This window comes from Heterodontus francisci, chromosome 15 (genome assembly GCF_036365525.1).
Source record: "Heterodontus francisci isolate sHetFra1 chromosome 15, sHetFra1.hap1, whole genome shotgun sequence".
Lineage (NCBI taxonomy): Eukaryota > Metazoa > Chordata > Chondrichthyes > Heterodontiformes > Heterodontidae > Heterodontus > Heterodontus francisci.
Window position 1 is genome coordinate 24,077,265 of NC_090385.1, and position 103,148 is coordinate 24,180,412.

Consider the following 103,148-nt stretch of genomic DNA (forward strand, 5'->3'; position numbering starts at 1 on the left):
GGGGCAGTACTGGACCTAATTCTAGGGAATGAAGCCATACAAGTGGTAGAAGTGTCAGTGGGGGAGCATTTCAGGGATAGTGACCGTAACTCTGTAAGATAGTAATGGAAAAGGACAAAGAGGGACCGGAAATAAAGGTGCTGAATTGGGGGAAGGCTAATTTCAATATGATAAAACAGGATCTGGCCAAAGTGGACTGGGAGCAGCTACTTGTAGGAACGTCATCATCAGACCAGTGGGAGTCATTCAAAAAGGAAATAGTGAGGGTTCAGGGCCAACATGTTACCGTAAAGGTGAAGGGTAGGACCAACAAGTTCATGGAACCCTGGATGTCAAGGGATATAGAGGATTGGATAAGGGAAATACAGGAGGCTTATGGCTGATTCAGAGTGCTGTAAACAGCGGAGGCCCTAGGGGAGTATCGAAAGTGTAGGGGGGGTACTTAAAAAAGTAATTAGGAGAGTGAAGAGGGGCCATGAAAAAACACTGGCGGGCAAGATAAAGGAAAATCCCATGGTGTTTTATAAGTGTATTAAGGGCAAGAGGATAAGCAGGGAAAGAGTAGGGCCCATTAGGGACCAAAGTGGCAATCTGTGTTTGGAGCCGGAGGATGTAGGTGAGGCTTTAAATGACTACTTTTCATCTTTGTTCACGATGTAGGTGTAGAGATCAGGGAGGGGGATTGTGATATACTTGAATAAATTAGCATTGAAAGGGATGAGGTATTAGTGGTTTTAGCGGGCTTAAAAGTGGATAAATCCCCAAGCTCAGATGAGATGTATCCCAGGCTGTTATGTGAGGCAAGGGAGGAGATTGCAGGGGCTCTGACACAAATTTTCAAATCCTCTCTGGCCACAGGAGAGGTGCCAGAGGACTGGAGGACAGCGAATGTGGTACCATTATTCAAGAAGGGCAGCAGGGATAAAACAGGTAAATACAGACCAGTCAGTCTAACATCAGTGGTAGGGAAACTATTGGAAAACATTCTGAGGGACAGGGTTAATCTCCACTTGGAGAGGCAGAGATCAATCAGGGATAGTCAGCATGGCTTTGTCAGGGGAAGATCATGTCTAACAAACTTGATTGAATTTTTTGAGGAGGTGACTAGATGCATAGATGAGGCAGTTGATGTAGTCTACATGGACTTCAGTAAGGCTTTTGATAAGGTCCCGCATGGGAAATTGGTTAAGAAGGTAAGAGCCCATGGGATCCAGGGCAATTTGGAAAATTGGATCCAAAATTGGATTAGTGGCAGGAGGCTGAGGGTGATGGTCAAGGATTATTTTTGTGGTTACATGCCTGTGACCAGTGGTGTACCACATGGATCGGTGCTGGGACCCTTGCTGTTTGTAGTGTACATTAATGATTTAGACGTGAATATAGGAGGTATGGTCAGTAAGTTCGCAGATCACATGTAAATTGGTGGTGTTGTAAATAGTGAGGAGTAAAGCCTTAGATTACAAGACGATATAGATGGGCTGGTAAGATGGGCGGAGCAGTGGCAAATGGAATTTAATCCTGAGAAGTGTGAGGTGATGCATTTTGGGAGGACTAACAAGGCAAGGGAATATACAATGGATTGTAGACCCTAGGGAGTACAGAGGATCAGAGGGACCTTGGTGTACATAGATCACTGAAGGCAGCAGCACAGGTAGATAAGGTGGTTAGGAAGGCATATGGGATACTTGACTTTATTAGCCAAGGCATAGAATATAAGAGCAGGGCGACTATGATGGAGCTGTATAAAATGCTAGTTAGGCCACAGCTAGAATACTGTGTACTGTTCTGGTTGCCACACTATAGGAAGGATGTGATTGCACTGGAGAGAGTGCAGAGGAGATTCAGCAGGTTGTTGCCGGGGCTGGAGCATTTCAGCTATGAAGACAGACTGGATAGGCTAGGGCTGTTTTCCTTGGAGCGGAGAAGGCTGAGCGGGGACCTGATTGAGGTATACAAAATTATGAGGGGTATAGATAGGGTAGATAGGAAGAAACCTTTTCCCTTAGCAGAGGTGTCAATAACTAAGGGGCATAGATTTAAGATAAGGGGCAGGAGGTTTAGAGGGAATTTGAGGAAGAACTTTTTCACCCAGAGGGTTGTTGGAATCTGGAACACACTGTGTGAAGGGGTGATAGAGGCAGGAACCCTCACAACATTTAAGAAGTATTTAGATGAGCGCCTGAAATGCCTTAGCATACAAGGCTACTGGCCAAGTGCTGGAAAATGGGATTAGAATATATAGGTGCTTGATAGCTGGCACAGACATGGTGGGCCGAAGGTCCTGTTTCTGTGCTGTATAACTCTATGACTCTATTTAGTCCCTTGAGGGATGTAGCGTTGTAGTATTTTGAAATTGCAATTGCATTGTGTATTGTGTACTCTAGAGGCTGTTGTAGAACACACATGCTAGCAAAGGGAAAGTGAAAGTAAAAACAGAATAGTGGAGAAGCCTTTATGTGCAACGACCTGTTGTAACTGTTTCAGTCTCTGCCTCACATATTTGATACTAAACTCGGCTAAACCTCACTCCAGTCCTGAGGACATCACAATGGCGATCTGGTAAATAGAAAGAATGGTGAAAAACTGGAAACATTGCTTTCAGGTATGAAAGTTTTGGAAGGTTTTTGTCTACTTTTATAGACAGCATTTTAAGTTGCAGACTGTGTTAGAGTGACACACAGGAAGCTTGTACAGTGTATGCTCACACACTGATCTCTCCAAAATAACCATCCAATCAAAAAAAAAATATATATAATCTCGGATTGTTACAGAGAAGTTTCCTCTGAAGAGGAACACAATCCTGGATCCTTGATCATGCATTTTCACTGTGTTACTGATCAATATGGTGTTGTCTATGCCCAATCTACCAACTTTTGATGTGCATTCAGGGCCATCATCCATTTACCCACATTGGCAAAAGTGACTGTGGCGTTTTGAAGACATGATAGCAAGTTTTGCAATCGCAGACAACTGAAGGAAAAAGGCCTTGCTTCTACACAATCGAGGTGAAGAATTAGAGATATCTTTGAGCCACTTACGTCTGAGCAAAATGACTACGACTCAGCAAACAATGTACTGACGATCTACTTCACACCCAAAAAAACGCCATATCCGAAACTATTGTCTTCTGATGCACTAAGCAAGAAGCAAACGAGATAATTGACCAATATTGCACGCGCTTGAGGCAACTAGCAACCAAATGTGACTTTGGTGATGTTGAACATGTCAAATGGGAAATCAAAACACAAAAAATCGAAGGCTGTCTCTCTAGTCAACTTTGCCGAAAAGCACTCGAGAAGGTCAGAAAGCTGTCAGAGTTGCTGGAGTTAGCAAGATCACTATCACTTTCAGAGTCAGAGCTACTGAAGCTGAGGCTGCTAACAGTAACTCCCACACTCCAATTTCATCACTCATGTGCCAGGACACCATCTGCAAAGCAACAACAAACAGAATTGTGACTTGACCAAACAATGTTTCCATTGTGACGGTGCTTACCCACACTGGACAGAGTGTCCTGCTACTGGTAAACAGTGTAAAGCTGGTGGAAAACTCAACCACTTTGCTCGTGTTTGTTGCTCATCAGCAAAATCAACTACTAGGACCAATACCAACAGAAGGATGCCACATACGCGTACCACAGCAAAAAGGCAAGAGAAAGTAGACATTGTAGAAGTGAATGATCCTTGACATGCTTTTGTCCTCCCTCAGACACAGCAAACAGCCACAGCAAAACCTGCCATTGGCTGCTCAGACGTAAATGCTCTCATAGACACAGGAGTGTCTGTAAATGTCACGGGAGACAAAACAATCAACAAACTTCAGGATTGCCCCATTCTCTGCAAACCAGGGAATATGAAAATTTTCCCTTACAACAGTGACAAACCACTGAAAAATCCTTGGGACTTTTGAAACACGAGTCTCATTCAAAGACACTAGAATGAATGCTCTATTCTTTGTCATAGCTGGAGAATGTGACACGCCTATCAGTTTCCACACAGTAGCAGATCTGCACATGATTGCAGTCACATATGCTGTTCCTATGTAAAACGAAAACATTCTTGAACTGTATGCTGATTGCTTCACAAGTACTGGCAAGCTGAAAGGTCTTATATGAAAGCTGCATGTAGACCCTAATGTGCCCCCAGTTGTGCATCAACGGCGCCGAATACCATTTCATGTCAGGAAACAGACAGAGAAGGAACTTAAATGTCCACTCAACCTTGACATTAGTGAGAAAGTTTGAAGATGAGACTACCACCCATACAATTTGTCAAGAAACCTAAGAGTGAGAACCAGAATAGAATCTGCATTGATATGTGATCACCAAAACAAGCCATACAATGAAAAAGAGACTTAACACGAACAATTGATATCATAGACAAATTGAATGGTGCTAAACACTTTGCTAAACTTGACCTCAATGCAGTCTGCCATCAAATCAAGCTTGCAGATGAATTGAGATATCTTACTGTATTCTTTACTCACCTTGGTCTTTTTTGATACAAGAGGCTCAACATTGGAATCAGCTCAGCAACTGAGGTATTTCAGCACGTGATTTAATCTGCACTTCAAGGGCTTGAAGGCAGGCTGAATATCAATGATGGCATTCTCATCCATGGCCACACCAAAAGTGAACTTGAGACATGCCTACATGTATGCCTAGAACATCTCGGAGAATGTAACCTCATCCTGCACAGTGACACAGTGGTTAGCACCGCAGCCTCACAGCTCCAGGGACCCGGGTTCAATTCTGGGTACTGCCTGTGTGGAGTTTGCAAGTTCTCCCTGTGTCTGCGTGGGTTTCCTTCGGGTGCTCCAGTTTCCTCCCACAGCCAAAAGACTTGCAGGTTGATAGGTAAATTGGCCATTATAAATTGCCCCTAGTATAGGTAGGTGGTAGGGGAATATAGGGACAGGTGAGGATGTGGTAGGAATATGGGATTAGTGTAGGATTAGTATAATATGGGTGGTTAATGGTCGGCACAGACTCAGTGGGCCGAAGGGCCTGTTTCAGTGCTGTATCTCGATAAAAAAAAAAATAGTTGAAGCCATTGCAAATGCTGCAGATCCTATAAAGGTGCAAGAAGTCCACTGTCTGCTGGGACTCATCAGGCACCTGTAGTTGCTTCATTCCTGTCCTCCCTCCCCGATGCGATCTGACAAGAGACCACCAGGAGGGATTGAACTAAATCACACAAACAGGCAGTACATGAGATAAAACAACATTTGTCAGCAAGTTGCACAAATGCCTAAGTCGACCCTGAGAAAACCACCCACCTAGTCATGGATGCAAGCCTGGTTGGATTAGGTGCAGTTCTTGCACAGAAAGACTAGACAGGTAATCCATCAATCGTTGAGATGACAAGCAGATCATTAACTCTTGCAGAGCAATGGTATTCACAAACAGAGGGAGAAGCACTCTCAATCTCATGGGGTATCTTACACTTTCATCTCTACTTATATGGAAATGAGTTTAAAGTAATAACCGATCATAGACCACTCGTGAACTTGTTCAACAATCCACATAGCACACCACCCACTGAAGTAGAATGTTGGATACTCAAACTACAGGAGTACGAGTTCTGAGTTGGGTATCAGCCAGGCTAGCTCAGCCCAGCGGACTATCACTTACAACATTTGTTGCCGATATTTGGTCCTACTAGACATGAGGAAAAGGTTGCTGAACAGCTGTTACGACTAAGGTGGGAGGAATGCACTGTTAATTCAGTCCCACTTCTCCATGGGTCACAGCATATCAATAAATGTTTCCCACCTACCGAAGAATAGCCAATTAAAATCTATTTATCTCCTAGAATAAAGCACACCAACCAGGTTTATTTAAACAACAATAAAATTAACAATTTATTTGAAAAAAAAATTGGTCTTAACCACTAATAAGATAAATCTATATATATGAAAGCTCCTTATTTCCCCAGTCCTCATGCACACACACGTACATTTAAAAAAAATCGATTAACTGGGAAAAAGGGGTTTGGTTTATTGCTGTTTCTTATGAATAGAAGGAATAATAAAATAAATCCGTTTGTCACGTTCTGGTAGGAAATTCTTTGGTTGGGTGAGGTGTCCCAGAGTTGAATAGTTGGATGCCACTCGAAGTCTCTCTAGGCAAGGTTGATGAACAGCCTGTGATGGGTAGGCATTCAAGGCAATTTGGCTAAGCAGGCGTCACATAGGTCTTCCAGCAGAGGTGTAGCAACAGGTCTGCTTAGGATTCAGCAGCGGTAAAGCAGTAGAAGCTTTCTTCAGGTACCGGGATTTCCCAAAACATAGGAGGCAACAGGAACCACACTGAATGCAGGAATTCTTCAGAGACAGGAGGCAATAGGAATTTCACATACAGGGTTTCTTTTCAAGAGTGGCAAGTTTCCTTTACAGAAGGAGGTCTTTTTCTGTAGTCTCCAAGCAGGTCTGGTCTAAGTTTCAAAATTTCAAATGCCTGCTCTTTGTCCAACTCACTGGTTTTTAAAAGGGTCCAAAAAAAAGTAAACCTTCCTGGGCCAAACACATGACCAGACACAGTGTCTCCCCGTCATTCAAAGTGTGGCTCTGAGCAGGTCAAAAACCCCTGGCTGGCTTCCTTGAAGCTGATTGCTTTTCCTATTCTTGTATATAAAATCAACATCCAAATAATTCAGTTATTTGCAGGTGTCCATGTCCACTGAAAATCTTCTTTTCAGTGTTTTAAAACACACAGAATTCTAAGATTTAGTACAAAAATAAAACCCTTGTAGCACAATATCTTAACTATGTGAGCTTAAATGCGATGCCAAAGTCGCTAAAACTAGCTGACAGCAAAGCAGCAACAAAACAAGATGAGGCTTTGCAATTATGTATGAAGGCTATAGAATCCCAAATCTGGAAAGAGGTGATCAAGAAAGTATCTACAAGCAAAATTGTTCACACACTATCATATCTTCACAATGTTTGAAATGAACTACTGTTACTACCATAATACACAGCAACTGTATTGTCATTCCACACTCATTGAGGGAATGTGTTGTTGACATATCACATGAAGGACACCAGGGAATAATCAAAACCAAACAACTCCTTAGGGAAAAGTTATGGTTCCCAATAATTGACAGTATGGTACAGCACAAAATTAATCAGTGTTTTACATGTCAAATAACCATAATGTCAAATCTTCATGATCCTCTCAAGATAACCAAACTACCTCCAGGACCATGGATTGAAGTCAGCGTTGATTTCACAGATTTACCCACAGGTGAACACTTGCTTGTTGTCACTAACGACTACAGCAGATTCCCAATCGTGGAATTAGTTATGTCAACTTCAATGAAAGCAGTCATCCCAAAGCTTGACCAGATTGTTGCCTTGTTTGGAATCCGTCAAACGGTCCCCATTCAATAGCGATGAGTTCAACAAATTCGCAAACTCATAGGAAAATCACATCCATTGGCCAAAAACTAATGGAGAAATCAAAAGATTTATGCAAACCTTGAAAAAAGTGATACGTACAGCTACATCTGAGAACAAATCATGGAAGCAAGAGCTATATCACTTTCCTCGTAACTACAGAGCAACACCTCACTCGACTACTGAAAACCTCCAGCTACATTCATCTTTGCACATCCTATTCACACACATCTTCCTGAGCTACCCCGCGGAGCTAATGATCAACATGTACGTGAACACAATCGAGTACAGAAGGATGGAATGAAGGTACATGCAGAGCGAAACATGAAATTTAGAGCTACACCACTAAAGTCAGGAGATAAAGTACTTGTGAAATGTGCTGGTTATATTGGAAAATAACCCCTTATGATATCCAACCATTTGTTGTGACCAAGACAAAAGGATCAATGATCACTGCTAAGCGCGGTTCATAAATGACACAAGAAATGTGTAATTCCTCAAAGCACTGAAAACATCATTCACAAGCATTGAATCTGTGGTGGAGGCAAATTCCGACATCGACATTTCAAATGAAGAACATGAATCAAATGAGACTACATCTGATGTCAGGTGATATCCTACTTGTGAGAGAAAACACCCACCATACTTAAGTGATTATGCTAAGAAGTGAACTATTTATGTTTAAGTTTATTGTTTACTGTTTTGGAAACAAACCATTGAAGCATGCTATGTCTCTTATTTAGTAAGAAGGGGAGGGATGTAGTGTTGTAGTGTTTTGAAATTTCAGTTGCATTGTGCATTGTGTACTCTAGAGGCTGCCGTAGAACACACTTGCTAGCAAAGGGAAAGTGAAAGTAAAAACAGAATAAAGAAGAAGCTAAGAAATGAAAGGCCAAAGTGAAGAGAAACAAAACTGAATCATAGAATGGTTAAGCCCGTTCAGCCCGTCGTGTCTGGCTGGCTCTCTGCAAGAGCAATTCGCCTAGTCCCACTCCCCAGCCTTTTCCCTGTCGCCCTGCACCTTTTTTCTCTTCAGATATTTATCAAATTCTTTTTTGAAAGCCTTGATTGAATTTCCTTGCACCACACACTCAGGCAGTGCATTTCAGACCTTAACCACTCGCTGCGTAAAAAAGGTTTTCCGCATGACGCTGTTGCTTCTTTTGCTGTTCACCTTAAATCGATGTCCTCTGGTTCTGGATTCTTCTGCCAATGGGAACAGTTTCTCCCTATCTACTCTGTCCAGACTGCTCATGATTTTGAACACCTCTATCAAATCTCCTCTTAAACTTCTCTTCTGCAAGAAGAATAGCCCCAGCTTCTCCAACTTTTCCACACAATTGAAATTTCTCATCCCACCACCATTCTTGTGTATCTTTTCAGCACCATCTCTAACGCCTTCACATCCTTGCTAAAGTGGCGACCAGAACTGGACACAATACTCCAGTTGAGGCTGAACCAGTGTTTTATACAGGTTTATCATAACTTCCTTGTTTTTGTACTCTATGCCCCTATTTATAAAGCCCAGGATCCCATAAGCCTTATTAAGCTGCCCTGCCACCTTCAATAATATGTCCATATATACCCCCAGGTCCCTCTGCTCCTGCACCCCTTTAGAATTGTACCCTTTAATTTATATTGCTTCTCCTCATTCTACTAAAATCGCTTCACATTTTTCTGCATTAAATTTCATCTGCCACTTGTCCGCCCTGGGGAACCCCACTATATACCTTCCTCCCAACTGCTCTGTTTCTTGTCATTCAGTCAATTGGGCATAAATTGGGCATATCACGGAGCCGCCACAATCTACCATGTGGCAGCTCATTTAAATAGCTGGGGCAGGCTACCCCACCCCCACCCCGATCATGTGGAGGGGCTGATCTGTCCTGTCTCCAGCAATGGCTTCAGCTGCCTATGTGCAGGCGCTGATGCCATTTTTAAAGGGCTGTCAGTCCTACCGGGAATTTTAAATATTTAAAGGTAAAGTGAATAAAAATAAATAAATACGTTTCTTTTGCCTCCTCCCACCCTCCCAATAACAATTAAATTAATTATTTGTCCTTCCCTCCCCCAAATTACTTATCTTTATAATCTGACCTTCCCCTCCCAAACTGCACAAACTTTCAACTCCAACCCTTCCCACCACCCCCTACACCCATGACGTTAATTTAACCCTGTTTCCCCCCACCCCTCCAGCACTGATAAACTTACCTCCTCCCCCCTCCCCATCCCCATCCCCACCCCACACCAGTGTGGCACCTCGTTTCCCCGAACGGGGATCCGAAGCACAGGAGTGCTGGCCACTGGGCCAAAGATCGCAGTGGGACATCAGACGGTGACGTGAGTTTCATTAATTAATTCATTTTAATTTATTTAAATATTCAAATTAGTGTCCTGTCACCGAGCAGAAGGGAGAGGGGGGGGTGGGGTGGTTGCCATATGGCCTCGGCACTGCCGGTAGTATCGAGTCGGGCCCTCCCAGCATTGGGGTGCATGGTGACCCTCTCCCGGAGGCATCTTCAGGCAACCCCCCACCACCACAGAACCTGACGCCTGGGGGAGAACAAAATCCAGCCCAATTTCTTATCCATGCCTCTACTGTCCCTTTTATTCTATTGGCTCTAACGTTGCTGACAAGCCTGTTATATGGCACTTCATCAAATGTCTTTTGGAAGTCCACGTATACCACATTAAATGCATTACCCTCATCAACCCTGTCTGCTGCCTCAACAAAACACTCAAGCAAGTTAGTTAAACACAATTTGCCCTTAAAAGATCCATGCTGGCTTTTCTTAATTAATCCACATTTGTCCAAGTGATTGTTAATTTTGTCCAAATTATCGTTACTAAAAGCTTTCCCACCACCAAAGTTAAACTGACTGGCCTGTAGTTGCTGGGCTTGTCCTTACACCCTCTTTGAACAAGGCTGTAACATTTACAATTCTCCAGTCCTCTGACACCACCTCTGTATCTAAGGAGTATTGGAAGATTATGGCCAGTGCCTCCACAATTTCCACCCTTACTTCCCTCAGTATCCTTGGATGCATCTCATTCGGTCCTGGTGACTTATAAATATAAGTATAGCCAGCTTATCTTATACTTCCTGTTTATGAAATTTTAGCTTTTCCAGTGTCTCAACTACCTCCACTTTCATCAGGACTTGGACATCATCTTCTTCTTTGGTAAAGACAGACACAAAGTACTCATTTAGTATCTCGTTCCTGCCCCCTGCCTCAATGTACACGTCCCTTTTTAGATCCCTAATTGGCCCCACTCCTCCTTTTACTGCCCTTTTACTATTTATTTGCTTATAGAAGACTTTTAGATTCCATTTATGTTAGCTGCCAGTCTCTTCTCATACTCTCTCTTTGCTTCTCTTATTTATTTTTTTCACCCCCTCTGAATCTTCTTTTTTTAGCTCAGCTCTCAATTGTATTATCCACCTGATATCTATCATGTGCACCCTTTTTCTGCTTCATCTTGCTCTCTATCTCTTTCATCATCCAGGGAGCTCTGGATCTGCTGTACCTTTCTCCCTCGTGGGAATGTACCTTGGCTGTACCCAAACTATCTCCTCTTTAAAGGCAGCCCATTGTTCAGTTACAGTTTTGCCTGCCAATCTTTGATCCCAATTTACTTGGACCAGATCTGTTCTCACTCCATTGAAGTTGGCCCTCCCACAATTAAGCATCTTTAACAAAAACAAGAAATGCTGGAATCACTCAGCAGGTCTGGCAGCATCTGTGGAAAGAGAAACAGAGTTAACATTTCGGGTCAGTGACCCTTCTTCGGAACTGACAAATATTAGAAAAGTCACAGATTATAAACAAGTGAGGTGGGGGTGGGGCAAGAGATAACAAAGGAGAAGGTGCAGATTGGACCAGGCCACATAGCTGACCAAAAGGTCACGGAGAACAGGCAAACAATATGTTAATGGTGTGTTGAAAGACAAAGCATTAGTACAGATTAGGTGTGAATACACTGAATATTGAACAGCAGCAAGTGCAAACCTGAAGAAAAACAACCTGAAAAAAACAGTGGGTAAGCAAACTGAACAAACTAAGATGAAATGAAATAAATGCAAAAAAAGATTGTAAAAAATGTAAAAAGGAATGTAAAAAAAAAGGAAGAAAAAAATAACTAAAAATGAAAGTAAAATGGGGGGCTGTCATGCTCTGAAATTATTGAACTCAATGTTCAGTCCAGCAGGCTGTAGTGTGCCTAATCGGTAGATGAGATGCTGTTCCTCATCTTTAATCATCTTTACTCTAGATTGCTCCTTGTCCTTTTCCTTAGCCAACCTCAACCTTATGATACTATGATCACTGTTCCCTAAATGTTCCCCTACTGACACATGATTCACTTGACCCACGTCATTCCCCAGAACCAGATCCAGCAATGCCTCCTTCTTCATTGGGCTGGAAACATACTGATGTAGAATGCACAGGCATTACTGGTTATAGAGGTGGAAGGGAGACAGCATGAATTTAAAGGATGGAGGTCTTGCTGCATGTAAGTTGTAGAAGATGGCACAGCTTTGATATTGGCTGTCTGCCAACAGTTCCACTTGAGCGACTTTAAATATTTTCTCTTGGGTTTAGTGTCACTGGCCTTATAAGTGGATCAGGATTAGTGCTTATCTTTCCAATGCAATATCTAGGCTTACCTTTTGGCTATTCTCACACTCTCAGGTGCAGGTGTTGTGATTTGTGACCTGCCTGTGTCAGTTCTGGTGGAAGTAGGTAGCATGTAAATTTCATCCTGCCTCCTCATTTGAATGATTGTGGTTTGCATGTCAGTGTGACTCGTGCTGCTGGCTGGCTGCACACGTGGTAGGGGGATTAAGAACGAATGAGACTAGCGCATGATCCAGCTAGTCTCCAGCTCTTAAAGGTAGTCTGTCCCTCTTAAAGGGAAGCTGCACTGGAAAACTGAAGGCTGCAAAAAAAATGTCATATTTGAAGATTGAAGGTGAAGAATAATGGAGCACCAGACCATGGAGAGGTCTCCAAGATTCAGTGATGCTGCACTGGAGGCACTAGTTACCCAGGTGGCCTCAAAGAGTGAGGCCATGTTTCCGCAACGGGACCATGAGGCTCTTACGCCTGACCCTCTGAAGTCAGTGGGATCAGTTGGCAACAGACGTAAATGCCCGGAGTCTGGCCCTGAAGAGCTGGTAGCAGTGCTGGAAAATGTTTAATGACCTCACGCGTGTGGTCAACGTCAGTGAATGCGTCTTCATATCAACTCTCATACCCAACAGACCACCAGTGTCTCACGTTGCTTAATGCAACACCCTTCCATCACTTACCCAGCAGCAGTCCCTAGCATTCAGTATTCAACACCTAACACCCAGTTACTCCGCCTCACCCACACACACCTTCCAATGATGCCAACTTCACACCCAGCTCTCACTGCCTTCGCATACTGCCAGCTGTTCAGCAATTGCAGGAACATCTACCAAACACAGTGCCATACATTCATTAGTATTCTGACCCCTCTCTTGCAAGAGAAGGTAACATATAACAGAAGAAGCAGGGAACCGGTGGACAGCTGCCACAACTCCATCCACTCAGCTCAACCGAGATTGTGCTCGGAATCATGGGGCCAGCTGCGACAGGGAACACGGTGTCTGGCACCACTGGAGCCATTGGATGATGGCAAGTTACAGCCTCAGGCTTCTCAGCTCCCTCCTCATCCTCATCCTGCGACGTGGCATGCTGTAAGCTACAGATGGTCTGCTTTCCACCCCACCCGCCCTCCTCACCCAACCCTCCCCTTCCTCCCCTTCTGCTTTTATGCTTTCAGACATCCAAGAACTGTCAATTTGCCACAGCAGACACAGGAGGTAGAGAGAGAGCAATCCCACACCAGTGATAGGAGTCAGCATCACTTGATCTGACAGTTGCAGCCACCAGTTCAGATAATGGCACTGCGTGTACTTAGAGGGTAGTATAGAGTCAGGATTGTATGTGCTGAATCACTGGGCATGAGTGGACTGCAGCCTGGACAGGGGGAAAAGTAACTTGTGTGCCAGCTCCCTGGAAGGCGATGAAGGGCGGCCTCCAGGGTAAAGCTGATGAGTATGCCCAGAAGATGCTTGGTGCATTAACAGGCCTGCCAGGCAGCCTTCTGTCACTGTCAAGAATCTGGGTCAAAAACCTGGAACTCCCTCCCTAACAGCACTGCGGGTGTATCTACAGTGTACGGACTGTGCTGGTTCAAGAAGGCAGCTCACCACCACCTTCTCAAGGGTAACTAGGGATGGGCAACAAATGCTGGCCTTGCCAGCGATACTCACATCCCATGAAATAACTTTTTAAAATGCGCCTGGAGGGGTCCGGCTGCAATGTGGCAGAGTGCAACGCACAAAGCTAGGAACCCATCTTCACCTTGGCAACGGTGGCCAACTCCATGACAGCACTTGCAGACCCAGCCGTGATGCGTGTCTGGTAGCCATTGTCTCAGCTTCCACTGCAGCACAAGTGGAAGCTGCTCAACATTTCAGGGCAGATGCCATGAGGTCCATGCTTGCATACAAGCTCAGACTGCCGCAGATCTCAGTGCTCAAAGGGGCATGCAGGCTATCGCAGCTGTCCAGCAATCTGTTCTCCAACAGATCAGTAGGCTCTCACCCCTGCGATTCTGCCAGTGTCCTTGCTGTTGCTTCTCAGCCAGTCAGCCTAGACTGCTGCTGTTCATGCTGAGATGGTGCAGTCCAAAGTAGGGCCGTCAAGGCCCAGAGCTGCTCAAGGTCATCCTACAAGGCCATCTTCAGTCTCTGTCACTGCAAGTCAGCAGCCTTCTACCAGCCATGCTGCAGCCACTGGAGTAGCACTGTGTGGGAGCACTAGGACAGGCAAAGGCACTTGCAAATCAGACACTAATGGAATGCACAAGGATGAGTAGTTCATTGTTGTTTTTATAATTGGAAGTGTTATTGGATAAAGATGTTAAATAAAGGTTTTTGTTGGGTGAGTTTTTTCGTTGACTGGTGGGGCATCTCAACTGGATATAAGGGTGGGGAATAGTGGGTCCATGTTGGTCAGGAGAAGTTGTATCACTGAAAATAGGGCCTGATAATCTGCTGTCTGACAACCTGACTGGTAACAAGGGGTCCAGAATGCCTCCTCCTGTTCCTCTCCCTCTTTGCCGAGCTTCCCCTCTCTGCATTCTCTGCTCCATTTCCTGGTCATGTTGCAGACTAAGAGACGCTGCCACCACAACCCCCATACCTGGCTTAGGTATTCTTTTATCCTCCCTGGCTGTATGCATCAGCTCTCAAAGACCAACTCCAAACATACTCCAGAGACTTTGCAATCGTAGAAGTTCTTCAAAATTACATTGCCTGCAAAAGTTGGGTACCTGGCCCTTTAAGTAATGCTAGTGCTGGGCCTCTCTTGCAGCTGAACACTTGATCTTTGTGGAGTGATGTGCAAATTTTTTCAATGGACCTGCATGGTCCAAATTTGGAAAATGGGTGTCTCATCGGCCAGTAGGATATCACCAGATCCATTGCTTCCAGCGCTCACAAAGGATGCCCCTGGCGAGCATCCTTCTCAAGATGGAGCACCACGGGGGCTGCGCTGGAAGTTACAGGTGGTACAGCACAGAGCCCCTGGAGGACAGTCGGCTTCTGTAGCACAGTCTCCAGCATTGCTATGGATATGAATTTCGCACCACCCCCCACATATGCCTTTTATTCAAACAGCCAGGAATTTCCTTGGAGCTGCTCTCGCTCCACTGCTGTAACTTCACCAGAGGTTTGGCTGAAACCAGGTTTACACTCCTGTCAATGGGCTAAATTCATTCTACAGACTACCAAATCTCCAAAACTAGACTCAGGAAGTCAGATCTTTCCCTTTCCCTTTGTGACAGTTTCTACTCCCTATTTCTCCCTGTGTTCCAGCTAGATAGGAAACCCAAAGTCTTGATCTCTGATCCTCATCCAGATTTTTGTGTTGGGGATTAAGCAATCAATCAGACCTGATTTATCATCTTATTTTGGGTCCTTGGTAGCTGCCTCCATTCTTTCAAGACTCCTATTCTTACCCTTGTGAGGGTCCACATTTATGGTTGTTTACAGGGCAGGTACAGTTCTGATGTTAGTCCTTTTTCACAAAGTGTATTACGGATAGGATGAATTCAAAATCTTCTGAATTAGAGACAAAGGCAATGAAATTGGTACACCAGCAGCTTGAAACAGGCTCAAAGCGAATCGGCAGCTGATTTTTCTCAATGCACCCGATCCTCTGTTCACTGAAGCTCACAGAATGATAGTTCAAACTCTATTTGGAGACTCGTTTCCGAATATCAATGTCACTTTTACTTATTTTGAAATTAAAAATCTGGGCAATATTTTCCAAGTCAATGGAAACTAAAAAACTGCCGCAACGTATATATAACAGGCTGCTCATTCACTACCAGCCAGTTTTGCGCTGCTTCCATAGATCAATGTTACCCCCAAAACAGTTTATCCTCTTGAATTTCACCCAACAGAAGTTTGTTTACCACAGTTTTGAAACTAGGGTGAATGGTGGTTAGGAGCAAAGGCCAAGCCAAGTTAGAACCAAAGCTTCATTGCAATCTTGTTTTTCCATCATGACATGCTTTGTCAACAAACAGGAAACCTCAAAAATAGTCTGATTACACTTCATTTTTGCAGTCTCGCTAAATTCTCACCACAGGTTTTGTGTGCGAAACTATTAGTGCACATTATCCTATTCCCATGAACTTGCATGAACTGGACTAATTTAAAGTCAGCAGCTCAGGAAGTGTAGTGTACTGAATTACACCCAAATCTTAGTTATTTGAATGACTGACCACTGTCACCCAGCCACCCCTTCTTACATTTTTTTATGCTTCGGAAGTGCAGACATTTACAACCATAGTCTGGGAGCTGGCATTTTATGTGACGCTCCTCCTGCTCTGAAATCATAAGGTTCAGTTCAATTATATCATGATTGGATGATGCTGCCCACATCCCCTTGTCTCTATTTGTACTGTCTCTGGAGCAGAGCATAACACAAGGCACTGCACTAAATGTCTGCTGTCAGACTGCCTCTGTACAACAGTTCTCAAGCATAAATCAGGGTAAAATGTTATTACGATGGGACACCAGTAAATTTCCTTCCTGTTCCTAAAATGATGCTACAAAATAAGTGTAATTTGCAGTTCCTGCCACCTACTGGTCAGACTGAAGACATTTGCTGTAAATAGCAAAAGAAATCACTCTTGAAATTAATGAGGTGGAGAAGTAGGTTTAACATAACAATGCCTCAATGCACTTTATTTATATGATTTCAGCTGCCAATTTTGAAAGAATGTCAGCATACCGTGCTGAAACAATGATCTTTAGTACGATTAATTTCTTCCTGCATTTCAAGCTTGAAATGGTGCTTGCTGTCAGACTAGTGAGAATTCTGATTGGTGATGTTTAGATCAGGAAGCTGAAATTTAATGTAGCATGCAAAAAGTGTGTGGAATCAATTAGCAGGGCAATATTTTCAGCAAAAAAATGGTTTATGCTTGTAAATATATTGGATTGAATGGATCCCACTTAAATAGCATATAATGGGAAAACAACTTGTGATTTGGGGCCCATAAAATGAAGTGGAAATGGAGTTTAGGAAGTTGAAAAGTATGACTAATAATACAAGCAGTGTCATAAGGAGCAGAATCACCTGCCCACTCACTTGGCCAGGGGCTCTTTTAAATTGAGTAATCTACATGAAGGCCCAAACCCCATTCCTGCAGAATTTCACCAACATTGAAAGAAGTGGGAGATAGGATGAGATCAAGCCTGGGTTGCAAAACTCTTTAGATTGTAGGAGGATGAGAAGTCCCTGGGAAGAGCCCTGGGAAAACATAAAAGTGGGAGATGGTTTGATAAGCCCTTGATCTAAACACAATAAGCATACAGGGAAGAACAAGAAATAGATTATGTTTTTATAAGACCTAAAAATGCGAGAAAACTAAAAGACAACAAATCAACAACAACAAGAAAATAAAGGTAAAAAAAATTGAGTACTAGATTTGTTTATTAGCTGACTGCTACATTAATGCATCTATTAATCATTACATTTTTCCTAAAGTGTTATGGAAACGTTACATATGACATATATTCTGTTGTGTAAGAGGACAGGGTCCCTTTATTTAAATAGGCTATTTGTCTTGGGTAAATTACTGAAACTTTAGTTGGACAATAATCTGCTAAATAATATGTTGAAGCTTAAATTTTTACACATGTGTGGAGCATAAACACCTTCATAGTCCTGTTGGGCCAGAAACATATGTAATGGTGCTCCTCACAAAAAATATTGAGTAAACATCAAGAATGTGTGGTTGTGATTGTTGAAATGAGCAACATCATTTGTTAATGATAGGTTAATTATGTTGTTAAAGATACACAGGTGAAGGGCATTGTTTCATTAAGGACTTAGAGCAGATATAAAGAGAACCTGTTGTGGTATGGGGAAGTAGGAGGCAGAGGTAAGTAATGCTGCATTCTGTGAATAAACCAATGCAAGAAAAGGATCTGTGTCTAATTTCATTCTTCACCATTTGGCTGGAATCCAGATACCATCATTGTTTTGAGTGATGCCACCTTCATTTTCCAATTGCTGAAACTTTTCAGTTGCAACAATGTTCCTTGAAAAAAGAAACTTAGGCAACAAAATGTTGCTCCTTCATGAAAGCATCCTTTTTTTGTTGGAAACGTGGTAAAGTGATTTGTTGTGCAGAAAATCCTCAGTTGTGAGATTATTTTATTTCATAAGATCCCTGTGGAAAATGGCAATCAACATATTAAAAGCAAAATCAAACCACTGTCTTATCCACAAAGAAACAATTACATCATTATCATCTGCTTAGTGATGGTGGTACTTTGCTAATTTGTTAGCCCTCAAGTTCTCTTTGTAGATTATTTATCTTCATTTTAATGGGAATTTTTAAAAAATTCATTATTATCCCTCACCTTTTACATTCTTTGGAGGGATTGGGTGTGTAATCTACCTCTGGGACTCTTGAACCCTGTTCAGAGCAGCACAGGCAGAATGTTATAAGTTGACTCCCAAATTCATATAGTGAATGTCTAATATCAGTGGGAGCAACTAGGAGAGCATCAGAAAACAAGTGTATCACCTGGGTAGGGAGAAAGGAAGGAAATGATTCATCTTGTACTTGCTGCCCTTGTGCTCATAGCATCCAGAGGCTTGGACTAATAATCCAGACATACGAGTTCAAATCTCACCATGAAGGCTGGGGAATTTAAACTCAGTTAATTAAATAAATCTGGAATAAAAAGCTAGTATCAGTAATGACCATGAAACCAGAAGTTTCACTAATGTCCTTTAGGAAAGGAAATCTGCAGTTCCAGCATCTGCAGTTCCTTACCTGGTCTGATCTATATGTGACTCCAGACCCACAGCAATGTGGTTGACTCTTAATTGCCCTCTGAAATAGACTAACAAGCCATTCAGTTCTACCAACTGCTTTGATAAAGTATAATAATCATCACACTGACTGCAGCGGTTCAAGAAGGTGGCTCACACCACGTTCTCAAGGGCAGTTAGGGATGGGCAATAAATGCTGGCCTTGTCAGCATTGCCCACATTCCATGAATGAATAATTGTTTTTAAAAACTTGCTTCTCGCCATCAGTCTAAGTGTGGAAATAAGAATGGTTCTGGGCAAAAAAGAAACTTCTCATGATCTACCTTCCTAAATATGTGGACCAGACCAACATGACATTTTGAGAATGGATACATTCTGGCCAGACAGAAGATCACAATGGGTGATTAGAAGGCAGGACATTCATGGACATTTTCAGAAGTCTCCTGAATATTTTTGGGGACTTGGATATCACGTGGAGCACGATTTTCTACTTTTTCCTAACTTTAGCAAGAAAGAATATGTGAGTATGAAACAGGGAACACCCAATCACATTGACCTCTACTTTTCTCCTGGAGTTACCAAAGTAATATAAATATAATTTCATAATGAGTCAAGTGAATAGGCAAAAGAAAATATATGGCACTTCCCACTATGAGAGGTTTTGACAGAGTAAATAGGGAGAACTGTTTCCACTGGCAGGAGGGCCGATAACCAGAAAAAACAGATGTAAGATATTTGGCAACTTGGCCAGAGGGGAGATAAGGATAATTTTTTTTAACGCAGTGAGTTCTTATGATCTGGAATGCACTATCAGAAAGGCAGCAGATTTACTAGCCACTTTCAAAAGGGAGTTGAATTAAAAACTCGAAGGGCAAAATTTTCAGGGAAGGAGCAGGGATATGGGACTAATTAGATAACTCTTTCAACGAGCTGGCACAAGCACAGTGGACCAAATGGCCTCCTTCTGTGTGGTCTGATTCTGGTATCAGAATAACTCTCCTTACTTAAGAAGACAGAGACAGTATTATGTATGTTTAAAAGAATAAATTATGAATATTTTTCCCTTTAAGGATTTTTGTGAAAATTGGAGGGACAACATGTTCTGTATCGGTAAGAAAATATTGTCCAAAACAAATCTGGTTGAAACATTAACATCTTACAGCAAAACAAAACTCTTCTTTTAGAACAAAGAACAGTACAGCACAGGAACAGGCCATTCGGCCCTCCAAGCCTGCGCCGATCATGATGCCTGTCTAAACTAAAACATTCTGCACTTCCTGGGACCGTATATCCCTCTATTCCCATCCTATTCATGTATTTGTCAAGATGCCTCTTAAACTTTGCTATCGTACCTGCTTCCACCACCTCCCCCGGCAGCAAGTTCCAGGCACTCACCACCCTCTGTGTAAAGAACTTGCCTCGCACATCCCCTCTAAACTTTGCCCCTTGCACCTCAAACCTATGTCCCCTAGTAACTGACTCTTCCACCCTGGGAAAAAGCTTCTGACTATCCACTCTGTCCATGCCGCTCATAACTTTGTAAACCTCTATCAGGTCACCCCTCCACCTCCGTCATTCTAGTGAAAACAATCCGAGTTTATCCAACCTCTCCTCATAGCTAATGCCCTCCAGACCAGGCACCATCCTGGTAAACCTCGTCTGTACCCTCCCCAAAGCCTCCACATCCTTCTGGTAGTGTGGCGACCAGAATTGTACGCAATATTCCAAGTGTGGCCTAACTAAGGTTCTGTACAGCTGCAGCATGACTTGCCAATTTTTATACTCAATGCCCCGACCAATGAAGGCAAGCATGCCATATGCCTTCTTGACTACCTTATCCACCTGCGTTGCCACTTTCAGTGATCTGTGGACTTGTACGCCCAGATCTCTCTGCCTGTCAATACTCCTAAGGGTTCTGCCATTTACTGTATACTTCTCACCTGCACTAGACCTTCCAAAATGCATTACCTCACATTTGTCTGGATTTAATTCCATCTGCCATTTCTCCGCCCAAGTCTCCAACCGATCCATATCCTGCTGTATCCTCTGACAATCCTCATCACTGTCCGCAACTCCACCAACCTTTGTGTCGTCTGCAAACTTACTAATCAGACCAGCTACATTTTCCTCCAAATCATTTATATATACTACAAACAGCAAAGGTCCCAGCACTGATCCCTGCGAAACACCACTAGTCACAGCCCTCCATTCAGAAAAGCACCCTTCCACTGCTACCCTTTGTCTGCTATGACCGAGCCAGTTCTGCATCCATCTTGCCAGCTCACCTCTGATCCCGTGTGACTTCACCTTTTGTACCAGTCTGCCATGAGGGACCTTGTCAAAGGCTTTACTGAAGTCCATGTAGACAACATCCACTGCCCTTCCTTCATCAATCATCTTCGTCACTTCCTCAAAAAACTCGATCAAGTTAGTGAGACACGACCTCCCCTTCACAAAACCATGCTGCATCTCGCTAATAAGTCCATTTGTTTCCAAATGGGAGTAAATCCTGTCCCGAATAATCCTCTCCAATAATTTCCCTACCATTGACGTAAGGCTCACCGGCCTGTAATTTCCTGGATTACCCTTGCTACCCTTCTTAAACAAAGGAACAACATTGGCTATTCTCCAGTCCTCTGGGACCTCACCTGTAGCCAATGAGGATACAAAGATTTCTGTCAAGGCCCCAGCAATCTCCTCCCTTGCCTCCCTCAGTATTCTGGGGTAAATCCCATCAGGCCCTGGGGACTTATCAACCTTAATGTTTTTCAAGACGCCTAACACCTTCTCCTTTTTGATATCGACATGACCCAGACTATCTACACTCCCTTCCCTAGACATCATCCACCAAGTCCTTCTCTTTGGTGAATACTGGTGCAAAGTACTCATTTAGTACCTCATCCATTTCATCTGGCTCCACACATAGATTCCCTCCTCTGTCCTTGAGTGGGCCAACCCTTTCCCTGACTACCCTCTTGCTCTTTATATACGTATAAAAAGCCTTGGGATTCTCATTAATCCTCTTTGCCAATGACTTTTCATGACCCCTTTTAGCCCTCCTGACTCCTTGCTTAAGTTCCTTCCTACTTTCTTTATATTCCTCAAGGGCTTCGTCTGTTCCCAGCCTTCTCGCCCTTACGAATGCTTCCTTTTTCTTTTTGACTAGGCTCACAATATCCTTCGTTATCCAAGGTTCCCGAAACTAGTCAAACTTATCCTTCATCCTCAACGGGATATGTCGGTCCTGGATTCTAATCAACTGACGTTTGAAAGACTCCCACATGTCAGATGTTGATTTACCCTGAAACAGCCACCCCCAATCTAAATTCTTCAGTTCCTGCCCATTATTGTTATAATTAGCCTTCCCCCAATTTAGCACCTTCACCCGAGGACTACTCTTATCCTTATCCACAAGTACCTTAAAAACTTACGGAATTATGGTCACTGTTCCTGAAATGCTCCCCTACTGAAACTTCGACCACCTGGCCGGGCTCATTCCCCAATACCAGGTCCAGTACAGCCCCATCCCTAGTTGGAGTATCTACATATTGTTTCAAGAAGCCCTCCTGGGTGCTCCTTACAAATTCTGTCCCATCCAAGCCCCTAGCACTGAGTCCCAGTCAATATAGGGGAAGTTAAAATCACCAACCAGAACAACCCTGTTGCTTTTACATCTTTCCAAAATCTGTCTACATATCTGCTCCTCTACCTCCTGCTGGCTGTTGGGAGGCCTGTAGTAAACCGCCAACATTGTGACTGCACCCTTCCTATTCCTGAGCTCTGCCCATATTGTCTTGCTGCATGAGCCCTCCGAGGTGTCCTCCCGCAGTACAGCTGTGATATTCTCCTTAACAAGTAATGCAACACCCCCACCCCTTTGACATCTCCCTCTATCTCGCTTGAAGCATCTAAATCCCAGAACATTTAGCTGCCAATCCTGTCCTTCCCTCAACCAAGTCTCTGTAGTAGCAAAAACATCATAGTTCCAAGTACTAATCCAAGCTCTAAGTTCAACTGCCTTACCTGTTATACTTTTCGTATTGAAACAAATGCACTTCAGACCACCAGTCCCACTGTGCTCAGCAACATCTCCCTGCCTGCTCTTCCTCTCAGTCTTACTGGCCTTATTCATTAGTTCCCCCTCAGTTATTTCACCTGCTGACCTACTGCTGTGGTTCCCACCCCCTACCACACTAGTTTAAATCCTCCTGAGTGATGCTAGCAAACCTCGCAGCCAGGATATTTGTGCCCCTCCAGTTTAGATGCAACCCGTCCTTCTTGTACAGGTCCCATCTGTCCCTGAAGAGATCCCAATGATCCAGATATCTGAAACCCTCCCTTCTACACTAGCTGTTCAGCCACGTGTTTAGCTGCACTATCTTCCTATTTCTAGCCTCACTGGCATGTGGCACAGGGAGTAATCCTGAGATTACAACCCTAGAGGCCCTGCTTTTTAACTTACTTCCTAACTCCCTGAACTCCCCCTGCAGGACCTCGTCACCCTTCCTGCCTATGTCGTTTGTACCAATGTGTACCACAACCTCTGGCTGTTCACCCTCCCCCTTCAGAATGCCCCCTGTCCGTTCAGAGACATTCTTGACCCTGGCACCAGGGAGGCAACATACCATCCTGGAGTCTCTTTCACGTCCACAGAAGCGCCTTTCTGTGCCCCTGACTATAGAGTCCCCTATAACTATTGCCCTTCTGTGCTTTGTCCCTCCCTGCTGAACAACAGAGTCAGCCGTGATGCAACTGCTCTGGCTGCTGCTGTTGTTTTCCCCTGATAGGCCATCCCCCCCCAAAAGTATCCAAAATGGTATACTTGTTAGAGAGGGGGACAGCCGCAGGGGATTCCTGCACTGACTGCCTGCCCCTTCCAGCGGTCACCCATCAATCTGCCTGCTTTACTTCACATTTTAACTTGTCTAAGATTTCTGGAGGTATTTGCACCAAAAGGTGGGCACTAATTAATGTATTTGTTGACCACAATAGTTAGTATTTTCTCCTTACTATAGCACCTTACTTTTTAAACTGGAAAAATTCAAATGGTCCACCCAGCAAACTTTGTGTAATGTGTTTAACTGTGGTTAGTCATATGAAGGACGATTGTAAAGCAAGAATGTATGCACAACTTACTGTAACAAGAAGCCCGTTTTAACCTTGCCCACATGACGAAAACAGGGTGGTCAGGTCACTAACAATGAAGGAAACCAAGACAGAAATATAGAAGGGCCGAGTTGGGGAGAGAAAGATGAAAGTGATAGACACAGGTAATTAAATATCCATAGATGATTAAATATGCTAAAGACAAGTACTCTTGGGAATAAAATGCAAATAGGCTGGAAATACAGAAGCGTTTCATCAACATCTGTAAAGAGAAAAGGCAGATCAATATTTTGGGCAGAAGAAAGAAAGAAGTTGCATTTATGTAGCATCTTTCACATCCTCAGGAAATCACAAACCATTTTACAATCAATGAATTACTTTTGAAATGATTTCACTGTTGTTATGTAAGCAAGCTTGTGAAAATCAACAAGTGCACAGCAAGAAGCCATAAACAGGAATGACATAAATGAACTGCTAATCTATTTAGGTGGTATTGGTTGAAGGATAAATGCTGGTCGGGAATTTCCCATCAAACAATATCAACTGAGCACTCTGGCAGGGCCTTGGTTTAATGAGTCTTTTTTCTTTGGATGCATCAAGTGGACTTTTTCCATGTTTTCTTATGTTCCAGTCTACAATTTGATCATGCTATGGGAGCACCACCTTTCTGAGCAATTAATAGGAATGTTTTCCCAAACTGCTTCTTGACTATGTTTCTGTTCACAGAAACCATCTGGATTGAATGAAAACCACAAAGAGATTCTATCCTGAAACATAAGTGTCCTTCAGAGTGTATCAGAAGTTTGGGCCCCATGTTGTTTGGAGGCTGTTATTAGCAGTTCTATGATTTAATGTAAAAGGTGGAGGGGGACGTCAGTGTGCTTTGTTTTATCCTTTTAAATTCCCAATTTTTCCCCCTTTCTCTTCTGACTTATGCTGACATACAGTTCTAGGATATTAGCAGCCCTAGCAGGATCTAATCACGTCAGGCATTCTGTACATTATGAACCCAGGCCAGGCTGATGTGATGGAAGCTTGTTTTCTTTATAATGATTGTACAAGTTTAAGTGAAAGGAGTTTGGCTAGTGATTCCATCAGTTCCTGTTCATTGGCTGGAGTAACTTGACATATAGAGAAGAAGACCAGTTTATTATATAGCTGATGTGGCCATAGCAACTAAATTAAAACAGACTTGTGCTCACCTTTTACCCTTTATCAGGTACAACACAATAATCAATAGACACAAAAATGGCACAATAGAAAATATCGCCCACCGATATAATCTTCTTTGCTTATTCTCTGAAAAACAAAACAATGATCTGTTCTTTTTTTTCCTTTCCTCCCTTAATCTCCCAAAGATCAGAGACGTATGTTGGGGTACAACCCCACAGGTTACAGTTATTCATGTGCAGATCAAAGCAAGCAATTCAAATATAGCATGCATAATAGCCAAGTCCAATCCTGTTTCATTACCCACATTCATCCACTTTCCAGCAGGGAGTCAGTGGACACAATATCAGGATGGGGAGCCTTGCATTTCCCTAACCAAGAAGGGCAACTGTAGCCCCAGGGTGAGATCAGCTAACTCAATACAGACCAGGAATTGAACCTGGGACCTTCTAAACCTCTTTAGGCTTAGTATCATGCCAGAACATTTGCCAGCTAAGCCATCAGAAAAGCAATTTTTTTTTTACTAAGTAGTGAAACATTTTGGGGGGAGGGGGAGGTTGTGGGGGGAGTGAACTTGTTAATATTTTATTACTTTTGTGTTCAGCAGGGTGAACCTACAAAGTAGTTTGATATGTAAGTCGGCTGAACAAATACTCTCAGATGAAGTGCAAAGGGCTAAATTGAATGCAGAATGCCTGCAAGGGGCTATAGCCAAATTTCAAGGCCACAATTAACCATTTCTGTTACTTCATGTGCCAACTCTATTCTGCATGGTCACCACAGATGCTCTTGCAGCAGATGGCACTGTTCTGTATCTCTACTGACTCAGGGACTGAGAAGATAGATCCCTGTAGTGTTCCCAGGTAGGTGTGCCAAGACCTCCTAAAATGGTTGGTGGCATCTTGAAAACACTGGGTTGTGATCATCCTGGTATTCTTTTTATGCATTCCCGCATAATGTATGACAAGCTCTGATTGGGCTGCTTTGGAAGAAGTTAGGCTTTCACATCGAGTAGTGATGTGATCGAATGTCCTCTGACTCAGTCTCTTTTGGGAAGAGGAGCCTCTATGAGGCACGGATGCTGACTACAGGTCATGGAGTTTCACTCAGGCAGCTTGATCAGCCTGGCAATCCACCCCAGGTCAACCTCTTCTTACATAACGCCAGTTTCGGGATTCCTATTGGCAAACCTACTGGTGTCAGGAAAGAGATAAAATGGTATTAACGAATGGCCATTTTCACAGAAGCCTTTGTGCCAGGGGGCAGGATAGCATTGAGGAACAGGCTGCCAGCTGGTGGCGCTATTTTTAGCACACACCCGCCTCTGCTCCCAGCCCCGGTGGGGGCTAAAAATCAAGCCCATCGAATACAAAAGCCAGAAAGTTATACTAAACCTTTATAAATCACTGGGCAGCCTTCAGCTGGAGCATTGTCGCCAATTCTGGGCATCACACTTTAAGAAAGCTGTCAAGGCCGTGGGAGGGGTTTGGGTGAGATGCAGAGGAGATTTAGTAGAATGCTACCAGGGTTAAGGGACTTCAGTTACCTGACTAGAGAAGTTGGGATTTTTGTCCTTAGAACAGAGAAGGTTAGGGGGAGATTTAATAGAGACGTACCAAATCAGGAAGGGTTTTCATCGAGTAAATAAGGAGCAACTGTTTCCACTGGCATTAACCCGTGGATACAGATTTAAGGTAATAGGCCAAAGAGGCAGAGGTGACACTGTGAGTTATTATGATCTGGAATGTGCTGCCTGATAAGGTGGTGGAAGTAGACTCAGTCGTAACTTTCAAAAGGGAATTGAATAAATACTTGAAGGGGAGAAAATTGCAGGGCTATGGGACTAATTGGATAGCTCTTTCAAAGAACCAGTACAGACATGATGGGCTGAATGGTGTCCTTCTGTGCTGCAAGATTCTATGATTCCAAGACCAGGACTTTCCCACCCCGTAGCGGATGGCCTTGGAGGCAGGGGTAGGGGGTGAAGATTGGTGACGTAAATTTGTGTGGGGTGGCATTGACACAGTCGTCTGACATCATCATGTCGGGTCTGTATTTTACCAGCAGCGGATGGCAAGTCAAGTGCGAATGGCGCATGTTTCTTCAAAACTGGCAAGTGAGAGCTTGTGAAGCTTATTAATTAAACTGTATCATACAGGCCCGTCCATGTTTTATGGAGAGTGCATGGAGGCCACGAGGCGTCAGAGCCCCAACAGTTATTTAAGGGCAGCAACAGGGCAGCATTTGAGGCCATTGATGCACTCGGCAGCCATGGGATCAGGCAGTTTCCCTTCACAGGAAGATTGGTGCAGCGAGGCCAGAGTGATTTGCACCGAGGAGGGGGAGTTAATGTACCAGGGATTTGGGGTCGAGCCTCCCTCATACCATCTAGCGGTTGGTAAGTGGCTTCATTGAGAGGGGGCTAAGGGGGGTGGTTGAGGAAGGAACTGGCAGAGTGGCCCTTCGGTCCGGCAGTGCATAAGTGCCGTGGGCATCAGGAGGCGGATCCTTCAGTGAAGAGAACCTGAAAGACAGGGAGGTGTGGGCACACAGATCCAGTCAGCAGCAACCTCAAGTCCACCTGTAGGGGCAATTTTAGGATGGGGAAGAGGCAGAAGGCCACTGAGGGATCGCAGACAGGCACCAGCATGGAGAACTAGGTACCCTGTAGCAAGGTGTACAGACAGAGGATGGGTTACCTCCAGATGTCGTAGAGTCAGCGTTGCCAAAGACGACACCTCTCCTGAGAGGCCTTCACAGATATTTCTGCCATGATGATGGACAAACTGAGCCCCATTGGCACTGGGGTCACCCAATGCCAGTGCCAGTGAAGGTCACTGTGGACCTTTATTTCTCTGCCTCTGGTTCACTCCAGGAGCTCACAGGATATGTGTGGAATCTCACAATCAGCTGCACATCATTGCATCAAGGTGGTGACCGGTGTCCTTTTCAGGAGGGTCAGCCAACACATACAATCTGGAACTGACCTGGACAGTCAGTCCAAGAGAGCCAGAGGATTCGATGCCATTGCTGGATTCCTCCAGGTGCAAGGTGTGATAGACTGCATGGATGTGGTCATCAAGGCTCCCACAGGCCAGCCAGCGGCCTTCATTAACAGGATGAGATTCTAATCCATCAATGTGCAACAGCAGATCCTGCAAGTGTGTGCATGTTACCCTGGGTGCAGCCACAACGCTTACATACTCTGGCAATCCCAGGTGCCACAGATTTTCAGTCCCTCAGTGCGCCTTCAAGGCTGGATTCTTGACGACATGTGATACAATTAAAGACATAGCTACTGACAACAGTAAAGACCTGTAGGACGAAGGCAGAGGAGAGATACGATGTCAGTCATGCGGTGACCCTAGCCACCATCGAGCAGACCATAGGTCTCCTGAAGATGAGATTCAAGTGCCTAGATTGTTCTGGTGGAGCACTTCAATATGCCCCAGCAAGGGTACAGTGGCTATTTTCTGGCTTTATACCAGACAGTCCAGTTTTCAGGTGGTCTGGCCCCTGTCCGCTACCCAATTTAAATCGGCTGTCTTATTGTCTGGTATTTTTATTTTGAGGAGCCCAGCGTCTAGGGAAGCATTTAAAATTGAAATGATTGGTCCTGCCTGTGCCTGGGAAAGGCCTGCCCAGGGCCACCTTCGCAGCCCCACAAAGATCCTATCGGGCCTATCTGTGTGCGTGTCCTTATAACGTCCTTACGCTATGTCACTTGCACAGTGATTAACGTAGATGTAGAGCCACACATGGGCTCTCGAGTAGCTGCCATGGGGAGGGACACAATGGCAGCCTGGCAAAACCTCTCCATGTCTGGCTGTGCCTTGCTCCTATTCTCAACCTGGATATTGCTTCCCATAAAATGGATTGGGTTACTAGGCAGTCTCAACATATGTATACACAGATCCTGATTAAAAGCATCACTGGATTTTTTTTTAACCCTGCTTTAGCGCCTCCAAGGTTCATTATAAGCTGAAAATGTGCAAGCTCTCCCAGTTTAGCTCGCGCTAAGACACTGGTTCATTATATTAGGTATTCTCACTCATTTGAGCAAAAGGTTCGAATCAATAGTTATTATTATTAATTTATTTTAATTTTAAAAAGTGTGCAAATGCGTGTGCGTGGGTGTCCAGTATCCTTGAGGTCCGAAGGTGGCCACCCTAAGGAAGGGTCTCCTGAACTGTGGTGGTCTGCTGTGCTTTGCACAACTTGGCGCTGCAGAGGGGTGAGGCCTTGGCCAATGAGGATTTGGTGGAGCATGAGACATCCTCAGACGAGGAGGATGATGAGGAAATTGATGACTAGCTGCAGCATCCAGAAAGACATGAAAGACCCCAAAGAGGGCGCTACAACATAGGTGCGAGGAAGACTTGGGAGGTGATCATATATACATGAATCAGATGACCCTTCCCACATTATCCTTCCTGCCGAATAAAGGTCCACCTTCAACCTCCACTGTTGCCGTTCACTTTGGTTGCAAGTTCAGACTCTCTCACCCAGTGCCACCTGGTCCTTCTGGCTGGTCCCAGTGACAATGACACATGCCATGGTCCCTCCCAAACAGCTCTTGGTACTCTTGCACTTCCAGAGGGCCTCCAACAATAGATGGAGATGCAGAGAAAACAAATTACACCTTTATTACAAACATAATCAGACACATGCAGTTACACCTTAACTATCTACTCACCCATGAAGCCCAAGTGCATTTACTATGTTTTCTTAATTCCTTTACGTGAGCTCCAATGTGGTCATCCCCCTTCCCTACGATCTCCGGTGGAGGCAGGCTGATGAATTTGCTGCCCTGTGGCCTGGGATGACGTTGGCGGCCAACCTCTGACTGCCTGAGGTCTGGCTGTCCCTGGCGTGCTGAGGGGCTCCTGCACAGATGCAGGAGCCTCCTCTGTTGTCACAGTAACTTGACGCACTGATGTCACTGGCAGAGGGGCCAAGGAGCCACTGTCCACACTAGGAGTGCCTGAGAGGAGCCCCCGATACAGAAGGCAGCCACTCCTCCCTTGTAAGGTACACTTCTACCTCCCTGCTTACCTGAGATGGATGAGGAACTGGTCCATCTCTCATCTCTCATCTCTCATGTTGCCACTGCTCCATTGAGCTCATGGACAAGGCGATGGAATGCAAGTTTGCACGCATCTCCGGCACCAACTAGCTGGTCTGCTGGATGTGGCTCTCCAGGAGATTTGCCAGTTTCTCGACAGAAGAGACTACACATGCAGATGAGAGGGAAGTCGCTGCACTCAAGGCCTGGATGGACTCCTCCACTGTCCGAGCCAGGGTGCACATACCTTCTGGAATCCCCACCAGATCTTCATGCAACTCACACTGAACTTCCAGCATCTGCTGTCTTACTGACAACTCCAAAGGCACATCATCAGCCTGGGGCTCAGCAATGGCTGGCCTCCTACACTGCTCAGTGGCCTTGGCTGTCACAGCCTCCAACAGCTGGTCAGGCACATGTGTGGTGCTCTCACCAGGGTGTGACCCTGTATCTACTTGCGAATGCATACCCACCGATGTGAAAGTATCTGCGCTGGTGGAGGGTGCGAAGAAATGATGTGAAGTTGCACTCTCTAAGGTTACCTACACCTCCTCAGAGGTGGACTACTGTCCCCCAGAGATGGCATATCTCTGTTCTTGTGGATGACCTGCCTGAGAGAACAGAAAGATCAAAGGGTTTCGCCTTTCCAAACACTCACGTCCAAAATCAGCTGGTGTTCCAATCGATGTACGTACAGTGGGGAACACAGGAACACCATCCCTCATGCTTGCCTTAGGCTCCATCACGTTTGCTCATGAGACTACTCACCCTCTTTCCGACTGCACTTCTACCTCACCGTCCATGACGGAGTGACCACCATGCTGCCCTGCCAGCTCAAATATCTCCTCTTCCATAGGTGTCCTCCTGCTGGTCTGGGCCCTTTCCTTAGCGTTGAGGGCCCTCTTCTTCCGTAGAAACATGGAAGAGGAATGGTAGTCACCCCACAAGAGCAGGCACAATGCCTACTTGGCTGGCACCCTAGCTGCTGACATTGGAGCCACTGGCATGCATGTGGCATTGGGTCACTCTGCAGTCACCTTCTGAGGGTCACCATTGTTAGGCTCACAACTTTTGACAGAGCTGCATCCATTCTTTTCACAGGAGATGCTGCAGCCTCACCCCACTGCCACTGACATGGTGGGCTGTCCTTCCCTAGCAGCCGCACCCTCATTCTTATCCAGTTGCTGGCCCCCTTAGGGAATCGAGGTGTGGTACTCACCTTTGCGACGCGGAGAAGGTCGTTGACATGCTTGCGGCATCGCAGCCAGGTTTTCTGGATGACCACACAGCTGCTGACCTCTTCCGCAATCTTCGTCCAGGCTTGCTTAGTTAGGTGGGGAGGTCTCCTCCTTCTGTCCCTGGGGAAGAGGACCTCTCACCTTGCCAGGTTAGCCTGGAGGAGGACATGCAGGGAGTCATCACTGAACCATTGGGACATTTGGTATCTTCTGTCTGTCATGCTGAAAAGTGCCTTGTTCCCTAGGCCTTCACTGTGCCTGCCTTGCTGGCCTTCTCCCAATGGCAGAGCTTTGCAGGGGAAGATCTGAGGCAGGGCACAGGCAGGCGGATACACAAGTCTGAAGCAGCTGTGGATCAGGGCAGAAGCTGGTGGACAAGAAAGCCTGAAGCAGCATTCAGTGCTGGTGGCCCTTTAAAGTTGGCACCAGCACATGCAACTTCATCAGCTGGCGATGTGGCCGTGCCTCAGTCCCCGCCTCCTGCTGGTGAATGGTCAGCCACCCTGCCTGCTGTTAATTGGCCAGCTGGCATGAGATTCTGCCAAGAACGGGGATCGGAGAGGGTGTGGTCAGCACCACCTGCTTCCAATCTCACCTTCCACTCCTCGCTAATTCATGGAAAGTTCCGGCCTAAGAGTATGTAACAAAAGCATTTCATTTACCTGTGTTATTTCTTCCCCAGTAAACTGGTAAGCTCCACTCACTCCACAGGTCAGTTGTGCCACAATACTGGTTCATCTTGCTTTGCACTTGAAATGTGTAGAGTTTCCCTGGATCCACAATTAGCAAATTAAACTTTGTTTGCTCATTGATTGTTGATCTCTACATGTATAAATAAATAAAAAGTAGAACTTAATCAAATGTGATGACAACTTTAATATATTTAATCGCAGACCTCAGTAAAGAGGGTAACAAAATGTCTCCAAAATTGTAAAAGGTTTGTTAATTGTAGTGATTGGTTAGGATTCATTTTGATCTAAATTTTATCGCTTTCTTAGCAACTAACATGCTGTTAATATGTAAGGATGTAACTAGTAGGATGGATAAAGGGGAACCATTGGATGTATTATATTTGAATTTTCCAAAAGCATTCAATTTGGAGCCACACAAGAGGTTATTACAAAAAATATTAGGACTCGTGGCATTGGGGATAATATATTAGCATGGATTGAAGATTGGTTAATGGGCAGAAAACAGAGAGTAGGAATAAATGCAACATTTTCAGTTTGACAGGGTGTAACTAGTAGTGTACCTCAAGGATCAGCTATTTACAAACGATATTGATGATTTAGATGCAGTTACTGGGTGTAACATACCCAAATTTGCTGATGCTACAAAGTTAGGTGGGAAAGTAAGGTGGTGAGGAGGACGCAAAGTATATAGACAGTGGGCAAGAAACTGGGTGAATATAATGTGGGGAAGTGTGAAGTTATCCACTTTGGCAGGAAAGATAAAAAAATAATATTTTTGCAATGGTGAGAGACTGGGAAATGTTTGTATTCGGAGGACCCTGGATGTCCTTGTACATACATCACAGAAAGTTAGCATGCAGTTACAGCAAGCAATTAGGAAAGCAAATTGTCTGTTAGCCTTTGTTACAAAGGGATTGGTGTATAAGAGTAAAGGAGTCTTATTACAATTATACAGGACATTGGTGAGGCCATACCTGGAGTACTGTGTGCAGTTTTGGTCTCCTTACCTAAGGAAGGATATACTTGCCCCAGAACAAGTGCAACAAAGGTTTACTAGACTAGTTCCTGAGATGAGGGCATTGTCCTATAAGGAGAGATTGAATAAACTAGGCTTATATTCCCTGGAGCTTAGAAGAATGAAAGGTGATCTCATTGAAACATATAAAATTCTTAAGTGGATTAACAGGGTAGACTCTAAAGAAAATGTTTCCCCTGGCTGGGGAATCTATAACATGGGGTCACAGTCTCAGAATAAGGGGTCGACCCTTTAAAACCAAGATGAGGAGAAATATTTTCACTCAAAGGTTGTGAATCTTTGGAATTCTCCACCCCGAAGAGCTTTGGATGCTGAGTCATTGAGTATATTCAAGATAGTGATTGATAGATTTCGGGTGCCAAGGGAATTAGGGATATACAAAGTGGGCAGAAAAGTGGAGTTGAAGTAGAAAATCAGTACGATCTTGTTGAATGGTGAAACAGGCATGAAGGGCTAAATGGCCTAATCCAGCTCCTATTTCTTAGGTTCTTATGTTTACAACATGGAAAGGAAAGGAAGATGCAGAGTTCTGTGAGCTAAAGCCTCATGGACTATGATGGTGTGGTGGTTATGGAATTGAACAGGCAACCTGAAGGCTCCTGTCCTGGCAAGTTGTGAAGTTGAATTCTGATAACTTGTGGGCTGGTATTAGATACATCAGGTTGAAAGCTGTTGGATTGTCCTAAAAACACAGCTCATTCATTAATGTCTTCAGGGAAGGGTTTCTGCCTAGTCTAATTCCAGTCTCATACTATCTGGTTAATTCTTAAGAATTAATTGTTAATCCCTCTGGCAATAAGGGATGGATTTTCTATTATAGAACTGAGATGGTGCAATTCACCAATGTAGGTGAGTACTGCAGCAATTTGTCATAGCTGAGGAGGGTGTGAATACTGTCAAGAAAGGCAAAATGAAATTATGAAAATGCCACTTTATAGGCTAATAGATTAGGGCCTTGAAGTACCTGTCACTGCTGTGATGGAAAGGCATGGTCACATTCTTTTGTTTGAGGATGGCTATGCAAAGCAGTAGTGCGGAAATTTGTCACAAAAACAATGTGATAACAGTAATTCAGGGGGCTGACGAGATTCAGGGAGAAATTGCACAGTTTAAACAAAAGGACAAATGTAAGACAGGAATGTTATTGTAAAATAACAGCACAGGACTTCTACAGATATGAAGGAAGGTAGCAAATTGGTACAGGTTTATGCCAAGAAACATGTTAATAAAGAGGTAGCAACAAAGTTATCAGAAGTGAAAATAGAAGGATTATGAAAATTGCATTAAATATGCAATGATGGGAAGCAGAATGTGCTCCAGGAAAGAATTTCTGTGGGTCAAATAAAACTGATTGAACCATCATTGGTTTCATATTTAAAGACAAAAATTCCAAGTAATTGCGTGGAGCCAAAGGTGGAACATATTCCAAAAAAGAACTCACAGCATATGAGTAAAGACTCCAGCTTCAGAGGTGTACCCCTTAATACATTGGTGTGATACCAGTCTCTTTATTGCCTTTCTTAATTAACATAATCTATTTCCTTTTCTACTAATTTGCCAGCAGTTCTGTGCTGTGTCCACTAGGAACTGGGCTGTGATTGCTCAAATTCATTTTATGTAAGGGCCTTTAAGCTGGCAAAAGGTGTATTTTTGGTCAATCATTGGCTGACACATATAGGAACTCATTATTATATTTAAGAATCTCCTGTTCAAGCCACTGGGAAATTTAAACCTGCTTGTATGGACTCTTGTTTATCCAATCTGAAGTGCACATTCTTTTCCTATAGGGGCATATTGTACATTCCCAAATCTGGAGAGATTCAATGCAAATTGACAGAACCAAACCCCTCGTTTCCCCTTATGGAGGAATCTAGAATTGGGGGCACAGTTTCAAATTAAGGGTTCTCCCATTTAAGACCGAGATGAGGTGGAATTTTTCCGCTCAGTAGGTCGTAAGTGTTTGGAATTCTCTTCCCCAGAGAGCAGTGGAAGTTGGTTTATTGAATATTTTCGAGGCTGAGTTTGACAGACTGTTGAATGAGAAAGGGAGTCAAAGGTTATGGGGGCAGGCAGGAAAGTGGAGTTCAGGCCACAATCAGATCAGCCAGGATCTTATTGAATACCAGCTCAGAGGAGCCAAATGGCTTACTCCTGCTCCTAGTTCTTATGTTCTTATGTTACCTTAGCAACTTCAAGCATACACATACATACTACTGGAGTTTAACTAACTAAAGAGCAAGGAACTGGTAAGCTTCCTGCTGTTTTCCAGTCAAGGCTGCCTGTTCCATTAAGCTAGGATTCCAGACATCCAAGAGGGAACAATTCCAGGCACCAGTGAATGTCTGTCCCTCCAGGTGTCATTAGTGAATCAACTTAACTGTTTAATGATCAACAGTGCCCTGGAGTACTGTAGACCTGTCTAGCTGATGCTTTGAGTTATCTTGTCTTCCACGAAGGAGTAATGGTGGTGGTAGGATTTGAGTGTGTAGTGGGGGGAGTGGAAAGGAGGAGGGCTTATATTTGGTTCTGAAATTCCAACATGAGTTGTGCCAGTTTGGAGTTACCATGCCCACAGAGAGACCCTGGCTACCATCCCCCCAGCAATAGTCAGTTGTCCATTGTTAGAAACAGACAAGTAGGTTTGAACTTTACAAGTTCACAACAGCTTCTTACGTATGGCATAGTGAGCAGTATAACTCAGCATAAAATATATGAGTGGCTTGCCACCATCAGTCTAACCACAGAATGGACCCACTATCCCATTAAATGATGGTTCCATTAGTTGGACATGCAAAGCTTAGCAGAGGCTGTTGATTTTCTGCAAGCCAATTATGGTAGGCACCAAGCCATGGATATATGAACTTGTCACCCTACCTTTCTGCAGGTAACATCCCCAAGCAGTTATCATCCCAAATCTCAGAATTTTATCATCAGCTATATGCCAGACATTTTCCTTCAGTCTGGTGAAAGGACCTACACAGAGCAGCTTGGCATAGAGAAAGGAGATCTTCATCCTAATTCCCAATGGCAAAGGGATAATGTACTACCACTGCATTATCCAGTTCCTAAATATTACTATTCTCGGTTTATAAGGTAACACATTTGTTAATCTTGTTGTCACTGCCACACTGTACCTGCCATCCTTTATCCTTATTACTCCGGTGCCTGATTCCATACATCAGACATCTCATTGGTTTCATTGGTGCTTCCCAGCTCAAAAAGAACTCGTTGTTGATTGTGACATTCACTGTCAGGTTTCCAGGAGGATTGGGTTTCACTGAAAGATATGAATTAAGTTTTTGTCCTGTTAGTAAAATGGATTAATCCAATCATTTCAGAGAGTGATTCTTTCAGAAAAAATTATAGCTGAACAGAATTGGAGTGAGTGAACTGCCCAAGCCTCAACAGCTATCATCATTTCTGAACAAATGAATGTGTATATTCAATGAAAAAATAAGATACTGCAATATCCCTAACACCCACACACAGTCAGTATCTCCAAGCCCTGAAAGTACTTTGGGGATAATTCTTCCATCGTGGAAATTAATAATGGGAGAGTTGTAAAATGGGCTGCCAGTTCACTATCACTTGCTTTATATCATCACACAAAGTCAAAATTACCCCTGATCAGTCGGATAAATTTTAAGGCTATTCTGGCGCTATCAGAGGGATTATCTGCATTTACTGCTGATACAATAAAGCACACTATGAAGCCTTCTTGCATATTAAGTTGCCACCGGTGATGTATAAAACAACTAATAGAATGTTAAAAATTGAGAAATGAACCATTTCATCTTTGTTAGTGACTTTAATGAGGTAAAATAGTATGCATTACCCCACAAGATGTAAGTCAGATTTTGAGGAGGGTGAGCTTCGTATTTTAATGGTAAACCATTAGCTTAAAGACCTTTTTTCCTGCATATCCCTCTTCTCTTTGCTGAATGAGAAATCCATTTGTTTCTCTCTGAATCACCCCATACCTATGGGCCAGATGCGAGTTTATTCTACACGTTAATGCTCTGCACGCAGAGAATTTATTCTTTAAAATATCTAGCTCTGGAATCTTTAAATCATGCTCTCAATATATCCATGCATCTATATCTTAATTATCAATGCTCTTCATTAAAACTTTGATTATGTCCCTTTTTAACTTCTAATTTACTTCTAATGAGATTCTAATGGGATTCAATTTTATTTCTTAGCCTATCTTAGCTCAGAGATCTAGAACTTGTAATCTAGTGTGTCCAGATTCTTTGCCCGCAAATTTAGAAAACTGTTTATCATTTCAAAATAATTGAGTCATTGTTGTGGATGCTGCATTTCATTTGCGTGAGTCTTCTGGAAAATATCCTGTATTATTATCTACTAGCTCTTTTTCCATATTATATGCATATAGGTAATTATTTGTGGTAGGTACATTTGATGTATTAAATCTTTGAAAAGAATGAAATTCACATTGGTATATTTGTTGTCTGTTCAAATATATACAGAAAACATGTTAGTTTTTACGTGTACGCTGGCGACACATTTAAGGTGTTTGGCAAAAGAAGGAAAGGGGGACATGAGGAAAAACTACTTTATGCAATGAGTGATTAGTGACTGCCTAAGAGTGTGGCGGAGGCAGATTCAATCAAGGCCTTCAAAAGAAAATTGGATAAGTATCTGAGGAGAAAAGGTTTTCATGGCAACGGGGAAAAGGCGGGGGAGTGGGACTAGGTGAGTTGCACTTGCAGAGAGCTGGCACAGACATGGCAGGCTGAATGGCCTCCTGTAACCATTCTATGATTCTATGACACTCATCTCTACCTCACCATCACACCTCTTGACCCCCCCCCCCCCATTGTCTTTAAATTATCACATGGCTTGTCCGTCATCCAGTACTGGTGGTGCAGTAATTTTCTCCAATTAAATATTGGGAAGACTGATTGTCTTTGGTCCCTGCTACAAAGTCTGTACCCTAGCCATTGACTCGATCCCTCTCCCTGGTAAATGTCTGAGGCTAAACCAGACTGTTTGCAACCTTGATGTCATATTGACCCTGAGATGAGCTTCTGATCACATATCAATGCCATCACTAAGACTGCCTATTATACAAGTTCAACATAACTTCTTGCTCTTGTACTCTATGCCCTTATTAATAAAGCCCAGGATACTGTATGCTTTATGAACTGCGCTCTCAACCTGTCCTGCCACCTTCAATGACTTATGCACATATACACTTAGGTTCCTCTGCTCCTGGATCTTTCTGATACCCCCAGACCCAGCCATAGAGATTTCATGGGCAATTCTCAAAATTTCCCGATGGTATTTAGGGGGGAGTTATAATTTGGTGAACTACTATCGGTCACTGTAGGGGTCTCCATTTTCTCATCAGGATTTTATTTTTAAAATAGTAGCGCTCAGACAGTTTGTCTGCCTCTGCCTCAGAATAGGCTGTCAGCACTATACTTTTTTAAATCAGGGTCTGTCTGCTGGGCTTCAATTAAGGAGGGCCAATTGTACGCTTCCCCTAAATCTCCAAAAAAATGTATCAGCCAGCCAGACCTCAGGGCCATCTGATTGAATTACTGGCTCAGCCTGCTCTGTTGGAGTTTGCTTAGCCATGGACCCTGTTACTACACAGGTAGGGAAGATTTCAGGGACTTACTCCTGTATTTGTTCTGTCTCCCTGGCCTCACTTGGTTGGACTAAGACCACAGAAGCTGCTATTACTTTACCTCCAGCCAAATCATTGCCCAGCAGCAAATCTATTCCAGCCACAGGCAGACGATAAACAATCCCTACAGTAACTGGTCCAGATATGAGGTCACCCGCCTGTAATGCCTCTTACCAGAAACTTTGCCTTGAGCAAGCTGTCTGGTGGAAAGGTCATGCTTTTACCTAGCATTAAGGATTGAGTGGCCCCTGTATCTCGGAACAGGACAATGGATTTGCTTGTCTCATGAGAGGGGTATGGGGACACCTTTCCCTTTGAAACAAAATCCTGATAACCTTCAGGGATCTTTTTTTTATTTCTGCCACATCTATGGTGGTATTCTTTGAGGGATCCATTACCGTGGTTAAGGTCAAAGGCTTGTCTGCCTTGTTGCCTACTTGGGAATCCTTTTCTAGGCTCGCCCTGTGAACTCCTACCAAATTTATGGGTTTCCATTTTAATGTCCAGCATTCAGTTTTTACATACCTTATTTTACTGCAATGGGAACACACAGGCCTGTGGAAGACATTCCTGCCCTCTGCACTTTCTTTCCTTACTGGTGGAGGGCTTCTTGCATTCTCACTTTTGGTTCCCTTTTCACCAGCACCCTATCTTTTATCATTAAGGACATTATTTCTGTCCTTAGCGGACCTTTGGGAATTATTATGGAAGGGTTTTCCCTGAAAAAAGAAATATGAGCAAACTCATAATCGTCTGCCATTACAGCTGCTTCTCTTACCCTTATAATTCTTTATTCTTCAATATGTGTCTTGATGTTCAGGGGAATGCTAGTTTTTAATTCTTAGTAAAATCACTTTGCTCTAAGAGATCGGATCCAGCATTCGAAAGCCATTTGTTTAATTCTTTCAAATTCGACAAAGGTTTCGAATGGTCTTAGCATTTCAAAACTGTTGCTGATAGGCTTCAGCAACTAACTTGTATGTAATTAATATTGCAGTTTTAATCTGTTGATAATCGAGGAGCTTTCTGCTGATAACATGGACTGAGCTGTGCGAGCTCTACCCACCAACTTGCTTTGTAACAGGAGGGCCCAATATTCTTTCGGCCAATTTAGCCTGTTAGCTATTTTCTCAAAGGATTAAAATAGGACTCGCCCTCTTCCTCATTAAATTTTGGTACTAACTGTGGGTGTCTCAGTACATCAAAGTTTTGCTTTGAATTGAGGATAAGGTTTGAGTGGCTGGTGGCGTTCTCACCTCATGGTTGCAGCCTTTCTAACACAACCTTCTTCGCCTCGTCCTCTCTTTCCTCTTTTCTCCACTGCAAGTGTATTTTTAGAGTTTAGATTAGAGTTTAGAGATACAGCACTGAAACAGGCCCTTCGGCCCACCAAGTCTGTGCCGACCATCAACCACCCATTTATACTAATCCTACACCAATCCCATATTCCTACCACATCCCCACCTGTCCCTATATTTCCCTACCACCTACCTATACTAGGGGCAATTTATAATGGCCAATTTACCTACCAACCTGCAAGTCTTTTGGCTTGTGGGAGGAAACTGGAGCACCCGGAGAAAACCCACGCAGACACAGGGAGAACTTGCAAACTCCACACAGGCAGTACCCAGAATTGAACCCGGGTCGCTGGAGCTGTGAGGCTGCGGTGCTAACCACTGTGCCACCGTGCCACCCTTCTCTTTCTTCTCTTTTCAACTGAAACTCTCTTTCCTCTCTTTCCTTTTGAAGCTGAAACTCTCTTTCCCCTTTTTCCTTTTGTAATTACAATTTTCATGTAGCAAGGTCCCTTTCCAATTGAATTTTAGCGAGTGTAAGTTTATCCATTTCAGGTTCCATGCCTGTTTCTTCTGGTGCCGGGGCAAGATTTAAATGGTTAACTAGATTCTTAAGGATTTCAGGTTTCTTTGTTTTTTTGTTTGAATGTGATTCCCACCTGGGAAATAGGGCTTTTAAATCTTCCATACTTAATTGATTTAACTTATCATGGGATATGCCTCCCTGCTCTACAAACTTCTTAGCATTAAATGTAGCCATGTCTTTTGTTTCTAACACTGTAAAGAAAAGAATAATACAAGAAAACCTGTTTGTTCAATTTTCCACTGTTTTGGAGGTCAATTTTCCTCCTGTTTCCAAATCTCTCATTGAATTTGATTGTTCAAAAATCTCGGCTTCCAGTCCCCAATTTGTTATAGACAGGTAGAAAGGGGTGTGGGTGGCTCCCACTATTCACCTCCCAACTGACTGCAATTAAAAATGATGAGTTAGTCCCTGAGTGTTTTTTTAGGGTCAAATAAACAGACAAAGGTCAGGTTTACGCGTGGGTTAAAAAAACTACTTATTTCTACACAATTCCCGAAATGGTCACAACCTCACCCACGCACACATTCACTCACACACACACACATACACAAGAATAGATCGATAGAGAGAAAAGGTGTAAGTAGTTTAAAGTTCAAAGTGAGGTAGGTGTTTGTGGTTTATGGTAAATCTATTAAATCTTTTCAGGAGGACAGTCTCTTTTAAAGGTGCAGGCCTGGGTATTTGTAGTCTTGAACTTGTTGAGGTGTTGCAGATTTTCTGGTGGTTGAAACTGCAGACTGGAGGTTGTGTCACTTTAAGTTCTCTGCTGCAGCAAGTTGAAGTACAGAATTATCAGCAGGGCTTCTTCCTTGCTTGGCTGGATCTCTTTTACAGTCCCTGGCTGGACTGGTTTCTGAAGATGTTGGCTTGATCTCCCCTCTCTCTCCAGAGGGTTACCTCTTTAAGATAAAAATTAATCACATTAGCGTCTCTGTTAGGAGACACATGGCTCACCCCTCTGTGACCACACAATGGATCAGGATGTGGAGACCATGGCTATCGATTTGTGTCTAAATGTGGACCCTTCTGTTAACATAGTGCTATATCACACCTATTCAATTTTGGTTTGTGCTGTGAGTCGATCGGTCTCCTTTGTTCGTTCATTCATGTAGATAAGAGTCATATATGCAATCGTGCTTTTTCAGTTTCAAATGGGTTCTCCCCAGAGTTATTTCAGATGAGGTTTGTTTATTTCCAGTACAGGAGGGATCACATGACTGCTACTCCATTTTGACTGTGGTACAAGTGGCCATGTTCTTGTGGTTTTGTTTAACAGTTGATCTTTATTTAATTATAATTCTTCCATTTCATTGTTTATTTCATCATGGGTCCTTCCATGCATGACAAGATCTACCTCAATATATTGAAATCAGCAATGTTTTAGGATTTCCACTTCACTTCTATTAACCTATGTGCCAATAATTGTTATTTGTTCATTGTCAAACTTTATACAGAAGAAACTAATCTTTAAAGGTGAAAGTTGCATCTTTGTAGTAGCTGGTCTTTGGGCTTGGAAAGAGCTGCAACAAATCCCCATACTGCTCTGATACAGCAAAAAAGTAGAGAAAGTAATGTTATACAAGAACCACAGAATCACAGAATTGTCACAGTGCAGAAGGAGGCCATTCAGCCCATCATGTCCATACTGGCTCTCTGAAAGAGCAATTCCATCAGTTACATTCCCCCGCCTTCTCCCGTAACCCTGCACATTCTTCTTTTTTGTATTACTGTCTAATTCCCTTTTGAATGCTTCAGTTGAACCTGCCTCCACCATGTTCTCAGGCAGTGCATTCTAGACCTTAACCACTCGCTGTGTGAAAAAGTTTTTCTTCATGTCACTTTTGCTTCTCTTACCAAATTCTTTAAATCTGTGCCCTCTCATTTTCGATCCTTTCACGAGTGGGAACAATTTCTCTCTATCTACCCTGTCCTGACCCCTCATGATTTTGAATACCTCTATCAAATCACCTCTCTGCCTTCTCTTCTCCAAGGAAAACGGTCCTAACTTCTCCAATCTATCTTCATAACTGAAATTCCTCATCCCTGGAACCATTCTCGTAAATCTTTTCTGTACTCCCGCCATTTCCCTCACATCTTTCCTCAAGTCCGGCACCCAGAACTGGACGCAGTACTCCAGCTGAGGCTGAACTAGTATCTTATACACGTTCAACATAACTTCCTTACTCTTGTACACTATACCCCTATTAATAAAGCCCAGGATACTGTATGCTTTATTAATTGCTCTCTCAACCTGTCCTGCCACCTTCAATGACTTATGCACATATACACCTAGGTCCCTCTGCACCTGCACCCGCGTTAGAATTGTACCCTTTATTTTAAATTGTCTCTCCATGTTCTTCCTACCAAAATGAATCACTTCACATTTCTCTGCATTGACCTTCACCTGCCATTTGTCTGCCCATTCCACCAACTTGTCTATGTCCTTCTAAGTTCTACACTATCCTCCTCACAGTTCACAATGCTTCCAAGTTTCATTTCAAATGCAAACTTTGAAATTGTGCCCTGTACACTGAGGTCTGGGTCATTAACATATATATCAGGAAAAGCAAGGGTCCCAACACTGATCTCTGGGGAACTCCACTACACGCCTTCCTCCAGCCTGAAAAATATTCATTAACCACTACTCTGTCACTCAGCCAATCTCCTATCCATGTTGCTACCGTCCCTTTTATTCCATGAGCTACAATTTACTCACAAGTCTGTTGTGTGGCACTGTACAAACACCTTTTGAAAGTCCATATGAACCACATCAACAGCATTGTCCTCATGAACCTCTGTTGCCTCCACAAAAAACTCCAGCAAGTTAGTTAAACATGATTTTCCCTTAAGAAATCCATGTTGGCTTTCTTTAATTAACTCACATTTGTCCATGTGACTATTAATTTTGTCCCGAATTATTTTATCCAGAAGTTTTCCCACCACTGAAATTAAACTGACTGGCCTGTAGTTGCTGGGCTTATCTTTACACCCTTTTTTGAATAAGGGTGTAACGTTTGTAATTCTCCAGTCCTCTGGCACCACCCCCAAGTCTAAGGAAGACTGAAAAATTATGGCCAGTGCCTCTGCGATTTTCACCCTAATTTCCCTCAGTATCCTTGGCTGCATCTCATCTGGTCCTGGTGTTTTATCCATTTTAAGTACAGTCAGCCTATCTAATACTTCCTCTTTAACAATTTTAAACCTCACTGGTGTCTGACTTACCTCCTCTTTCAACATTGCCTGCGTTGCATCTTCTTCCTTGGTAAAGACAGATGCAAAGTATTCATTTAATACCTCAACAATGCCCTCTGCCTCCAAGTGTAAATCCTCTTTCTGGTCCCTAATCAGCCCCACTCGTCCTTTTACCACCTTTTTACTATTTATATGCCTATAGAAAACATTGGGATTTCCTTTAATGCTAGCTGCCAGTCTCTTTTCAGGCTCTCTTTTCTTTTCTTATTTTCTTTTTCACTTCCCCTCTGGACCTTCTATATTCAGCCTGGTTCTCAATAGAATTTTCTACCTGGCATCTGTCATGAGCACATTTTTTCTTCTTTATCTTAATCTCTACCTCTTTTGTCATCCAGGGAGCTCTGGATTTCTTTGCCCTACTTTTCCCCTTTGAGGGAACATACCTTGACTGTGCCCGAACTATCTCTTTTTTGAATGTAGCCCATTTTTCATCTATCCGTTTCGCTGCCAACTTCTGACTCTAATTTATTTGCCCCAGCTCTATTCTTACTCCATTGAAGTTGACCTTCCCCCAGTTAATTATTCTTACCCTGGATTGCTCTTTGTCCTTTTCCATAGTCAGCCTAAGCCTTATGATACAATGATCACTATCCCCTAAATGCTCTCCTACTGATACTCGATCCACTTGGCCCACCTCATTCCCAGGAACCAGGTCTAGCAGTGCCTCCTTTCTCATTGGACTAGCAACGTACTGTTGTAGAAAATTTTCCTGAACACACTCTAGTAACTTTTGCCCCTCACTGCCCTTTACACTACTACTATCCCAGTCTACATTTGGATAATTAAAGTCCCCCATTATAACTAACCTATCATTTTTGCACGCTTCTGTAATTTCCTTGCAAATTTGTTCCTCCACATCCTTCCCACTAGCTGGTGGCCTATAGACAACACCAAGCAATGTAACCGCACCTTTTTTATTCTTTAGCTCTCGCCAGATTTATTCTATCCTTGACCCCTCTGAGACATCCTTTTTCTCCAGCACTGTAATGCTCTCCTTAATTAATATTGCCACCCCTCCTCCTTTCTTCCCTTTCCTATCTTTCCTGAACAACTTGTATCCAGGAACATTTAACACCCACTCCTGCCCTTCTTTGAGCCAGGTCTCTGTTATAGCCACAACATCATATTTCCACATGGCAATCTGTGCCTGTACCTCAACAGTCTTATTAACCACACACTGTGCATTCACATTAACCCTGATTCAGACTTTATTACTTTCTCCCTTACTCTGATCCCACCTAATAACTTACTATTCCCTACTCTAGTACTCTGGTATTCTGTGCTCCTTGGTATTCCTCTCTGATACTTGCTCTTGGTTCCTACACCCCTGACAAGTTACCAGTTTTGCTTCCCTCCAATCTGAGCTCCCTCTCACAATTCCCCTGACAATTTAGTTTAAACCCTCCCCAACAGCACGACCAAATCTCCCTGCGAGGATATTCATCCCAAAGCATCCAAAATTGAGGGAGAAATTGAGTGGGATTTGAAATACCATGGTAAACAGTGAAAAACACAAGATAGAGGATAATGCCACTGAGGGGAAATAAATTCACTGAGGAATTGGAGACAAAGAAAGGGGTGAGGTGGATAAATACTCTGATGTACACACAAGCTGCTGAGGTGCTTTGTTTTCCACCAGGTAACTGCTGAATAGTAATTACCCCCACGCCCGACTTGTTAGCGAGAGGAATTTTCCATCCCATACCCAATGCATAAACATCTTCTTTTTACAATTTTACAATTTTTCCAATTGAGATTATTTTCTCTTTTGTCATCGTTATGTTTCATGTATGTTTGAACAAAGTATTTCCACGACAGAAATAACCTTCATTTAATGTTGGAGGGTTCTTTTACCACATGCACAATTTTCCGGCTGTGTAGCATTTTAAAATGACACAGCAGCTTTAGTGCGATTGAGATTTTGAGTTATTTTAAGTGCAACATTAATTCAAATAAGTGAGGGGAAAAGTACTCACTGCTCTACTGCACCTTTAATCTTTAAGATAAATCTCTCACTGCTCCACGGTACCTGCTAATCTTGAAGATGCAACATTCATTTGCTTTATTGGACCTGCTAATATTTAAGGTTAAAGCTCTCACTGCCACATTATATTCATCTTTCTTTTCCCTTAATGCTCTGATGCTTGATTTTACACATTGGGCTAAAAATGCGATAAGACCCGTGATGGAAGTGATGCAGACAGCAAACTTGGTGCTGTCTACTTATCTCCACGATTGTGGCATGCAGCCCAGCACTCAACACACTGCTGAGTGGGTGCACATTCAGCAAAGGGCCCAGGTTTGTGCGAGGGTAGCCTGCACTTTTTAAAGCCAGCCTGCATCTTTTAAAGGGGAGCTGCATTCTGGCTGCAGCACGTGCTGGAAGTAGCTGGGAAAGAGTCTCTGAGTAGGTTGAAACTGGAGCAATGGAGCAGCAGGCTAAAGAGTAGGCTTTCAGGTTCGCACATGCACCATTGGTGGCCTTAGTGCAGGGGGTAGAAAGGAGGAGAGAGGTTATCTTTCCACAGGGGGCCAGGAGGCACTCCAGACATACATTATGAAAACAGTGGAAGCAGCTAGCCATGGAGGTCACTGCCAGGAATCTTACCCTGTTGATCTGAATACAGCGCCGGAAAAGTTCAATGACCTCACACGAGTGGTCAAAATCAATGAATGCATCATTAAATGCAATCTCCTACCAACTGCATCACCAACCTCACATACTACTCAGTGCATCACATCCCATCACTTGCCCATTAGCTATCTCTAGCAAGATGGGCTCATCCCTAACACTCACATATTCCATCTCATCCTCACACACTTAGCACTGCTACAAACCTTATATTCACATCTTGCAGCTTCCATATACTTCCAGCTATTCATTCATGACTGGCACATCACTCAGCGCATTGACTCACTGACACTCTTCCCTCTCTCTTGCAGGCACATAACAGGAAGCAGCAGCAAAGAACTGGTGGGGCACAGGCACTTCTGCATGTCTCACAGGAGATGGTGCTTGGCATTTATTGGCCCAGCCATCACTGAGTCCGTGGCAACCAGCGTCGCTGAAGCCATCCAGGATAATGGTATGTTCCTGCCGTAAGAACCTTCACAAAACCCACTTCACCCTCCTCCTGCAATCATATGAAGTACAAACTGCAAATGGACTAATCGTGCACAACTTATTTTCCAGCCATTCCCCTTACCCTCACCCAACCCTTCCATTTTGCATTTCTGCTTTCAGATGTCCAAGAACTGCCGCCTGGCCAGTCAGTGATGCCTGAGGATGAAGACTTGAAGAAGGTCTGAGGAAGAAGACCAATCACTTTACCTGAGAATCACAGCCACCAGCAGAGATACTGGCAGTGTGCGTACCTTAGAGGGTAGTATAGAGACAGGGTCTGCACATAGTGGGCTGAATTTAGTGGAGTTGGTGAGGATCCCGGGGCCAGGCCAAAAAGGTAGTGGGAATCCTGCCTCAGTCATTCAGAGCCTGGCGGCTCTATTTCACGGCGCCAGGGCAATTAACAGCCCGGTGCCGGGATCCCCGTTTCTTTAAAGACAAGATCCTGCCTCCTAGAGCTGTCAGCTAATCAGAGGGCTGGCAGCTCAGTAGTATCAGCACTGTCACCAGGAACAGTGGCCACTGCTGGTACTGCAGGAGGCCTTGGCACCAGGCCCAGCACTGGAGACCCAGATCTCAGGTAAGTGAGGCAGCGTTGTTGAGGCCAGTCTGGCAGACCCCAGCAATGCGGGGAGGGAGAGTGGCTATTGAGTGCAGGGGGAGCGGGATTCAGCGAGGTGGGTTGTTTTATGCTGGGGGCCAGCTACGGACCACAGATTGCCCACGGAGGAGGGCCCATTCCAAACCTGCAGGGATGCCACCTTGTATTACTGGGTGACCTCCCCGCTGGCGAAGGCCCTCCCCACCACCCACCCCCCCCCTCCCCCGCCAGAAGAGTCCCTAATGTGGCTGATAATAGGCCTCTTACGAGCCTCAATTGGCCTCTGGGTGGGAATGCCGTCGTCGGCCTATCCTGCCCCTGACTTAACTGCAGTGCAATGGGAAGGCAACGAGCCCTCATTGCCCCACTGTCACAATTCCAAAGCCCCCCCCCCCCCCACCCCAGCTTCCTAGCCCATCTCCAGGGGGCCCATTAAATCCAGCCCAGTGAATCACCAGGCACAAGTGGGCAAAGGTTAGCACATGTGCCAACTCCCTGAAGGGCGAGGTCACAGATGAGTTCTGCTGCAGAGGACTCAGATGAGGACTTTGATGAGGTGATGTACAGGAAAAGGCTGATTGGAATGCACACCAAAATTCTTGGTGCTTTGGCAGACCTGCCAGAGAACCTGTTCTCACTGTCAAGGAGCATGGGGGACACTGCCTTCAGCTTGGCACAGGCCATTGTGCAGAGCTTGGACCCGATCCTTTCCAGCCAACTGCACAAAATACTTGTAGACCCAGCTGTGATACAACGTCTGATGGTCGATGTCTCAGCTTTATTGCAGCACAGGCAGAAGCCATCAATGTCTGAGTGCTGCAGTGGAAGCTCAGACTGAGGCCATGAGTTCTCTTCTTGGTGCCATGCAGGCTCAGACTGCTGCCATCATGGCTGTGGATACCATTGCTCACAAGGGTTTGCCACACAAAGGTGCCACACAAAAGTAGGGCTCATGGGACTGGGGGTAAAATATTAGCATGGATTGAGGATTGGTTAATGGACAAAAAACAAAATAGAAATAAACAGTCATTTTCAGGTTGGCTGGCTGTACGTTAGTGAGGTACTGAAAGGATCAGTGCCTAGGCAATCTATATCACTGAATTTGATGAGGGAACTGAGTAATGTATCCAAGTTGCTGGGAAGATGCTTCCCCTCCCCAGTTATGCTATCTCTACAAAAAGCAGGCAAAATCCATTCTTGCCAATTACCACTCCATCAGTCTACATTCAATCATCAGCAAAGTGCTGGAAGGTGTTGTCAACAGTGCTATCAAGTACCATTTACTCACCAACAACTTGTTCACCATTGCAAGTTTGTGTTCTGCCAGCATCATTGGGCTCCATTACAGACTTGGTCCAAAAATGGACAAAAGAACAGAATTTGAGAGGTGAGGTGAGAGTAACTGCCTTTGACTTCAAGACAGTCTTTTACTGAGTGTGGCATCAAAGAGCGCCAAAAAAATTGAAGTCAATGGGAATCGGGGGAAAGCTCTCCACTGGTTGGAGTCATAGCTAGCACAAAGGAAGATGGTTGTAATTGTTGAAGACCAATCATCTCAACCCCACGACATTGCTGCAGGAGTTTCTCAGGGTAGTGTCTTAGGCCCAAACATCTTCAGCTGCTTCATCAATGACCTTCTCTTCAACATAAGGTCAGAAATGGGGACTTTTGCTGATGATTTCACAGTATTCAGCACTATTCGCAGATACTAAAGCAGTCCTTGCCCGCATGCAGCAAGACCTGGACAACATTCAGGCTTGGGCTAATAAGTGGCAAATAACATTCGTGCCACACAAGTGCCAAGGAATGACCATCTCCAACAAGAGAGAGTCTAGCCACTCCCTTTGACATTCAGCAGCATTAGCGTCGCTGAATCCCCCACCATCAACATCTGGGGGTTACCATTGATGAGAATCTTAACTGAACCAACCTTATAACTATGGATACAAGATCAGATCAGAGGCTGGGAATTCTGCCACGAGTGACTCGCCTCCTGATTCCCCAAAGTCTTTCCACCATCTATGATGTACAGATCAGGGGTGTAATGGAATACTCTTCATTTGCCGAGATGAATGCAGTTCCAACAATATTCAAGAAGCTCAACACCATCAAGGAGAAAGCAGCATGTTTGATTGGCACCCCATCCACCACTTTAAATATTCAATGCCTCCACCACTGGCGCAACGTGGCTGCAGTGTTTACCATCTTCAAGACAACTCGACAAGGCTTCTTCGACAGCATCTTCCAAATCCGCATCTTCTACCACCTGGAAGGACAAGGGCAGCAGGTGCATAGGAATATTACCACCTGCACGTTCCTCTCCAAATCACATACCATCCTGACTTGGAAATATATCTGCAGTCCTTCAATGTTGTGGGATCAAAATTCTGGAACTCCCTTCCTAACACCACACAGATTGCAGCAATTCCAGAATGTGGCTCATCACCACCTTCTCAAAGGCAATTAAGGATAGACAATAAATGTTGGCCTTGCCAGGTTCACTCACATACTGTCAATGAGTACATTTTCAAAAATGAAACCCTGCACCATTTACTGGATTTCTGAAAACTAATCAGCTGTATGTTATGTGAATGTGTTTGAGCGTAAAGGCTCAATGTGGAAGTAAGGATACTGAGTTAAAGACTGTGTTCAGAAAGAATTATAAACAAAAATGTATGTGTACCTTGTGTGTAAGTATATGTGAGGTTGGATTTAGGAGAAATCTCTCCTAAAGAATCAGGACCAAACTTGTTGAGATGAATTTGCTCTGCAATGAACACTTGCATCACCAACTCTTTTCCTGTGTCTCATTTATAAGTCCGCCTACAATGATTTTGCAGCTAGAATATCTTAACAGATAATGACATAATTCATTAGATTATGGATTTTTCTCTCGCAGTGAGTCATGCTGATGCAGGTGGGAGTGAGTGGACAATAACTTGTATTTATATAGCACCTTTAATGTAGTAAAATGTTCCAAAGCGCTTCACAGGAGCATTATTGAACAAAATTTCACTCCAAGCCATTTAAGGAGATTAGTTTAGTTTAGAGATACAGCACTGAAACAGGCCCTTCAGCCCACCGAGTCTGTGCTGACCATCAACCACCCATTTATACTAATCCTATACTAATTCCATATTCCTACCACATCCCCACCTATCCCTATATTCCCCTACTACCTACCTATACTAGGGGCAATTTATAATGGCCAATTAACCTATCAACCAGCAAGTCTTTGGCATGTGGGAGGGAACCGGAGCACCCAGAGGAAACCCACGCAGACACAGGGAGAACTTGCAAACTCCCCACAGGCAGTACCCGAAATTGAACCCGGGTCGCTGGAGCTGTGAGGCTGCGGTGCTAACCACTGCGCCACTGTAACAGCAAATGACCAAAACCTTGCTCAAAGAGGCAGGTCTTAAAGGAGGAAAGAGAGAGAGAAAGGAGGAGATGGTAGGAAGGGAATTCTAGAGCAGCGGCTCTTGACAGCTGAAAGCATGGGCAGCAATAGTGGAGTGATTAACATTGGGGGTCAATACAACATCAAGGTTGTGAACAGTCTAGATCAGCTACAGACAGTTGCCAGGGAGAGAGATGGAGTCAGTGGCTAGGGAATGGAGTTTGTGGTATGGACTGAAGACAATGGCTTTGTTTCTCTCCATGTTTAGTTGGAGGAAATTACTGCTCATCTAGTACTGGATTTCAGACAAGCAGTCTGACAATTTAGAGGCAGTTCAGGGGTCAAGAGAGATGGTGGTGAGATAGAACTGGGTGATGTCAGTGTATGTGTGGGAATTAATACTGTGTTTTTGGATGATGTCAATGAGGGGCAACATGTAGATGTGAAATAATGGGGTGGACACGGGTTCTTGAGGTAACAGTGCAGGAGCGGGAAGAGAATCCATTGCCGGTAATTCTCTAGCTACAACTGGATAGGTAAGAATGGAACCATTTGAGTGCAGCTGCACCCAGCTGGATTATGGTAGCGAGATATTGCAGGAGGATAGTATGGTTAGCTGTGTCAAAGGCTGCACAAGTCAAGAAGGACGAGAAGGGATTACCTTTGTCACAGTAACATAGGGTGTGATTTGTAACTCTAATAAGAGCTCTAGTCAACAATGTAGAGGGTCCTTTTTGAAGAGGCAGCAATATCAATAAAAGGGACATTGCAAATCTAACTCCAATTAACCAATAGATTCCCCAAACACCAGTTCCCACTTCCTCTTCCATCCCCTCCCCCCATGAGAACATCATTACCAGGGTCAAATTGTTTGATGCACACTCATCCTACAATGCACACTGGCATCACTGGCTCTATCTTGTGAATTATTTACTAGTTTCTCTACCTTGGTTCTGCAGCTGGAATGTTTTAATAGGCGTTGGCACGTTTCCTGAGTCATTGGATCCATTTCTGTAAATGTTAAATTCTTGAAATTGTACAATCTCATTTTTTGAGAAATTGCAACCAATGTTATAGCCATCCTGCTGGATGTAGTTCCTACATTCCTTTGCTGGCTGTGACAAATACCTGTGAAGGATGAGAAATGGTTACTATTTCATTTTTAGTACTTGTTTATAAGCTGGAAATTCAAAATCAGTTAGAAAATTGAGTATTTTTGAAAATCATCGCATGCTCAAGAATTATTTAAAGAAAGAAAGACTTGGATTTACATCACACCTTTCACAACCTCAGGAAAGTGCTTTACAGTCAATGAAGTATTTTTGAAGTGTAGTCACTGTTGTAATGTAGGAAATGTGGCAGCCAATTTGTGCCCTGCAAGCTCCCACAAACCAGATAATCTGCTTTTCTATTTGTGATACGGGTTGAGTGATAAATATTGGCCAGGACATCGGGGAGAACTAACCTACTACTTCTTCAAAATAGTACCATGGGATCTTTTACATCCACTTGAGAGAGCAGACATCCCATGTGACAGATGAATCCTTTGTGATTCTTTGCTTTACGCTAAGTTTCAAAGTAATTACATAACTTTGCATATGGTGTCTCAGATGAAACAACTTTGTAATATTGCTTGTTCCGTTGGTATTGTAAGATTCACAAATAATATCCAAAGCAAATGTGGATTTTTATTATTCTTAACTAGAACATATATAAAAAATCAGTTACTCCATGAGCCACTCTAAACACATCTCACTACAACCCCCACAACTCCCTGGTCATGTGTGATGCCACATCACTTCCTCTGGTGACCTTCACTTACAGCTCTTAAGGTAGTTCTATTAAGGAGCTCCCACAACATCCACCTTTTTTCCAAAGATAGAAACGTATGTACAATATACAATGATTTTGTGGTTCGAACTAATCATACATGACTTAAACAAAACGTTATTTATAAGTGAGTAAGCTTAACACTTTCTAAAACATAAAGGAGGTTTGCTTCTTTCGGCCCGATCTTGTTATCATAAACCCTTTCCCAGAGCTGAGCTTGTCTTGATGACTCTTCTGAGATTCTGATGACTCAGAACTCTGGTTAGCATGTTCTTCCTCTGTGCTCATAGTTTCTGTACGTTTATCTTCAGACTTTGTCTTTGAACGTGTCTGCGATGCCACAGGATTGTCACATGTAGTGTTGTCATATAGCTTTCTTAGTTGACTTTAGTTCCATCTGAGAATCAAACCATTGGGCGTCTGGACATCGTACTATCTGGGCTGGTTGCATATCCTCACAACCTCTGCAGGACACCAAGTTCCTGATGCATGGTTGAGGACTCTGACCTGCTGTCCTACTCACAATCGAGCTAATTCTGGTCCTGCTTGCCTTTTGTATGATGCCTTCATCTTCCCTTGTTTGGAAAGCATAGAAAAATTATGACTGGCAATATCACCAATCAGCAGCAATCACTTTGGCCTCTGGGTACTTGCTGCAATGAACTGAAGCCCGAGGAAAGACTCCCAGTCATATCACCTCTTCGTGTCAAGACTACCAGCCTTTGTGTCTTTACATGGACCGAGCCGATACACTCAACCTGGGTACTTTCTAACATCTTTGATGCGTTACTGACTTCATGTATTGTGATAATTTGTAGATCTTCTAATACAGGAAGTCCTGCAACAGCTGGTCCAGTTGTGTCTACAATGTAAAACACTTTTGGTAGCCATTTGGAGCTCCAATAGCTGCACTGCAAGGTTATCATTTCAATGCACTTGATTGGAGAATCATTGTAGGCAGTCAGCCTAGCTGTGGTGGGTTGTACCATAAATTATAATTTTTTTAAGTACATGTCCTTCAGTATATGGATGGGCAGAATATGTGCACTTACCCCAGTGTCAATTTTTACTCTGAGCTTATGCTTGCCACGCTTCTGTGGACATATAAACCCAATCATAGCAAATGCCTCAGATTGCGTAATAACATTGACATGTTGATCCAAATTGGCTATGTGAAATGCTTGTTCGCTGTTCACATGGGTGCCCTCTTCATCTGTGTCCTTCTGAAAATCTGTCTCTCTGCTGACCTGATGTACCTGCTTGGGCTTTTGTTGTGTTGGCATATCTTTTGTTGCATTTGCCATCCTGTCTTGCAGATGTTCTCTATGATGTAATCTGCCACCATTCCTGTGCGCAGTATCTGAGCTTTGACTTCTGCACTGCCTTGTCCAATATCCTCGCATGCCACAAGCTTTGCACTGGTCCTGGTATGCCGGGCAACTGTGAATTGGATGAGTCAGGCCACATTTACGACAAGGTTTAGCAGACCTCCTCGCCTTGGCTACCATACTAATTGTCATAGCTGCCCCTAACAGTTGTAACTGTTGGTGTCCAGCCATGATGGCTTCAAATTTCTTTCCATCATTGAGTGTTGCAGCAATGGTGTGCCCTTTCTTTTTTCTAGCAGGTCTTTTTGAAAGGTCTATAGTGGAGTCGATGCGATTACTAACTCTATAATCCATTCCGACAATTCGATATCAGCAAAGTTGTATTCTTGAGCTACCTCTCGGCACCTTACAGTAAACTGGTCAATGGGCTCATCTTGCCTTTGCCAGTAGGTCATAAACTCAAGCCTATGTACTCGGAAATTAACCTTAATCTTGAGTTGCTGCTCCAGGAATATCCATAGCTTGCTAGGATCCTTCTGATCCTCAGTTGACAATCCTGATGTATTGATCCATTGTCGGCCCTCATTGCCCAGTCTTATTTCTCTGGTTTGCTCACATCTTGATCCAGGAAACACAGTTCCATTCGCTGTCGAAACTGTTTAAATTCAGATGCCATGACCAATGCCTGCCAATCTATAACTGCATATCTGAAAGCCATTGTATTAATGATGCTGCTTTTTTATAAATATACGACCTTTTGCAAGTTTTGCTTTTCACAGGCAACTGGGACAGTTGACGAGCAGTGGAGGACTTTCAAAGCAATTTTTCAAAGTGTTCAGCAAAAGTATATTCCAGTGAAAAGGAAGGACTGGAAGAAAAGGGGTAATCTGCCATGGGTGTCTAAGGAAATAAGGGAGGCTATCAAATTGAAAAAGAAGGCATACAAAGTGGCCAAAAGCAGCATGAAACTAGAAGATTGGGAAAACTTTAAAGGTCAACAGAAAGCTACAAAAAGAGCTATAAAGAAAAGTAAGATGGAACATGAGAAAAAACTAGCACAGAATATAAAGACAGATAGCAAAAGTTTCTATAAATATATAAAACGAAAAAGAGTGGCTAAAGTAAACATTGGTCCTTTAGAGGATGAGAAGGGGAATTTAGTTATGGGATATGATGAAATGGCCGAGGCATTGAACAGGTATTTTGTATCGGTCTTCTCAGTGGAGGACATTAATAACATGCCAGTAACTGACAAAGAGACAAACGTAGGTGAGGACCTGGGAACAATCATTATTACGGAAGAGGTAGTGTTGGGCAAGCTAATGGAGCTAAGGATTGATAAGTCTCCTGGCCCTGATGGAATGCATCCCAGGGTACTAAAAGAGATGGCGGGAGAAATAGCAGGTGCACTGACAGTAATTTTCCAAAATTCGCTGGACTCTGGGGTAGTCCCAGTTGATTGGAAAACAGCAGATGTGACGCCACTGTTTAAAAAGGGAGGTAGACAAAAGATGGGGAATTATAGACCGATTAGCTTAACCTCTGTAGTGGGGAAGATGCTTGAGTCTATTATCAAGGAAGAAATAGCAGGGCATCTCGATAGAAATTGTCCCGTTGGGCAGACGCAGCATGGGTTCATGAAGGGCAGGTCATGCTTGACAAATCTTTTGGAATTCTATGATGACATTACGAGCAAGGTGGACAATGGGGACCCAGTGGATGTGGTGTACCTAGATTTCCAAAAGGCCTTCGACAAGGTGCCACACAAGAGGCTGCTGCATAAGATAAGGATGCATGGCGTTAGGGGTAAAGTATTAGCATGGATAGAGGATTGGTTGACGAACAGGAAGCAGAGAGTGGGGATAAATGAGTGCTATTCTGGTTGGCAATCAGTCACTAGTGGTGTGCCTCAGGGATCGGTGTTGGGACCGCAATTATTTACAATTTATATAGATGATTTGGAGTTGGGGACCACGTGTAGGGTGTCAAAGTTTGCAGATGACACTAAGATGAGTGGCAGAGCAAAGTGTGCAGATGATTGTGAAACTTTGCAGAGGAACATAGATACATTGAGTGAGTGGGCAAAGGTCTGGCAGATGGAATACAATGTTAATAAATGTGAAGTCATTCATTTCGGTAGGAGTAACAGTAAAAAGGATTATTACTTGAATGGTAAAAAGTTGCAGCATGCTGTTATGCAGAGGGACCTAGGTATCCTTGTGCATGAATCGCAGAAGGTTGGTCTGCAGGTACAGCAAGTAATTAGGAAGGCAAATGGAATTTTGTCCTTCATTGCTAAAGGGATTGAGTTTAAAAGCAGAGAGGTTATGTTGCAGCTGTATAAGGTACTTGTCAGGCCGCACCTGGAGTACTGTGTGCAGTTTTGGTCTCCTTATTTGAGAAAGGATATACTAGCACTGGAGAGGGTGCAGAGGAGGTTCACTAGGTTGATTCCGGAGTTGAGGGGGTTGGCTTATGAGGAGAGACTGAGTAGATTGGGATTATATTCATTGGAATTCAGAAGAATGAGGGGGGATCTTATAGAAACATATAAAATCATGAAGGGAATAGATAAGATACAAGTAGAGAGGATGTTTCCACTGGCAGGTGAAGCTAGGACAAGAGGGCATAGCCTCAAGATTAGAGGGAGCAGATTTAGGACTGAATTAAGAAGGAACTTCTTCACCCAGAGGGTTGTTAATCTATGGAATTCCTTGCCCAGTGAAGTAGTTGACGCTTCTTCAGTAAACGTCTTTAAAGCTAAGGTAGATATCTTTTTGAACAATAAAGGAATTAAGGGATACGGTGGGAGCGCGAGTAAGTGGATCTGAGTCCACGAAAAGATCAGCCATGATCTTATTGAATGGCGGAGCAGGCTCGAGGGGCCGGACGGCCTACTCCTGCTCCTAGTTCTTATGATCTTTTTTTCTTGTTTAGACAGATTCATTTTTGCAGGCCTGCCCCTTTAAGAGTGAGACGACATTTTTTTTAAAACAGAGATTTTTTTTTCCCCTGCAGGTAGCTGCCACAATAAGGCTTTCTCATTGTGCTGTGGACCTCCAGTGGCGCTGTCGAGTTCTTCCCTCTCTTTTTGGCTTAGGCGCCGCCCACAGAGCAAAAACAAAACTGGGAAAACTAAAACAGTAATGGCTTCAAATACCGTTTTTCATATTTTCTGACCCACTGCCAGATTATTTGAAAATTCTGATCTCCTGGCAAATTGCCTGCTATATTCACAGAGTTTCAACACCTCCGGGGGTCCAGTCTGTAGCCTAGCTCACTGCTGTGTTGTGTGGTCTCCTGCTAATTGTTCTCCTGCTCGATCTTCAGCCACTCCAGGTGGACAGCCTGTTGTTCTTTGCTCTCACTTGGTGTATTCTTCAGAAAACAAAATCTCACGTTGCCACAATGTAATTAATATTTGGTGGTCTTCAGAGAAAATATGTTCCAAACATTGTCACCATGTGATAGTACTTGTCCCTTTGATGCGTGAACTATTGTAAAATTCACAGGACTCCAAGTAATATCAAAGAAAATGTGGGTTTTTATTATACTTAACTGGAACATATATATACAGTTACAGCATGAGCCAGATCTAAATACATCTCATTCTGTCAGGCTACACCCACAACTCCATGGTCATATGTGGTGAGACATCACTTCCTCCAGTTACCTTCACTTACAGCTCTTATGGTGGTTCTGTTAAGGTGCTCCCACAACAAACTTCAGTTTGCAAACTATATATTTGAAGTGGCTGTATATCAGGAATTCATATTTTGTCATTTATAATTTTAATAATATAAGATCCTTCTATGCTCTACCTAGTCTGCTTGGCTGAGAGGTTTGGCTGATGATGCCCAAGCCTCTACTTTCCAGTAATCCACAAGGAAGCAAAATGACAGTGACCCAGTGATGTTTCCCCTCTGATTTTCTCTCAATGTCTTGTTTGAGGCTGCTGGTCTCCACTCAGTGCCGGCACATAGCAGCATAGTACTTGAACAGAAACAGCATTACTTCCAATATTCCAGTGTAGTTTGACAGGTTTCTAAGACAAGCTGTGGGAAACCATTGCAATAAGTGCCCAATTTCACCAACAACATACTCAGTCTTAATAAAGGACTTTCATCCAGGATAGTTACATCTTAGTTCTGATATCATCCTTGTCAATATTTGTGTCCTTTCTCCAAGGCCTCGCTATCCTTTTTATAATATGGGGACCAGAACTGTGCACGGTGCTGTAAGTCTGGTCTGACCAAGTCCTACACAAGTTTAACATGACTTCCCCACTTTTCAATTCTATCTCTTTAGAAATGAACCCCTGTGCTTGGTTTGCTCTTTTTTTAATGGCTTTATTAACTCGTGTCACTACTTTTAGTTCTTTTAAAACTGTTCAATTTTATTGGCCTATATTGTCCCTAATGTTGACAGGGCATTTTCCAATCATAACTTCAAACACATGGGACATTTAATGGACTGCTACAGGACTGCTATATTAAACCAATGATTTCTAAAGTTCCTTGAAAATGCTGAAAGGCTGAAAAATATTGCAGGTAAGCATTCTATCTATGCCCTCAATTTAAAAAGTGCAGGCTCCATTTTGTGGCAGACAACACAGTTAATATTTTATTAGACAAAGTTGTTTTCCAAATGCATAAATGTATATTTAGCAAGGTTTTTTCTACTATTTTCCAAAGTAAACAATCCAAGTGACTAACCATTATAAATTAAATGGTCACATCACTCGGCTGAAACATTACTGCTCTGGTTACAATATAACTCATAACTCTTAAAATCCTTTGAATGTATAATTCAACCAGACTGTGAATGTGTAACACAGCAATGTCAAAAAGATGTCTTTACAGGCAATATAATGGATTCAGATTTGAGACCTTTTCAAAAACAAAGGGGATTTTAATTTTTAAAAAGTTCATTACCCCCTGTCTGTTTTAGAATTTTTGAAATAAGAATTACCTAATTTGCACTTGGACAGATTAGCCCAAAGTGCCAACAGAAAGTGTTATGAATCAAACTAAACCGGCAGAATGACGAATAGCCCAAGATACGATTGTGGAAAGTAGCAGCAGGGAAATTCCAGCTCAGTTGAGTTTGAGTAATATTGAGCAACAGAGAATGCTCACTACTGTGACATCATGCTGGTTTGGTTCTTAAACTGCATTGAGGGCATATTGTTCGGTTAGAGTAGAGGGAGCTTTACTCTGCAACGAATTTACACTTTAGCTGCCCTTGGAATATATGGAAGGGTAATGTGGAAGGAGCTTTATTCTGCACCTATTGGACTGAATTTAGTGGAGCCAGCAAGGCTCCCAGCGCCACGCTGAAAAGGCAGTGGGAATCTTGCCTGGGCCATTGGGAGCCCCCGGGTCTATTTAACGGCATCTAGGCACTTAACAGCCTGTCAGCCCTGTCCCTTTAAAGACTGGGATCCCGCCTTCCAGAGCTGCCGGCCAATCAGAAGGCAGAATTTAGTAGGGGACGGCATAGGCTGAAGACAGCCTTGCCAACCAGAGGCCAACTGAGCCCCTTAAGAGGCCTATAATCAACCACTTAAGGGCCTCTTGCCCCCACCGCTGGAATTAAGCCAGCAGCGGGTGGGGTGTCCACCACGCAGGGTGGTCGCCCAGTGGTATCGGCAGCGCCACCGGGAGCAGTGGCCGCTGGCGGCACTGCAGAAGGCCCTGGAACCAGGCCCATCGCTGGAGACCTGGGCCCAAGGTAAGTAAAACTGGTTTGTCGAGGCCAGTCAGGCAGGCCCCAGCAATGGGAGGAGGGAGGATGAGTGATGAGTGCTGGGAGAGGCGGGTTCAGGAGGTAATTTTTTTTCTTGCCTGTCGCTGGCTTAATTCCAGCAGCAGGGGCAAGAGGCCCTTAAGTGGCAGATTATAGGCCTCTAAAGGGCTTCAATTGGCCTCTGGTTGGGAAGGCCATCTTCGGCCAATGCAACCCCCAACTAAATTGTGGTGCAGCGGAAAGACAACGGGTCCTTTGCCAACACCCCTCACACCCCCACCCCCACCCCTCCACACCCCCGCCTCCAGTCACAATTGTCTGAGGTTCTATCTGTCCCCGGTGTTGCGAAGGATGGGCCTGGTTACTTTGCCGTGGAACGCTCCATCCAGTTGGACCGTGCCATACCACCTATCCTTCATGGAACAGTTTCTGCGGAAAAACACCTTTGACCACCGATCCATCAGGCAGTGGTCTGCATGGAATGTCCTCAAGGCCCTATGGGAAAAGGAGACAGTGGATCCTGTCGGATGGTTCACCGAGCAGACTGCCAAAGTCATTTGGCGGAATGCCTCATTACCAGAACTTTCAAACAAGCACCAAGATGTAGCTTGATTGGTGGTGAGAAGAGCCCTCCCCGTCAGATCCTTCCTGCACCCCCTCCGCACAATGCCCTCGCGGTGGCTGTGGTGGGGAAGAGAGGGTTGCCCACCTCCTCCTGGAATGTGTCTTTGCAAAGCAGGTGTGGAAAGAGATGCAGTGGTTTTTGTCGAGGTTCATCCCAAGCAGCTCTGTAACACAAGAGTCTGTGCTCTACGGGCTGTTCCCAGGGTCGCACACCGAGATAAACATCAACTGCTGCTGGAGGACTATCAATTCGGTAAAAGACGCCCTTTGGTCTGCCCGAAACTTGCTGGTCTTCCAGCGCAAAGAGTTGTCCACGACCGAATGTTGCAGACTGGCACATTCCAAGGTCCAGGAGTACGTGCTGAGGGACGCACTAAAGCTTGGGGCAGCCGCAGCAAAGGCTCAATGGGGAAAGACCACTGTGTAAGGTCCCCCCATCAAGCTGAACTGAGGGGCTGGATCCATGGAAAACCCCTCGAACTGTATCGGGAAAATTTTCGTTTGCTGTAAAATGTAAAAATGTGTATGGCATGACAAATGAAATGGAAGGGTTGTGAGGCAACTCATGATTGTATTGAAGGAAACTGATCACCTTTGCACTGTTTGTATTTTTTGACTTAGTGCTGTTTGAAACTGGTAATGTATTTTTTACAGATTTTTATGAATATTTTTGGAAATAAAAAATAAAAAAAATTGTATGGATCCTCCTGCCTCATAGCTGGTCTCCGGAGGTCCAATGTATGCTATACCTAATCTGAGAGTGCCTGATGCTTGACAATAATGAAAAGAGTTCCATTCCTCAACTATACTGTTCTTCACATTGTACCAGCACGTTAACATTACATAGAATTTCACAGCACAGAAACAGGCAATTCTGCCCAACTGGTTTATGCCAATGTTTATACTATACAGGAGCCTCTTCTCACCTTACTTCATCTAACTCTCTCAGCATATTTTTCCCTTCCTTCCTCCCTCGTGTACTTATCTAGCTTCCCTTAAATCCGTCTCTAGTCACTCTCTTGAATTTCTTATTAGATTCATTAGTGACTATCTTATATTTATAGTTTGGACTTGCCCATAAATGGAAACATCTTCTCTATGTCCACGCTATCAAACTCCTTCATAATTTTAAAGCTCATTATCAGTTCATCTCTCAGTCTCTCACCATTCAGTTGACAACAGACTTGTATTAAAAGTGCAATGTCATCAAAGTACAAACCAGAAGTTATTGCCAAACGAATCCTTAACATGTTTGTGTGACATTCCTCTGTCCTCTATTTTAATGAGGTTTTAACTCATTTGTTTGAAATGGTTAACACCTCTTCTAAAATAGCAGATATAACATAATGTCGTACAGATGCAATAAATCTGGTAGTATCACCAGCAGTACTTTCTAGGCTATAGTGTCATGATTTATTTATAAACAAAGGCAGACATGATGATGGATGTGGGTTTCTGATCAGATCTGCTGATACCAATTTATTATTTACCCGCTTTATTATATTTCTTTTCCCACACTTTATTTCTCAGAAGCTCTAAATATTCAGACTAAGAAGGTCATCATGTGATCTGTTCCAAGGAGTCACCATTGCTACTCTATAAGTGGCCACTTGGAAGCAGACAAGAGCATCCTAGAATAACTTGTTTTTGTATCTTCACACTCTATCCCATGGAGAATAGTGTGGAGTATTTGAAGGATTCACAAGCTGATTAACAACATGATAGGCCACATCATAGATGTTTTTTCTGTGATTATTGAGTCCTGGAGCAGCGCTCAAATGCAGAGCTAGGAGTGTTACCAACTGAGCCTCAAGACCCACCCTTCCTCACATTGGGAAGTTCCTGGGTTGACTCCAGCATTTCCCCAGAATGACACAGCTGAGAAGTCTTTCAGGAATCGTGAATTGTTCCTGCCTAATGCCCCTTTGCCCCCACCCAGTGTGATATTGATTCTTTAACCTGATCCCTTTCTTCCTCTGCTAGAGCACATGTGTCACAAGTGTTATGGATATTAAATTTTATACTAATTTCTGTAAGTAAAAAAATCAAAAAAAAATCAATAATTTACCAAAATAATCAGCTTGTGTTGTGAAATAATGTACTCAGCTGAGCTTTCAGGTTTGTGGTCAATCAATGTATGCTAAAAACTCACAAAACACATGGACCTAATGGCCTACACTTTAGTGTATTAAAAGAGGTGGCTGAAGAGATAGTGGAAGCATTGGTTTTGATCTTGGTGATGAGGCAAGAAGGTGGTAGACGGAATATAATGTGATGAAGTGTACACTCATCTACTTTGGTAGGAAGAATGGGAAAGCCCAGTTTTGGGCTCCTTACCTAAGGAAAGATATACTGGCCCAGTCCTGATGAAGGGTCACTAACCTGAAATGTTAACTCTGCTTCTCTCTCCACAGATGCTGCCAGACCTGTTGAGTGTTTCCAGCATTTCTTGTTGATATATTGGCCTTAGATGGGGTGCAACAAAGGTTCACTAAATTGATTCCCTGGGATGAGAGGGCTGTCTTATGAGAACTGATTCATTAAAATGAGCCTTTATTCTCTGGAATTTAGAAGGATGAAAGGTGATCACAGTGAAACAGTAAAATTCTTAGAGGACTTGACAGGGTAGATGCTGAGAGGTTGCTTCCCTTGGCTGGATAGCCTAGAAATAGGGGTCATAGTCTCAGGATAAGGGGTCGGCCATTTAAGACTGAGATGAGGAGAAACTTCTTCACTCTGGGGGTTGTGACACTTTGGAATTCTCCACCCAAAAGGGCTATGGATGTTTAGTCATGAATACATTCAAGACTGAGAGCAATAGAGTTTGGTACTTAGTATCAGTAAAGGAATCAAGGGATATGGGGATAGGGCAAGAAAGTGGATGTAAAAGTTCAGCCATGATCTCTTTAAATGTTGGAGCAGGCTCCTGAGCTCGTGTGGCCTATTCCTGCTCTTATTTCTTATGTTTTTATTATGATCCTCTGCTGGTGTTTACCTTTACTTATTAAAAGAAATAGTAACTTGATGAGTAAGTACCAGGAATTGATTCCACCTCTCTCCACCCCACCCTATTTCTCCCCAGCTGAGATCAGTTAACTCACCACTGAGCAGGGATTGTAGCCTGAGACCTTTACTGCCCCACACAGCTCAGTACCCCAGTCAGCAGTGTATTCACCAGTCAAGCTCTTGGAGATTTCCTCTTTAGCTGGTTAGCAAGGTAAACTGATATTCATGTGAGCTGCTGCAGTGGTGTACTTCCAAATCAAGTTCTATCAGAACAAATTTATGAAACTTCGCAAACTACTTCACCTGATCAGCAGACTCACCAGTGATACAGGGTGTAGTTTGGTTTCCCTTCACTGTGACTCCATGTACACTCCATAAATTCCTCATTGTAGACAATGCAATTCACATCTGCAGGTAAAGCAGATCACACTGTTATACACTGTGGTCCATCTAGGAGCAAAGGCACTGTACAAAATAACAATGCAATAGTGTAAACACACAAAGGAAAAATAAAATGTTATTTCTTTTCATCCTTAAATAGTATAACCAAAGCATTTTTGTCTTGACCTCCCATTCATTTTCTTTTAATGGGGAGTGCTGATAACATTGCCAGTGAACCAAGCTTGGAGAAGTACTGCCTGATATGGTGATGGAAGCAGATTCAATAGAAACTTTCAAAAGGGAAATGGATATATATATTTGAAAAGGAAAATTCTGCAGGACTATCAAGGAAAGAGCAGGAGAGTGCACCTAATTGGGCAGCTCTTTCAAACAGCCAGCATTGACACGATGGGCTGAATGGACTCCTGTGCTGTATGATTCTCTGAAGTAACACACCCATGTACAAGCACACATATATTGACACACATATATACAACACACGTACAAGCACATACACACACGCATGGAAATATATTATTGAAATATAATAATTACTACTTGAAGCAGCTCTACAATGTGCTAGGGCACCAAAGGAACAACTGTGTGCAGATTAGCATTTTAATTTTCCAGCATAGGACATTTCGATTAATGGGATGGCTGGGTGTTCAGACTACAGCTAGAAATGGCATGGTCAATGCATGGAGTAGCAGCCCTTTACAGCTGCACTATTCAGTGGGAAAGAAGACAAGTTTAGCAAAAGATTCCTAACTCTGAAGGGCTTTGGGGAAAATACAGATAAAGGAGGGATGGATACTTCTGTCTGTTCCAAGGTTAGTATAATGGGTTTGGCCAGGGTGGGAGAGGGACATCATCAGCATTAGTGTGCTCCACAATTCTGCCTGAATGCAATAAATCTGCATTGAAACAGACACAATTTGTACCTGAGACAATGATTGGGTGGTGGGCTGCTGTTGTCCTGGGAGAAACTCGAATTTTGTGTATTTTGTTTCTTTGGTACATCCTTCTTGACCCGAAATGAAACATCAGAATTGATGCTAAAACGTTATTAAATATACAAATAGAGAACTGAAACAACAGCTGGAAATGTTCCTCATTCAACCATTACTAGAGAAAGGCAAAGCAAGACAAAACTAAAAATGGACTCAGCCAGCCCTGAACATCACTCTCGAAATGTTTTTCTAATGTGCCAGGGTTCCTAATAACCAACACCATTAAAACAGATTATCTGGTCATTATCACATTGCTGTTTTCTGTGTGCAAATTGACTGGTGCATTTTTTTTTTAATATTACAATAGTAACCACACTGCGAAAGCACTTAATTGCCTGTAGAGCGCTTTGGCATGTCCTGAGGTCATGAAAGGTGCTATATAAATGAAAGTCCTTTCTTCTTTTTTTCTAATGCTGCTGGATCTGTCCTATGTACACTATACTGTGGATTCTATAGCTCTGGTAACATCAGAGAAACAACCAAGTCTGCACCAGCACTTTCATTTTTATACCTGTCGCCAATGTTCCCAATGTTGCTGGCTTGTTTCAGTGGGCTGAAAAATGGGAACATTGGGTGACTGTAAGTCACATGAGAAAAAAAATACACTGAGTTTTTATGAGCTGGAGTGCGCTGCTTGGAAGGTGTTGGCAGCAAATTCAATCATAACTTTCAAAGGGGAATTGGATAAATACTTGAAGGTGAAAAATTGCAAGGCTTTGGGAAAAGATGCTGGAAACTATTATTAAAGAAGTCGTAACATTGCGATTGGAAAAGCATAGTAAGATTAGAACAAGTCAGCATGGTTTTACTAAAGGGAGAGCCTGTTTGACAAATTTATTAGAGTTTTTTGAGGATGTAACTAGTAGGGTAGATAAAGGGGAACCAGTAGATGTAGTATACCTGGATTTTCAAAAGGCATTCGATAAGGTGCCACATAAAAGATTAATAGGCAAGATAAGGACTCATGGTATTGGGGGTAATATATTAGCATGGATACAGGATTGGTTAACAGGTAGGAAGCAGAGAATGGGCATAAATGGGGCATTTTCAAGTTGGCAGGCAGTGAATAATGGGGTGCCGCAAGGATCAGTGCTGGGGCCTCAGCTATTTACACTCTATATTAATGACTTAGATGAAGAGACAGAGAGTAATGTATCTACGTTTGCTGATGATACAAAGTTCAGTGGAAAGGTATGCTGCGGGGAGGATGTAAAGAGGCTGCAAAGAGATATAGACAGGTTAAGTGAGTGGGCAACAAGATGGCAAATGGAGTATAATGTAGGGCAGTGTGAAGTTGTTTACTTTGGTCGTCAAAATAGAAAAGCAGAATATTTTTTAAAAGGTGTGAAACTGGTAAGTGTTGATGTTCAGAGAGACTTGGGGGTATTTGCACAATGTTAACATGCAGGTGCAGCAGGCTATTAGGAAGACAAATGGCAAGTTGGCCTTTATTGCAAGGGGATTGGAGTACAGGAATAAAGAAGTCTTACTAAAATTGTACAGGGCTTTGGTGAGACCGTAGCTGAAATACTGAGTGCAGTTTTGGTCTCCACATTTAAGAAAGGATATACTTGCACTGGAGGCAGCACAGTGAAGATTTACTAAATTGGTCCCTGGGATGAGGGGGTTGTCCTATGATGAGAGGCTGAGTAAATTGGGCCTATATTCTCTTGAGTTTCGAAGAATGAGAGGCAATCTAATTGAGACATACAGGATTCTGAAAGGGCTTGATAGGGTAGAAGCTGAGAGATTGCTCCGACTGGTCAGGGAATCTAGAACACGGGGACACAGTCTCAGGATAAGGGGTCAATCATTCAGGACTGAGATGAGGAGAAATTACTTCACTCAAAGGGTTGTGAATCTTTGGAATTCTCTACTCCAGAGGGTTGTGGATGCTCCATCATTAAATATATTTAAGACTGGGATAGATAGATTTTTGGTCTTGCAGGGAATCAAGGGATATGGGGAGTGGGCAGGGAAGCGAAATTGAATCCCAAGATCAGCCATGATTGTATTGAATGGCAGAGCAGGCTTGATGGGCCATATGGTCTACTTCTGCTCCTATTTCTTGTGTTTTTGAAAGAGGAGAGGAGTGGGACTGTGTGGAGAGCTCTCTCAAAGAGCCAGCGCAATCACAATCAGCTGAACTGACTCTTTCTGTGCTGTATGATTCTATGACTGGTATCTACTAGGAAATTAAACTATTATGATTCATTTCATTTAGAGTTGCAGAAGGGAAAGACCAGGCGTTAGCTCACTTCTGTTTAAAACACAGTATATTTCTTTCTTTCACATCAAGTGAGAATAAGATCATTTGGGGAGCTAATTGAAGGATACAGTGAACCAGACAGCTGCAGGGAGCTAAGTTTAAGGGAAATTTGAAGCCACCAAAAAAACTTGGAGCACTTCCGTAATTTCTGGTTTCAAACACTATCTCACTTCTCTCACTTCCTCTGTAGTCCAGCTCACTGAACATGTGATGCTCAGTTTGTCTAGGATAGTCATTAATATTTAAAGTATTACAGCACATGACGTACATGGGATTTATGCAGTTAATTTGAGAAAAAAATGTTAATTTTATGCTGTGAAATAATGCATTGTGTTGGATGATAAATTACAAAGAACACTGTCAGAACCATTAACAAACTTACATGACCACCATACCCAACAAAAATATGAATACAAAGTCAACAAAAAAATGATAATGCACAAGAAGAAAATATATCTAATAATATCTCCATTGTGTTAATGGAGGAAACTGCACCCCCCCCCCTCCCCACCGCACCCATCCCCCACCCACCAACCATAATTTTGATTCTGAGTGTAGACAGAAACCTCAATTAAATTTCAGCCTAGTACTCACTCCCAGATATCCAACATTGTACTCAGAAATCATGTAAATTCTTCAGATTGATTCCAACCTGCAGCTTACTTCCAGATGTCCATTATTTTATACATAATCCATTTGAATCAAGTCTGTAATTCGCTCTAATGTTCCTATTATTCCATATATAAATCTTCTAAACCCCATGATTGGATAAGCTATAACTCCAGATCAGCAATACTCATATTAGAAAGGTTTAAATAATACTGAAGCTATGATGTTGGGGTGCTGTTATTTTTCCAAACAGCATGTGAAAGCCCTGAAATAATTTCATTACATATGATAATGAAGTAATGCAGTGAATATAATCATGATAAAATAGAAACAAAATCACAACGAATCAGCAATGAAAATCAAATAATGTCTTGAAATTTATTAGCCATAAAAGTGTAGAAGTTACTACTGATGATTTTGCCAGACCTCTTTTATGACATTCCTTTGCTCATTATTTTAATACAGACATTAAGACACACCTTTTTTTTTAGCCTCCACTAAAATTACAGACAAAAGCCTGCCTTAAAAGTCACATTAAGTGGCATCACCAGCAATAATTTTTTAAGCTGTAGAATTGTTTTAAAGATATTGAGTGCCACAAAATTCTAACTTTCTTTTTAGGTGACAAGTAAAATGGTAAATGACCAAAATCAAAAATAAAGGCAGTTGTTATCTGAAAGAGACAGATAGGTAACTGTTTCAGGGGTGTATGATTCTTCATTAGAACTTTCCCAGTAGTGTAAGTTATTCCACATATCTCAGTGTGTGTGTGTGTGATATGTGTGTATGTGCTTCTCATGCCTATTTGTTTTTTTCTCATCAGACTGTGAGGTTAAAAATTTCAAAAAATAAAAAAATGCCAAGAAGAAAATTTCACATTGCTTACCATTTGACTGACTGTGTGGTTCCCCATTGTGTGAAACAATCAGCCAGAAGAGAGACATCTGCTTCAGGAGCATTGGTGATCTCGGGATGCATTTCCCAGCCATTTTCAGCACGAACTTATTTTTTAATGAGATTTTTAGTTACAGTCACCTTCTGCTTTCATTATACGTCATGCTTACTCATCTTTGCTGCTTCAGTAAATTTTGTTCCTGGTTCTACTTTTGCCCTCCTCCATGTGTCATCATATGTTAATGGAATTATAAATATTGTCATGCTAGGCCCCCACCTGCCAAGTATGAGGCACACTAATTTTGTCATGAACATTGATTTTTAAACAGCCGTGGCTGGAAAAGACATTTGCATATTAACAGACGGTGTTTGAAAGGACAATGCAAATACTCCCTGACATTCAACCCATAATGGACTTTTGATCACCAGCCGTTGAAGGTGGGTGAGCTCGCATTCCAGGTTGACTGCTAAGATGACTGAATACACAAACGGACATGGTCAAAGCAGCTAGTCACATGATTAACCTGCTGGGCAACATGAGTTTTTTTGAATTTGTACAATCGGTTTGGGCGGAAAGCTGTTTGCTCCTAGACTGAGAAGATCTCTCTCCTGTCTGCTCCCATCTCTTTCTCACAAGCCTCTGAATCCACTGATGATACATGAACTCCAAGAGAGAAAAGTCTGCTACAGCGAACAAGGTTTATGAAGAATACTGGGTCCCAACGAAAAGCAAGATCTACTTACAATTGAGGGCTCTACAGTGAGCTCGAAGAACCGTAACAACAACTTTTCAGATATTGCCTCAAACCTTTCCACTTTATTTTTCTTCTGCTCTTTTCTGTCTCTTGCATGTGTGTATCACGTATGCATGCTAGCGTGGGCACATCATGTATCTGTAGGTGTTAACTAAATAAGTTTAAGTTTAATAAATTCAACTTCTCTTCTTTAAACCTAAGAAAGCCTGTTTGTGCAGGTTGCTTTGCCTTATAATTGGAAAGCGGTGAACAAGGATTCACTAAGGGAGAGCTAAAAACAAAGTGGGCTGAATTTTACGCTGCCCCATTGGGTCAGTTGGTGGCGTGGGGGCAACGTGAAATTGAGTGTGAGGCTCCGGGAGGCCTGCCCGCCCCACTCCCGCCTCTGGTCGACTTTACGGCAGTCGGGCAGCGGGGGGGGTGGGGAACGGCCCTCCCACCTGAGGCCAATCAAGACCCTTAAGAGTCCACTTAACGGCCGCTTAAGTGCCCGCGCCCACCTCCATGGGTATTTTACCTGTGGCAAGCAGGTGGGCTGGGGACGTGAAAGACTGCCCAGTGATAGCTGACGGCCTTTCTGTGCCCCGGGGCGGGGGTGGGGGGTGCCATGGCAGTCAGGCACAGGGTGCCCGATTGAGGGCCGCCCCTGCCTCCCAACCCACGCCCAAAACCCTAGACGCCGCCCCCTCTGCCCAAACAACCACTCCAGCCTCACCAGGGAAGGACCGATCTGCCTGGTGAGGCATGCCCAACTTGCCTTCACTCCTGGATCCATCTGGTCAGCTGGGCTGCAGTCCCAGCAGTGGCCACCACTCCCGGTGTCACTGCTGGGACTAAGAGCTGCCAGCCCGCTGATTGGCCGGCAGCTCAATGAGGCGGGACTTCCTCCCTCAAGCTGGTGGAAGTCCCGCCTCAGGACAATTAAAGCCCTGGGACCCATAAAATGAGGGACAGATCATCGGACTAGGCGGAAGCGGGTTCGCCGCCGACTTTTACATCGGTGGCGAATTCCTATCCGTCTAAGGTAAAATCCATCCCAGTGTGTTTAAAAATAAAACCCTGTTACAGTAAGACCAGGTGAAGGTTGAAAGGGAACCCCTAGACCTCATTCTCACCTGGTCGTAACAGCAATTTAGGTGCTAATGTCCAGAATTTTGCCCACAGACAAACGAGAGAAATTGGAAGTGGGAAGCCAAATTGTTCCCAATCAAAAAGAGCAAGATTTCAAAACAGGTTTTCTTGTGGTTGTGTGTGCTAGAATACTAACATGTCTGCAACTGAAGCTAGAAGCTCCCCAAGCCAGGGTGAAGTAACTTGGGATAAGGTAAAAGCACTGTCTATGGAGGAGCTGAGAAAAATGGCTGAGTGTGGGATCACCGTACGTGGCAAGGCTAGGAAGTCTGAACTCCTAAGGCTAGTGGCCAACCATTTTTCCCTTGAATCTGAAGTAGCAGAAACACGGTTAGAAGCAGACCCAGACAGGGTATTGCTTGCGACAATACAATTGGAACAAAGGAAACTTGAATTAGAAGATAGGGAAAGAGAAAGAAAAAGAGAGAGACAGGAGAGGGAGAAAGAAAGAGCCTTCCAGAAGGAACATGAAGAAAATGAAAGGCAGGAGAGAGAGAGTGAAAGAATATGCCAGAAAAAATGCGAAGAAAGAGAGGTGAAGTGGCTTAAATTAACTAGGGGGTGACAGAGTACTCCCAGTCAAAGCATGGCCAATATGGAGGAGCATATTTCAGGGCTGGATACAAAATTGTTAAAACAAGCTCAATTAATTCCAAAATTCAATGAGGAAGATGTAGAAGATTATTTTGTGTCCTTTGAGAAACTGGCAAGGCAGCTAAAATGGCCAACTGAGACCTGCTCCCTTTTACTGCCAAGCAAGCTAACTGGAAAAGCCCATAAGGTTTATTCCCTGTTGCCAGATGAGAGTTGAGAGTTCATCAAATTATGAACTGACCAAAAATGCTATCGCTGGGGCATATGAATTAGTACCCAAAGACTATTGCCAAAAGTTTAGAACCCGCAAGAAGCAAGCTAATCAAACTTATCTGGAGTTTGAAAGAAGTAAGCAGCTGGATTTTGACCAGCAGCTGAGAGCTCTTAAAGTACAGCTCAGCTCTGAGAATCTCAGAGAAGTAATTCTGTTCGAGGAATTTAAACACTCTCTCCCACTCTGCATAAAGACCCATGTAGAGGAGCAGCCGGTTCAGAGAGGTGGCAAGAGGCCTTTCTGGCCGATGAGTTTGCTTTAATTTATAAATCGGTTTCCCAGGGGAGAACCTTTCCTAATCACCCCCAAAAATCCAAAAGGGACAAAGGGTGGGAAGGTGATAGGAGCCTAAGCAGTTCTGGGAGAGAAAGAAAGGCAGGAGTCACAAGGGGCCCTTGTGTAGCCAAAAAGGAAGGTGCTGTGAGCAAGAGTGAGAACAAGAGATCTGTGTGCTTCCATTGTAATAAAGCAGGACATTTAAAAGCTGACTGCTGTAAACTAAAGGGAAAGCCGGTAGGGTTAATTAGGGCACAACTGCTCAGTGAAGAAGTGAAACTGATGGAAGTCATAGCAGAACAAGCTGTGGTTTTAACTGCAGTAAGAGTGCAACCCAGGAAGTTTACAGTTGCAAGTGCAGGAATATTTAATAGGATTCCTGAAGGCTATCGGGGTTTTGTGTCTGAAGGTCAGGAAAGGCCTGACCTTTCCCCCAGAGAGTGCAGTGAACACCAGAATGGTGGTGAATGGTATTGGAGGGCAGCGTATGCCTGTATCTGTACACTGGATGAACCTGGAGTGCGACCTAGTTTCGGGACCAGTGTCGGTAGGGATTGTCCCTAGTTTGCCTGTGGACGGGGTTGACCTGCTCCTAGGTAATGATCTGGCAGGGGGGTGAAGGTGGTAGCCCCCGCAGTAGTGAAAGAAAGACCGCAGGAGATCAGAGAGACAGGGCAGTAGCAGGAGACGGTCCCCTGCAGTTTCCCTGAATGTACAGTAGATCAGGCCATGATCAAACCAGCTCCCCCAGAAGAGACTGCATTGGTGCTGCAGGCAAATGACCATGAGGTCTGCCTGTCCGAGACTTTTTTTGGAAAGTTGGGAGACCCAGGGAATGAATTAAATGGATTTTCCCTAGCTGAGGCTCAGCGAGCTGACCCAGTATTGCGACAGATAGCACAGGCTGCACAGTCTGAAAGTGAAGCAGAGGGAGTCCCTGATTGCTACTATTTAAAGAATGAGGTACTGATGAGGAAATGGAGTTCTCTTCACAGACCTGGGAGCAAGGAGTGGATAGTAGTTCACCAGTTAGTGGTGCCACAGAGGTACTGGGGAGAAATATTAAGAAGGGCCCACGAGACTACAGTGGCTATACATGCCAGTATATGAAAGACCAAAGCCCGCATAAGACAGCATTTGACTGGCAAAAATTCCACAAAGATGTTGTGGAGTACTGTAGGAGTTGCCACATGTGCCAGGTTGAGGGGAAACCCTAACTTACAGTGAAACCAGCATGCCTAAGTCCTGTACCGGAGTTAGGAGGACCCTCCAGCTGACGGCTGGTGAACTGTAAGCGCCCCGCCGAGAACAAAAAGGGACAGGCAGGCACAAGACTGGCAAAGGTTAGACAGAGAAGGGGAAAATGTGACCAAGAGGGCAGGTTAAAGAAAGTCTGGGAGGAGTCCCAGATGAAAACCCCTACTGTCCGGGCAGCCTACCCCGGAAAATGTGAAAAATTAGTCCCCACAACCTCCTACGTAAATGCAGACACTAGGAGCACCCCATCAGAGTTGCTAACAGCATTTACAGGAACATGCAGAGACAAAGAAAGACTTCCAGGGGGCAGAGTAGCCATGAGGGTGATGCCTCATCTAGTTGAAGTGCCACAGGGGAGTGCAGTAGAGTCTGCACAAATACCTGCAGGCAGGAATATCCTCTGGGACAAAGGGGAGATTAACAAAGAATCCTCCCCCACAGTCAGAAAAATAGCAAACCACCCATCCCGTGAAGTCAAAAGCCTTTGCATGACTCAGCAAAGCACTGACGAGTGTTCAGGATAAACTCACCCAGTACTGACTCTTTTAAAAAATAAATTACCTCAGCGGAAACAAAGACCCTAGGTAGCCGTGGACATGGGCAAACGGAAGTGAAACTTCCCAAAAAATAAGAACCGCATGTTTATTGGGATGCCAAAAAGGGGGCAATTAAAGCAGCACTGGCACCAAGGGAAGACTGGCTGTAATAAGTTTTAGGATTTATGTATGAATGGAAATGAATGAAAGAAATGCATGTTTTTTTCTGTATCTTACATTTTTCTCAACACTTTTAATGAAATGTGCCTTTTCTCAAGGCACATTTCATTCTGCTGGGTGTGGCGGTGTCATGCTCGGCCCCCACCTGCCAAGAATGAGGCTCATTAATGTTGTCATGAACTTTGATTTTTAAACTGTTACTGGAGTGAGGAGAGGACTTGTTGAACAGATCTGCCGCGGCTGGAAAAAACATTTGCATATTAACAGACGGTGTTTGGAAGGACAATGCAAATACTCCTTGACATTCAATCCATGATGGACTTTTGATCACCAGACATTGAAGGTGGGCGAGCTGCATTCCAGGTTGACTGCTAAGATGGCCGAATACACAAATGGACATGGTCAAAGCAGCTGGTCACATGACTAACCTGCTGGGCAACATGAGTTTTTTTGAATTTGTACAATTGGTTTGGGCGGAAAGCTGTTTGCTCCTAGACTGAGAAGATCTCTCCTGTCTGCTCCCATCTCTATCTCACAAGCCTCTGAATCCACTGAAGACACACAAATCCCATGAGAGAAAAGTCTCCTACCGGCGTTAACTGAATTAGAGTTTAAGTTTAAGTTTAATAAATTTAAACTTTTCTTCTGTAAACTTAAGAAAGCATGTTTGTGCTGCTTTCTTTGCCTTATAATTGGAAGGCGGTGAACAAGGATTCACCAAGGGGGAGCTAAAAACACAGTGTGTTTAAAAATAAAACTCTGTTACAGTAAGACCAGGGGAAGGCTGAGAGGGAACCCTAGGCCTCTTTCTCACCTGATCGTAACAATATTTTTAACACTTCTAATTTAGTCAACTACTGTTAAAACGATCCATGACTTTCAGCCAGGTGATAGGGAAGGTAGAGTTAATGCAAAAAGAAAGGCTTGCATTCATACAGAGCCTTTCATAACCTCAGGACATTCCAAGGCATCTTACAGCCAGTGAAGTATTTTTGACGTGGTGTCACTGCTGCAACATTCTCATTTAAAAATATTTAACAAACCTTTTTCAGTCTGGGGGAAATTTGTTTACTGTGCTATTTGTAGTGAAATTGTAAGCCCATTCTTTGTAAACCTATTTATAATTTTGCTATAAATAGCACATAAAGAAATTCTTCCTTCTCCACTTAAGCATAGAATTAAACAACAAAGAAGGAGGCCATTAGGCCCATCGTGCTTGTGCCAGCTTTTTGTAAAAGTTATCTAGTTGGTCCCATGTGCCTGTTTTTCATCATAGCACTGAAAATCTTTCCTTAATTGACACAATACTAAAAAATTGTGTTTGTTGTGTTTTTTTAATGGTTTTCAATGTTTACTGTGGCTGGTTATCAGTTCCACTAACTGCAAGATTCAATTGATACTCTTTGTTCTTATGTCAATGAAAGTGTAAACTTGGAATAACCACAGTTTCTGAAGATTAGTTAGACAAAGTCTCCATCTCAGCTTATTTGGGGCTAAGACACCTGTAGGGAGGAATAGACAGATGATGATGATGAAATAGCACTGTCATTTGAAAGTGGGAGTGATGGTAAATGACATCCTGTTAGCCATCAGTTCAGACCATTAGTTACAGGCATCTGTGATCATGAGTTAGGGATAGTGATGAATATTCTTCCCTGGAAAATATTTATTGCAAGGGGAATGAGTATAAAAGTAGTGAAGTTTTACTGCAGCTGTACAGGACATTGGTGAGACCACATCTGGGGTATTGTGCACAGGTTGGTTGCCTTGTTTGAAAAAGATAATAGTTGCACTAGAAGCAGTTCAGAGAAAGTTCACTCAACTAATTCCGGGGATGAAGGGCTTATCTTATGAAGAAAGGTTAAACAGCTTGGGCCTATATCTATTGGAGTTTAGGAGAATGAGAGCTGAACTTATTGAAACATATAAGATCCCGAGGTGACTTGATAGTGTGGATACTGGGAGCATGTTTCCTCTTGTGGGGAGACTAGAACTACGGGACACAGTTTAAGAATAAGCAATGTCCCTTTGAAAATGGAGATGAGGAGAAATTTTTTTCTCAAAGGGTCGTTACTCTGTGGAATTCTCTTCCCCAGAAAGCAGTGGAGGCTCAGTCATTGAATTTATTCAAGGCTGAGTTCGATAGATTTTTGATAGACAAGGGATTCAAGGCTTATGGGGGGCAGACAGGAAAGTGGAGTTGAGACCACAACCAGATCAGCCAAAATCTTATTGAATGGTGGAGTAGGCTCGAAGGGCCGAATGGCCTACTCCTGCTTCTAAGTCCTATGTTCCTATCTAAAAGCTAACAATCTTACACCAAGGGTATAGTAACACATGTTCAATTTGGAGTATAAAATCAGATGTTAAGTATTTGACCAAAGAGGAGTTCAAAGGATCAGATTGTGACCCTGATGTGTTTAGTGACTGTCACAGACCTGGCAGGGTCAGATGTACGCCTGAACGGCAGAAATTGGAACAACAAATATGTTCCCCATGTGTCTGTACTGAGGATGCCCTAACATAATCAGTTAATTCTGCGACCTGCCTGTCCCATTCACTGCCTTTTAGATTTCATAGCTCACAACAGAGACCGCACCACGTATAAAGAATTCAGATGGGAAATATCAAGTGTATTTCAGGATTTGGAATGGAGGAGAGAGGGACATAACCGTGTGGTTACATGGCAATTTAGCTCCAAAAGCTCCGTGTTTGAAAGACACCCAAACTAGATGGAAGAATGTTAAAACTCAGTTGTGCCATCCAAGGATTGGAAATAAATGTTCCATTTAATATGGATTTTATAGACAATCCCATCACTTTTGTTTGAATGGAAACTTCAAATTTGTTCAGTCATCACAAGCTCACAATGAACATTGTTTTTGGGAGTGGGTAAGTGTGTTATTGGGCTGGATTTTGTTCTCCCCAAAGCATCGGGTTCCGTGGCGGGAGGTCCTGAAGATGCCTCTGGGAGAGGGCCGCTACACACCCCGACGCCGGGAGGGCCTGGCCCGATATTGCTGCTGGCGGCCAGGCCTCATGGCTGCCCACCCCCCACCCCCCCCCCACGCCATTCAGCGATGGGACCCCAATTTGAATATGTAAATAAACTAAAATTAATACATTAATGGCACTCACATCGCCACAAAAGTCCCGGTTAGATCTTTGGGTCGGTGACCGGCACTCTTGCGCCTTCGGATCCCCCTCCGGGGAAATGAGGCACCACACTGGTGGGGAGGGGGGAAGAAGTAAGTTTCTCACAGCAGGAGGGGAGGAATGGGGTCAAATTAACGTCATGGGCGTAGGGGATGATGTGAAGGGTTGAAGGTCTTTTGGGGGGAGGGCAAATAATTAATTTAATTGTAATTGGGTGGGTGGGAGAGGGGCAAGAGAGATATATTTATTTTGTTTTATTCACTTCACCTTTAAATACTTACGTTTCCCGCTAGGGCTGACAGCCCTTTAAAAATGGCGACAGCGCCTACGCACAGGCAGCTGATGCCAGTGTCTGGGATGGTGATCCCCTCCATGTGATCAGGGGCGGCCCGCCCCAGCTATTTAAACGAGCCGCTGCATGAACGGGCTGTTGTTTTTGTCAACCGCCATCAAAATCGGCAGCGGGCTTATAAAATTCAGCCCATAATTTCCACGGAAGGAACTATGAAAAGTGTTAGAACATAAGAAATAGAAGCAGGAATAGACCACTAGGCTCCTTGAGCCTGCTTCACCATTAAATAAGATCATGGCTAATATTGTTATTGGGGCTTTTAGTAGTGCTTTAAATTCTTTTTAACTTTGAGTTGGAGCGCAGTAGTAGTGGCTTTACCTGAAAGCTCAGAAACCCTTGACATAAATTGTGTCAAAATGTATCATCATGGCATTTGCATCTGATGCTATCAGAACAAAAATGTCTCGCCAGTTTTCTTGCCCTTCCCCCTCAACAAACAAAAAGGAAAACTTGCCATACACTTCAAATCATAGAATCATACAATGGTTACAGCACAGAAGGAGACCATTCAGCCCGTCGTGTCTGTGCCGGCACTCTGCAAGAGCAACTCACCTAGTCCCACTCCCCTGCCTTTTCCCCGTAGCCTTGCAAATTTTTTCTGTTCCGATAATTATCCAATTTTCTTTTAAAGGCCTTGATTGAATCTGCCTCCACCACACTGTCAGGCAGTGCATTCCAGATCCTAACCACTCGCTACATAAAAAAGTTTTTCCTCATGTCACTGTTGCTTCTGTTGCCAATCACCTTAAATCAGTGTCTCCCAGTATTGGATCCTTCGGATAATGGGAATGGTTTCTCTCTATCTACTCTGTCCAGACCCCTCATGCTTTTAACACCTCTATCAAATCTCCTCTTCATCTTCTCTTTTCCAAGGAGAACAGCCCCAGCTCCTCCAATCTATCCACATAACTGAAGTTCCTCATCCCTGGAACCATTCTTGTGTATCTTTTCTGCACCTTCTCTAATAACTTTGCATCCTTCCATTAATTAATTAATGTCCCGCTAACATGTAAAGCACCTGATTAATGACCTTAGTTTATTTTATTTTTGTTGCATAGAATTTAAAGAAAACCTGAGTAATGTTAAGAATGGAACTAGATAAAAATAAACAAATGGGTAATTGCTCACATTCCCACCAGGTGGTGCTATTCTGGGAATCTAACATGGCTGTTACCTGCTTCAACATTGTGGTTCACCTCACTACGGGTGAATGCCAGTGATGTCACTGGCTGTGACGCCCTTCATGGTTGAATAATATGCAACACTCACTGATTACACACACAAATTTAGAATGATCACTTAGGCTAGGAGTTGGAGGGCTGCCAGTACCGTAGCATCATTCTGAAGAAACTTCAAAAGAGGAGGTAAGAAGGAAGAGAAAATGGACAAGAAAAGTCAAATGTATTTACTGAACGTGAACGTGATGTGGTATAAATTGATTTTGTGAATTCATAGAAGATAAGAAGTTTTTTCAAGCTGCCATGGCTGTGAATGCATGGGCTATTTAATTGCTTGGTTAAGATCATCTGTCCACTGGTGTCACCATTAAAGGAGATTAGTTGTGTAGGGCACAATATCCTGCAGCAGTTGAGCAAAACGAACACTTTGCTGTGCTACCACACAAAGATAAAATAAAACTGTAAAGGCTGTCTGATCTCATAAGTCTTATTTCAAGGCCAAACTATGCAGGTCCATTTGCTCCTTAAGGGAGATTTAATTGAAGTCACACTAGTCGGCTGCCATGTTGAGAACAGGTTTTGTCAACTGAAGGACAGGTTGAGAGGTTAGTATCATTTGTCTCTCTTTTGACCTGCTTCCAGATTAGTAAAAGAGTACACGTTTTAAAAAATGCTATTCCTGTGGAATAAATGTAGAAAAAATGAAAGATCGTGAATTTCTGTATTGGCTTTCACAATCTTCAGATGGTCCGACCCACTTCATACCTAATGAAATGAGTTGTAAGTTTAGACATTATTGTAATATAGTGAAAATGGCAGCCAATTTATACACAACTGTGTCTCACAAACAACAATGAGATAAATGAGCAGATAATCTGTTTCTTTTTTTAGTAATGTTGGTTGAGGGATCAACATTGGCCAGGGCACTGGGTGAACTAAAATAAAAGCAAAATACTGCGGATGCTGGAAATCTGAAATAAAAACAAGAAATGCTGGAACCACTCAGCAGGTCTGGCAGCATCTGTGAAAAGAGAAGCAGAGTTAACGTTTTGGGTCAGTGACCCTTCTTCCGATGAAGGATCACTGACCCGAACCGTTAACTCTGCTTCTCTTTTGCACCGCAGCCTCACAGCTCCAGGGACCCGGGTTCGATTCTGGGTACTGCCTGTGCGGAGTTTGCAAGTTCTCCCTGTGTCTGCGTGGGTTTCCTCCGGGTGCTCCGGTTTCCTCCCACATGCCAAAGACTTGCAGGTTGATAGGTTAATTGGCCATTATAAATTGCCCCTAGTATAGGTAGGTGGTAGGGAAATATATAGGGACAGGTGGGGATGTGGTAGGAATATGGGCTTAGTGTAGGATTAGTATAAATGGGTGGTTGATGGTCGGCACAGACTCGGTGGGCCGAAGGGCCTGTTTCAGTGCTGTATCTCTAAACTAAACTAAACTATACAGTTGACCTTCCAAATTTTGTTGACTGTCCACAAAAAGCAGGACAAATCCAATCCGGCCAATAGCCCGCTCTCAATTGTCAGCAAGGTGATGGAAGGTGTTGGCGACTGTGTTATCAAGTGGCACTCACTCACCAATAACCTTCTCCCAAACCAGTGACCTCTACCACCCAGAAAGACAAGTGCAGCATACGCATGGGAACACCACCACCTGCACATTCCCCTCCAAGTCACACACCATCCAGACTTGGAAATATATCACTGTTCCTTCATTGTCTCTGGGTCAAAATCCTGGAACTCCCCACCTGACGGCACTGTGGGAGTACCTTCGCCACACAAACTGCAGTGGTTCAAGAAGGCAGCTCACCACCACCTTCTCAAGGGCAATTAGGGATTGGCAATTTATGCTGGCCTAGCTAGAACAAATAAAAAGATGGAGCTGTGAGCTGGGAGATGGAGGTGCAGAAGCAGAAGATGCTTTTGGAATGTACTGTACAAGAATGATGCTGGATTTCAGCTGGGAAGATATCATGCTGAACATTGAAGTACAAATTATAGCTGAGCATGTTACTCTTAAAAGATTATTGGGCAGGGCAAGTAAACCCACTTCTCTCCTTCAGCAATCACTCCCTCCTCTTCTCCTGCTCAACATTTACCCTTTCTCCATCATCTGGACATCCTCCATGTTACCCCTTGTATCATCTACTGACTTTGAATGCTGCCATGAAAAATGCACAATATCCATGATGCTTAATACCTATTAGTGTCTGACTGTATTCATTTGCTTCAAGGGTCCACAAGTCATCGTCATAACGGCACAGAAGGAGGACATTCAGCCCTTCAAGTCCCATTCTTCCGCTCTATCCCCGTAGCCCTGCAAGTTTATTTCCCTCAAGTGTCCATCCAATTCCCTTGAGAAATAAACGTTGTGGACTACTGGCCAGTATTGTTTGAGTTCGAGAAGTAATTTTAATTTTAATTTATGCCTTGTCACGATCTTGAATTTTAATTTTAGTCTTGAGTAGTCAACTCATCATTTGAATTTGGTTGACAAAAATAATATTCATAAATGTTGAATTTCCTCTTGATTGTAATTGATTAAAACAGCACTGTGTTCCAGCAGATAATGATCGATCGAAGGAACTGAAGCTAAGGCCAATTCTGTTCTAAGGAAGTGTTCAATACCTGAGTCACCGACTTGTGCCTGACCTGCTGCGTGTTTCCAGCATTTTCTGTTTTTATTCTAATTGTAACACTGCTATTGCCACTGGCCAACTCTTTCTGGCCTGTATTACTCAGTGCAAGCTCCATTCTTTAATTCTATATACTTGGAGGAATCCCGCAGAAAGCATTTGGGAGAACTATTGCATGGTCTCAGACTTGTATCTTATCCAACTTGCTAAAATCGTGCATTTCTTATCCAATGACTTCAACAGCTTGCTTGATGTCACAAAGCTGTTGATGTCAAATCGAGACAGAGAAAGAAATAAAAATTTGGCCTAGCAGAGGAGACTTAGCAAATGAATATGTTCATCTACATCAAGTATGGAGGTGAGCTGATTTTGAATTGTGCATGTCTGAAGAGAATAAGCAGGGACTGCAGAAGCTTAGCGTAGGATAAAAGTGTTTGACAAGGGTTCTGAAGCTTAGGATAAATCAATAAGCAATAATAGAGGCCCACCAGGCCACCTGCACATGGCTGTTTTTGAAAGGACCAATACGAAACTGTAATAGTGCTGGCAGACAAGATGATCCACTAGCAAGCCAGGAATGGCATGACAGGCTAATCTGGGTGAGGGAAAAGGGAGCTGACCAACCGATCAGCTGGAAGGACCCAGGATTTCTTGGGCGAATGCAAACAGAAGTTTGGGTACTGTGTTATAGAGCCATAGAGTCATTACAGCACAAAAGGAGACCATTTGGCCCATCGGGTCCATGCCAGCTCTCTGTAGAGCAATCCAGTCAGTCCCATTCCCCTGCTCTATCCCGCTAAGCTCTATAAATTTATTTCCCTGAAGTGCCCATCCACTTTCCTTTTGAAATAATTGATTCCTCATAGGCAGTGAGTTCCAGGTCATTACCACTTGCAGTATAAAAAAAGTTCTTCCTTGCATCCCCCCCCCGCATCTCTTGTCCAAAACCTTAAAACTATGTCCCCTAATCCTTGTAGCATCAATTAATGTGAATAGCTTTACTTTTTCTTCCTTATCTAAACCTGACATAATCTTGTACACCTCTATCAAATCTCCCTTCAATCTCCTTTACTCCAAGAACAACCCTAGCTTCTCCAACATAACCTTGTAGCTAAAATCCCTCATCCTTGGAACCATTCTGGTAATTCTCCTCTGCGCCCTCTCAAGGACCCTCACATCCTTCCCAGCAACAACCTATATCACATTATACTATATCTCCCTGCAAGTCTCTGACTTCAGTCATCAGGTTAAGTAACGCTGTGGTGTTTTCACGACACTGCCACAACGCGTCCTCCTTTCACTTTAAGATGTTTGAGGTTTTGAGTCTTTTAGTTCTACCTCCTCACTTCCTTGTATTTGAATGGAACTATTCGATGACTCAAGTTCACTATTCCTGTTGTCCTCTGCGTTATCTGTTGACTGCAGCATCACCGGTTCATCAACTCTCTCAGATGACTGATTCTCTTGCCTTTCTTCCATTTGTTTCTTCTGTGATGCCAGTACCAATGATCTTCTGTTCCTTCTTATCATCCCCTGATCAGTCTGGATAATGTATGATTGTGGATATGTTGATTTCTCTATCACCTCTCCATATCGACTCTGGTCTTTAACCCAAACTGATTATCCAGATTGGGTGTCTGACAGATTTCTCACTCTGCAGCGTTTACCATAACTCTCAGCTTGAATTGACTGCTCTCTATCCTCTCTCTCCCTCACTTTCCAAGTCTTCTGCACTAATTCGTGGCTTTAGTGTACTTTGGAGTATAGGAAGTTCTGTCTTCAACATTCTTTCCATTAATAATTCACATGGGGCGAACCCATTCTGAAGTGGTATAGATCAATAGCTTAACAGTGCCAGTTGAAAATCTTCATTTTTCTTCAATAACACCTTCACAGTCTGCTTCTCTGTTGGCCTGAGGGTACCTCGGTGAACTGGTGATATGAACAAATCCATACGTTTCAGTAAACTGTGAAACTTTTGTTCGTAAGTTGCGGCCCATTTTCAGATATCACAATATCTAGAATACCATGTGTGGCAAGAATTTCTGTCAAAGATTTGATCGTGGCTTCTGAACTCTGACCATGTAGTAGCTTAGCTTCAACCTATCTCAAGGAATAGTCAATAACAATTAGGAACATCTTCCCTTTATGCTCAAAAAGATCCATTCCTAGATGCTCCCATGGTCTGAACAGAAATAGAGATTACGTGAGTGGTTCTCTCATCTCTTGTCTGGTAGTAGAAACATAGAAACAGAGAAAATAGGAGCAGGAGTAGGCCATTCGGTCCTTCCAGCCTACTCTGCCATTCATTATGATCACGGCTGATCATCCAACTCAGTAACCTGTTCCCGCTTTCGCCCCATATCCTTTGATCCCTTTAGACCCAAGAGCTATATCTAACTCCTTCTTGAAAAAGTACAATGTTTTGGCCTCAACTACTTTCTGTGGTAACGAATTCCATGGGCGCACCACTCTCTGGGTGAAGAAATTTTAGTTTAGTTTAGTTTAGTTTAGAGATACAGCACTGAAACAGGCCCTTCGGCCCACTGAGTCTGTGCCGACCATCAACCACCTATTTATACTAATCCTACACTAATCCCATATTCCTACCACATCCCCACCTATCCCTATATTTCCCTACCACCTACCTATACTAGGGACAATTTATAATGGCCAATTTACCGACCAACCTGCAAGTCTTTTGGCTTGTGAGAGGAAACCGGAGCACCCGGAGAAAACCCACGCAGACACAGGGAGAACTTGCAAACTCCACACAGGCAGTACCCAGAATTGAATCCGGGTCGCTGGAGCTGTGAGGCTGCGGTGCTAACCACTGCGCCACTGTGCCGCCCGCATCCTCATCTCAGTCCTGAAAGGTTTACCCCGTATCCTTAGACGATGACCTCTGGTTCTGGACTCCCACATTATCGGGAACATCCTTCCTGCATCTACCCTGTCAAGTCCTGTTAGAATTTTATAGGTTTCTATGAGATCCCCCCTCACTCTTCTGAACTCCAGCAAATATAATCCTAACCGACTCAATCTCTCCTCATACGTCAGTCCTGCCATCCCAGGAATCAGTCTGGTAAACCTTCGCTGCACTCCCTCTATAGCAAGAACATCTTTCCTCAGATAAGGAGACCAAAACTGCACACAATATTCCAGGTGTGGCCTCACCAAGGCCCTGATTAATTGCAGCAAGACATCCCTGCTCCTGTACTCGAATCCTCTCGCTATGAAGGCCAACATACCATTTGCCTTTTTTACTGCCTGTTGGACCTGCATGTTTACCTTCAGTGACTGATGTACACCCAGGTCTCGCTGCATATTCCCCTCTCTCAGTTTATAGTCATTCAGATAATAATCTGCCTTCCTGTTTTTGCTACCAAAGTGGATAACCTCACATTTATCCACATTATACTGCATCGGTCATGCATTAGCCCACTCACTCAACTTGCCCAAATCACCCTGAAGCCTCTCTACATCCTCCTCACAACTCACCCTCCCGCCCAGTTTTGTGTCATCTGCAAATTTGGAAATATTACATTTAGTTCTCTCATCTAAATCATTAATATATATTGTGAATAGCTAGGGTCCTAGCACCGATCCCTGCGGTACCCCACTAGTCACTGCCTGCCATTCGGAAAAAGACCCATTTATCCCTACCCTTTGTTTCCTGTCTGCCAACCAATTTTCTATCCATCACAATACACTACCCCAATTCCATGCGCTTTAATTTTACATGCTAATCTCTTATGTGGGACTTTGTCGAAAGCTTTCTGAAAGTCCAAATAAACCACATCCACTGGCTCCCCCTCATCAACTCTACTAGTTAAATCCTCGAAGAATTCTCGTAGATTTGTCAAGCATGATTTCCCTTTTGTAAATCCATGCTGATTCTGCCTGATTCTACCAATGTTCTCTAAGTGCTCTGCTATAAAATCTTTGATAATGGACTCTAGAATTTTCCCCACTACCAACGTCAGGCTGACTGGTCTATAATTCCCTGCTTTCTCTCTACCTCCCTTTTTAAATAGTGGGGTTACATTAGCTACCCTCCAATCTGTAGGAACTGTTCCAGAGTCTATAGAATCTTGAAAGATGACCACCAATGCATCCACTATTTCTAGGGCCAGTTCCTTAAGTACTCTGGGATGCATACCATCAGGCCCTGGGGATTTATCGGCCTTCAATCCCATCATTTTCCCCAACACCATTTCTCTATTAATACTGATTCCTTCAGTTCCTCGCTCTCACTAAGCCCTGTGTTCCCCAACATTTCTGATATGATATTTGTGCCCTCCTTTGTGAAAACAGAACCAAAGTATGCATTTATTTGGTCAGCCATTTCTTTGTTCCCCATAATAAATTCTCCTGCTCCTGACTGTAAGGGACCTACATTTGTCTTCACCACATAGTAGCACATATGATGCAGCTGGATATAATTTCTTACATCTTTTTTTGATATACCAGGCCATTATACTGAGTTGTTCACTCTTGCTGTCCATTTGGTGATTCCTAAATGACCTTGGTGTAATTTTTCCAAGATAACAAATATCAAAGCTCTTGGGATGACCAATCTTTCATCGTAGATTAACAAATCATCACAATATTTAGATGACTTCTTTGCTCATGATATTTCCTTAAAACCGGGTTATGTGGCATATATTCTGGCCAACCATTTTGACAATATTCTCTTACTCTTTTGTATATTTCATCTTTTTTCTGAAAATTTCTGATTTCACTCTATTTCTGAGCTTAATTTCCAGTAAATTCCTGGTTGTAGTTAAAGCAAAGACTTCTACTTCCTCCAGAAGTAAGACATCTCCTTCTTCATTTCTTCCAATTGTCGCTCTTGATACTGCATCTGCTGTTATCTGCTGTTGCCCTGGAACATATTCAGTCATCATAGTATGCCTCATTAGTCTTAGTTGAAATCTTTGTACCCTTGCAGGTAACTTTGCTCTTCAGAATTCAACAACGTCATGAGTGTTTTTGATTGGTTTCAATCTTAAACTTAAGGCCCAATACATAGTCCAAAATCTTTTTGCATGCCCACGTTGCTGCCAACCCTTCTTCTCAATGACTGCTATCTCTGTTCAGTTTCAATTAGCAAACAAGAACTGAAATACACAGGTCTGCATCTTCCATCCTTCTGGATTTAGAATAAGACTGCTTCTAATCCTGTTGCTGTTGCATCCACTGCAGTTATGGCCATTAGCTCTGGATCATAGTGCACTGACAACTCTGACGAAGTTAACATCTTTGATATTCTCAAAGGATGTTTTCTGGCTTTCTCCCCAACACCAGATATTACAGCTCGTTAGCTGTTGGCGCATAGGCTCAATTATAGTAGCCAAATTTGGTAAGAATTTCCCTGCCTGATTCACCATTCCCATGAATCTTTGAGTTCCATTATGTTCCTTGGTTCTGGAAAATCTTTTATTGTCTTCGTCTTCTGTGGATCTGCCTTGATACCTGATCCATCAATTATGTGATCAAGGAACCTCACTGTTGGTTGCAAAAATACACACTTCTCATTCAATGTGAGCCCTACTTCTAATCTTTGCAATACAGCTCCTACCATCGTGTCTTGTTCTTTCTGGTTTGCTCCATGAATTAGGACATCATCCATGTGACAGATTATTACCTCTAAATCTTCCAGGGTCCTTGACATCGTTCTCTGAAAGATCTCAGGTCATAGAGTTATAGAGTTATACAGCACAGAAACAGGCCCTTCAGCCCATCGTGTCTGTGCTGACCATCAAGCACCTAACTATTCTAATCCCATTTTCCAGCACTTGGCCTGTACCCTTGTATGCTATAGCATTTCAAGTGCTCATCTAAATACTTCTTAAATGTTGTGAGGGTTCCTGCATCTACCATCTCTTCAGGCAGTGTGTTGCAGATTCCAACCACCCTCTGGGTGAAATTTTTTTTCCTCAAATCCCCTCTAACCCCCCTGCCCCTTACCTTAAATCTATGCCCCCTGGTTATTGACCCCTCTGCTAAGGGAAAAAGTGTCTTCCTATCTAACCTATCAATGCCCCTTATAATTTTGTATCCAACAAAGAACAAAGAACAGTACAACACAGGAACAGGCCATTCGGCCCTCCAAGCCTGCGCTGATCTTGATGCCTGCCTAAACTAAAACCTTCTGCAATTCGGGGGTCCGTATCCCTCTATTCCCATCCTATTCATGTATTTGTCAAGATGCCTCTTAAACATCTCTATGGCACCTGCTTCCACCACCTGACCCGGCAACAAGTCCCAGGCACTCACCACCCTCTGTGTAAAGAACTTGCTTCGCACATCCCCTCTAAACTTTGCCCTTTTGTAACAGTCTGCCATGAGGGACCTTGTCAAAGGCTTTACTGAAGTCCATATAGATAACATCCACTGCCCTTCCTTCATCAATCATTTTCGTCACTTCCTCAAAAAACTCAATCAAATTAGTGAGACCTCAATATACCTCAATCATATCTCCCCTCAGCCTTCTCTGCTCTAAGGAAAACAACCCTAGCCTTTTCAGTCTTTCTTCATAGCTGAAATGCTCCAGCCCAGGCAACATCCTGGTGAATTTCCTCTGCACCTTCTCCAGTGCAATCACATCCTACCTATAGTGTGGCGACCAGAACTGTACACAGTACTCCAGCTGTGGCCTAACTAGCATTTTATACAGCTGCATCATAACCTCCCTGCTATTATACTGTATGCCTCGGCTAATAGAGGCAAGTATCCCATATGCCTTCCTAACCACCTTATCTACCTGTGCTGCTGCCTTCCGTGATCTATGGACAAGTACGTCAAGATCCATCTGACCCTCTGTACATTTCCTAGGGTCCTATCATCCATTGTATATTCCCTTGCCTTGTTAGTCCTCCCAAAATGCATCACCTCACACTTCTCAGGATTAAATTCTACTTGTCTCAGCTCCAGCCATTTTACCATTTCATCTATATTGTCCTGTAATCTAAGGCTTTCCTCCTTACTATTTACGACACCACCAATTTTCATGTCGTCTGCAAACTTACTGATCATACCTCCTATATTCAAGTCTAAATCATTAATGTACACTACAAACAGCAAGGGTCCCAGCACCGATCCCTGTGGTACACCACTGGTCACAGGCTTCCACTCGCAAAAACGACTCTTGACCATTGCCCTCTGCCTCCTGCCACTAAGTCAATTTTGGATCCAAATTGCCAAATTGCCCTGGATCCCATGGACTCTTACCTTCTTAGTTAGACATGATCTCCCCCTAACAAAGCCATGCTGACCATCTCTGATTAATCCTTGCCTCTCCAAGTGGAGATTAATCCTGTCCGTCAGAGTTTTTTCAAATAGTTTCCCAACCGCTGATGTTAGACTCACCGGCCTGTAATTTCCTGGTTTATCACTGCTAGCCTTCTTGAGTATTGGTACCACATTTGCTATCCTCCAATCTTCTGGTACCTCTCCTGTGGCCAAAGAGGATTTGAAAATTTGTGTCAAAGCCCCTTCTATCTCCTCCCTTGCCTCACATAACAGACTGAGATACATCCCATCTGGGCCTGGGGATTTATCCACTTTTAAGCCCGCTAAAACAGCTAATACGTCCTCCCTTTCAATGCTAACTTGTTCAAGTATGTCACAATCCTGATCCCTACACCTACATTGTCCTTCTCCATAGTGAACACAGATGAAAAGTAATCATTTAAAACCTCACCAATGTCCTCTGGCTCCACACACAGATTGCCACTTTGGTCACTACTGGGCCCTACTCTTTCCCTGGTTATCCTCTTGCCCTTAATAGACTTATAAAACACTTTAGGATTTTCCTTTATCCTTGCCCGCAAGTGTTTTTTCATGTCCCCTCTTTGCTTACCTAATTACTTTTTAAGTACCCCCCCCTACACTTTCTATACTGCTGACGTAATACCAAATGGTGACCTGTTGAAACAGAATCTTCCAAATGGTGTTAGAAATGTTAAAAATTTAGATCCTTCATCCAAAGGTGGCTGCCAAAATCCACTGTTTGTGTCTAATTTTGTAAATATGGAGCTTTTTCCCAGTTTTGGCAAACTTTCATCCACTGATGCCATTGGCTGAGTCTCTCTCTCCAATGCTTTATTACACTGAGTGAGGTCTATACAGATTCTTATGGATCCATTTGGTTTATTCACTGGAACCATGCCAGAGCACCACCTAGTTGGTTTAGTTATTGGTTCTGCACTGCTTCGATTTCTTTTTTAACCTTTGTCAGGAGTGGGTGTGGGACCTTTCTCGGTGTTTATTTATTTATTTTATTTAGAGATACAGCACTGAAACAGGCCCTTCGGCCCACCAAGTCTGTGCCAACCATCAGCCACCCATTTATACTAATCCTACACCAATCCCGTATTCCTACCACATCCCCACCTTCTCTATATTCCCCTACCACCTACCTATATTAGGGGCAATTTATAATGGCCAATTTACCTATCAACCTGCAAGTCTTTGGCGGTGGGAGGAAACCAGAGCACCCGGCAAAAACCCACGCGGTTCATAGGGAGAACTTGCAAACTCCGCACAGGCAGTACCCTGAATTGAACCCGGGTCGCTGGAGCTGTGAGGCTGCGGTGCTAACCACCGTGCCACTGTGCTGCCCAATAAACACTCTGGCTCTGCCTGTTTTCTCAGAGTGATGTGATATTTTGTTTTCAATTTTCCCAATCCACTAAATAGCTTCAGGAATTCAGCCCTAAAATCTCTTGACTGCTTCTCTTGTCCCTTAATTTCTTCTACCCTATATAACTGGTGTTGGTTGACGCAAGCCATCCTGCTGAGTAATGAACAAAACTGATTCTTAATAATATTCAGTGTTTCGGGAATCTCTTTATTCTTGTATCTTAAAGTCATTCTCAGTTCCCCTATAACTTTCAGCTCTATGCCTCCAGGTCTATACAGCTGCTTGTTTGTTGTTCGAAAGCTTCCCTTCTTTAGCCATGGTTCCTTATCCGATAGAACAGAAACCACTGCTCCTGTGTCTAACTTAAAGCTAGTTTTATTTTCTCCTACCATGATATCTGCTGTCCAGCAATTTTCATTTGCTCCTTGTATTTCTCCTAAGAAAGGAGTTTCAATCGCTTGCTCAACTTGCATCTTGTTTATTCTCTTGTTTAAACAATTTGTCCCCTTGCCAGTCTGCAGCATTTGTTTCATGCTGTGACGCATAGACTGGAAATGTCCCTTTTCTCTACACTGGAAACATTCCGCCTCCCTGATTGGGCAATTTTCCCATCAGTGCCCCTCTCAGCCACACGTACTGCAATTCCGTGCTTCTGCCTCTAGATGCCTTTCCCGCCTTTCAGGCTTTTTGGCGCCATTCCTTTCTATTCTATTCACAAACTCCACTGAGTCGAATTCCTTCGAGATCGGACTCTCCCTATCCCCTTGAACCATGGATTGGTTGAATTTACTAATCTCTACCTGTTTGCTCAACTGAATGGCTTTTTGTAAACTTAAGTCTTCCCTCAACTCTAGCTGAGCTAACAGCACATCGTCTATAACCCCGACTACAATTCTATCTCGAATCAACTCCTCACACAAGCTTCCATATTCGCAATCTTCTGCAATCTTGTATAGGGGTCATTAATAAATAAACTAATGCTTTCCCCTTTTCTCTGCGTGCGCTTATTAAATTTGCCCGTTCAACGATAACATTCTTTCTGATCTTGAAATACTCTTCTAAAGCTTTTATAACTTCAGCGTAAGTAGTCTGCTTCTCATTGATTCTTTGGGTTATGAAAATATCATCTGCACACTCCCACATAGCGTACAACAAGGTACTGATCTGTCTGGTCTCTGTGCTAAACCCAATGCAGAACCATACCTCTTGAACCTCCAGACCCATTTTGGCCATGCCTCGGCTTGGTTCAGACATGCTACCCGCATGAAGTTCTCTGGCAAAGGCAATGAATTTTCCATCTTCTTCTGTTTTTCAATGTTTTTGTTTCTTCTCTTCTACAATCGCTTTTCTGTTGCCACCATGTAATATCCAGGTTATTCTACTCTTTGTACCGAATAAAGATATTAGTCTGTGTGTTAAGGTACTGGAGTTTATTTACAAATGTCAAGTATCTATGGCTTCCACTACAATACTCCTTACACTACAATCCATGACATCACATCCTGTAATGATGCTTACAGTCTATTTATATAATGTACCCAGCAACAACCTTTATACTGCAGAGCACTCCTGTTCCTCCTGGCCCATAAAAATCTCCATAGACTTACCATTTTATGGTCTCTTCCTCTTGACCACCAGATTTTACCGAGCAGAGCCTCTGCAGTGCACATTCTGCCCACTAGGCACTCAAAATTGTTCAGGGCTGGACAGGAACTTGGAGTGGGAGGGGGAGGATCCAGTTGTTGTGGTCCATGTAGGTATCAACGACATAGGTAGGACTAGGAAAGAGGTTCTGCTTAGATAGTATGAGGAGTTAGGCAACAAATTGAAGAGCAGAACCTCAAGGGTAATAATCTTTGGATTATGATCTGAGTCACGTGCCAATTGGCAGAGGGCACATAAGATTAGGGAAATGAATACGTGGCTCAAAGACTGGTGTGGAAGAAGTGGGTTTTGGTTCATGGGGCACTGGCACCATTACTGGGGAAAGTGGGGGCTGTACTGTTGACACGGTCTGCACCTGAACCATGCTGGGACCAGTCTTCTAGCAAACCGTATAACTAGGGAAATAAAGAAGACTTTAAACTAAACAAGGGGGGGAGAGGGATCAAGCTTGGGTAGATGTAGCAAATCAAGGGGTAGAGTCATGGCAGGAGAGCAGAATAGTAATATGGGAATTGAAGGTCAGAGAATGGCAGGAAGGGACGGAGAGAAAAAAACCTAAGAACACACCAACAGTCAAGACTAGATGTTACAAAGATAACAAAAAGACAAAACTAAAGGCTCTTTATCTGAATGCACATAGCATTCATAACAAAGTAGACGAACTGATAGCGCATATTGAAGCAAATAAATACGATCTGATAGCCATTATGGAGACATGGTAGCATGATGACAAGGATTGTGTCTTCAATATTGAGGGGGATATAATATTCAAGAAGAATAGGAAGCTAGGTAAAGGTGGAGGAGTAACACTGTTAATCAAGGATGGCATTGGTGCAATAGTTAGAGATGACCTTGGTTCAGGAGATCAGGATATAGAATCGATTTGGTTGGAGATGAGGAATAGTAGGGGAAAGAAGTCACTGGTGGGAGTGGTCTACAGGTCCCCTAACAGTAACCACAATGTAGGACAACGTATCCAAGAAGAAATATTGGGTGCTTGTGATAAAGGGACGGCAATAATTATGGGTGATTTTAATAGAGTCATAGAGAGATACAGTACTGAAACAGGCCCTTTGGCCCACCCTTTGGCTGACCAACAACCACCCATTTATATTAATCCTACATTAATCCCATATTCCCTACCTACACTAGGGGCAATTTACAATGGCCAATTTACCTATCAACCTGCAAGTCTTTGGCTGTGGGAGGAAACCAGAGCACCCGAAGGAAACCCATGCGGTCACAGGGAGAACTTGCAAACTCCACACAGGCAGTACCCAGAACCAAACACGGGTCGCTGGAGCTGTGAGGCTGCAGTGCTAACCACTGGGCCATCTGCATATAAACTGAGAAAATCAGATTGGCAATAGTATCCTGGATAAGGAGTTCATAGAATGCTTTTGAGATTGTTTCCTAGAGCAGCACCTTCTGGAACCAACCAGACAGCAGGTTATATTAGACTTGGTATTGTGTAATGTGACAGGATTAATTAATGACCTCAGAGTAAAGGCACCTCTAGGTAGCAGTGACCACAGTATGATTGAATCTTACATACTGTTTGAAAAAGAGAGGAGTGGGTCTAAGATTAGTATTTTAAACTTAAATAAGGGCAACTATGTGGGCATGAAAGCTGAGCTGGCTGACGTGAACTGGGTTACTAAGCTAGGAGATAGATCAATAGCGAAGCAGTGGCAAACATTTAAGGGGATATTTCAGAATAAGTATATTCGTACTATAAAAAAAAATTCTAAGGGAAGAACCCACCGTGGTTAACGAAAGAAGTTAAGGAAATTACCAACCTTAAGGAAAAAGCATATAATTGTGCAAAGATGATTGGCAGGTCAGATAATTGGTCAGAATATCAAGAACAGCAGAGAATGACTAAAAAGTTAATCAGGAGAAAGAAATTAGAGTATGAGAGGAAGCTAGCTAGAAATGTAAAAATGGATAGCAAGAATTTCTACAAGTATTTTAAAAAGGAAAAGTGTTAGTAAAGTGAGTGTTGGACCTCTAGAGAGTGAGAATGGGGAGTTAATAGATAATAAGGAAATGGCGGATGAAATGAACAAATATCTTGCTTCTGTCTTCACTATAAAGGATACAAAAAGCATTCCAGTAATAGCTGTAAATCAGGAGGTAGAAGGAAGAGAGTAACATGGTGAAATTACAATCACCAGGGAAGCGGTACTGACCAAACTGATGGAGCTGCGGACTGACAAGTCCCCGGGTCCTGATGGGCTTCATCCTTCATCTTAAAAGAGGTGGCTAATGACGTAGTAGATGTGTTGCTATTAATTTTTCAAAATTTGCTAGATTCTGGAAAGGTTCCATCAGACTGCAAAGTAGCAAATATAACCCCTCTATTCAAGAAGGGCGGGAGGTAGAAAACAGGTAACTATAGGCCAGTCGTGGGAGTCAGTTGCCAGCGTTCACCAGAGCTGGCGGGCAGTCATTAAGGCGGGGCTAAAGTGTGGCGAGTCGAAGAGACTTAGCAGTTGGCAGGAAAAAAGACAAAAGCGCAAGGGGAGAGCCAACTGTGTAACAGCTCTGACAATCAAATTTTTCTGCAGCACCTGTGGAAGAGCCTGTCACTCTAGAATTGGCCTTTATAGCCACTCCAGGCGCTGCTCCACAAACCACTGACCACCTCCAGGCGCTTACCCATTGTCTCCTGAGACAAGGAGGCCAAAGAAGAAAAAAAAAGATAGGCCAGTTAGCTTGACGTCTGTTGTGGGGAAGGTGTTAGAATCGATCAGTAAGGAGGCTATAGCTGGGCACTTAGAAAAACTCAAGGTAATCAGGAATAGTCAGCATGGTTTTGTGAAAGGGAAATCATGTTTAACCAATTTATTGGAGTTCTTTGAAGGAGTAACATGCACTGTGGATAAAGGGGATGTTGATGTGCTGTATTTGGATTTCCAGAAAGCATTTGACAAGGTGCCACATAAAATGTTATTGCACAAAGTAGGAGCTCAAGGTGTTGGGGTAACATATTAGCATGGATAGAAGATTGGCTGGCTGGCAGAAAACAGAGAATATGCATAAATAGATCCTTTTTCCGATTGGCAGGATGTGACGTGTGGTGTTCCACAGGGGTCTGTGCTGGGACCTCAACTTTTTAAAATTTATATCAATGACTGAGATGAGGGGAGCGATGGCATGGTAGCTAAATTTGCAAATAACACAAAGATAGGTAAGAAAGTATGTTGTGAAGAGGACATAAGGAGGTTGCAGACCGATATAGATAGGTTGAGTGAGTGGGCAAAAATCTGGCAGATGGAGTATAATGTGGGAAAATGTAAAGTTGTTCACTTTGGCAGGAAGAATAAGAAAGCAGAGTATTTCTTAAATGGGGAACAACTGCAGAATTCCGAGGTGCAGAGGGATCTAGGTGTTCTAGTGCATGAGTCACAAAAGGTTAGTATACAGGTACAGCAAGTAATAAAGAAGGCTAATGGAATGCTATCCTTTATTACGAGGGGAATTAAAAATAAAAGTAAGGATGTTATGCTTCAGTTATACAGGGCATTGGTGAGACCACATCTCAAATACAGTGCAGTTTTGATCTCCATATTTAAGGAAGGATGCAAATGCATTGGAGGCAGTTCAGAGGAGGTTTAATAGATTGATACCTGGAATGAGTGGATTGTCTTATGAGGAAAGGTTGGACAGACACGGCTTGTTTTCACTGGAGTTTAGAAGAGTGAGGGGAGACTTGATTGAAGTATATAAGATCCTAAATGGTATTGACAGGGTGATTGTGGAGGGGATGTTTCCTCTTGTGGGTGATTCCAGAACTAGGGGGCACTGTTTGAAAATTAGCAGTCGCCCTTTTAGGACAAAGACGAGGAGAATTTGTTTTCTCAGAGGGCTGTGCGACTTCGGAATTCTCTGCCTCAGAAGGTAGTGGAGGAAGGATCATTGAATATTTTTAAAGCAGAAGTAGATTAATTCCCTTGCCTAACAAGAATCTAAGATTATCGGGGGTAGATGGGAGTGTGGAATTTGAGACTGAAACATGATCTTATTAAATGGTGGAGCAGGCTCAATGGGCTGAACTGCCTATTTCTGCTCCTAATTCGTATGGTAAAATTGCATCAGTTTATGTCAGAGGACCCTGAATTTGCATTGTTGCCACTGAGGTTTCTAATGATAGAAGAAAGCTCTTGCCTAGAGTAACAATTCAATTCATGGGAATGAACTTTGAACACTGAGCTTCATTCTATCTTGAGTTACAATAGAACTGACGTGCAGTGCTAACAGTGCAGTGATGTCTTTACCAAAGAGTGCCACATCCAATGTCAAAGCTGTGCAAAAATGCCAGTTTAGTAGTGTTATATTGTACATCTTGAATTAGTGTATTGTGAATAACTTAACTGGCAGGGGAGAAACCATGATCAGTAGCCTTTGGTCCTGCTCTAGGTAGGTTTTGAGTAAAATGGTGCTGGGAGGGAGACAAGCAATCCTCCCTGCAGCGAGGAAAGTCTATCTGAGAAGGAGAAGAAAGGGGAGGCAGCTGCAACCAGTGACCCAACACCTACCCTGTGCCTGGAAACCCCTCCTCTACAGACAGAATCAATGGAGGAGGAGGCAGCAGATGAACAAACTGGTCAGTGGCAAGTTGTACAAAGGAAAACCACAAAGAGGAAACTTCCAAAAAAGGAACAGGCCACCACCCAAACCAGTGGCAAGAGGAGGCTACCGTCTGAGACAGTCTACGGCAGCTCCTCCTCATTGGACGAGGAAGGCCTGGAACACGGCACCAGTACAAGAAGCGGCAGAACTCAAAAGAGCGGGAACAGCAAGCCCCCTAGCTCCGGGGCACTGGAAGCTGTGAAAGGCCCAACACGCCCCAACCCCAAAGCATCAAACCCAGCGAGATGCCCAGCGCACCCCAGCTCCGGGACATATAGCGCAGCGAAGCGTCCGGCACACTCCAGCTCCGAGAAACGGGAGCAGTAATGTCTTCAAGGAGGGGCAGAGGGGAAAGACACTACCAGTAGAGGACAGCCCAAACCTTGCTGCCTACAAAACCCCCTCGATGTCACCCCAGCAGAACAAAACTCCATGAGTAACCAGGAGGGGTTTCTGAGTCCAACAAATGTGAAACAGCTTGTGTACACATTGGGTATGCAGGAAAATACTGAAGGACTGGGATTAGCAAGGACAACTGGTGTGGGAAGCAACATCCAACTTTGAAATGGGTATAAAGATTGCTTCGATTAACGTGCGTAGCGTTAAATCCACTACGCGATGTGTTTTGACCTTGTACTACCTCGCCCTGTTGTTTCTGCAGGAGTGTGGAATACCGCACCTCAGCACCTACAGGCAATGGTCACGATTGTGGTCCCATGGGCCATCGATCTGGTCAGAGGGAAATTATTCCCATTCCTCCAGCCTGGGTATTCTGCTGTGGGGAGGTAACTTCACCATCTCCGAAGTTTAGGAGGTGGTGGGCAGTTGCTTCCTTGTAGCAGATGTAATGTACACCAATGCTCCGCTCCGGTTAATCAATGTGTGTGCCCCGGTTCAATGCAGCGAGCGGCTGACCGTCTTCCAGCAGCTCCCACCGCTGCTGGCGACATTCAGGCTGGTCATTCTTGGCGGTGACTTCAACTGCATCGTTGATGCAACTGGACGATCCAGCAGTGATGACAGCAAACTGGACGTTACGTCCAGATTCCTAATGGAAACAGTAAAAGATGCCAAGCTGCACGACGTCTTCAGCAAACCTGCAGACGGAGCACAGCGTAGATACACCTGGTCAAGACCGGACAGGTCTGCCCGTTCCAGGATTGACTTCCTGTTTGTGTCCCGTGCTTTCACGGTCAGATCCACCGACGTCAAGCCGGTGTTCTTCTCTGACCACTGCCTCTTACTGGCCGACTGTCACTTATAGGATGACCAGCGGGTTGGCAGGGGGACATGGAAGCTGAATGTTACACTGTTAACCCCAGAGAACATTGAGGAACTCAAAAGGGATTACAAAGGTTGGAGAACCGTGAGACCCCTCTTTGAATCTCTGGTGCACTGGTGGGAGGCGATCAAGGCAAATATCAAGAGGTTCTGACTAAGGGTCACTGACCTGAACCGTTAACTCTGCTTCTCTCTCCACATATGCTGCCAGACCTGATGACTATTTCCAGCATTTATTCTTTTTATATCAAGAGGTTCTTTATCCTCAAAGGTGTTCAGAGGGCAAGAGAGAGACAGGGAAATGTTCCGATTCCTGAAAAGTATGCAAAATCTGCTCCGGCTGCAGTTGATGGGGGTCGAGGTCAAGGAGAATCTCCAAGAGGTGAAGAGCCAGCAGGTCTTGCTCTTTGCCACGGAGGCCTCCAAGATCATCTTCCGGTCCAGAGGCCGCTCCATTGAGCAGGATGAGATGTGCTTGCGTTACTTCTTCCAAAAGGTACACAGAGAGAGCTCTGTGATCAGCAGCCTGAAGGAAGAGGACAGTGCGGCACCGTCTTCACAGTCTAGCCCGCTGAACACCTTTGTCCAGACTCTCCCGCATGTTGTCATCTACGACCTCTGCGATAGATGACAGAAAGGACTGGGAGGCCTTGCTGTCTGTGGGCTTCATGTTGTAAAGCCCAGCATAAAAGGATTTGCTGATCCTTAGCATGTCAGACTGTGAAGATGTTACCGAGCCATTCTCTTCCTTCAGGCTGCTGATCACAGAGCTCTCTCTGTGTACCTTTTGGAAGAAGAAACGCGCTACTCAGGGATGCGATCGCCTCTGTACGGGACAGGGGGTTGGACACCTGCCTCATCAGCTAGGACCAGGATATTGCACGCAAACATGATGGACGTGCTCTCCAGAATGGGGTTTGGGGACGGAATCCGCAATTCCATCAAACTACACTACACCAACATCAGTAGTGCAGTCTCAATCGATGGGTGGGAATCAGAAAGTTTCCCGATCAAATCTGGAGTCAGACAGGGCTGTCCTCTCTCTCCTGTCTTATTTGTTTGCTGTATCAAACCTTTTGCTGAGTCCATTAAAGGATGTAGGCATAAGAGGAGTGACAATCCCAGGCAGCGGAGGCACTCAGGTCAAAGCCTCCCTGTACATGGATGATGCCACTGTCTTCTGCTTGGATCTGCTGTCCCTTTGCAGACTGATGGGCATCTGCAACCAGTTCGAACTGGCCTAGTGAGCCAAAGTAAATCATGGCAAGAACGAGGCCAGGTTCTTTGGGAACTGGGCCAACCGTTCCCTTGTCCCCTTCACCATCAGATCAGACTACCTGAAGGTTCTGGGGATATGGTCTGGAAGGGCCGGGGTGTGCGCCAAAGCCTGGAAGGAGCAAGTAGCAATGGTACACCATAAACCGAGCATGTGGGAGCGGCGATCTCTCTCCATTGTGGGTAAGAACCGGGTCATCAGGTGCGAGGCACTCACATTGTTGCTGTACATGGCGCAGGTCTGGCCCATACCCGACACCAGCGCCATGGCCGTCACCCGAGCCATTTTCCGATTTATCTGGAGATCCAAAATGGACCGGGTCCGGAGGGACACGATGTTCAAACCTCTGAATAAGGGCAGGAAAAAAGTACCCAACGTCGCCCTCATCCTGATGATCAACTTCATGTGCGGCTGCATCAAGCTGTGCGTAGAGCCCCAGTATGCAAACACCACGTGTCACTACATGCTGAGGTTCTATCTGTTGTGTTGCAAAGGATGGGTCTGGCCACATTGCTGCAGAACGCTCCATCCAGTTGGACTGTGCCGTACCACCTATCCTTCATGGAAAGGTTTGTGCAGAAAAACACCTTTGACCACCAATCCATCAGGCAGTGGTCTGCACGGAATGTCCTCAATGGTGGATCCTGTCGGATGGTTCCCTGAGAAGACTGCCAAAGTCATTTGGCAGAATGCCTCATCACCATAACTTTCAAACAAGCACCAAGACTTAGCTTGGCTGGTGGTGAGAAGGGACCTCCCCGTCAGATCCTTCGTGCATGCCCGGAATCTCACCGCCTCCACATGCTGCCCTCGAGAGTGCCTTTGTGAAGCAGGTGTGGAAAGAGATGCAGTGGTTTTTGTCAAGGTTCATCCCAAGCAGCTCTGTAACATAGGAGTCTGTGCTCTACGGGCTATTCCCAGAGGCACACACCAAAATAAACATCAACTGCTGCTGGAGGACCATCAATTCGGTGAAAGACACTCTTTGGTCTGCCCGAAACTTGCTGGTCTTCCAGTGCAAAGAGTTGTTCACGACCGAGTGTTGCAGACTGGCACATTCCAAGGTCCAGGACTACATGCTGAGGGACACACTGAAGCTTGGGGCAGCCATGGCAAAGGCTTAATGGGGAAAGACCACTGTGTAAGGTCCTCCCGCCATAGTGAACCGAGGAGCTGGAACCCGTGCAAAACCCCTCAGGCTGTAAGCACCAAAATGTTTTTGCTATGTAATGCCAATGTACATTGCATTTAAAATGGGAAGGCAAGAACTGTGAGGCACTACATGTTTCTGTATTGAAGAAATCTGATTTCTATTGTAGTTTCCGAAATGTGACATTTAAACTGTTTTGTAATGTATTTTTGCAAATTTTTATGAACAAAGCATATCTTTGGAAAAAAATGACTGTAACAGCAAAGGTTTATGTAATGTCAAAGATTGTGCAGAAAAACACCTTTGATCACAAATCCATCAGGCAGTGGTTTGCACAGAATGTCCTCAAGGCCAAAGGAGATAGTGGATCCTGTCGGATGGCTCCCCGAGCAGACTGTCAAAGTCATTTGGCAGAATGCCTCATCACTAGAACTTTCAAACAAGCACCAAGATGTAGCTTGGCTGGTGGTGAGAAGAGCCCTCCCCATCAGATCCTTCCTGCACGCCCGAAGTCTCACCAACTCCGCACGCTGCCCTTGAGGTGGCTGTGGTGGGAAAACCATCTTTCACCTCCTTCTAGAATGTGCCCTTGCAAAGCAGGTGTGGAAAGAGATGCAGTGGTTTTTGTCAAGGTTCATCCCGAGCAGTTCCATAATGCAGGACTCTGTGCTGTACGGGCTGTTCCCAGAGACGCACACCGAGATAAACATCAACTGCTGCTGGAGGACCATCTATTCAGTTAAAGTCGCTCTTTGGTCTGCCTGAAACTTGCTGGTCTTCCAGTGCAAAAAGTTGTCCACTACCGAGTGTTGCAGACCGGCACATTCCAAGGTCCAGGACTATGTGCTGAGGGATGCACTGAAGCTTGGAGCAGCCACCGCAAAGGCTCAATGGGGAAAGACCACTGTGTACAGTCCACCCACCATAGTGAACCGAGGGGCTGGAACCCCCATAAAACCCCTCGGGGTGTCTGCACCAAAAATGTTTTTTGCATGTAAAATGGAATGGCAAGAGTTGTGAGGCACCTCATGTTCAGTATCAAAGGAATCTGATCTCTATTGCACTTTCCGAAATGTCAAATTTGAACTTTTTTGTAATGATAAAAAAGGGGGCTGGTCATTCTAGGCCCTCCCGCCATGGTATACTGAGACACTGGAATCTGTGTAAAACCTCTCCGGTTGTAGGCACCAAAGAATGTTTTTACATATGATTTACATTGTAAATATAATTAATGGCAAGTGTAGTGAGGCACCTCATGTACTGTATTGAAAGAAACTGATCTCTGTTGCACTTTATGTCATATCAAATTTGAACAGTTACATAATGTATTTTTACAAATTTTGTGAATAAAGTATATTTTTGGAAAGAAAGAGACGGTAACAGCAAAACAAGGGGCATTATATGGCTTTTTTTGTCTAAGAAACTGGCCCAGATCACGTGTTGTGAACTGCTACCATAATGACAGTACGCAGTGCTATCTGTGTCTGGTCACAGCCCAGTGCCAGTTGATAGTTAAGTAATACAGCCACTTCCAGAAAGTGCCAACAGCATAAGTGAATGAGCCCTAGAGGAGGGGAGTGGGGCTTCTGATGGATTACAAAAAGAGAACCTTCGATATGGCTTGGAGAAACTTTTTAATAATGGTGTAAAGTTTTAAAAAGTGTAAAGTTCCACACGGATGGAACAGTTTTGTGCGTTGCAGTGGTTGTGGGATGTATGCCTTCCAGGCCCAGGTTATGGAAGGGTTCATCGGCAGCACGTTCAAGCTGGATGATGCACTCAGGGCTCAAGCAGTTGGTCTTGGTGAACAATTGGCCACACATCAAAGTATTAGTGAGGGAGATAGATGAGAAGGCCACACTTGGGGCTCAAAGTAGGTGACGAGGGGCTCTGTTAGTAAGGGGCTGGATGTCATTGTCAGGTGATGGCACAGGAGCAGTCATCCCTGGTGCTGTCCAACAGATAATATGGAGGCTCAGATGAGGGTGTTCCATGTACTGAGTGTTTCTCGCTCCACAGATGCTGCCAGATCTGCTGAGTATTTCCAGCACTTTCTGTTTTTATTTCAGACTTCCGGCATCTGCAGTATACTGCTCTTATTTCAATGCGAAGCTGAAGCCCTTTCTGCCCTCCCAGGTGAATGTAAAAGATTCCATGGCATGGAATCCATCAGCCTGCCAAGGAAGGAGACAACAAGAGAAATAGAAGACATGTTGTGATAGTCGGGATTGGATTTTTTTGGGGGTACAGATAAAATTCTGCGCAAATCATTCCCAGAAAACAAACAGTGTGTAGCTGGAGGGAACAGGTGAGGAACCAATTATTGTTGTCCATGTGCAAATGAATGAAAGACTTTAATTTATATAGTGCCTCTCATGACCACAGGACGACCTAAAGTGCTTTTGAAGTGTAGTCACTATTGTCATGTAGGAAACATGACAGCCAATTTGGGCACAGCAAGCTCCCACAAACAGCAATGTGATAATGACCAGGTAACCTTTATTTGACTGAAGGATAAATATTGGCCAGGACACCAAGGATAACTCACCTGCTCTTCTTCAAAATAGTGCCATGGAATCTTTTACATCCACCTGAGAGAGCAGAAAGGGCTTCATTTTAGCATTGAAATAAAAGCAATACAATGCAGATGCTGGAAGTCTGAAATAAAAACAGGAAGTGCTGGAAATACTCAGCAGGTCTGGCAGCATCTGTAGAGAGAGGAACAGAGTTAATGTTTCAGGTCTGTGGTCTTTCATCAGAACTGACAAAGGTTAGAAATATAATAGGCTTTGAACAAGTGAAAGGTGAGAGGGGGGAAGAAGAACAAAAGGGAAGGTCTGTGATAGGGCAGAGGGCAGGAGAGATTAAATGACACCGATGTCATGGAGCAAAGGCAAAGGGAGTGCTAATAGTTGCAGTAAAAGACAAAGCATTAGTCCAGTGAGAGTGTTAATGGCAGAATAATGAACAGCTCTGTCCAAAAGCAAAAACATGAAAAACAAGTTTAAGACAGGCACATGGTATTACATGGTATTACGACCGAGGCGGGAGGAGTGCAATGTTAATTCAGTCCCACTTCTCCATAGGCCACAACATATATTTAAATTTTCCCACTTGCTGGAACAGTCAATTATTTTTCAACCAGGTTTCTCTAATAAACAAAAAAAATGATCAGTTTATTAAAAACCAAGTTTTAACCAATAATGAAGTAAAACATACACACAAATTGAAATATTAAAGCACCTTATTTATCCTAGCCCTCACACACACACATACACACGCAACTGGTGAACTGGGAAAAAATAAAAGGGATTTTTGTTTACAGCTGTTACAAAGAAATAGAAGGAATAATAAAAAAAAGTACTAGGCTGAAAAGAAGGTATGGAAAGATGTCCTTTGTTTTAGTTAGGCATCCCAAATGCGTGTCAACAGCTGCCAATGGGATCTTCC

At 43.6% G+C, this 103,148-nt stretch overlaps 1 protein-coding gene across 4 annotated transcripts; it reads right to left on the reverse strand.

Moving 5' to 3' along the window:
• Positions 1-17,420: 17,420 nt before the first annotated feature.
• LOC137377542 (cytokine receptor common subunit gamma-like) lies at positions 17,421-68,879 on the reverse strand. 4 transcript variants are annotated; one of them, XR_010976436.1, is made up of 7 exons: positions 68,704-68,879; positions 63,869-63,956; positions 51,959-52,140; positions 36,233-36,375; positions 32,033-32,192; positions 23,928-24,159; positions 17,421-18,180 (listed from the first exon to the last, which is right to left on the reverse strand). XR_010976436.1 is itself a non-coding variant. In XM_068047247.1 (7 exons), the coding sequence occupies exons 1-7, from the start codon at positions 68,804-68,806 to the stop codon at positions 18,165-18,167; spliced, it is 789 nt and encodes a 262-aa protein (XP_067903348.1). In that variant the 5' UTR covers positions 68,807-68,876; the 3' UTR covers positions 17,421-18,164. The 4 variants fall into 4 exon arrangements, 3 of the variants coding, with proteins under 3 accessions (XP_067903348.1, XP_067903350.1, XP_067903349.1); XM_068047247.1 differs by lacking the exon at positions 23,928-24,159 and adding an exon at positions 25,100-25,196 and having other exon boundaries at positions 68,704-68,876; XM_068047248.1 differs by lacking the exon at positions 17,421-18,180 and adding an exon at positions 25,100-25,196 and having other exon boundaries at positions 24,137-24,159; positions 68,704-68,876.
• Positions 68,880-103,148: the final 34,269 nt, after the last annotated feature.

What these genes read in the sequence shown, in the direction of transcription:
- LOC137377542 (XM_068047247.1), bottom strand. Translation starts at nt 68,806, where the DNA reads ATGGCTGGGAAATGCATCCCGAGATCACCAATGCTCCTGAAGCAGATG. An exon ending in AACTACACCCTGTATCACTG is followed by an intron (nt 52,141 to 63,868) that starts GTGAGTCTGCTG and finishes CATCCTTCACAG; the next exon opens with GTATTTGTCACAGCCAGCAA. An exon ending in ATAAGGATAAAGGATGGCAG is followed by an intron (nt 32,193 to 36,232) that starts GTACAGTGTGGC and finishes TTATACATGTAG; the next exon opens with AGATCAACAATCAATGAGCA.